This window comes from Gopherus flavomarginatus, chromosome 1, assembly GCF_025201925.1.
Source record: "Gopherus flavomarginatus isolate rGopFla2 chromosome 1, rGopFla2.mat.asm, whole genome shotgun sequence".
Classification (NCBI taxonomy): domain Eukaryota; kingdom Metazoa; phylum Chordata; order Testudines; family Testudinidae; genus Gopherus; species Gopherus flavomarginatus.
In genome coordinates this window covers 50,419,012-50,563,190 of record NC_066617.1, presented here as the reverse complement: position 1 = coordinate 50,563,190, position 144,179 = coordinate 50,419,012, and the positions used below count along the sequence as shown (strand labels likewise).

Here is a 144,179-nt window from a genome sequence, read left to right as displayed (position 1 = left end):
TGAGTAGCAGTGATGGGTGTATTCTCTACCTGTTCAAAGTAGAAGATTTCCTTTTGGGCACTATCTTGATGTTTGACCGGCAAAGGCAACCTTGAGAGGCCATCTGCATTGCCGTGCAGAGTGGATTTCTGATATTTGATTTCATATGTGTGTGCTGAAAGTAACGATGCCCAACGTTGCATACGACTAGCAGCTAATGGGGGAATGCCGGTATAGGGTCCAAAAATTGACATCAGAGGTCGATGGTCTGTGAGAAGAGTAAACTTCCGCCCAAACAGGTACTGATGAAACTTCCGAATTCCAAAAACAATTCCTAATGTCTCATGTTCAGTTTGGGCGTAGTTAGTTTCTGCTTTGCTTAGAGTGCGTGAAGCAAAAGCAATAGGTCTCTCTTCTCCCGAAGGCATAATGTGTGACACGACTGCTCCCACTCCATAAGGGGAGGCATCACAGGCCAATTGTAGGAGTAAGGATGGATCAAAGTGCGTTAGAACTTCAGAATTTAGCAATGCATCCTTAGCTTTGTTAAATGCAACATCACAGGCTTCAGTCCACTTCCAGGCCTTGTTCTGCCCAAGGAGCTCATGAAGTGGTTTTAGCAGTGTGGCTAACTGTGAGATGAACTTTCCATAATAGTTCAGTAGTCCTAGAAACGAGCGCAGCTGGCTTACATTTTGAGGTGAGGGAGCCTCCACAATAGCTTCAACTTTTGCAAGGGCCTTATGAAGACCTGCAGAATCAATGATGTGTCCCAAATATTCAACAGAGGGCTTGAAGAATTCACACTTGTCTTTGCAAACTCGTAGGCCATACTCTTCCAGTCTTTGTAGGGTAGCCTCTAAATTCTTTAAGTGATCTTCTTCATTCCTTCCAGTGACCAGGATATCATCCAGATAGCACTAAACTCCTGACAAACCTGGAACAGGGCGGGAGCAGACGTTATTCCGAAGGGTAGGCGACAGTATTGATAAAGCCCCTTATGAGTCACAATAGTCAACAGTTCTTGGGACTTTTCATCAATTTGCATCTGTAAATATGCTTGACTCAGATCAATCTTACTGAACTTTTGTCCCCCAGCCAGGCCTGCGAAGAGGTCATTGATGTGGAGAAGCGGGTATTGCTCTGCACACAACACTGGGTTGACAGTGACTTTAAAATCACTGCAAATCTGGAGAGAGCCATCTTTCTTCACTATTGGAACGATAGGAGTGGCCCATGGGCTATGGGTAACTGGTATTAGGACTCCATTGGTGACCAGGTGCTCCAGGTCTGCTTCAACTTTTGGCCTGATGGCATATGGCACAGTTCGGGCTTTCAGATATTTTGATGAACTGTCAGGTTTAATGTTCAATGTCACAGTGATTCCCTTCATACTTCCCAAATCCTCTCCAAAAACAGCAGATGTTTCCTTAGTATACGGGTTAAACTGGTTTCTTCTTTAGTCATCCGGGGCACTTCTGCCCAGTTCAGCTGAATCTTCCCAAGCCAAGACCTACTCATTAAGGCTGGGTAGTTACCTCTCACCACAAACAGTGGCAATTTAGCAGCCTGTCCATTGAGCTCCACCTTAACATCAATAGTGCCCAACATGGGCACAGCTTCTCCCGTATACGCCTTCAGAACAGTTTCTGTTGCCTTAAGCGGAAGATGCTGTAGCTTTTCTTTATACACAGTCTCGGAGACCAGCAAGACAGCTGCACCGGTGTCCAGTTCCATGTGTATAGGTTTGCCATCCAACAACGGGGTTACCCAGTATTCATGTGTGCCCACCGCCAAAGACAAAACATGCAGTGGCACTTCCTTTTGAGATGAGGTGTCACCTTGATCATCCTGGGTCTGCTCTAGGGTATGCAGGGTTCCTCTTTTTGTTGGCCAGACCACAGGCCCTTTTTCTTTTGTTTACAGGCACACTCAATGTGTCCCTTTTTGCCACAGTGTCGACACACCAGGTCCTTACACCAGCATTCTGATGCCTGGTGACCTGGCTTACCACAGCAGTAGCATTCCTGACTCTGCACAGTTTTGTGGGTAGGTTCTTGTGACACCTTTTGCACCCTAGGGGATGCACCGATGTATTGTGCCTCCCTTGTAGCCAGTTCCATGGAGACAGCAATATCAACAGCCTTCTGTAATGTAAGCTGAGCCTCTGTCAGTAGGCGCTTCCGTATAGCGTCACAGTACAGGCCACACACTAACCTGTCACGCAGGGCATCATTTAACATCTCTTTAAATTCACAGTGTTCTGCTAGCTTTTTTAAAATTGCTACAAATTGTACAACTGTTTCATCTTCTTTTTGGTCTCTTTTGTGGAACCGATATCTTTCAGCAATTACCAGTGGTTTGGGGGAAAAATGGGACCCCAGGATTTCCACAATGTCACTGTAAGATTTAGTCTCAGGCTTAACAGTGTATATGTAGTAAGCTGCGTAGCAGGGAGTAGGTTTTAGCCCCTACAACACTTAAGAATATTGGCACCTTCTTCTCTTCTGTAATGTCATTTGCAATAACAAAAAGCTCAAAACGCTCAGTATACACAGGCCATTGCACTAGATTCTCATCAAAAGGTTCCAGTGGCCCGGTCACAGTAGCCATGATTTTTAGTTTCACTTTCACAGTCAGTGCAAACGAGCAGTTTTTTTGTTTGTTTGTTCTTTACCTTGACTTCTACTTCCTTCTGTTACTGGAGCAGCACCGGAATCCCACCCTCGTCGCCACTTGTTATATCCTTGGGGGCAGCCGGTTTAGGAAGATATCACTTGAGGCCAGACAGCAGACAACTAAGAAAACTACCATTTATTTACAGACACAGAGCTCGCCTAACCTGCCGAAGCTGGCTGGGCTATCCCCTAATAATCTAACTCAGTTGCCATAGGAACAAAAACCGTGACAACCAAATACACAACAACAAGTAGTTTAAAGAAACTAGGAAGCTGCACAAAATGTAACCCACTCTCACAATACTTTAAGCTATGATCTAACAGGAAATGTAAACCCTCCTGCAAGAAATGCATTGCATGTACTTACGTTAGAGATTTGCACGTGTCTTCTATATGGCATTTGAAAGTGTACTGTTCCACATCTACACTGTTCCTCGACTGGAAAGCACACTTCATGTTCAATGGCGTCTGGATTATTTTTACACAGCTTTGGCACTTTTCTGCCAATGTGCAGGCTGCTGACCTCATAACCAGGTGTGAGCCTAACTTTCACGTTGTTGGCATAGTAATATGAAGAATATTTTTCCCTGTTGAAAATGGTTAAGGATTCTTTTTCTTTTCCTTTCCTCCAGTAAGATGTATTTGTAAAGGTTATTTTGCATTTTTGCACTGTACATTTTGAATTGTCTACTGTTATCAGTGTTTGTTAAATTATATATTCATTTCCAGTAGTCCCCAGTTTACTGAGTGCTGTATAAATAAAGAAGAAGGCATAGTCCCTGCTCTGAATACTTAGGTTTAAAGCATGGGCATGCACAAAGGGGGGCAAGCAAGGGCACAGTTCTGTGTGTACATGCAATCCAGGGAGGGAGGAAGCAGCAGGGCAGCTGGCTGCCAGCTGAGCTCCTCCTCCTCCTCCCAGTCCTACAGCTGCTGCTGCTGCTTCTTCCCTGCTGCTGGAGTCCCACAGATTGTCTCTGCCTCCACCCCCTGACTCACCTCATAGGGTTGCCAACTTTCTAATTGCACAAAACCAAACACCCTTGCTACCCCCTTCCCCGAGGCTCTACCCCTGCCCTGCCCCTTCTCAGAGGTTCTACCCCCCTCTCACTCCATCCACCTCCCTCTGTCACTTGCTCTCCTCCACCCTCACTCACTCATTTTATCTGGGCTGGGGCAGGGGGTTGTAGGGTGACCAGATGTCCTGATTTTATAGGGACAGTCTCGATAGTTGGGGCTTTTTCTTTTATAGGCATTTATTGCCCCCCATACTCTGTCCTGATTTTTCAAACTTGCTCTCTGGTCAACCTAGGGGGGTGGGGTGCAGGAGGGGGTGAGGGTATCAGCTGGGGGATGAGAGTTCTGGGGTGGGGCCAGGGATGACGGGTTTAGGGTACAGGAGGGGCTGAGGCGTTTGGAGGGTGGGAGGGGCCCGGACTGGGGTTGCATCTCCAGGGTGGTGCCAGAAATGAGGGGTTCAGGGTGCATGAGGGGGATCTGGGCTGGGACAGGGGGGATTGGCGTGTGGGAGGGGTTCAAGCCGTCACCTCGGCAAGCAGTCTGCAAAGCAGGCAGTAGTACTGAGACGCCGGCAGCAGGGAAGGAGAAGCAGCAGCTCTACAGGTTGAGGGGAGGAGCTCAGCTGGCAGCCAGCTGCCCTGCTGCTTCCTCCCTCCCAGGGCTGCAGGGACAAGGAGAGTGCTGCTGCCATGAGGAGCGGCTGCCTCCTTGCTGTGGGATATCCCCACGAGAGGCATCCTGAGAAATTGGGGGAGGGGGTGTCCCATGAACTTTTCATTTGGGTGTGTGTAACATGCCCCTTCAAAAGCAATCAAATTTAAATTCCTGTGCACACCTCTGATTTAAGTTAGTTAAATGCAACTGCATTTGTGTAGCAATTTTGGATTAAAAAACACCTTTAGCTTTGCTACAGCTCAAATTATTCTTCTCCATGAATAATTTTAAATAAGTACTTAGTAACAAATTCTTGGTTTACTATACACAGACATGAAAAATAGCCACAGTGTCAAACAGAAACAACATGAACAAGTACAAATTCAACAGCAGTGTCTAGAACTGCCAGCTAACTCAAAATGCAAATATATTAATATTTACATCTACCCTGGAATGTCCACTTTGACTTGAGGCTTATTGTCCCTCCCACGATCAGAATCAGCCGGCTCAGTATCACAGGAGATAGCTTTTTATGGCCAAATCTATGTTCAATGACAGATCTATTCTAGTCTATCACTAGCAAGAGGGCTGTTACCAGGCCTATTTAGCTCCTATGGGTGGATGAGTAGTTTGAGGAGATAACCAATGGAGGATGTATGTTTTTTTCTTGCTGACTAGCTCTTTTTGATGATTTTGTTCCATTTTTGTTCTATCTCCTTTATCTTAGTTTCATCAGGTTCAGATAAGTTAACTGGGAGATCACTGGCTTCCTCCTAGATATTGCCTGCTGATGTGAAACATCTGGTAGCAATGCTAATATGGGAACTTGTAGGAGCAAATTCTCTCAGTTGATGGCAGGTTAACTCTCTTTTTTTCCCCCAAGGGTGTTTTTCTCTTTTCTCTGTGTGTGGTTTGTGTGGGTGTGAGCAAGCCTGATGGGAGACACCTGGGGATGGATTTGATCATCTTTCTCAGGTGAGATGGGAATCTCTGGGAGGCAGGCTAAAAGCATGAGGAATGTGATTGGTGAAGGGTGGTGTGGGAGAAGCAAGTGGCTCATTAAAGCTAACCCTTTTTAGACTTCGTATGTGGTCTGCTAGGGAAAATTTAGGAATGGAAGATTTGCTATGCTGATGAAAACTCTTTGAGAGCCAGAATATACAGTGCCTGCCAGTTTCCCCTTTAGTTGCAGTGGGTAGCTTTCTGTTTTAAAGGGGATTCTGGCTCAGGAGTTCCATTTGATTCTACTTCTGGGGTGCTCTGCTATGTGCATACTTCAGATTCTTATTCCCCCACTGACAACAAATCATTGCTGATCATTTATGCGGTCTCTTGGAGGATTGTCCACTGTCCAGTTCTCATATGGGTAACCTGCCAACACTGCTTTGAAAAGCAATATTATCTTTGTAATGCCTTCTGCACATAAAATACTTAGCACACACAATTAGATAGTGTTGGCTGACAGGCCCTTGCTTTAGACTAGTTCCTCGCCACCCTCCCCGCTCCTTTAGCAGCAAGAAAAAACCCAAAGAACAATCTTCTTCTCTCGCTTTTAAGTTAGGACTACTCAGCATGCATAGTGAACTTTTTCTCTTACTTAATTGTGCTCTGCCTCTAAGGATAAGCAGCTGTAATTGCTTTCTCTCATTTCCTCTGGGAATGAAAGAGAATGAGATGAGGCAACTGGTGTTTCTACCAAGGAGAGAGAATATGACTGAGATTGTTACACCATGCTGGGGGTCTCTTTTTGGACAACCACTTGTCTTTAAAACCTTGTTACATTATCTTGGCTCTCTGACCCTTAAAACCCATTTAAGGATTAGATATAATTGTTACTTCAGCTTAACATAACCCAAACAGACAGAGTTCTGAAAAGCTTATTATACTTTTGCTAGCATGGGTCTTCAGAAGCTTAAACCTCTGTTTATAGTAGTCATGGTTTTCCTAATGGTTCTCCTTAGCCATGCTTCAGGGGTCTGGGAGTCACACAGAGAGAGAAAGGCTTCTTTCCCTTCTCCTTTGGAGCAGAGAGTTTCATTTTTATGCAGGAACTCAGAATATATTTAAACAAGCCAGCAGAACAACTGTAGCAGCTAAGGAGGAATTCACCCAGCTTTAAATGACAGTAAAAGCTAAAGATAGTAAAAATATCAGTGAGAATGACAAGGAATGTTGAAAATACATCAGGCCAGTCTGGCAATCAAGTGGTAGCAGAATGTGCTGCCTTGTACTGGAGGAGGAAGGGAGAGGAGGGCCCCAAGCTTGGATTCTGAGTTTGCTACCAAGCTTCCTAGGGTGGCAAGGAGTGGGACTCCTGAGGAGGGACTATTATATCCTCCATGCTTGGGGAAAAGGAGCTCTTTGTGTTGTTCTCAAGCAACTGCTTCTAGCTGGTGGTGAAAGAAGTTGATTTAAGTGCTCAAACACTACAATAGATTGACACTATAAAAATCCCTAAAGGTAAAGAAAGCACTTCACAGCCCCTCGCTCCCCAAACAAACATGACCAGTAGAAAGCTTCGTGTTCCGACGATTTCCAGTACTTTTCAGCAAGTGAGTGATGTTGAAATCCCTGACTCATTTAGGGATAGGACTAGTCGTCCATTTGCAAATAGATGACCACAAATTGCTTATTGCCTACTCTGAACACTCCCAAAACGTTTGGAAAGCTTGGATCCAGGTCCAAGCTTCATGCTAGTCCCCATATTTATAATGGGCCAGGAACAGCTGCTGACTTTTGGTTTTGCTGGTAGATGCTCCTTTCTGCCCCATCCCCCCTCGTGTGACCAGCGGGCAGGGCCTTATGGAAAGAGGCCAAGGAGGGGTGGAGCCTCGGGGATGAGCGGCAAGCAGAGCAGGGGGTGGGGCCATGATCTGGGCACCTGGCCCACCAGAGATTAATCCAGGCCTCTGGTGCTGAGCATCTCCTGTTTTTTTTCAGTGGATGCTTGAGCCCCAAAGCACCCATGGAGTAAGCACCTATGGAGCCAGGTCTTGAATACTCATTGAGACCTTGGGAAAAGTTCAGTTCTGGATCCAGCTCATGCTCTTCTCTAGTTCTTATACCATGATAACTCTTTTAATGGAATAGCTTTTGCTTACAGGGAGATGTTAGTAAATGGGTACAGAACAGTGAACAAGAGGCAATGGAGGAGATTGTGGACTTCACAATGATCAGTGTGAACTTTGCAGGGCTGATATTGTAGATTACTCTAGATTGCTGCAATCAACATGGTACCTGGAGTAAAATCATTAATATAGCCCAATGCCCCCAAAGCTGTCAATGTGCCTTGTCACCCGTATAATGGAGTATTGACATACAAAAAAACCCAACAACTCTCGGATTCAAATTCTGAATGAAATAACATTTGCCAAATCTATAGGATTTTCTCAGGAGGTCTGTGTTTAACTGTATGTGTGTGTTTAGAATGCATAATTCAAGGTCTTTATTCACGTGACATGGCTAGTAACAGAAGTCTATGTATCCTCAAAGCAGTATCTTTTTAATAAATGTCATGTTCTCATATGACACAGTTGTTTGTAAAACATGATTAAAGATGAGCAATGAACAGAAAATGTAAAACTCCACAGAAATGCATGTTTCACATGCCGCATGTACTTATGATATATCCTTTTATGAGATGTCTTTAAAGGGAGTGATGTGAAGAAGTATTTCAAAACTGTAATACAGTTTCCCTAAGCCACAGAACAGTGTTTGCTTCATGTAGTGCATGAACACGTACATGCAGTGAACACATGAAGCAGCACTCCTCAGGAGTCTATCTCTAATTTTTTCCATACTTCCTAATTTCTGAGTGGAAAAGTGGAAAATCTCTGATCCACACCATCTGTTTGCCTCATATTGCTGCACATTCCAATCTCTGCTGAGCAGAGGGCTGGCGATGGCCCACCAATAAAACGGGGGATCATCTGAGGCTAAAGGATGCTTGCCGAAAAGATTAAGAGAATCTCTTAGATTTTCATTTAACCTCTTTCCCCCCAAAATAAATTCTCTGTGGCTACAACAAAGTTAAAAGGAAATACAAAACAAAGAAATTATTCATTTAATTGTGGCTCCCACTAGCAGCGAGCGATGTTGAAATCTCTGACTCATTCAGGGATATTACTAGTCTTCCATTTGCCTTCATTTAAACAGCAAATAGTTGATCACAAATGGCTTATGATTTATGACATTATCTGAAGAACCTAGGTCACGAAAACATCATCTTCAACATAGCTGGTCCCCATGCCTAAAGTCATGCTAGCAGTGTATTTCAGAAAAGAAAATATAGTCTCTTGTTTACAATGCCTTTCCTGAAGCATCACTTTTAAACACTGGTGTGCTTCGTTCAGTGTCTGCTCGACAGCCCTGGTGCCTTTCTAGTAACCCTCTGCAGAGCAGAGAATGGAAGATGCAAACCACCTTGTAAAATAAATGTATTGCTAAATGATAGGCAGGAACATTTCATTCATTTTTTAAATTCAGAATTATCTGGGAAATTGTCTTGGGAGATATATTTTTTAAAAACCTGTATGCAAAATAATAGCTGCCCATACCACACATAGAAAATTTAAAATTAAAGCCTTCCTTGCATCCAAATAGATAAGAGGATTACACCCTGTTTCCAAGCTGTCAGTGTGCCACTTTGAAATATGGCCAGATCCTGTGGTACAATCGGGAATGTAAATATCAGCTAGAACTTAAGCACTTCAAGACAGGGCCATACTCCAAGCCACAGTGCCTTGTTTGGGTCAGACACATATAATTCATACCAGGATTACTCTGAACTGATGTTTTAGTCAGTGACAGCACTCCAGAGTGAATAACGTGAATGTCATTAAAAATGCCAGCAAACAAATATAATGCAGGAAAAGTTCTGCACAGTTTTGTATCTATTTGCCCTGCCAGCATCAAATAGACTGAAGATTTTCATATATTTTTATTAATTTTTGCTCATCTTACTGTGGTATTTTTGGAGTCAAGATAATATGGCAATTAGCATTGTGAGTACCTAAGATAGACAGATCTTATTTGTGAAATGCCACTTAATATAATTTTTGAGACATGCATTTTTTATATATTTAAATGGTAATGAAAAGGCTAGTAATCCCAATCTCCCTTAGGGGAAAAGAAATCTTCCCATTTGCTCACATGGGAGTGTCTAAAAACGTGTGGTTAAAGTTAAGAGTTAATGTTCCAAGCTCAGCTCTCCCTGCTATGAAAGCTCTGAAACCATTCTGTTGTGACAGTGAATCATACCAGCCAAGGAACAATTTAGAAATACACATGTGTACTCACGCACATATGTCCTGCGGGAGCAAGGACACTAAAACTGAAACAAAGAGTACATTGTTAAGACAATTGCAAAGGCTTCTGAGAAATGTTTCCCTCTTAAGAAAAATACAGCTCAGATCTCACCAACTATTAAACACAGGTGAGGAAACCCTGACCATACTTTCCAAGTGAGTGCAACATGAAAGAAACTGCCCACAAAAGAAAATATAGGGGGATGTGTTTAAACTGCTCTCCATTCATTACTGGACTAAATAATATTGACACACTTTTTTTAACCAGCGGTGATGTTTGAAAATGTTCACTCCCCATCCTTGCTTGAGGATTAAAACATGGTTAATATTTAAAAATAACTTTGGTTTCCCTCCTTATTTGATTGAAATTGGTAGAGCTCAGCAGGATACAAAATGATCATCCATAACAGTTTTTTTTACTTTATTTGGAATGATATAACTATGTAATTTTACATTCGTAATGGGAAATGCCTGTAAAGTGGCATAAAAAGGGCATAATCCACGATTAGCATAGTATAATCATGGATTAGGGTTCTTGTTACAGGTTATGAATTTGATTCTGATCTAATTTACACCCATTTTAACTACATGGGGCCACATCTTCGGCTGGTGTCAATCAAAATATGTCCACTGAATTTGGCCCCTTGACTCCACTGGTTACATTGTTAACAGTTACTGATTAACATAGACTCAGACTCTATACATTTATTTTATAGGGAAGGGGCCCTACTTAACACACACCCATATTCTGCTTGCATCTCTACCTGGGAGCTGGTCATGAAACCTGGTGGCAGCTAGCCATTCTCCGGTTTTGGAATGTTTTCTCTTTTCTCAGCACTGATCTTCTGGGTTTCTTTGCCTGACGTTGTTTGTTTTGTTTGTTTGTTCTTTTTGTTTGACGTTCACTGGTGATATGACACCTAAATAAAAACCTTCCAAGAAATCCATCCAGAGAGAGCCTGAAGTTCAGGCCTAATGAACAGTGGGTGACAGCTGTACATAGCAAGACTCCCACAACAGCTGTGCATTTTCTTTGTGCTCTGAGATAATCTCAGAGGAGTCAGGTGCTGTAGCGTTTTCTGAAGAAGTCTCATTAAAAACAATTTTACTGGCCATAACTGCTATGGAAAAAAGGCTGAAGGCCAATTTCGATGCCTAGAAGCAGCCAGATTTTGAAACTGGACACATCCACGGACTCAGTAAGGAGAATTTCTAACTGTGAGTAATTCACAAGAGGAATTAAAAGATGAAATGGCTGCTGTCACACTGATTTAATCTAAATTAATACACTGTTATCTAGGAAACTGGAGACTTCAGAGAATAGTTTACAGTAGACTTCAGTAATTGAGCATTAAAGGAATAAAACCAGTACTAGAACCTATGGGCAGTTGTGATGGGGTGTGTAGACCCCCACAGATGAGGAAGTGTCAGACCCTTCCAGCCCTCTCAATCATGTATGATGAAGGAGGCTTTTAAAAGTAAGGAAGTTATAGTCGGGGCGATGAACAGGATTGCCCTAAGAAGCAGACTGCAGGAGTGACTCCTGAAGCTGCGGAGGGAAATCCCATCCAGGACCTTCACCCCAATCCTGAGGAGAATACAACTGATTCCCAGGGTAAGAGGGACAGACAGACCCTGATTCACAGGCCCAGCCAGTTTTTCCCAAACTCACTATGCTGACACTAGATTATTGGCATCCTGTAGACTCCTCAGCTTCTCCCCTTCCAGGAGCCACAGGGAGGGAATGTCCTCAAATGCATTGTGGTTCATGACTTTCATTTCAATCCCTCATCCAGAGAGACTTAAGAAGGCCCATGAAGGGCAGGGTCCCCTTCAAGTAGTAAAGAAATGGGGCCTGTGCTGGAACCCAATGTAGATAATTGTTCATGGTCAGGTTCTCCCACCTTTTGAGGGAGGAACTGCAGGAGCCTCTGTTACCGCAGTATATTCAAATTATTATTAGAAATCAATGTTTGATTCACCTTTTGAGGTATACAATATATCCTTCCTCCCCAGGAACCTTTCACTGGTGCTGTTGCAACTGCTTCTTGAGAGCGTTTTCCATGCTCTTAATTATGCTTCTCATGAACATGCTGTTTCATGATGTCTACCAGAGAGTACTTCTGCTGGGAGACAGAACAGGGTCCAGATTCAGTGGCGAATGTAATAACAATGGGAGAGCAGTCTGTGGAGAGAAATGGCAGGTAGAATGGTGCTGTTGGCTACAGTGATCAAGAAAGGAGGTGTGGTGAATGTTTGGAAGAAAGATTAAGAGCCATGTTTTAGCCACATTGATCTTGAACTCCACCACTAAACATCCACAAGGAGATGTCAGAGAGACCGGCTGAGGTTTTAATTTGGGCAGAAGGAGATAGAGTAAGAAGAAAAGAAGGGGACCAATGACACAGGTCTGTGGAATGCCCACAAAAAGATGAAGGGGGGAACAGAAAGATCCTCAGAAGGACACGCTAAAGGAGTGATTAGTGAGATAGAAGGACAACCAGGGAAGGACAGAGTCACAGAAGGCAAGGTGAGGCAAAGATTTCAAGAAGAGGAGTATGGTCAGCTGTGACAAAGACAGTTAACAGGTAAAGAAGGATGAGGATGGATTACTTGTTCTTATGTTTGAGTAAGAAGTAGTCATTGGAGATTTTGGCAAGAGTGTTTTCAGATGAATGCAAGGGGCAGAAGTCAAATAGAAGAGGGTCTAAGATGGAACTGGAGGAGAGGAACTCCAGACAGTGATTGTAAAAGTCATGTTTAATTAACTTAGACTCAGAGATTAAAGGGAAATGTACTGAAGTGGAGAAGGAACTCATAAAAGTATTCCCCTGTCTCAATGGAAGAAAATGTTATGGTTTTCAAATGCACTTCTAACTTAGGCTACATCTACACTGGAGACCTTACAGTGGGAGAGAGCTCTCATATGGACATAATTGAACCACCCCGAAAGGGCAGCAATAGCCATGACGGTGGGAGATGCTTTCATCAGCAAAGCACAGTGCACAATACCACTTATGCCGGCAAAATGTATGTCACGCAGGAGTGTGTTTTTTTCACATCCCTGGGTGACATAAGTTTTGCCAACATAAGTGGTAGTATAGACATGGCCTTAGATAACCAAGTCACCACAGAAGTATCTGCAGTTGTGCATAATTTGAAGCCTCTTGACTATCGCTCTAATAGGGACCATTCTATGAAGTCAGTAAGGCCTGGTCCACACTACGCTGTTAAACCGATTTTAACGGCTTTAAATCGATTTAACGCTGCACCCGTCCACACTACACTGCTCTTTATATCGATTTAAAGGGCTCTTTAAATCGATTTCTGTACTACTACAAAACAAGAGGAGTAACGCTAAAATCGATATTACTATATCGATTTAGGGTTAGTGTGGACACAAATCGACATTATTGGCCTCATTCTTTTACAGTAGCTACCCAGAGTGCACCGCTCCAGAAATCGACGCTAGCCTTAGACCACGGACGCACACCACCGAATTAATGTGCCTAGTGTGGACACACACAATTGACTTTATAATATCTGTTTTATAAAATCGGTTTAAGCTAATTCGAATTTATCCTGTAGTGTAGACGTACCCTAAGTTAAGAGAAAGCTAGTTCTTGTTATTTAGTTCCTATGAGGAATACTTGTAACGCTGCCACTAAGCAATCAGCACCTACTGTATAATAAAAATGCCTTTCCAATCAGTTACTAGGCTAAATGACAGAATTATTAGGAATAAACTTCAAAGTAAAAGGAACTAAACTTATAATTTTAACAAGTTATTTACCAGGACATCTTTGAAAGAAAATGTTTTTCTCATCTCTTTAATGAGGAGCATTTGCTCTGTCAGAAAGACTCAGGTGTTTCAGAGGTGTTAAGGCCAGAAAGAACCACCATGATAACCTAGTCTGACCTCCTGCATAACACAGGCCATAGCATTTCATCCATAATTCCCACACTGAATCCATCAATTTGTGGTTGAACTGGGCATATGTTTCAGAAAAGCAAGCCTTGACTTAAAGACTTCCAAGTGATAAAGAATTGACCACATCTCTGGGTAAATTGTTCCAATGGTTAATTAGCCTCACTGTTTTATTTCTGTGAATGGTTTTTCCCTAATTGTGGGCTTCCAGGTCTGTCAGTTGGCATTTCAGATGTATGCAGAGTATATGGGATAAAAACTGGGCTGGGTAAATATTGGGAGTATTCATATTTTAAAGGATGATTATTCTACTATTACCAGGAATCAGGGCCTGCAGCAGAGCTAGTCTCATCAGTACAGCTGGCCTGCAACAGCTGCCTGATTAGCCACACAACCTGCCTGGCTGCCGAGGCCAGCAGGCTGGCTCTTAAGCCAGCAACAGCAGCAGCTCATTGGCTTCTCAGTGCTCATGCCCACCACTGTGCCTGCTCCTGCATTACCTTGTTCCCAGCCTTGCCTCTGTTTGTTTCCTGCCTTGCGCTCCTCATTCCCTGATATCCTGCTCACTCAAGTTCCTGACCTCTGGCTTTGACCCCTGGCTCTGGCTTTAGCTCCTGACTACAAACTCTGGCTCAACTGCCTGGCTCTAGTATCCAGTTCCTGACCTCCAGTATTGACCCCTGGCTTTGGCAACTCACTACAGCTCTGACTCCAGCCACTAGGCCTGCTGCCCACTCCAGCCACTAGGTCAGACTGCCCTCATCCCAGTCACCTGACAGTTATGGTGCTTGAGGATATTACTTAGTTAAACAGGGATAATGGTCTCTAAGAACATTTTGTCAGAATTAAGGCAGAGGACAGATTATGGGGCAGATCCCCACTAAGTGTAAATCTGCATAGCACCATTCATTTCTGTTGATCTACATCAGCTAACATTATGGCCCTATGCATCTAAATGTTTGTCAGATCTTACAATACAAAACAAGGAACTGGAGTCTTCCTACAATGTCAGAAACAATAAATCAGGGACTTTTGAGTAGGCAAAACACATTAACATTTTTCCTTCTGTTGTGTCAAGTTGTCTAAATGGGTTTACTTATCAGGGTTCTAAATTCAATTATATGTTGTGTTTCATTGCCAGATAAACACGCTATTATGGAATATTGCTGGTTTTGTTACTGAAACCAATGTCAGTGAATGAGTTTTCTGAAGTCTAATGCCTGTGGCAAATTGCCAGCACTATTATGATGGGTCTCGCGCTTTCTCTTCTTTGAGGGGCATTCAGGGTGCCATTTCTTGCCCCTGAATTGGAATATTAATTGCCCCACTTGTGTCCTTGAGGAGGGGAGTGGAGAGGGAGGGACCTGGGCCCGCCCTCTACTCCAGGTCCCAGCCGAGGGGCCCTGAGGATAGTGGTGAACCACTTGAACTGGCGGTTCCTCCCCCTGGGCTACTTCCCTCTCCTGCCCTTCAGCTTGTGGGGGAGCTTCCTGCCCTCCCTCTTCACAAGCCAGGTGCCCCTTACCTAGGGTCTAGGGCTTCTTAGCCCACCGCAGCACTTCTCCAAACTGTCCTCTGCTTCCCTTCAAACTGTGCTCCAACTCCAATCCACTCTGTTTCTACACCTTCAAACTGTTATCTGCTCCAACACCAATCCTTTCTGCTCCAACTCCCACACTGTCTGATTGAAGCAGGGGTTTTTATCATGTGACTGACTGCAGGTGCTCTAATTGGCTTCAGGTGCTCTAATTGGCTTCAGGTGCTCTAGTTAATCTATAGCAAACTTTCTTCCCCTTACAGGGAATAAGGCTCCCTTCTAACCCTCTCCTGCTGCCCTCTGGCCATGCTGTATCACATGGCATAGACTTAATCCTGAAAACTTGGATGATGTGATTACACATAGTAACGCAACTATAAAAAATAACTTTAAATGTGGGACCTCAGGAAAAGCAAATAGCCATCTGTCTTATATGGACTTGGATCGACACATTAAGGTGATTTCAGATACCCTAATACCCATATACAGTATGAGCCAAGAATCCAAATAGTACACTTTTTGTTAATGCTAAAGCTGAAAGAAAAAAGTTGTGCCACATTTTATCTTACTTAGAAATGGCTAGAGTTCATAATAATTTTCTGGTCTGTAATATTCTGATTACCATAACAAGAAAAGAGATGATAGTGTCTGAGGACAGTCAAGGACTTTTTTGGACTGATACATCTTCTTTTTCTTCTTTTCCTTCTTCTCATCCCAAAGCATCTTTACAGATACGGGGAGGAGTGCAGCATTACCATTTATTCCATGACTTGTCCATGGATTGTTCCTCCATTAAACCCAGCCTGGTCATGTTGCAGCAAACACTGTCCCACTATCCAGTTTGTGGTCAGCCTCTAGGTCTGGCTGACCTTCCTTCTGTTTGCATTATTTTCTTTGGCAATCTGTTTGTCTTCTAGAGCGTCCCCACCATTGTAATCTTTCAATTGTAGCCAATCCATACCCTGACTTTGCATCCTACTCTCCTTCTAACTTCTTAATTTGTCTTAAAATCATTCCACTTTACATCTGCTGTCTTCTGAAGAACTATCATCTCTACTGCTTCCAATCTTCTGATGTCAATTTTATTTGATACAGCTGTTTCCAGACCATAGAGGAATACTGTTACTACACTGGTTTGATCAATTTTCACTTTGGCACCAAACATAATGTTTTTAATTGGCCCATAATTTCATTCAACAATTGACCACATCCACTCAGTTCGAAAGCTCATGGAAAAAATTAAACTCTACAGAATGCCATTGTATATTGCATTTGTTGACTACAAAAAGGCATTCGACTTGGTGGACATTAATGCTGTACTCAATGCACTCAACAATATCGGAATCGACCCGAGGTACATTGACCTGCTGGAAGAAATTAACTGCAATTGTTCAACAGAGATAACATTATTCAATGTCCTGTGCATTAATAATATACACCGATGAGTCAGACAAGGCAACACAATCTCACTGAAGCTGTGTGCAGCAGTACTGGAGTCACTGTTCAAGAAATTGAACTGGGAAGAAAGAATCAGAATTTGCAGAAACAGTTAATGCATGTTCTCTTCACTGATGACTGTGTAATATTAGCAAAGGACATAACAGAACTGGAGAACAAATTGCAACAACTGGAAACACTTTTGCATGATATTGGGTTGGAAGTGAACATGTCAAAGACTAAGTGGATGCAGAAAGAGCATTGTGCAGCGGGAATCATCACTGTAAACTGTGACAGACCCAAACGAATGGAGTACAGGAGTCTGGTAGAGAACAAATATACTGGTCACTGGATGAGTAGTTTTCTGTTCCTGAGTGACCAGAGCAGGGGTTGCACTAGAGTAATCAGGAACCTGCTAGAACCAGTTAAGGCAGACAGGCTGATTAGAACACCTGCAGCCAATCAAAGCAGGCTAATCAAGGCACCTGGGTTTAAAAAGGAGCTCACTCCAGTCAGGCCAGAGGGAGCCAGAGGAGAGGAAGTGCGTGTGAGGAGCTGGGAGCAAGAGGTACCAGGAGCTGAGAGTGAGAGGGTGTGCTGCTGGAGGAATAAGGAGTACAAGTGTTATCAGACACCAGGAGGAAGGTCCTGTGGTGAGGATAAAGAAGGTGTTTGGAGGAGGCCATGGGGAAGAAGCCCAGGGAGTTGTAGCTGTCATGCAGGAGGCACTATAGACAGCTGCAATCCACAGGGCCCTGGGCTGGAAACCGGAGTAGAGGGCGGGCCCGGGTTCCCCCCAAACCTCCCAACTCCTGATCAGACACAGGAGGAGCTGACCCAGACTATGGGGAAGATCACTGAGGTGATCAAATCTGCCAGTAAGTGCAGGCACCACCAGAGTAGAGGAGAAACTTTGTCAGAAAACATGAAAGTAATCAAGGAGGTCGACAAATTTATTTATTTGGGTCAGCAGCTGAACAGAGACAACTCATTCGAAGGGGAATGCAGGAGGAGGAGAAAGGCAGGGTGGGCAAGTTTCAACAAAATAAAGATGTCTCTAATGGATGATGAACTGCCCATGAAGAAAAGAAAAAAACTGTTTAACTCCACTGTTCTGCCAGCAATGATATATGGAGTGGAAAGCTGGTCAACAACGAAAGGGGAGGAAGATAAATTCACTGTCAGCCAGAAAGCAATGGAAAGGCGAATGTGTGAGATATTGCTCCGTGATCATATACCGAATGAGGATATTAGAAGGCATTTTGAGGTGACCAATGTCGTGCAGACAATGTACGACGCAAAGCAGAGATGGGTGGGTCATGTAGTCTGCAGGCAAGACAATTGGTGAACAAGCCACATCAGTGACTGGATCTCCAGAGCCCACAAGCGACTACTAAGCAGACCGAAAATGCACTGGGCTGATCCCATGACAAAACTCTTTAGCCAGAAATGGAAAGAACGTGCTCGCAACAAAACAGAATGGTGTGGTGTCAACTTGCATTTGTGGAGGGACATATGAGGACAAGCCAGACAAAAGTGATAATTTCATCAATTTCTGTGCAACACCTGCAGCTAAAGTACAGCTCCTTTTAACCTCATCCTTGATGGAATCATCAATCTTCCTATGTACACAGAAATTTTACTTCTTCTACAACTTCACCATTGTTGCATTTCAACACTTTATCTGTTGTCCCTTTTCAAAGATGCAACGTGCAACCACTTTGTCTTCTTGACATTTATTGTAAGTTCAACATGACTACACCAATTTTCCAAGATCATGAAGAGTATCACCATTAATTCAAGCTTGTCTGCCATTTGTACAATGACTTCTGCATCAGCTAAAGAGCTTAACTTTAGATCACCTAATGTCACACTCTCCAACTCAATCTACCATTCTTAAAGTCCAATATAAAAACATGATGACAAGCAATGGTGATTCCATGCCCCCTTGTCTTACACCAAATTTTGACTTGAACCAGTTGCTTAATTTCCCACCAATTTTTACGGCACTCCAGGAGTCTTTGTAAATAACTTTTATAATTGCAGTTGTCCTATCTGGAACTCCATAGGATTTTATTACCTTCCATAATGCTTCCCTCCAAACTGAATCAAATGCCTTCATTAAGTTAATGAAAACAGCAACATAGTTAATCCTGATTCTTGCTTTTTTCTGTCAACTGTTGGAGGTGAATATCTGATCAGGGCAACTTTGGCCTGGTCTGGAGCCGCACTTTTTCTCACCCACTACTTCCTCTAAATCTGTTGACAATTACTTTCATCAAGATTTTTTCCCCAGTACTGATAACACTCTTTACCTCTATAATTATTCAGATTGGTAAAATCTCCTTTCTTCAAGATTGGTACAGCTGTTGCCTTTAGCCAATCATCTTGTACCTCCTCTTGCTCCCGTATCTTCTCATATAACTTTCCTAATGCTATGATAGCACTTACCTTGCCAGCTTTTTGCAGCTGAACTGTTATATATTGTCTATTCCTGCAGCTTTCCCACTTTAACTGCTTCACCACTCTTTCTATTTCTTCTTCTGATTGTGGTTCAGTGCTAATACCTCATTCTTTCCTTGCAAGCTGCCCTGTTCATCTAGCATGTTTAGAATTCTTGCATTTGGATAAACTACAGGTTCCAGCATTTTATCAAAATGCTTCTTCCATACTTCCAGCCCTTCTTTGGCATTTGTTGTTGGTTCATCTGTAGCCTTTCTTGCTGCTTACATTGTTATTCTGAATGTGCCATACAATTTAACCTTTGTGTATATTGTTTTAATATCTTGTTTTCTTAATGCCTCTTCTAGTTGCTCAACCTCTTCTATCCAGAAACTTTTTTTTGCTAGTCTTTGTGATCTCTTCACTGCTTTGTGGCATACTTTTACTTTTTCAGCTTTCCCAGCAGTCTTGGCTTGTTTATACATTTTTTGTAAAGTTCTTGTTTCATTTCTTGTCCAGCTTTTCCTTGTTTATGTATGCCTTCCAATAACTTTCTCCGCTGTATTTTGTATTATTTCTTTGAATATTTCCCAGATAGTCTGTACTGAGATTTCTTCATCATTGAAAATTAATGGCCTGAAATGCCCGCCAAGATGTATGCCTCCATCACAGAGCTCTCCTTTAACTTACCAAGATGAAATTTGGCTCCAGTTGCACCCATCTTTTTCATGGACCTTAACTTAATCTTAATCTTCCCGGTTAGTAGTTCATGACCACTGGCACGCACGGCACTTCTATAGACTCTAACATCCAACAGTGACCTTCTGTGCCTTGTACTGATAATAATATGGTGAATCTGGTCTTTAGTTTGATGCACTGGTGAACTTCAAGTAACTTCATGCATATCTTTTTGAGGAAACCAAGTACCACCAATAATCAGACTGTACCTCTCACAGGGAGTTCTTAACTTTTCCTCATTGTCGTTTGCTGCCCCAGTACAGTGTGGTCAAGCTCTATTCATTTGCCTACCATATCCGCTATCCACCTTTTCATTCATATTTCCCATTATCAAAATCATATCATGATAGGGAAGTCTGTTTACAATGCTATCCAGCTGTTGATAAAATCCATCCTTCTTTTCCTCTTTTCTTGCTTCTGATGGTGCATAATAGCAGATTCCAGCTATGCATAATTTATTATAGGCAGTAGTAAATCTTGCTATGATAATCTGCTCAGACATTGGCTTCAAGCTCTTCACTGAAGTAACTGTTCTCTTGTTCACTGCTAGAGCAACCCCATTGCTATGCCTCACTAGTCCACCTTAATGTCTGGAATGAAGGAAAGTATAATTTCCAACTGTGAACTCTCCTATACTCAGCCAATGTGTCTCCTGTATAGCAGCAAAGGACACTTGTAATTTCCTTAACTCCTCCATTACTAGTTCAGTCTTGTTACCAGATGTGCCTGTTACTTTGAGGGTACACTCATTTACTCTTCTGAGGAGAGGGGGGTTCTGTAATTCTGTCAATGTACTGCTTGTGTCACTTGTGTGTTCATATGGAGCTTCTCCCTTCTGCAAGTCCACTCCCAATGGAGCTATCTTGCAGGACCTAGGTTCCCCAGGGCTGGGTTCCTCCAGCCCCAGAATCAGATGAACACACACACGCTAACAGAGCAAGTCTGAGTGGACCGGGTCAATCAACACTCCCAAGCTGACCCCTTATATGCCCCTGGACTCAATAGAGTGGGCCAGGAGCACTTTCAAGCTGCCACTTTTATGTCCCAAAGGTACTACACCGGAATACAGTAAGCGTGAGCAGACTGGGTTGAACAGCACTTTCAAGCTGACACCCTTATATGTCTCTGGACTCAGTAGTCTGGGTTGAGCAGCACTTCTAAGCTGCCACCTTCATATATCACAGGTTCAGTATATCCCTATCCCCACTTCCACATTACAATTGTTCTGGTCGTAACCCACTTGATGAGCAACCCCCAAATTAGTTTGGGTGCTACAGGGATCTTTAGCTAGGATAAGAGGAACGTTGCTACAGAGTAAATAGGGAAGCCAAAAACACAAAAGAGTAAAGTTCAGAGAAAGAGGGAGGGAAGCAACCAGCTTAACTGTAAAAGTTATTTATTGAATAATAGTGACAACTACACAAGGAGAGCCTAACCTGACATAACAGTTACATTATTAAAGATCACAAAAACTGATCAAATAAGTCAGGGTTAAAAAGTTATACCTGAGGCAGAAAAGAAAACAGAGAGAGAGAGGTGGGGTCCCACCACTCCATGAAGCTTGAACTGGTCAGGGTTCCTAGGTGATGGTGGTAGCTCAGGGTCCTGAGTGCTGGAGACAGGCAGAGCCCAGAGCACGATCAGTCAGGAGAAGATGAACTGATGCAGAGTTTGGAACTGATGCAGAGTTTGGATCTAGGCATCAGAACACTTACATGAGTGTGGGTAGGGGTTTTGGTAGGGAAACAACAACGGTTCAAGGGATAGCACTAGATTTGTTTATGGGTAAACTGATGACTCAAGTGTTTTCTTTAGGCTAGACAATAGGAACTGATCATTCCTGGCTATGGGTGGTGTTCCTTCAAGGGAGTTCACAATGCAATTAGGCAGCTTCAGTATTTTGGATATCAGTCAAGGATTCATTACTAGAATTGGTCTGACAACTGCTGAGCTGAGTGTGGGCAGGCATAAATTTATTAACATCTGGAGCACAGATCCCCCATGATGCAGTGCTACCCTGCTTTTCTGGTCCCAGAGTTCAGTGTGGTTCTTGCCTTGGAATCTCCGTTCTCCATTCTGTGTGCTAATGGAAATGCCTCCCGGTCCCATCTTTGATGCAGATGAGGCTAGGGGAGTTGCCTTAATCCTGTCACCCTTGTCTGGAGGGGTTTAGGTGTGTCTTCCACCTTTTCATTGCTTTCTGTAAGTCTTTCTTCTGATCGGTTTTTGTTCAAGATGATGCTGAGGCGGGGGTGGGGGGGTGTCTTTCATGAATCAGACAGGCTGGATACTACCCCCTGCTTCCCCAAGAACACAGAGCTGACTGGTATCAGTCTGAGTAAATAGAGTTCTAACAGTTCAGCTTTCAATATGTGTAATATGTTGTGGTGTTTAGATGTTCCTTGTGATTATTAGAACTGGGAGCACTGGATGTTGGGAGTCTGAAAGGACAGGAAACAGGAAGGAGGGGGGAGGAGTTGAGGAGTCAGAGTTAGAATTACAGAGGGTGCAGCAGCAGCTTGGTAAAGATGTTTCCACTTTAAAAATAAAGTCCTGTTGAAGTTTGTTAGTACCTTGCCTGGTTGATGCAACATATGTTCAGCCATTATCCAAAATCCTTGACCAATTCCATTTGCTAGGCTTGATAGGCCTGGGTCAAAATCCACATAAGTCAGTCTGGTTTGCTGTATTGTTTCTATATCAAGTTTTAGATATTACGACTCATTAAGCAAATCCACCAGTTGCAGCTCATAACACACTAGGCTGCTAGTTCTACCTTAGTCCATTTGCCTTTTAAGGCAAATGAGCTTGCACTGGTTGGACTTGAAAGTAGTGCTTTTCCTAAACAGACTTGCCTAAAGAAGCTAAGTGAACTCTGTCTGCCCAAGCTTGACATCTGAGTTTCCTTTCTAGATGCAGTTAGTTCATAGCACCTTATTCCATAATATTCGGTGCAACTGTTCTGGAATTCTTCAAGACAGAATACCCCCATCAACCACACAGGAGATATGCCCCTACAGTGTTGTATCCCACTGATACATCTACTATTTTTTAATTGATCTAGGTTGTTGCAAGCATGAAGTATGCACTCTCTAAGAGTCCTGAATGGTAAAACTACCACTGACCAATGCGTTAGCTACATTTTTCATTCTTTTGGTCAAAATATTATCATATAATAATTTAGCCATGGAATGGAAAGTTACAAAGTTCCAACAGTAACTTGTAGAACATTTAGTAAACAGCTGGTAGATAAAGCACTGAAGCAGAATGTAGCTTCATGAGAAAGACCAACACAAGATAATACAGAATCTAAAAAATATGATCCCAATACAAAAGACTTCCAGTATCCTGATCTCTTGAAAGTTAGGCCAGAAATGTTAACTCCTGATGAAGCTTCACTGACTTCAAATTAAAGTTCTTTGTTATTCTAAGGGGCTGAATTTATCCTGTTACTTCTTTGAGTATAACTTGAAAATATTAGTAGTTATAAATAGTTGCGAGCACAGTTTTCTAAGTCCGACTCTTGGCAAACTCACAAAGATCAGTAAAGATAAAACTGTGCAATCTGTAGGAGGAGCTTTAAGACTCTGTTACAAATAAGGGCACACACCTTTAAACCAGCCTTATTCATTTTACAAGGTCAAGTTGCTTTCACAATCGTCATATACGATGCTGGGTTCTTGGCCACAAGGATTTGCTTGCTGTTCAGTTCAAAATAGAGTCCTGGCCAGAGCCCTAGGATTACCTCTTTCTACAATTAGATCATTACTCAGACAGGGAAGAAATTAAAAATATCAACTTTGTTTAGCCTTTGTCCATTAAGCTATTGGATAATATGCCTGAAGATATGCTTTCAGTAAAACATTATCAAGAAAAATGTGTTATAGTACAAACCTATAAATCACTCAATATTTTGATTTGAGTTTAGGAAAATGGGAAGAACATTTTTTAACAGGGTCAGTATTTAGGTCAAATCATTACCAAAATGTTCAGATATTTTGACAGACAAGAGGATTAGGCTAGGATTGGAGCATCCTTTTCTGTCCCTTACCTTCTGTTTTCTTCCATCTAGAGAAAGCAATGAGTCAAATTATGTGATATTTCAATTCCACCGAAGTGAAGGGATTGCAGAGGGGTAAAAAAAGTGCAGGTTGGTGTGTTAATTAAATGGCAGCAAAAGCAGAGTTCCTGTGGATTTCTTGCTGAATTTATTGGGTGTGGGGGGAAAGGGTTTGCACCCATTTTGCCTGATATGTAATGATCTGTCTTAATTTTGCATTTGTTATTACTGTAAATTCATGTACAGTTATAACAAATACAGGGGATGTTGCGAAGGCCAGAAGTATAACTGGGTTCAAAAAAGAATTAGTTAAGTTCATGGAGGATAGGTCCATCAATGGCTATTAGCCAAGATGATCAGGGATGCAACCCCATGCTCTGGGGGTCTCTAAGCCTGTGACTTCCAGAAGCTGGGACTGGACATCAGGGGATGGATCACTCAGTAATTGCCCTGTTCTTTTCATTCCTTCTGAAGAATCTGGCACCAGCCATTGTTGTAAAACAGGATAATGGGCTAGATGGATCATTGGTCTGATCCAGTATGGCCATTCTTATGTTCTTATGATTACTTATGATTATTTATGAAGTCAGTTAAGAGGTACAACAAAATCTGACAGAATGACTGAAAAGGTATCACGACTCCTGCTACACAAACTTTTTACCTTCTTTTACTTCAGTCTTCCATTGACTTCAGTGGGATTTGAATCCAGTCTTTAGATTGCAGTGTTTTCTCTGCAGCAAAAGAAGGTAAAAAGTTTGTGTAGCAGGAGTCATGATACCTTTCCATTGACTTCTGTGGATTTTGAATTAGGACCAAATATGGAAGAACAAATTCGACATACATTTATACTGCCAAATTAGATATCTTTATTCACAATGAAGACAATCCCATGAAGAGTTTTCTGAATACAGGCTGAGTAAAAAAAGAAGACATATTTTGGCCCACTGAGACTTTCAAGTTGTTCTAAAATAAAGAACTTAATAAAATGAGGCAAAAGCAAATGATGCGGAATTGGGGTAATCAGGTACGTAATATTCCCAGTTGACACTAAAGCTGCAGGCAGAGGTTTGGTTCTTTAAAACACTACTCTCCTGAACAGGCACTGAGATGCTAAAGCTTTACATTGAAACATTGCAGTGCATGGATGGTATTTCTTGATGGAATTTAATACTTGTACCTTTACCCTGATGAGGCTAAAAAAAAATTAGAAGACAAATTGGCTGGCAGCAAATGAAATTAAGAGCAAACAGATTATTATGATGAAGACTGGGTTGTTAAAAAATATTTTTTGCCTAATTTTTATATTTCAATTTCTCTCTCCAATTATTGTAACAGCCTGCATTGATAATGGTAGTACTCAGCTCAAATTAATGTAATGACAGAAATATATAAAATATATATAGAGAAATATATAAAATGGGAGATACATGGTCATAGTGTACTCCAAATTATTTCCTTTGCTTAGCAAATGTAAAAGCCTGCAAGCTGTTGCAAGGAACAAAAAATTGCACTAAAAATAAGTTCAGTCTGAAACAACCACCCAAGAGACTCAAGCCCAGAATACAGAAGGCAGCGGGTGGAGGCAAGTGAAGTATTCTACTACCAAATATAGGCAAAGGGAGGGTACTGAGAAAGTCACAAAATGGCTTGAATTGGAGTGGTCCAAGTAAACCTGGACAGGGGGAGAACCATCAAATATCAGTATCCAGGCTGCAGCAGCTTTGAACCTGTGACCATGATTTGTGGACAGACTTTCTGCTAGTCCAGTGAGCAATAGTGCATGACAAGAATAGAGAAGAAGGCACAGTATAAATGCATTTTCAAATAACTAGTCCCACAGTTACAGTTGAAGATGAAACCCAGAGAACACTGCCCTTCTGACTTAAGGTCCTTCTGATTTATTGCAGGCCCCACATAGTAACTAGAAAGAGAAAGAGATGGTGACATTAAAAGTGATGTTAGATATAAAAGAAGGAAGGAACTTTGTAGGTAGCTGTTGGCGTGGTGATTTCACCCTCACTGATCATACACAAAACAGAAAGCTGAAATACTTACACAAATCCAGACTGAAACCAGCATTCAGTTACAGACTCATGCACCACTGAACCCACAAAGATACTGCAGAATCCCTAGTGTAATAAAGACCTGGACCAGCCATGTGGAAAGGACTCTCCACACAATCGAGGGTTAAGAGGATGAGAAATGGTGAAATTTCATTTCAAAGATTGTATTTCCCCTTCTGGTTTTTAACATGAATAACCAAAGGTTCTCTTGATTAAGTCTCCACGCTCTAGTGAGACATCAAGTAACCATATTTTAGTTTTAGCTAATGCATGCTCTCCTTTGTAAGTCATAGAAAACTAGCCTAAGAGAGATTTAAAATAAGTTTAAGCAATTGCTTTTGATATTCTAAACTTATCCCTTTGGGACCAATCCATTCAAGTAGCAGGGATAACACTCTTAAAAGTGCCTTAAGGACAAGTGCATCCTTGCAAGCGTGATAAATATGTTAGGTACTAAAGAATTGAGTCTCTCTTAGTCTCTGCCCGTGGCACATAATAGTCTAGTCTCCTGCAGGCTGTAATACTTTAGTCTGATTTCAGTTGTTGGTAGGGTGACTGGATGTCCCAATTTTATAGGGTTTTCTCTTATATAGGCACCTGGTACCTATCCCAATTTTTTACACTTGCTATCTGGTCATCCTAGTTGTTGGGTTTAGTGTGCCAGTGCTGGATGGTGTTGGAGACGTGTGAAATGGAGGAGGTTAGACTTGATCTGGTGGTTCCATTCTGGCCTTATCTGTAAGGCTTTATGGCTCTCTGACCATGAAGCTTCCAGACACAGTCACTACATACATATATGCATTCACTGATACAGCAGTAATGGGAACACATACAAAACACTATGTGTGAGCAAAAGGAAAATACATTAGCCCTGCTACCATGCTGAGGAAGATGTCAACAGGACAATAAAAAATTGGGAAATACCTTCTTTTTCTACTTCCCCTGATAAATGCAACTATGGGAAGCAGTCAATACATACACAATCACTGCAGTCTTCTCCAGAGGTTGAGAGGTTCAAAACCACAAACTGCCAGTGCAGTGTTTGTTGTATAAGTGATCATCACAGAATGCCCAGCGAACTACCCAACTGTGGTGCATGTCATAGAAATACCCATATAATTGCTACTACTAGATACAGTCCTATACAAATGCCAACTAGCAGGGTAGACACAACACCAGCCCATTTAGAAGGAACTGACCTAAGAGAAAAATCATTCAGTGAGCTGTGCCGCTCATCATCAGGCCCAAATAAATTTGCTAGCTCTTCATAGTCATCCAGAGGTTAGGGTGCCCCTGACAGCAATGCCTCCTGTAGTGGAATGTTGCATAGCACTGCAACATTTTATGTAATTCCAACAGTGAGAGCATATAGTAGAACAATTAATAAGCACGGGATGAAAATCTAAACTCGGCGGAGGTGAGTTTGCCACATGAAGAGAAGATTAATTGACTAAATAAATAACATTGCCATGGGAAGGGATCACATACATAGTTTAGAAGGTACAGTGCCTGTGACAGAGCTTTGTTCATTTTTTAAGCATAATAAGACCAATAGAATTTTTTGCTAATGTCTATCAACGTAAGAGCATGGCCATTCTTCAAATTCTTACCTTTCCCTCAAGTTCTGTATTGCATATTTTGCATCTTTGCTCTGCAGTGTTTGTTATACCATCAGTGTCTGCCATTGATCCTTGGCTTGTATAATACATAGATGCTGCAATCATCACTGTGTTTCTGTTAAACCCCATATAATATGTACTTTCAAATCATTCAGGTCCATAGCTAAACAATTTTATTTGCTTAGAGGAGGGAATAGACCTTCACATGAAAGCAGCTGTTAATGTGGGCTGAGAATTGGAAGGTTAATATTCATTTACACAGATTTTTTCCCCATACTCTTTAAAGACATTGATGTTATTGCTAAGCATTTCATTTAGAATGAGTCATGGCTGTGGCTTGATATTACAGAAGGGATTCCTATCTGGACTCCTTACAAAGCACACATTTTTTATTTATATTTGAATCAGATGCAGGAAGAGCTTAGCAACTTCATTTAATTAACTATAAACAACCCAGCTCCTCCCAAACTGAAATTTAGTACAGATTTACAAATAACATTCTGTGGTTTGTTCAAAAGAATAAAGTAACTATTCCTGGAAAACAAACTGTTGATTCAGCACAGGGGATTATTACTGCAAAAGTCAAGAGGAAATCCCAGAAATGAGAATGAGACTATAATGACATGAAATAAGTCAAACAGGCAAAAGGTGCTGGGTGTGTTTAATTTTTCTACTTTGAATACAAAGAAACAAATGTAACGTCAACAGTACAGGCTTTGGCTGGAATGAGCATCCCATTCAAAATAACATTTTGTAAAAATATTACCCTTTAAACTCTGTTCACTGCGGTCATACTTATAATAATCTGGAATAACAGGTAAACAGAATGTTAATTGAATTTGCAGATGATACTAAACTGGGTGTGCTGTGATCACAGGGACCTAGAGAAGAAAGTGAGCAGGAAATGATTCAGTTTGGAATAATATAAACTAATATAATGGGGGTGAAATTATCCAAGGGAAGAGAAATGTTTGGAAAGCAGTAAAGCCGAAAAAAACCCGAGGCTTGATCTTCTAGTCTGGCTGAATGGCACTCGGCACAACACCTGATTTGGGGAGCAAAGGTGGCTATTAACTTCTTTTATGCTTATCTGATCATGGGACCAGCCAGTATCAATTTGGTGTCCAGCATAAATTTGAGCAGCCTAACAATCAAAGACAATTTTGGATGCACAAACTATGTAGAACAATGCCCTTGTTAGGTGAGCCCCACCATTAAAAAGTGATCTTCTAAAAGAGATGGGTGGCTTTTTTCTGTTGTTGCTTGCATAGATGTTTTACTTAATGAAATGTTCACTTTAAATATGAACATCTAGAGTTGTATAGATATGAAAGTAAAATCACAGATGCTTTGATCTTTTTCTCTCTTAGTAAATCTCACAATATACTGTAGTTATTCAAGGCCTGATTTTGATCTCACTAACAATGATATAAATCAGCAGTGACTCCACTAAAGTCAATACCATTATAAAACTTCTATAAATAAGATTAGAATAAGTCTGTTATAAATTGTTCTCTGTAAAATATGTGTTTATCTGTGACAGCCAAGCAAGCTTTGCTCATGAAAGCAGTACAGAGGAAAAAGAAGTCTTCCAAAACAATTTTATTTGAAAAGGCTCCAAGTTATACATTCCAGCAGTGTAAACAAGGGTCCCTTAAGCGGAATGGATTTATATGCCTCTGCATGATGGGATCAACATTCAATTTCAGTGAGTTTGCCATTCAATCCTCCCTACTCTTTATGAACTTTTTTGTAAGCATCAATATTTACAATGCAGATATTGGATTCATTTGATGTAGTGAAGGACTGGAACTAAAATAATGAAGGCCTTATTCAGCAAATTGGGTGTGGAGGGATGGAATCATAGTGTGAAGACATTTGCCAGGGATAATTCTCTAAATACACTTGGGGTTGAGGGCTGCCAGGTAAGGTCATGTCTGCATTCTGGTGAATTTTAGATTATTTCTACCTTAGAAGAAAAAGGGGTAAGGAAGGACAAGTTATTCTCAGTGGTACCAGATGACAGAACAAGGAGTAATGGTCTCAAGTTGCAGTGGGGGAGGTTTAGGTTGGATATTAGGAAAAACTTTTTCAGTAGGAGGGTGGTGAAGCACTGGAATGGGTTACCTAGGGAAGTGGTGGAATCTCCTTCCTTAGAGGTTTTAAGGTCAGGCTTGACAAAGCCCTAGCCGGGATGATTTAGTTGGAAATTGGTCCTGCTTTGAGCAGGAGGTTGGACTAGATGACCTCCTGAGGTCCCTTCCAACCCTAATATTCTATGATTCTATGATTAGTTAAGGCACTAGATTAAGGGATCAAGGAGATTAGAGTCCAGTTCCTTGTTCTGCTGGAGATTTGTGTGACATATGGCAAGTCTCTTAAACTCTCTGTGCCTCCATTCCCCCTCTGGGATTTTTCCCTGCCTCATAGGAGTGTTACGTTAAAGCTGGTGATGACCTCAAATACTGTGGTGAGGAAGAGCAGAGAATTCCCAAATAGAAAATAGCCTAAAACGTGTGCAGTATAAAAGTACCTCCAGTGGCCTTTGACACTGTCTGAGGTCACTGGAAAAAATCATCCTTTGAAAAGTGTTGTTCCCGGAATCCCCTTCTGCCTCAGGGCTTTTCCTATCCCTGTAGGGTTCCTCATTCCTTCCTCCTCCTTACTGCTTCTGCTTCCTTCTCTCTCCCACACAAAGCTGCTTCCCCTTCCTGTCCCTTTTCCTTCCTCCCATCAGGACTACTTTACTTCTTGCTTCTCCTCAGGGACTGACCTCTCTATCCCATGCAGTACCCTGCAACAGAGACACTCCAATTCCATTCTTCTTGCTGTGCACAGCTGCAAAGGGCTGGAGATGGCTGCTGCTTTGGAGTAAGAGGTGATGCTTTAGAAGGCAAGGGAGGAAAGGGCCACTGGCAGGGTGTGGAGCACCTCAGTTTTGAAAAGCTCTCTCTGATTTTTTTCTTTAAAACACGTTATTTCCTTTAAGATGTTGGTTGGAACATTCAGAATTAAGTAGCAAACTTTAGTGTTACAAATCAGAAAGCACTGAATCCTCAGATCTTCAAGGAGTCCTTACTTCTCATGTCTGCAAGGTGCAACCACATGTCAGAAGCTCAGACAGTCCCAGCATCCCAACAATTTTTGCTTCACATTGATCAAGTCCTTAGATCTGCTCCTCCAGATGATACTGAAAAGAGATTGCAGATGGGGTTGTGTTATCATCTTTAACCTTCAACATTTGCCCTGAGCTTCTCCAGCTGTACTGCCTACTTAATGCTCAGGCAATGGTTGAAACTTACACTGAAGTGCTATGCTGCCTGGCTGCTTCATTTGTATAATTGGTATCAAGGGCAGCTCTAGGTATTTTGCTGCCCCAAGGACAGCAGGCAGGTTGCCTTCGGCGGCTTGCCTGCGGGAGGTCCCTGGTCCCGCGGATTCGGCGGCACGCCTGCAGGAGGTCCACCGAAGGCAACCTGCCTGCCACCTTCATGGCGACTGACAGAGCGCCCCCATGGCTTGCCGCCCCAGGCACGTGCTTGGCAGGCTGGTGCCTGGAGCCGCCCCTGATTGGTATGGCCAATACTCTTTGAATATAGTGTCTCAGAATATGGGAGGCATACAAACGATATACTAGGAAAACAAATAATGCTAATTTATACATTCACATATAAATCTCTTGTTTGCAGGAGGCATGTATCACCAGCCGAGAGAACTGGAAGTTCAAACATGACTGACTCGACTGCATTTTTTGTCTTTTTTAATTTAGAAGTGATCCTGCACTATTAAAGTCAAGGAGAGTTTTGCTATTGACTTCAATGAGAAGAGGTGAGCCCTTATCTCTCAGCTACAGTACCAGTTTCTGTACACAAAGATCTTCCCTTTCATGTTTACACATTCTGTTTCTGACACTGATGTTTTGGTTCTTCTACTCCAATTATGGCCATTCTTCACTGGATATCACAAACCATATTCTCAGATTTTAAGTGAGCAAGATTGTCCTTATTGTCTTCTTAAAATGAATTTTGCTTTGGTTTCAGGAGACTAATTTTTGTGCTACAGTGAGGCAGTTCTAATTTTGTTTTTGCTCTGGAGTCAAATGAGTCTGGGAAGTCATTATAACAGTTGCAGTATTGTGTTCTAAATAGCCGTTGCCCATGACTACCAGGCCCATCTGAAAAGGACATATTTATCTAGCATTCATCATACTTGTTTGAATACTTACTCTGATTTTACAGTACCAGTTCAGTGTTTTTACTGTAAATATTTGGGTTACTCTGTTTAAAGAATATTTCGCCCAAGTTCTATGTGTTTTATAGGTACCTTTGCTGACTGCTAATTCTTCCCCACCTAGCTGTCCACCCTGTTGTTTCAGAATAGCCTGTTTAAGGACACCCACATGAGTACCAGAAATGGGGTTTAGATTCTGTTAATATCTTGGCGTAAACATAGTGTTCTCTTGGGAGACAGCTAAACTTTTTCATGTTCAGATGGCTCAGAGAATGTCAGACCTCCATTCCACCTACATCTTCCTTTCCCCCCTTCTCCAGGGACAGTTTTTGTTTGTTTTTTATGGTTTTGTTCTAGAAACAGAAAAAGGTTGATGGAAGAGTCCAGCCCAACTGGAACTTGAGCAGGAATATATACTTGAAGACATCTCTGAAACAAAATGTTCAACATTCTGCCATGCAAATGGAAGCTGACAAATCTGCCTACATTAATCGTATTAATCAATGAGTTGCTTGTGTGCACTATATTCATATTTGGTATGTATAAGCTTCTCACTGTGAAATAAGAAACTAAGGCTATGTTCATACTAGAAACCATACATCTGCGCCACTGTAAGACCTCCTGTGTGGCCGCTCTAAGACGACGGGAGAGAGCTCTCCCGCCAGCATAATTAAACCACCCCCAACAAGCGGCTGTAGCTATGTCAGTGGGAAAGCGTCTCCTGTGGACATAGCACTGTCCACGCTGGTGTTTCTGTCAGTGTAACTTATGTCGCTCAAGGTTGTGTTTTTTTTCACACCCTAAGCAACATAAGTTGTACAGGCAAAAGTGCCAGCGTAGACATAGCGTAAAGCAAAATTCAGCTAATTGAGGAGTAATGGGGGCATCCCACACAACTGAATTGTCTTTGGCTATTTTAAACATACAATTTATATTTTAGCAGCTATTACAAGAATGATTCATTATTGATAAATAATTGACAAAATACAAGTACGATTGAAAAATAAGATCAAAATAAACATAACATATATATTTGGATAAAAAATTTTGAGAGGGCTCAAAGGATGCCAGACCTTCACTCCATTTAATCCTTCCTCTTTTTCCCTCCTCTCTGGTCCCTTGCTTCCCTCCTCTCCCTATTCATGTATGTCTTCTCCTATTGTATTGCTGTTACTCCCACCCTAATATATTATGTCTATGTAGCATTGGCTGGTCTTGTAACTTTGACAAGGCATAAAATTACCTACCTGCATAATTCTACTGGAGATCCTGTGAAGCATACAGCATTCAGAAATACATACAAGCTGTGATTCATTTAGCTTTTTGCACTTTTCGTTATCTGTTTCTTTATGAAAAATAATAAAACAATTAATCACAATCATGCACGACATAACGTTGTGAAACTGAAGTGTTTTAAGCATTCTACAAAAAATGTCAATAAAATGGCAACTATGGGTGTGTTTTTGCAGATGTTTAATCATATGTTTAAGAATATCCATAGTATTCATCCCAATGTTGGAAACTGGAACTATTCACCCGCATATAGTTAAGCATGTGCAGACGTATCTGTAGAATTAGGGCTGAAAAATACATTCTCACCACACTAACGTAGAAGATCAGGGTTGGAAGGGACCTCAGGAGGTCATCTAGTCCAACCCCCTGCTCAAAGCAGGACCAATTCCCAAACAGATTTTTGCCCTATATCCCTAAATGGCCCCCTCAAGGACTGAGCTCAAACCACTGAGCTATCCCTCCTTGTTTCACTGATTAATAGGAGTTATTCTGCAACCCATCCCTCATGAGTTCACAACGATTTTACTCTTGGTTCTGTCAGGTATCAGAGCTTGCAGCAGAGCTAGTCCCAGGCAGCCTCATCAGTACAGCTGGCCTGCAGTGGCTGGTTACAAAGGCCAGCAGGCTGGCTCTTAAGCCAGCAATAGCAGCAGGTCACTGGCTCATGCCCACCACTGTGCCTGCTCCAGCATTACGTTGTTCCTGCTGCTCCTGCCTTCCACCCAACCTTGCCCCTGTCCTATCCCTGCCTTGAGCTCTTCCTTGCCCAATACCTTGCTTGCTCTAGTTCCTTACCCCTAGCTTTGGCCCTGACTGTGGACTCTGGCTCTGAAGTGACCCCCTGCCCCTAACCTCTGGTGTTGACCCTGACTCCTGTGACTGACTATGGCTCTGAGTCCTACCAGTAGGCCTGATGTTCACTCCGGCCACTAGGCTAGTCCGCCCTCATCCCCATAGACTCAGGGCCGGCTCCAGGCACCAGCCCAGCAAGCAGTTGCTTGGGGCGGCAAACGGTGAGGGTGGCACATCCAGGCCTTCAGCAGCAATTTGGCAGCAGGTCCCTCACTCCCTCTCGGAGCAAAGGACCAGCCACTGAAGACTGAAGCAGCGGTGGTAGCGCTGCAGATCATGATCATGGCTTTTTTTTTCCCCTTCCTCTTTTTGCTGCTTGGGGTGGCAAAAACCCTGGAGCCGCCCCAGCATAGACTGACGGGTTCCAAGATTGCTTCAGCTAGCTACTGCCAACTTGAATAAGTCTAAATATTTTTAACTGTCGCTCTTTTGGCTTGTGTTCCTTCCCCCTTGTTAATGTTAATTGTGTTGAGTATCTGGTCATTATTTACCTTTTTAATGAAGACTGAAGCAAAATAGGCATTAAACACCTTTGCTTTCTTGATGTTGCTAAGTAGAGGAACTACATGTTCCTTTGTCTTTCTCTTGCTCTTGTCATATTTAAAAAAAACCTCTTCTTATTACCTTTTATGTCCCTTGCTAGGTGTAACCCGTTTTCTACCTTAGTCTCTCTGATTTTGTCCCTACAAGGGTGTGCTATTCTTTCGTACTCCTTCTTAGCAATTTGTCCAAGTTTCCACTTTTGTATGATTCCTTTTTAATTTTCAGTTCATTAAAGAGCTCCTGATGGAGACATATTGGCCTCCTCCTATCTTTCCTTTGCATCAGTATAGTTGGCAGTTGTGCACTTAATATTGTGTCCTTGAGCAACTGCCAGCTCTCCTGAACTCCTTCATGCCTGAGATTTTTTTCTCCGGGGACCTTACCTACCAGTTTGCTGAGTTCATTAAAGTTTGCTTTTTTGAAATCCCATTGTCCTTGTTCTGCTGCTATCACTATTTCCTTTCCTTCGAATCATGAAATCTAGTTCTAGCATTTCATGATCACTTTCACTCAAATTGCTTTCAGCTTCAGATTCACAACTGATTCCTCCCTGTTGTCAAAATCAAGTCTAAAATGGTTGCACCCTGGGTTACTTATCCTCCACTATTGGGAACAAAAAGTTGGGTCTTAAAACAAGGAGAAATTAACCATCCCCCTCCTTTTCCTCCCAGACTCTCCCCTCCCTGGGTTGCCTTGAGAGGCTTACACAGATCCAAATTCCTTGGATCTTAAAACAAAGAGGAATAAACCATCCACCAATCCCTGGTGAGTTCAGACTCAATCCCTTGGATTTTAAAACAAGGAAAAATCAATCAGGTACTTAAAAAGAAAGCTTTTAATTAAAGAAAGAAAAGGTAAAAATTATCTCTGTAAAATCAGGATGGAAAATGCTTTACAGGGTGCTCAGATTCATATAGACTAGGAGGATTCAAAGTTACAGCAAACAGAGGTAAAAATCCTTCCAGCAAAAACACCATTTACAAGTTGAGGAAACAAACATAAGACTAATCCACCTTGCCTGGCTATTACTTACTATTTTGAGACATGAAAGACTGATTCAGAAAGATTGGGAAAGCCTGGATGTACGGCTGGTCCCTCTTAGCCCCAAGAGCGAACAACAAACAAAACAAACAGCACAAACAAAGACTTCCCTCCACCAAGATTTGAAAGTATCTTGTCCCCCTATTGGTCCTCTGGTCGGTGTCAGCCAGGTTCACTGAGCTTCTTAACCCTTTACAGGTAAAAGAGACATTAACCCTTAACTATCTGTTTATGACAAAGATACACCAGTGTAAAACCAGTGCAAAGGGGTCAAGACTCAAGTGCTTTATTTACTGATAATCACTTAAATTCTGACCTCCCCATAGATTTTTTTTTTGTTATCTGACTAAAAGTAGGTAGGGAGTTTAGCATAACCTGGAGTTTACCAACATTCTAGATTAAAGACTAGTCTTAGTTGCATAAGAACAAAAAAGATCATTGGGCAAGACATTCAAAAGCTAATTGGCCTTTAATTGTTATTGCCTTTTTTAAAAAGAGTATTAAATCTCATTTGATATTAAATTTACAAATTCAATGAAAATGAAATAATTATTACCAATAGTTTCCTTTTCCAGTTCTTGTAACCTAGAAGCATGTAAACACTTCTAAAGATTCTTATAGATTATTGCACTGGGCTTTACAGATTGCCATATTTCATAACAAGCAAGTGATTAGGCATGTAGAGCACTGACTCATTGTTGCTGGTTTATGTTCCTCTGCAATGTAATAAAACATGTCTTAATGTGTTAGGACAGGGAATTTCCAAGAGAATGTGCTAGAAGCAAAGGACTTAATCCTGCACCAATGAAGTTGTTGGGTGTTTTGCTACTGATTTCACTGAGAGCAGGACTGGGATCAAGCTGAGTACGTTGGAACCTAATTCTGTGAAATCCATTTGTTCATGCTCTGAAGCCGTATAACTCCCAGAAAGACTTTTTGTCCTTTATCCTTGCCATAAAGTTTTGTTTAAGTCAACGGCCTTTACTGATTTAGTGACGAGGCATGAATTGTGTACAGAACGTTGATTTTTAATAAATAAAGCAGAATGAATTGTTCCCAATGAGTGATCTCTGATAAAATGTCTGCATGCTAGGGACACTTTTATATTTGTGATTGGAAAGTATTCCTCTTTTCACAGCTGTTACCTGGCTAAAAAAACAATGCGTTAGCACAGCCAAGAAGTGGGAGTTGAAAGAAGCTATTAATTTCCTTGGTATGAGACAAGGTGTTTTCAGGATTATGGACTATAAAGTTTCCTGTTTTTCAGACAGTTCTCAAAAGCAGACCTTCGGTGACCAAATTCAACTTTCAGATACACTGAACTGGGAGTAACTCTCAATGAAGTTACTCCTGATTTATACCAGTGTGACCCAGAGTCCTTCGTATTTTATGGATATATTTTGTTTTGCTGCCCCCTTCCATAAATACAGAGTCACTCATCTGTACTTCATCTTCTCCACGTTCTATTAATTAACTTAAATTATTAATTATTTATTTGTACTGCAGTAGCACTTTGGAGCCCAGTCATGGACCAGGATCCCATTGTGCTAGGCACTGTATGAACAATGAACCAAAAGATGGTCAGTGCCCCCCAAAAATATACTGGGGCATGACACTGTATAGTTCTTATTCCAGCACTCCGAATTTAGAGAAAATGGAGACTCATTGGTTGCTAGAGCTGTTTACTTCATATAATAATCTAATAAAAACCTGCTGTTTTGGAAGATAAAATTTAAATATATATGGTGAGAGTTTTGGCCAAATATTCATTCGCTTCAGCTCTTCCAAAATTCTTTGGAACCACAAACAGCAGTGTCTTGCTGCCCTTCCACACTGACCAGAATTGCAGTAAATAGTGAAGCAGGTTAAATTAAACAATAAAATATTAATGATGATAAGTCAGATTCTAGTCTCATCAAAATTGGATGAGTCCCTTTCCTGTGAGCCTTACCAGTAGCTTTGTTTGGTTGTTTTGTTTGGGACATTGGTTTTTAGACAAAAGGCAACTGTCATGAAAAACAGTTTGTCTGTGAAGTAGATTAACATTTGCCCTGAAGTGTAGATCTATTAAGGCCAAACAGAGTGTTCGAGTCGTAGGTAATAGTTTTAACGAGATAATGCAAATTAAAGATGATCAGGAACGAAGTATGGGGTTGCTATTTTTATTCTGGAAGCCAGAAAAAATTAATTATTTGTTTCTGCATTAGAAATTCAGGTTTTACCTATCCTGGAAGAGCCTATGATGACTGGAGAGCTAGTAAAATTACCAGATGGCAAAAGTCCAAAGAATAAAAGTAGACCAGTTGACAGGGGAATAGATTTATAATCAGACTGTTTAAAATGCTTTGGGTTTTGCTTGTTTTTATTAATACCTGTTTAATTTCAATGTTCAATGAACATTTTGGGCAAATAATGTCTCTATGAAAAGCTCACTTCTCCAACCTCATCAATTGTAAAGAGTGGAAGTACACAATACACATCTCTGAGAACCCAATATCAGAAGCAATGGCAGCACAAGCATGGCATAATGTATTTCTATAAGGAAAAAGAATTGTTTTAATGGAATCAGGTCAACAGTTGTTTTATTTTCATGTTACTATATCAAAGCTATAGTGAAAAATGTCTGTGCGTTACATACACTGAGGAAATGATAGCACTTCCTGTTCTCGCACATCTGGAACATTAGCCATCTGAACCTCCAAAAAAAATGAGGCTAAATAATTTACCACACAGTTTATTTCAAAGAGCTCCTTCCAGAATCAAAGGAAATCTACGTGCTTGTTTCTAAAGGCATTGTTCCTTCAGCCTGTGATGTTCATCATTATGTTTTGCTGCTTTTGTAACCTAAATATAGTTTGGAATTCCATGGTTATCCCAGTTGATTCCTTTCCTATTGTGTAAGGATGAACAATAGGAAGCAAAGAATGACTAATGAACATCAAGTGTTGGAAACAGATAAAAATCTCTACATTCATATTTATTTACTTCTCTTTTGGAATCCAATAAAGCCCTGTGATTATCACGACTGGATATATATCATGCTTTTTACATTGATCACGTCCACATTTTTCTTTGACTCACCAATCTGTTATAGGATACCCTGTTGAAAGAATGTAAGGGAAGAAATAACCAACCAAAAATGTCAACAGAAGATTGAATGCAAAGGAAATCCCAAAAGAACCTGTAGGTGGAAGAGACTTACTGTGCCAAAGAATAAATTGTAATATATCACCATAATGTATAGAAATCTGAGAGAATTCTGCAGTATACTTAGAATATCAGTGAAATAAGCATTTAACAGATTCCATTATATAAACATTCCCTGTCAAAGGTGTCCCAGTTCAGGGCAACTGCAACAGTATTCTCCTTCTGGACAAAGGCTTTGGTAAGAGTCAGTCCTTCAAATCCCACCCAGGGGTTCATAACAGCAGCTAGTTCCAAACAAACATACCCATGTAACGAAAGTTAATTGTATCTAATTTGCATATTAATTCGAGTTCAGCAGTCTCTCTTTGGAGTCTGTTTTTGCATTTGTAATACAATGATATTTAAACTTAATTCACTAAGGTTTGACTTAATTGAATGAGATTTGTCCAGGATATTGCAGGAAATTGCCATATCTGTCACAAAAGGTTTATATAGCTAAAACTTAAAGTTGAATTGGGCCCAGGGTTTTGTGTTCAGAAATGCATAATTACTGAAAAGGAAATATTTGTCTAACGGATAATGTTTGAGTATGGTAATACTGCTTTATGTATCCCCTTGTGAATGCGTAAGTGCTATAGGCAATCTTATGCAGCAATCTGTCAATATCAGATATATAATCATATTAATTTATGCAAACAGATTTTCCCACTGCACAGTAGAGCTGTTGCCTAGATGATGCATAAAAACCATGAGACACAGGGTCTTAGCAACATCACTTGAGATCAAAGAAACACATCAAAACTTTACTGGCAGGACAGCAATACAAAATATATATATGCCCAAGAGGAACTTTCTCAAGACTCTTTGTGCAATCCAAAACTTTGAGACACTTTTTGTTTAGAGACTGAGCAATCTATTGACCAACTGTCTTTCAAGGATATGCTGTTAGTAAATAAATCTGTACCAAAGGTACTGCAGATGTTTAGCTATGAAGCAAGACAATTTCTGTCACTCACTGAGGCAAAGGAGAAATTACAGATGAAAGTGGAATTTAAGATTAGGATTTTGAAAGAGCCTAACCCCCAGTGAATTTCCCAGCCTAAAACTATTTATGACGAGCCATTACAAAAAATGATCATACATACATATTTATTAATAATGCTAAAATACTGTCAGCACTCAATAATTAATATTTTTCTAGTTAAAAGACTGAGATAAAGATATGATTGTAGGCGACATAAGTGTGTGTGGGGGGTTCCTTTCACCATTTTCCAGAAGTCTCCAAAAACTTGTGTTTCACTCACCCACACAAAATTTAAAACCCCAAATAAACCCGTTTCTCCATTATAAATGGAATAGTCAACTTCCATTTTATCACAATAACTTCATTTGGTTATGCAGCTCATCGTGCTCTGCTCTGGTGCCCATCAGTTCAATATTTCAACACCAAAACCTGTCACCTAACTGTATATCTTGGTTCACTCAGCCCTGGTCTACACTACGAGTTTAGGTCGAATTTAGCAGCATTAGAGCGATTTAACCCTGCACCCGTCCACATGACGAAGCCATTTTTGTCAACTTAAAGGGCTCTTAAAATCAATTTCTGTACTCCTCCCCGTTAAGGGGATTAGCGCTGAAATCGATCCTTCTGGGTCAAATTTGGAGTAGTGTGGACATAATTCGAGAGTATTGGCCTCTGGGAGCTATCCCAGAGTGCTCTATTGTGACCCTCTGGACAGCACTCTCAACTCAGATGCACTGGCCAGGTAGACAGGAAAAGCCTTGCGAACTTTTGAATTTCACTTCCTGTTTGGCCACTGTGGCGAGCTGATCAGCACAGGTGACCATGGAGTCCCAGAATCACAAAAGAGCTCCAGCATGAACCAAATGGGAGATACTGGATCTGATTGCTGTATGGGGAGATGAATCCATGCAGGCAGAACTCCGTTTTAAAAGACTAAATGATTAAGCACAGCCAAACACCAGGGCAGTTAGAAGAGCGCAGCAGGGCGTGCTGCGCATCAGAAAAGCTTTGAAAACCAGTTTCATGACTGGCCAGGCTACGGTGTGAAAATTCTCTTTGTTTCTCCTTGATGAAAACCCATCCCCTTGGTTCACTCTACTTCCCTGTAAGCCAACTGCAGTCCCCCACCTCCCTTTGATCTCCGCTTGCAGAGGCAATAAAGTCATTGTTTCAAATTCATGCATTCTTTATTAATTCATCACACAAATGGGGGGATAACTACCAAGGTAGCCCAGGAGGGGTGGGGAAGGAGGGAAGCACAGCGGTGGGGTAGTTGTAGGGGCACCCCCTAGAATGGAATGCAGCTCATCATAGAAGTGGGATGTCTGGGGCTCTGACCCAGCACGGCCGTTTGCCTCTCTGGTTCTTTGGTAGGCTTGCCTGATAGTCCAGGCAGGACTGAATCTCCATTAGATGAAACTTAAAGAAGAGAATGCCCTGGAGTCACTCCCATTTATGTTCAGGCACACTCAGCCAACCTCACCAAGGCCGGCCAGAGCACCCATGTCTGTCCAGGCACCCTCGACCAACCTCACCGAGGCCGGCCAGGAGCACCCATGTCTTCCCAGGAGCCCCCAACCAACCTCACTGAGGCCGGCCAGGAGGAACCAGGAAACAACAGCAGACAGTACAATACGGCTGCTAACCATCTTTGCTAACTTGCAAAGACAAGGAGCTGCTGCTGTGTAGCACTGCAGTACTGCGTCACCCTGCAGCACCCAGGAGATGTACAGTGATAGTGAGCTGAGCAGGCTCCATGCTTGCCATGGTATGTCATCTGCACATGTAACCCAGGAAAAAAGGAAAGAAACGATATTTTGCTATTGCTTTCATGGGGGGGGAGGGCTGATGACATGTACCCAGAACCACCCGCAACAATGTTTTTGTCCTATCAGGCATTGGGAGCTCAACCCAGAATTCCAATGGGCGACAAAGACTGAGGGAACTGTGGGATAGCTACCCACAGTGCAACACTCTGAAAGTCGATACTAGCCTCGGTGCTGTGGACGCACTCCACTGACCTAATAGTCTTAATGGTCCTAAGTGGGGACATACACAACTGACTGTATCAAATCGATTTCTAAAAAATCAACTTATATTAAATCAACCTAATTTCATAGTGTAGACATACCCTCAGGGCTCTTCCAGAAGGATTGTTGGTGGATGTATTTAACTATTTGGTCTTCTAAAGATCTGATACAATACTCTCTCTGTCACAAGCTCCCCAATATGCAAATAAAGAACATGCTATGAAAGATGATCTTTAAATGTATTAGATTAATGGTCCTGTTCAGGGCTGGCTCCAGGGCTTTTGCCGCCCCAAGCAGTGGAAAAAAAAAAAAGAAGCCGCGATCACTGGCAACTCCACCGCACCACTTTCTTTTTCGGCAGCAATTCAGAGGCAGGTCCTTCCCTCTGAGACGGACCGAGGGATCCGTTGCCGAATTGCCGCCGAAGAGCCCAACGTGCCATCCTTTCCCCTTGGCCACCCCAAGCACCTGCTTGCTGAGCTGGTGCCTGGCCTGCCTGTACCAAACTCCATCCTGTCAGGACATCCTGGTCTTGGCTTTAACTTTAGGTTCAGGAGTAGTATGACTTGACAGAAAATCTATCTTTCATAGAAACAGTCTCTTCCAGCTAACTCCCAAGTTCAACACTGGCACTTTCTTCTCTGCTAGCCGCAGATGGGGTGAGATCAGAGTTCATGTGGCCACCTATGGTCTACCCTTGCCTATTCTGAGGGGTCATGATGCACATCCAGTGAAATAGTTAGGGAGCAGTCCTTGTGCTCATCTGAGCATGGGGAATGTAATTCAACTCAGCCATTATGCAGACTGCACAAGGTGCCAGGGAAGCCTTCTTAGTTTCTCTCCCAATTATGCACACCCAGTAAGGTCCCGGCTGCATCTGGCTCATAAGGAAAATCGGATTGGGCTTTTCTGTCCTGCTCCTGCTCTCACTGACCTGAATGGCAAAACCCCCCTTGACTTCAGTGGTGCAGGATTTGGACCTCAGTGGGTGGAGGGAAAAGAAAACCTGGATCAAAACATACTTTGACATAAATCATTAAACAATCACACATCATGCTCATGTTTGTCGGAGTGAGAATTAAAGAGGGTTAAGTGACCTAATCACAAATAACTATATGGTTGCTACATTCATGCACTGATTTTAACTGATAGGTACATTTTGTTCAAAGGTGAAGTTCTTAGTTTAATACTGTACTACTAACAGAACTCTGAATCTGAATAAACAGGAATTTATGTTTACATGTTACAGAGATTTGTTGCAGAGAATTCTTATAGTTAGAACAGTAAACCAAATCCAGTCTCCTTGGAGCCCAGAAGCCAAAGAAAAGCAGGTTGCTATCTTATCCTAGAGGACACAGAGTGATTTAAAAAGCAGCAGTGTGTCAGTGGTGTTATAAACAAAAAACAGGAGAATTAAATTTAGTAACAATATTTAGCAAGTTTGATACCTGGAAAGACCTTTTGTTTTTCCATGATGCTGTTTCAGATTAAGAACGTTTTAAAGCAGGGCCAGATTCAGTTTTAAAAACTGTCCTGATTATACCCTGGGACTACAAAATCCTATTCCAAAATTGCAGGCAAATTGGAAGGAAATATGTACTGTTTCTTTACATCTGAAATACGAAATGAGGCAGGAAGGGGGCTGGGAAAAGTTCTAGGCAGAAGCTCTGCAGTGAAACAGAGAGTGCAATTTAGGCACAATATCGTTTTTTTCTTATTCTTATAAGGTGTTCAAAGTGAGTGATTCCTCCTTTGATTATTTATCTTTCTCACATGACAGATGCCAATTCTACTGGCTACAGACCTATTATACCAGATAGTAGGGAGTTTGGCCTGAATACAAGCGGCATGACTGGGCCCCTGAATTTAGAAGTCACAGAATTGCCAATCCCAAGTGCCCAAATTTTGTGTCTCAGGCCCCAGAAAATCATGAGATTGGCTTACAAATAACAAGATTTTTCAAAAATAAATAAATTAGGCATTCTTTTTACTCAGGTCATGTTTTCCAACTTTTCACCGCAACCATGAGTACTAGAAATCACCTTTAAAATAAAAAAAAGTGAATGCTGAGATTCTCATTTAATCACAAGATTTCAGGAGTTGGAGCTTTAAGAGGAACACCAAATATCATGAGACAATAGAACTGCAAGACCTGACAACACTGGATGTAGTGCACACTGCAAAAGACTATCTTCTCCTGTACACAGTATTAGAATGGTATACTGAATAAAGATATTTTAAAATGTCAATAATATAATAATGGAAGTAATAGATGTTGATAAGAATTCCTTGTAATATCCTGAAATAACGGAAGACTCTGAATTATCTCATAATAGCAACCAGCAATACATTTTAAAGGAAAGCATAAAATATGGAATATATGCAAAATAAATGTACATACAGTCAGCATCATCTCTGCATATGCATAGATAATCAGCAGCAAAAACTGCAGGGCATGGATCAGTGTTCACGTCACACTCCCTGCCAGGCCGCGGAAGCTAAGGATCCAACCAGCGGACCAAATTCAGTGTTGAATCCTGGTCACATGCCATTTGAGGCACGTTGCACATATACTAAGAAGAAGATGAGAAAAAAATGGATTTCTTTTGCAATATTTTAAACTTTTTTTCCCAGGAAAGCAGATCTATAAACCCAGGGGGTAATCCTGCAACCCTATTCACTTTAGGAATCCCATTGAGCACAGTGGGACTTTTCATGTATGTAAGAGTTACCCTGTGAGTCAGAGTTGTGGGACCGGGCCAATAAACATGTATAGTGAATTTCAAAGGCACTGTACTGAGTTATGCCCAGTACCTTTATGAATAGCTGTGAGCCACTGAATATTATTCCTGTGTTATTACATGTCTTTGATTGATGATCTGTTGCAGCATGTGCTGTTCCTTCACCTAAACCACTTTTTTTGCTGTTTGTGGGTTTTGGAGGCTAATCTGAGATAGTGAATGCTCTAAAAAGGATGAAAGTTTGCTGGGAAAAATGTAAAATAGAACAATAGAGCTGGCTGAAAAATAGGGGCAAAATGTTTGCAAAAGTGTTCACAAAAAATGTAACCGTAGAGTAATATTTAAATGAAAGAGTGTGAGAACATGGGAAATTAAGACAGAGCAGGCAAGAGATTAAAGGTTACTACACAGATTTGTGATAAGTTTTACTTAAATATCCAGGGATACATTTTACAAGTAACATAATGGAGCTGCCCCTACCATTCCATTGCCTAAAAAGAAGCTTCTGCCTCTCCACTCTATGCTTCTGATTCAAAAAGGCAGAATAAGACAAAGAAACACCATCTGGTTTTATGCAAGCTCAGATGAAGGCAGGAGCCCATGACAGAACTATTAGTACAGACGGTCATAAAGATACAAGTTACACTACAGTCTTGAAGGCTAATCTGGTGGATGAGAAAGACGGACAGCTAGATTAAGAGCTGGACCCTGCGAAGTGTTTTGGAATTTTATTTGTGCTGAAGACAACTGATATATTTGTCCCAGGAAAAACAGAGGAAGATGGAGGAACCATGCAGGTAGCCACCAGCCTAGCAAAGAATTTTCTCCAGCTCCTAAAATTAGTGACAGCCCCTTTATTTACACAAGCATTTAGATACAGTTTATTAATGATGATGATGATTATTATTATAATTTGTATTGTGGTAGCACTAGGAGCCCCAATCATTGACCAGGATCCCCATTGTGCTAGGTGCTGTACAAACATTAAAAAAAGATGGACTCTGTCCCAAAAAGTTTACAATTTAAGCAGAAAGAATTTAAGACATGAGAAGTGTTTTTGTCATACGTGAGAGGTTTAGATCTCTCTTAGCATGCATGGAGACGGTGTTTTTAATGCTATTTTTTGTCATTACATTAAAATTGTCCATCTGTTTCAGTAGGTGGATTATTCAGAAGTGTTGCTGAAGCAGGCAGTATCAATGGAGTATTTTCGTTTAATTTCATTTTAAAATATTATTTATTAAGGCCTGGGCCTATGAAGGACTGAGCAGGATTTATGTCTCCAGTGACTGAGGTGCTGCCCTTTTATTTGGAAGCTAGTAGATCTCGCTGACAATAAATGTTTTAACTATCTCGATAAGCTGCCACGTACTGTACAGTAGGTTTTCCCTCTAAGTTGAAGTTACATGTATGTGCTTGATTAACTTGTGCCTCAAGCCTTTCTGTTCATTAATTAAATCCCAATTGTGTCTATGACCATCAACGCCATCAGTGTAATGGAAATCCAACAAATGGGTCATAAGACCAGGGGCGGCTCCAGACCCCAGCACGCCAAGCACGTGCTTGGGGCGGCATGCCGTGGGGGGTGCTCTGCTGGTCCCGCGGCTCTGGTGGACCTCCCGCTTTGGTGGAGCCACAGGACCAGCGGACCCTCCACAGGCACGCTTGCAGGAGGTCCACCAGAGCTGCAGGACCAGCGACCGACAGAGCGCCTCCCGCGGCATGCCGCCCTGCTTGGGGCAGCGAAATGTCTAGAGCCGCCCTTGCATAAGACTCGGATGAATTAGGCTTTTGTACTTGGTGTTCCAAATCTTGGACTGTGCTGGCAGCTGGGAAAAGGAATCCATCTCCTTGAGCAGAGCAATTCCTACAGTTCCACACCTACATTCCAGCCTCAGTGCTGAAGTAGCCTTTGCAAGACTTGCTCCCCTTTCACTGAAGAAATGGTCAGTACATCTGTCTGTCTAGGTTTTTATATTGTATCCATCACCAGGGACTCTATGGAGCAGCCGATCTACTGGCTCCATTCTTGTCCCTCCTCTGTCACATCCCCAAATCCTTGCTGCATAGTGAGAGGCGGAGAGACCCCCCAGGGCTGAGTTCTCTGAATCCTGATCTCCATGTTAAATAGAACTGCACTAGTTCAATGGCCAGGATCCCCTCTGCCCACACAGTAGTGGAATGATTTGTCACATGTGACTACTATGCCTCTTCTGTGCCTTTCCCCCAACAAACACCAATTCAATAGTGATAACAGCTGTTATTTCCAATATCCTGTTTTAAAATTAATCTAATCTGAGGATTAATCTTCATCTTCTAACCATATGTATGAGTCATTAAACATTACTCTAAACCTTTTAGAAACTCATTCCAACTAATCCTAAAACACCGTGCTCCCAAATCATCCATTTGTTGACTCCAATGAGGATAGACCAGGGATGAATTCGGCCATCTGGTGATGTTAAGCAGGAGCACAATACAATTTCCTGAACAATCAGATTTCACTTGATTTAATTTTTTTCATACCTTCCTTTAAGGATAAGAAATATCTGACTCTCTGTTAGATTCAGTGTGATTCTTTGCTTAACACGTGGCAAATATAATTATGATGAAGCCATGAATGGCAAGCAGGATGTTCTGCTGCTAACCTATACTCTCTAATCCTGGTAGTTTATTTATTTTTGGAGGGGAAGTTGTGCTTAAGAATGGATGAGTGAATTTTGGAGCAGAATTAGGCCAATGCTGAGGGCTTTGGAGACTCTCACCCTGGCTGTGTGATTTGAGAGATTCCCTTCCTCATTCACTATTGAGATGTTGACTCCCTCCTCCAGTCAGCTCATGATGGAAGCCTCCACTGCCCACCTATTACATTTTCAAACAAGGACCTTTGTGCTTTCTTCCAGGCTGCCCCTGATGGTTGGGAGGAGTTCCACAAAAGCTACCTCATTATCCACCTTCGAACCCCGCTATAAAATTCTCCTTTTCCATGATGCCTGTGAATAACTTGACAATGGCTAAGCCGTTGGGGGGAAGAGCACTGTCTATACTGCTGACAAATATTGTCTCATTGTTTCCTTCTACTCCCCCATCTATCTGTCTCTATCCATATATCATCTCAGCTTAGACTGAAAAGCCCCTTGGGGAAAGGATCATCTTTTTGTTGTGTGTTTTCACAGAGCCTAGCACAGCGGAGTTCATGACTTGGGGCTTTAGGTGGTATGGTAAAACTAAACTGGGGAGAGAGGTAGATACACTGGAAGGTAGGGATAGGGTCCAGAGTGACCTTGACAAATTGGAGGATTGAGCCAAAATAAATCTGATGAGGTTCAACAAGGACAAGTGCAGAGTCTTGCGCTTAGGATGGAATAATTCCATGCACTGCTACAGTCTGGGGACTGACTGGCTAAGCAACAGTTCTGCAGAAAAGGACTTGGGGATTACAGTGGACGAGAAGCTGGATATGAGTCAACAGTGTGCCCTTGTTGCCAGGAAGGCTAACTGCATATTTGGCTGCACTAGTAGGAGCATTGCCAGCAGATCGAGGAAGTGATTATTCTATTCGGCACTGGTGAGGACACGTCTGGAGTATTGTATCCAGTTTTGGGCCCCCAACTACAGAAAGGATGTGGACAAATTGGAGAGAGTCCAGCGGAGGGCAACGGAAATGATTAGGGGGCTGGGGCACATGACTTATGAGGAGAGGCTGAGGGAACTGGGCCTATTTAATCTTCAGAAAAGAAGAGTGAGGGGGGGATTTGATAGCAGCCTTCAACTACCTGAAGGGAACTTCCAAATAGGATGGAGCTCAGCTGTTCTCAATGGTGACAGATATAGAACAAGGAGCAATAGTCTCAAGTTGCAGTGAGGGAGATTTAGGTTGGATATCAGGAAAAACTGTTTCACTAGCAGGGTGGTGAAGCACTGGAATGGGTTACCTAGGGACATGGTGGAATTTCCTTCCTTACAGGTTTTTAAGGCCCAGATTGGCAAAGCTCTGGCTGGGATGATTTAGTTGGGAATTGGTTCTGCTCTGAGCAGGGGGTTGGACTAGATGACCTCCTGAGGTCCCTTCCAACTCTGATATTCTATGATTCTATGATTCAGTCAGGGAAAATAAACAGTACCATTTCTCTTTTATTGGCCAGGCATACAACAAGAAAGACAATAGTGAAGAGTTGAATCAAACTGTTCATGTGAAAAGGGCTCATCTCCAAGACAAGTATAAAGAATGTAAATATTTTCAAGTGAAAATGGCTCTGTGTAGAAAATGAAAGCAGCAGCCTTTACACCCTGTTACAGGGTTCTCCACTCATCGCTGGGCTAGCACCTCTTCCTGTCACTCTCAGGGTTAGCTCTCAAGGCCAATGCCCCCATCCACCGTCACACCATCACTCCGACTCTCTCTGGTTTGTAGCTCCTTTTGCTCCAGGACCCACAGCCTTCTCTTCCTGATTCAGCCCTCCAGCTAGATCACTCAGAGTTCCCCCTTCAGGGGTAGAGTCCATAACTAGTCCTAGGCAATCTCCCATTCACTGCCTCAGTTCTATGCTATGCCCTCGGTGGCTGGTAGGGGAACCCAGGCCCATCCTCTTCTCCAGGTTCCGGGGACCCTCAGCTCTGCAGTTCTGGGCTTTCTTCTCTCTGCTCTCACTGCTCCTTCCCTGGACTGCTTCCTATCACTCTAGTTCCCCTTCTCTCTCTAGAGGTACCAGCTCCAAGAACCCTCCTTCCCCTTCCCCTTCCCCTTCCCAGGGAGTGACTTCTGCCTGCCTTCCTGCAGCCTTTCCTAGCAGCCCAGTCTGTAGCCCACTACCTGTCTTTATAGGCCCTACCTGTTCCTGAACAGGTGAGCCCCTCTCTAATTAGCTGCCTCCTGCTGAAACAGCTGATTGAGCCCAATTCAGGTCTTCCAGGGCTAGTGTGTGGAGCACACCTGATCACACACCCCAAAATGCACGAATTGTCTCTTATGATGCAAAAAGTCATTTTGTCAAAGCAAAATGTCACAGAAAGCAAAATTTGCAGTGTGATCAGTGTCACAAAATCAAGTGAGAAAAAAAGTTGTGAATGTTCTCATGAAATTCCACAAAACTAAAATGGCACTGTGTCCATTATGGAGCATACCTCACTGGTGGAAGTTAGAATATGCCCCTTATTGCTCTAACTTCCACCATGGCTGAGCAACTGAGGATCAGGGAGCCACAGCTGGCTTCCTGCGGATGCCGCTCTTGCTTGGGCATGGTAGAGAATCAGGGCTTAAATCCATTGAAACCGATAGAGCTAATACAGCTTTACAGCGGTGTTACAGAGCAAAACTTGGCCTACTATAGTCAAACAGAATCTATATGTTTCTCATCTGGTCATAAATTTAATACTTGCTACTTTCAGGCTTCAAAAGAGTCTTGGTAAATAATGTATCTAAAAGTAATTATTAGTTTGGCATAACCGCACACTGTGCATTGTTAAAGGCATAGAAGTGCTTCTATTATGTTATGGAATGTGCGATGATACATAAAGTTGGTATTTGCAGACTGGCCTTTTTGGATTGTGAATCCAGAAGTCCCCAAAGTCTGGCGCTATGAATGGAATTTAAATATTTAAACAGGCAGATATTAGTGTGATTGTCATCAAACAAGAGCTGTTTCTGGAGCTCTTTGAAAACAATGTGTATCCTTTGAAACAAGAAGAATTTCATAAAAGTGAACTGGAGTTCAGTAATTTATTAAATTACAAAGTTCAGTTGCTAGATCATTAACAGAATATGGGCAGACTTCAATAAATATATTGTAGGACAAAGCAGCTGAAAATCATTTCTCCCTTTATTTACCTGCTATGACCGGAGGTCAGGGTTCAATATTTCCTTTGCAACAGTTGATAACGTCACTAACACCTAAAGCACTGTAAGGAACTCAGCTCCCTACTCTGCTTTAGATACTGCATTAGGTCCTGATACTTCGAAGTCCTGACCACCTTCTGCTCAATGGTAGTTAAGCATGTTGAGCACTTTGCAGGATCAGGCCATTCTGATGTTGTCAGTCATTACAAGTGAAATACAGAACTTAGAGTTCAAAACTTGCTAGGTAGGAAGTTTGCTTTTAAATGTAAAAGGTTGGGGGAGTGAAAGATTCTCACAATCTTTCTTTCTTCCTCTAGATTTCCTTCCCTTTCTCTCGCTTCTTCCTCTTCTGTGAAAACGGACATACTGGTATTCTGAGACCCTGCTTAGATACCACAGTGGGAACTCCAGACACTGTAGAGATGCATTTTAATTTAACATTATAGTCCCACTTTGGTTGCTTAGTGCCACAGCACGGTGAGTAGCACGGGTCTGCTTGAAGCATCTACTGCACGTGATCAATGTAGTGATTCTACTACTACCATTGCTGGCCGCCCGCTACTCTCATTTAGATGAAAAGGAGGCCGAGTGCATAAATTCTCCCTGCTGGCACATAGCCTTTCCACAGGCAAGACCCTTGCAATACCTCCTGAGTGGTACCAACCAGTAACTGAGTCCCTGCATGCCCAGAAAAATTCTGCAAGGGGTCACAGAGCAGCATGGGCCCCAGAGGTGTGGTGAACAGGCTCTCTGGTGTGTGGAAAAACACACTGACACTCACTAACCCATACCCCTAGCTACCAGGTCGGTAGCGAAGACTTCAACCCTTTCTGTGGTGGGCATGAGTGTTACACTCTACAACAGCATTGCAAGTAAATGCAGGCATAGTAGCTGTCCAGAGGCGCTGATTTCCCCAATTCCAGGGGGTGCCCAACCTCTGCTCTGCCTCAGGCCCTGCCCCCACTCCACCTCTTCCCCCAAACTCCCACCCCCATCCCACTTCTTCTTGGCCCTTCTCCGCCCTGCCTCTTCCTACTCTTGCCCTGCCCCATCCTGCCTCTTCCTGCCCCTGCTCTGACCCCACCCCATTCTGCCCCCTACCCCAGGCGCACGCTGCCCTTGCCCCACCCCTTCACCCCCACACCTCCTGAATGCCACTGAATAGCTGATTGTGGTGGGCAGGAGGTGCTGGGAGGGAGAGGAAGGAGCTGATTGGCATGCCTGCTGGCAGGTGGGAGGATTGGAGGAGAGAGGGAGGAGCTGATCTGCGGGGCTGCCAGTGGGTGCTGAGCACCCACTATTTTTTTCCTTGGGTGCTCCAGCCCCGGAGCACCCACAGAGTCTGCACCTATGTGCAACTGTCTACTAGTATACAGGGTGAATGGAGCAATTCGACATTGATGGCAATAGAATGTACCCTAATACCTGCCAGTCGTTTTGTAAATGCATGCCACTGGAGCACAGGTGAACAGATGAGAGAGTGTGGATGGTGTGATGCAAACCATCACAGGCGTGTGTTCTGATGATGGAAGGACATTTTACAGTGATGGGCGAATAGTGAAGTGATGGGTGTGATGATGCTGGTGTTCATAATTGCAGATCTGCATGTAGGTAGCTCATGACATCAATTCCAATAACTTCGTGGAATGTTAGCACTTTATGTGTCAACCCTACCACCAGCCAACCTGAGAAGCACAGCACTTGTTGCAAGAGAACTGGCCAGGTATAGGGTTGACATTGCCTCACATAGTGAAACCAGACTCACTGATGAAGGGCAGAGATTGGTGCAGGGTATGCATTCTACTGGCAAGGTCACTCATCCCCAGACCCATGACATTTGGGTATTGACTTTGACATAAGCAACTCCATTGCTTCCAAGCTTGAAAGTCTATATAAAGTCATAAGTAAGCATCTTATGATTCTATGGTTGCCACTGAAATATAAGCAGTATGTTGCCATCATCAGCGCTTATGCTCCTACCGTGACAAATGCTGACAATGAGAAAGAAAAAAGTTCTGTGGTGACTTAGACAAACTCATCATGTCTATGTCAGTGTCAGATAACTGGTTATCATGGAGGACTTTAATGCAAGGATTGGAAGTTATGTGGTAATCTGGTGGCCTGCCATTGGGCAGCATTGGACTGGGAAAGAGAATAGCAATGGAACAAGGCTATTTAGTGAGTGTGTCAAGCAGCAATTAGGAATCCTGAATACCTTTTTTCCACCTACCAGACAAAAAGAAGATGTCATAGATGCACCCAAGATCTAAACGATGGCATCTTATCAACAACAGCAGCGAGATAGACAGTAAGTAACCATGCACAGGGCAGACTGCTAGACAGACCACTGCATGATCGACTCCAAACTGTTATTAGTAAATCAACCAGTGTGTCACAAGTCATCATCTAAACCAATCAGACGATTCAATGTAAAGCAATTATGAGGAGAAGCTATATGAGCACAGTTCTGTAATAACATTACAGCAGCTCCATCTGACCCTGCTGGCTTATCTACTAGTGTTAATGTAAACAGTGGGTGGGTAACTTTTCGCAACATGGTATATCAAGCTGCTCTCGCCATCTTCAGTATAGCAAAATGATGTAATCAAGATTGGTTTGACAGAATGAACCAGAAATTCAACAGCTACTCACTAAAAACATGAGACACGTTGTCAAATTCTTGTATCCCACATGCCTCTAGGCACAGTTATAACATACAGGAATCTGTGTTGTGACATCCAATCTAAGCTTAGAGACATATGTGATCAATGGAGGAATGTCAGGCAGATGAAATCCAGGGCTATGCCGACCGCCATAAGACCAAATACTTCTGTGTTGCTTAAAAAGATGTATATGGTCCCACACATACTACTACAGTGCCTTTGAAGAGTGCAGACAGCCTAACACTGATCACTGATGAAGGAGAAATCTTTCAGAGGTGAGAGTATTTCAGTGATCTTTTGAACACACCATCCAACATCACAGATGAGGCTTTAATAAGAGTAGTCGATCAGCCAGCATGTAATGACAACATGGATGCAGCCCCATCCCTTGACAAAGTCAGCACGGCAATCAGTGTCATGAAGAACTGCAATGTTCCCGTATCTGATGGCATTCCTGCAGACATATTCAAGTATGGAGCGGAGATCCTGCTGAGGCGACTGCATAGACTATTTCTAAATAGATGGAGTACTGAAGACTGCAGGGCTTCAAAGATGAAACCATTACTGTAACCATATACAAGAGGAAAAGTGAAAAGTCCAACTTTGATAACTATCGCAGTATCTCGTTACTGTCCATTGCTGGAAAGATTCTAGAGTACTCTTTGATCATCTGCTACACAACATCACTAGTTGAGTGCTACTGGAGAAGCAATGCAGAATTAGGCCAACACAGGGAATGGCAGACATGATACTTGTAGCATGTCAGATGCAAGAGAAATGCAGAGAATAGCAACCGGACCTTTACACTGTCTTTACTGACCTGGCTAAAGCATTTGACACTGTCAGTAGACCTGGGCTTTGGCAATTATTATATAAGTTTGACTGTCCAAGAATATTCACCAACATTCTAAGACTATTTCATGATGGAATGTTTGAACAAGTCTGAGTAGATGGCCTTTTATCTGACTCATTTCCTATTACTAATGGTATTAAGCAAGGCCGAGTAATTAGTCCACTTTTGTTTAATCTTTTCTATGCAGCAATATCTGTGAGGCTTCAAGAGACCTGAATGCTGGTATCAAGATACGCTTCCAATCTTCTGCAAAATTATTAATCTAAACAGGCTACAATCTTTAAGGTCTTTGAGGCAATTGTTCATGAACTGCTGTATGCCAGTCTCCTCTAGAAGCACATAGTCTAAAAGATATACAATTGATTTCAGACAGATTTCCCAGAGTCTGCAGAAAGGTCATGTACCAACCTGCACCAGGGAAACCCTACACAAAATGAAAAGTCAACATTAGCAACACACAACTGAATGCTATTACAGGCTTCTGCTATCTTGGTAGTACATTGTCAAATGATGTTACCATAGACAAGGAGCTGACAAGTCACATCAACAAAGCCAGTTCATCATTTGGCAGACTGTCAGGCAGATTCAGCAGCAACATAGTATTAAGCTTCAAAAGCAGTCACTCTGTCCAACTTGTTGTATGGGTATGAGACCTGGACCTGTTACAGGCATTACATTAAGCTTCTAGGTAAGTTCCATTTATGACATCTGTGTGCCATACTCTTTATCAAATGGCAGGATATAGTTACCAATAATGAGATTCTGGAACGTAGCCACTCCATAGGGACTGAAGCCATGATTATTGCATTACAGTCACATGGGGCTGTTCATGTGTTGTGGATGGACAACACCAGAATGCAAAAGCAGTTACTGTATGGCAAACTGAATGTGGGAAACCGCTTATGAGGCAGCCAGAAGAAACACTTCAAGGCCACATTGATGCATGACTTGAAACAGTTGTAACATTGACGTTGACACACGGGAGTCCTCAGCAATGGATAGATCATGCTGGCAAGCAGTAATCAATGATGGGATTACTCATTTCGAGATTAATCACCGTAAGGATTTTGAGGCACAGAGGCTGAGTCGTAAGCAGCGGCGGACTCAGCAGGCACCCTTCCTCCGCATTGAGCTACTATGCACTTCATGCAGAAAGGATTGCCACACATATATTCATCTTTTTAGCCACAACTATATTCAGAAGATGTAAAACCATTCTAAAGGTCACGTTCAGTCACTAAGACTAAGGACAACAATAATATTCCCATGGACAGCCTTGATTCATATCTTTCTATTTCTGGTCAAGCAAACTCTTTGGTCATGAATATGGCAACAAAATAATTTTCATTAAACACTCCCAGGAATTGCTTATTATGAGTTATAAATTACATATGTCTTATTCCAATGGGAGTCATTACCATATGAATTCCTAGTTTCCATTCCTTTCAGGCACCCATCACAGAAGAGCTCCAATTGCTATTGTTATTACATAGCTCTCGTGTTCTGCTGGAGCCACTAACTGCAAGGTTAATGGTCTGTCTGACATAGTATACAGTATGGGTACATGCACTTGGCCTCTCAAACTCTACATGACTTTGAGGTAAAATAGTTGATACTTGGCAAACACTTAAGATGAAGGCCATTAATAACACAAATGCAGATTACACCATCCACTCCACAGACTTCTTACATTTGGGGCCAGGTCCTCAGGTGGGGTAAATTGCCTTAGCACTGTTGAAGTTAACAGAATGCCACTGATTTACAGCAGCAGAGATTCTGGCCATTAAAATTTGGTATGAGAATAAATAAATTCTCAGTGCTGAATCCGACTTTGCTTTGTCTGGGCTTGAGTCAGCTTAAAATATTTGGCCAAATTGTACAGGGACTTCAAAGGCCAAGTTCTCCTTTCTATGCCAGACGTTCTTAGATATAAAACACAGATAAGATTTCTCATTCCATTAACTTGTCTACTTGAAACAAAAACAAAACTTATGCACTACGCTTGCTTGCTTTGGGGACTTGCATGCTGGATTTGGTAGACACAGAACATAACAGAGGGTAAAATTCACCTTTTCTGAGTTGTCCTATATGAAAGCACTTTATTCAGGCTACTAATGGAGATGAGAATAACTTCTAAAAGGACAAGTTAATTTTGCCATGATATCTGGATCTTTGTCTTGTCCAGGCCCTTCATTTTTTACACTGCTGATGCATTTTAGCAGTAGAATCTTGCTAAGTAGCTCAGGAAGGATCAGCCCAACCCAAGTGTGATCCTGCAGTGGTATATGGCAGACATAAGGACACAAGTCCTCCCCTCTCCTTGTTGTTGCTGTAGGTGGTGTCACTACCAAAAGGACCTGTGGCTTGACATGAGCGCACTATGCTATGCTGATCCTGGGTTAGCGCTTTGTGGATGTTGCAGGCAGCTGTCACTCAGAGCACGCCATACAGCACATGTTTGGAAGCATGAAGAGAAGCATCAGGACTAGGTCAACATATCTAGGAGCCCTATGCCAACTTTGCTCACTACCCATTTGAGTTTCCTTCTGTGTATTTTGTGAGAGCCAGGGAACTTGGGCCATCACTTTGCTCTGGGGAATTCTTGATAACTAGAAAATGTGCTTTTTGTTAAACTGCTTTTCTAATTACATTTCTATTCTTTGTCCATGTCCAAAACCATCCATCTCTGCTCTTTGTGAATTCTGAGTTCACAATGTTCACATTGCCGGCCATGAGTTTTTCTCGACACTGGTTGATTTTTGAACAATTGGCTGAACAAACATGCCTTTGCTGGGTGGGAACAGTGATGCAGTCATGAGATGGGATAGAGTTTATATGGTACCTTCCTTCAGAAATGATTGCCCCAAGCAACAATTTGTCAGAAACACTTATTTTAATGTTTCTGTAAAGACAAGTTGTATCATGCCACAACTGCCTGTGGATAACGTTTCTTAATCAAAAAACAAAAACCCAACTGGTGTTCACTCCCAGGTCTCAGCCTTCATTAAAGCACTGTGTATAAACCACTAAAAGGACAGACTGAAGAAGTGAGCTGTAGCTCACGAAAGCTCATGCTGAAATAAATTTGTTAGTGTCTAAGGTGCCACGTGTACTCCTGTTCTTTTTGTGTGTGACTGATGTCCTGAATTCTGGTGAGTCTTGACTATCTGAATTCTACCTTCCAGTCCTTCGACACCCATTATATGGGAGGTTGGATTGCTCAGCTCATGTTTTCTGTTGCAACCACGTATTCGTTTCTTGGAAACACAGATATCAATCTTTATTTAGAACATTCTCAGCAGAGCCATTGGCGGTAGGAGTGTCCTAGTTGTACGGGTCACAACTATGCACTCTGAAATGTATTTCTTTCTGCCTGCAGAATTCATTACACTGAGCTGTATATTTATAAAATAAACTATACGTTGGTTGGCATGCATTTCAGTGGGCACAGATATGGGGCGAGACTGTGATTCTCCCTGTGCACTCACACATGGGAGCAAAGGAGCATGAGGTGCCCCTTTACTTCCCTGCTGGCCCCCCTGCATTGGCTCCCTGCATCACAGGTTACAGCACTTCAGAGAAAACACCACTGCTCTTCTTTCCGTAAGGATGGACTGGGAATGGGCAAACAAGGGAGTGGGTGGTATCTTCACTCTACCCCCACCTACATGCTGGCCAGCACAGCTGAGCATAGGCAGAGGGAGAAGTAATGTGATCCAGATAAAGGACTGGCACAGATTATACCCTCTCTGGAGCAAGGGGGGAATCATGGATAAGACTGTGGTGCTGCTCCTTACTCAGGGCACAGCTGAGCCTTTTATGTATTGTCAAAGTTACTGTTGCATACATTAAATTGCAATTGCCATTCATTTCCCCATATACAATATGTATCTTACCCTATTTGAAACAGTTTTCACATTGCTGCTGTGACCATTTCAAACACTCTGAACAGTAAATTACCTTCATTACAACATATTTAAAGAATCACAGCATTAGGGTGTCATAATAGGGTGCAATTCAAGTGACTATAATGGGATTTAATGTACTGTTGCTGGAGGTCAAGGTACCTGTACAATGGCATCAGGGTGTGTACTGGAAGATTGAGACATAAGATAAAAGTGGATTGCCACAGTATTTTCATGACACAGCCTGATGATTACAGTAACTATACAAACCAGGATGTATTAATACAGGATAGGTTACACAAAGAGCTGTTAAACCAAGTATGCACCAAACAGAGGCAGACACAAAAGTTAAAAAAAAGAAAAAAAATCCTAATTATATATTGCAAGGAATCTTTGTTTAATAAAATACCATGTTTTCTTTTTCATTTAACGAATGGGGAGCTGCAGCACAAAGAGGTCAGGTGACTTGCCCAATGTAAGGCAGAGGCAGGAATAAAATTCATATGTCATGAGTCTCTAGTCTAGTGCCCGGTGCACTGGCCCATTTGTGCATTATTCATGTTCATGTGATAGGGCCCTTAAAGCTTGCATGCCTTCTGCCTTTTGCCTCACATTTACTAACAAATCTGAAGCAGAACAGAAAGCTCACAATGAAGAGAGCTTTAAAATAATCTCAAAAAACTGAGTTACGGTGCCCCAGCAAAATAAAAACTACTCTATCCAGCCGGAGTTGCAGCTGAAGTGGAAAATACCATAGGTGAGAGCTCAAGACAGGATTCCACTGCCTTTTGGTATAAGGTTGTATTATTAACTAATGCTCCTGTTTCAAAATGCTCATGGTCTGCAAAGTTGTTTTTTTTTTAAAGTCATCTACATGGAAAGCAATATGGAATGGGAACAGTAGCGGTTCATGATCTTCTGGATGTAATTTGTATCTAGTGTGTCTAGTGTGCGCATCAGTGACACACACAGAGTGGTACTGAGGACTAAACAGCCTTCAGCCTTGATCTTGCAACTTGTATACACTGTGCAGCACTCCAGCACAAAGGTGAGAGGAGGTACACATGAGCACAAGCAAGGCTAAGCTATCTGCCTAGGCACTGTAAGTATTAGCCGCTTTGCACCTACTCCCAAGCAGGGTCGGTGCAACCATTTAGGCGACCGAGGCGATCGCGTAGGGCACTGGCATTGGGGGGCGCCATTTTCTTCGGCAGTGACCACTGTGGCCGGATCTTCGGCCGCCCTGGTCGCCGCCGGCATTTAGGTAGAGGGAGCTTGGGCAGGGGAGCGCGGGGAGGGCCGTCTGCAGCAAGTAAGGGAGGGGGCGGCACGCAGGGGAACTCTCCATCCCAGCTCATCCCTGCCCCGCCTCCTCTCTGAGCATGCCGTGGCTGCTTCACTTCTCCCCCCTCCCAGGCTTGTGGCTCCTAAGCTGATTGGTGCTGCAAGCCTGAGAGGTGGAGGAAGTGAAGCAGCGAAGGTGTGCTCGGGGTGCTCGTGCGCAGAGCAGAGGTGAGCGGGGGGATGCCTCAGGGTGGGGGGTGGGGAGCTGCTGCAAGGGGGGGCACCTCAGGGCAGAGGGGGGAGCTGCCGTGGGGGGGGCGCCTCAGGGTGGGGGATGTGGGGGGGGGCACAAGGTGGAAGTTTCGCCTAGGGCGTGAAACATCCTTGCACCGGCCCTGCTCCCAAGGGTTCAGTTAGAAAAGGGGCAAGGTCTTGTGGAGAAAAAGCTTAAATCAGGACTTAAACTTGATCCACAGCCTGCAAACAGGGAGAGCAGGAATGCCTCATGATTTGCTCTTTGAGGGGCAAACAGCAGGTTACTCACTGGAATAGAGCTGGGCCAGGATGCTGCTGTTTGCCAAAGAGTTTATCACGATGAAGAAGGAGAATAGTAAAGGTAGAAAGATGAGCAGCAAAAGGTGTAAACCTGAGCGGTAGAACAATACCAAAGAGCACGAATGCAGGATAATGAAGACAGAAGGAAGCTGCCAACGAACCAAAAAGAGACCAAAGATGGCCAGAGAGCACAAAATGGGCCAGATCCTTGGCTGGGGTAAATGGGCAGAGCTCCACTGAATCTAAGCATCTGGCCCAATATTTTTACTGAGATGTGGTATGGGTTTGTTACTGTTTTTATGAGCTTTCTCAATAACAGGGAAAATTCTTGAAAGCAGTAAAGCGAATGAGAGCCAAGGGTAATAATGGACAGGAAAATCAATACATTGTTTGTAATGTGATATGGCTACAAAAGACACTAGTGTAGTTTGGGGCTGCATACAGAAACACATCATGTCTGAGTAAGGAGGGGACAGTCCTTCTTCAAATGGCATTATGTGCATTTGTGGTCATCTGAATTGCCAACTGATAAATAGAAAGCAACAAAAAACAGTCAACAAGCTGGAGAGACAGATTTCTGAGGAGAGGTTAAAAGAGAGAAATAGATTTTTAAAAGCTTGACTATCTGACAATTAAAAGGAGTTATAATGATCATCTAATATTTGAAGAGTATAAGCACAGAAGCTGGAGAGGAATTTTTATGCATAGTGCAAAGAGAAATAACTCAGGGCAATGCCATGAAATTAAAAGGAAAATTTAGTCATCAAGAAAACCTTCCTGAAAGTGAGATCTATTAGTCAGTGGATAGTCTCCCAAGGGAAGTGATGGATGGCTCATGTAACAGGCTAACATTGTTTGCCTGAAATACCCCTCCCAGGTCTTATCTACACTACACTTTTCCCTAAAATTTCCCACAATTGCTACCACAGTTCAGTGTCTACTGGTAACAAAGTGAGAGCGCTAGCACAGACGGGATTCAGGTGGCTGCTGGCATTTTAACCACTGACTCTTCTAAATTTGCTTGGAACTGTGCTGGACAACAAGGTGACTTTTGACTTGTTTCCATTTGCACTATCGCTACCACTGATAGAACTACCCAAGCAGTAGCAAATCTTAGGGGGAAAGGGTGATGTGGACACAGCTCTTCTTAGCAGGTGTTGATCCCACTGGGAAAGTGTTAATTGGGTTCTGTGGATTCACTGAGGCAGGGGTTCACACTACCCCACCTGGCCATAGGAAAAGTAGAAGTGGTTTTGTAGAGAGAAAGGATCTAGATTGTGATCTGAGCAGTCTGGAGGGAGAAATCCAAGGAGTAAACAAGCCTGAGTTCATACTGAATTTTATGTTACTATGTTTATTTCTGTACTAATAAAACCAAACCCCACTGAAGGGGTGAGTTGAACTGTACCTCATATGTGTCCTGTGTTTGAGGGTAGGCTGGAAAGACACCTATTCACACCCCATTGCTTGGAATTTTTAAATGTAGTCCGAACAAAAACATGCACAAATATATATTGCATGGAATGATCCTGCATAAGCAGGCAACAGTGGAGCAAGTGACATCTGATAGTGTGTAGGCAAAACTGACACACAGTGTGATCCAAGCCAATGTACAAGAGTGAGTAGAAATTTGGTGCTTTATGAATCAAAACAGGGTACGCAAACCTCCCCTGCCTACCCTGAAGAATATCCAAAGGGGGACTCAATGAACCAACAGGTTTTTTCCTTCTCTAATTTATTTGAATCCATATATTTCAGAATGGAGGGAACAGTCAAGAGACCTCCAACCAGTTCAGAACAATGCCTACAGCTGAATTCTAACATATATACTATGCATATGCATCAACACAGCTTTGACAGGATTTTTTTTCATTGCTGAGTATCATTTTCTTTTGGCCGTAACACTTGGCTATTTGTACCCTGTTTCTTCATAATCTTGCAGGAGTTTTCAAACCTAGCAATTTGAGTTATATGCCCTTTAGACAATTTGCATTCTGAAATTCTACAATTTCCAAATAAAGTAGCATCCCATTTTATCAATACAAGACTGTTTTACTGCTAACATTATTTGATGACCTGTTTATCCCAAGAACACAAACATCAACCAAAGGCACCAGTTTTCCACATCTTCCACTCAAAAAACATAAACCAAAACTATGTATTAGTGAGTGTGATTGCTTTCAGAAGACATATCTATGCAAGTAAGAGTTTGCAATTATTAGCACTACTATAAACCCTAAACGTATAGGCTATCCAATGCTGTGAAAAGGAAAAAATGATTATTCCATACATTGCTGCCCAATCATTATTTCTGACATTCTGGTTAAGTCAATCTAAAACTAGAATCCTGAAATACAAATGTGGATTCTAGAGAAATATTTGTACATTTTAATGAAACATTTTGTTGTTTCTCCTGGGTGGGATTACTAAAGTCAGAATGTCCGCAGTTCTCTGGCAGATTTCTGACTTGTTAACGCACTGCAAACATGCCCCAAATTTGCTCTCTGGATAAGTGGTTTATCAGATTGTTTAGCGCAGGGGTAGGCAACCTATGGCACGTGTGCCAAAGGCAGCATGCGAGCTGATTTTCAGTGGCACTCACACTGCCCGGCTCCTGGCCACTGGTCTGGGAGGCTCTGCATTTTAATTTAATTTTAAATGAAGCTTCTTATACATTTAAAAAAACTTATTTACTTTACATACAACAATAGTTTAGTTATATATTATAGACTTATAGAAAGAGACCTTCTAAAAACGTTAAAATGTATTATTGACACATGAAACCTTAAATTAGAGTGAATAAATGAAGACTCGGCACAGCACTTCTGAAAGGTTGCCTACCCCTGTTTTAGCATTTTTGGTGAGGCAGTAGACGTGTACAAGCGAATGACCTCATTCAGGCATAGCATGCTCAACATTTCCCTTTCACATCCATAGCGCAGAAGGAGCAGCAAGGTGTGGAAAGATCAGAGAAACAGACACAGGAAGTCATAAAATAGTAAATTGCAAGGATCCTTGGAAAACCTTTGTGATAATAAACCATAGAAGTGTGGTTACAAAATATGGGCTAAATCCAGCTCACCTACATCATGTGATTAGTCTCATTAAAGTCAGATTTCAGTGAGACAACATGCATGAGTAGGGCAGACCAGGATTTGACCCAGTTGTTGAACAGAGTAGAAAACCACAGCTAGTGAGTCAAAGCATGTGCTTGCAACTTGAGAGAGGAGCCAGAGCATCCATGTTTATTTAATGTATATAGCACCTATGGCTATGGCAGCTTCAATTTTAATTACATTTTAATTCCACATAAAGTAAATAACCCTCAAATGATAGCACTCATGCTGGCACTCTTCTAACCATCACCTACCTGCCTCGGGTCCCTGAGGCTAATCCCAAAGAACCCAACATTATTTATCAAAAGAAACATAAAATAAGCACTGAGGCAGTCACAGCTAAATAAAAACATACAGCAAATGCTGAAAGAATCATCAAACCCCTGGCAACCTGAGCTGAAGAACACACCCCTGCACCACCAGCAGATAGCCCCCAGTATGGGTGAAAGTCCACTGCCATTATGCACCACTGAGGGACATATAGCTGCCAACCACAGGTACTGCTGCTTGTGATATTTTCCATCATAATTTATTGTTTGTTTCTAGGAGAATCATGCATAGTACTTTGGCTTTACCTGACCCTTCTCACCCATAGACCGCATCCCCTATTAATGTTGTTGGCAAATCAACTGTACAATAACATTTTTTATTTTAATTAATGGGCCATATTCCAACCAGGAAATTTTAACTAGTGCTCAGGATTTGTCGTATATTAAACTATTACACTTTTCTTCACTAAACAAGATCTGCACTACAAGCTAGGGGTGTGTTTCCCCGGCTCGCAGACACATTCTGACATTAGCGCTCATCTAGCTAGCGTGAGTATAAATAGCAGTGTGATGAGGCATGACTTAGCCATGTCAAATCCATACTCACCGCTTTCCGGCAGGTACTTACTCAGCACAGTTAAGCAGTGCCTGCACTGCCACTATGCATGCTACTTCAATTACACTGCTAGTTATACTCATGCTACCTCAATGAGAGCTAGTCTGAGTATATGTACAAAAGCAGGGGAATCACACCTCTAGCTTGTAGCGTAGATGTAGCCTTGGATTCTTTTCTTATACTTCATAGTCTGCAGCCATCTAACTTGAAGAGCATCTATACATCCCAGCCATTCCACTTACACAGCATCTGTCCATCACAGGTTGTTATCCAGCTTCCATCACAATAGTGTCTGAGCACCCTGCCATCTTTAAAGTATTCACCCTTACAGGAAAGTATGATTATCCTCATTTTACAGATGTGGAACTGAAGCTGAGGTCACACATGAAGCTGTGGAGGAAGAGAGAGTTGTACCCCCACCTCCTAAGTCCGAGGCTAGTATCCTAGCCACTGGATCGTCCTTCTTCTTGTACGTCAAATCCAAGTCCCAGTGAAATCACCGGGAGTCTTATACCACTGAGCTATCATGCCAGGTTGATAGTAACTATGCTGATACTACCTATGTACTGCAGTTCAACATACACAATAAAAGAACACAAATAGACAAATGTGGGTTATGAAACATGTTGGAAACTTTTCCCAAATTTTTACTAAAAGAAGACAAATAACAACCTAAAAATACCTCAGCCCAACCCGTTGGCTACTACCCAAGCTCTCCATGTGCTGAGGAGGAACTGGATTCCCATCGCTAGTATTTAACAGCAAACTCTCCCACCCCTACACTTGATAGATGACTTAAGTGTTGAACTGGTGGACCACCAAAATAGTAATTTAGGAGGCCCCCAGAGGATTCGTTCTTTCTCCCTTTCTCATCTCCGAATTCAGAGACTAAACTGAAAGCTGCTACAAATAGCCAGACACTCCTTAATTCTAATCCCAGCTCAGCCACTGATTTGAATCCTAGCCTTAGGCAGGTATTTAACCTCTCTGAGTCAAATTCAGCCTCCATAAATAAATGTAGTTTCCATAGATGTCTCTAGTTCAAATCCAACAGTGCCACAAATAGTGATATAAATTACACATTGAGGGCAAGCTGGTCAGAAAAAAAGGTGTAAATGGTAAAGTGGAGTCACCAGCCTTTGCATTCAGTGACCAGGCACAATTAGTGTAACTTAGGCCTGGTCTACACTTAAAATTTAGATCTATACAGTTATGTTGCCCAGAGGTGTGAAATATTCACACGCCTGACCACCATAGCTATGCTGACCTAACCCTGAGGGTAGATGCAACTGGAATGCTTCTGTCAGACTAGTTACTGCTGCCTGGGGAGGTAGATTACCTACAGTGATGGAAAAACCCTTCCCATCATTGTAGGAAGTGACTACACTATGGTGATACATCAGCCTAGCTACAGTGTTTGAGCTGTGCCGCTGTACAGCCCATAGTGTAGACGTGGCTTTACGCTCAGAATGGCAGAAGGGAAGTTAGTGTAGCAGGAAAAGCACCTGACAGCAGAGGCATAGCGAGCGCCCTCCGTACCCTCCGACCAGAGGGGACCCCGCAAGGAAGGGGGCCCCTAAAAGTGGCAAAAAAAAATGTAAGGTATAACTAGGTAAGTGACATTTATTGATGCTATTGCACAATCCATGTCAATTTTACTGACGAAACCGTGAAGTCATTATGATACATCATAATGCTATTGGCTACATCAGTTGTCTGTCGGTCAGTTTCGAATTTTAGTTGGACCCATTCAAAGAATGTGTATTTGTGTTCATAATGGCGGTCGGCGGATAAATGTTATTAATTTAGTTGTTTAGTTTTTTATCGTTTCTGCATTGTAAGGGGCCCCGGACATATGTTCGGAGGGGGCCACGTTCTTTGTTGCTACAGTGCTGCCTGACAGGATAAGAGTGTCAGAAAAAAGACCAGCAAAGAATCCTGTGGCACCTTATAGACTAACAGACATTTTGGAGCATGAGCTTTCGTGGGTGAATACCCACTTCTTCAGATGCATTCACCCACGAAAGCTCATGCTTCAAAATGTCTGTTAGTCTATAAGGTGCCACAGGATTCTTTGCTGCTTTTACAGATCCAGACTAACACGGCTACCCCTCTGATACTAGAAAAAAGACCCAACCCCTTCACACACAGAAATAGAATGTGATTGTCCTCTTCTCTTACATTAATACAATCAGAAATCATTGGATCAATGGAGTTAAACTGGTGTAAAACAGGTGCACGTGCTTTTTCCTATATCCCCACTAAGTACCTTTTCTTGCTACTGCTGCAACAAGTAAGTCACATTTGCTTATATGGAAGTGGCTGCAGAGCCGGTGCTTCCATTTAGGCGACCTAGGCAGTTGCCTAGGGCGCCAGGATTTAGGGGGGCGGCATTTTGCCACCCTCGGTGGTAATTCGGCGGCGTGGGGTCCTTCTGCACTCCGGGTTTTTGGCGGCAATTCTGCGGCGGGTCCTTCACTCGCTCCGGGACCCGCCGCTGAAGTGCCCCGAAGACCGGGAGCGCGGAAGGACCCCCGCCTAGGGCGCCAAAAACCCTGGCGCCGCTCCTGAGTGGTTGAACCAAAACAATAGATCTGGGATTGCAGCTCAAACCTGTCTGTGTATATAATGTGCCAAATCTGAACATCAAATCTAACCACCTTGAACACTGGGCAAGTTTAGATTCAGATCCACAACTTAACTCTCCAAATTCAGGAGTGCTCAGTTCTGGAGTTATTTCCCCTTTTTGTCTTAAAATGTCTTGTATATCCATTGAATGCCTTGTGGGTGAAAGCTGCACTATTTTACACCCATTTACAGTTGTTTCCTTTTCTTCAACTTACACCAAATTTGTAATTACACCATCAATCACATCAACTCTTGAGATTCTGTGTTTCAGTATTCCATCTGTAAAAGGGAGATATTAAACTTACCCAGCTACACAAAGTGGGAGTATGAGGATTATTTCAGTAAGCGACCAAGGGTGAAAATCTGGCCCCAGTGAAATCCATGAAAGAAGCCAGGATTTCACCTCTAGTGCATATCTGGTGCAATTCCTATAAAGGCAGTGGAGTTCCACATAGAATCAATATGGCCCATTGTTTAGTAAACTGTTTGAAAATATAAAGTGCTTTGCAAGAAGTAAGTGTTATTATTTTAGATGTAAAATAAAAGGGGGGTTGTTTGTTTGTTTTTCTTTTTAAATAATAGAAGGAAAACACTGAAAACTTTACCGAAACAGATAGATACTCATGTGGATAATAACCAGGGTCCCAATGCAGAGATTGGAGTGGTCTTTCTTTTCAAAACAAAGTTTAATTTAAAACGTTGTGCCAGCTGAGATCCAACTGGCATCCTTTTTATGTTCAAGAAAGATAGCTGCTATTTGTATAAAGTATTACAACAATCAGTGTGATGCTCAAAGATTAAACAGGAACATCCTTTACTTATAGAACAAAGGATAAACTGACTTACGCTGTTTAAAGTTGGAGTGGAACTGACCTGCCCATTCTTTGCCTCTAATGAATTCCAAAATTTAATCTAAAATAACTTTAATTTTAAAAGCTACAGTAACTAACAGTATATTTACCTATTACACTATTCACAAACCTAAGAATTTAAAAGCAAGGAAAAGATAAATTAAGAATACCGTAAATCTTGCATATCTGGCCAGGCACACTCCCTTTTAAGTCCCTTTTACACTGATAAAGTGGCATAAAGCAACTGTAGTGCAAATAGGAATTTGGCCCATCATTCTTATCAAGTACAAATAAATTCATAGTTTTTCATCACAATACAACCTTAGCTCTCACCCATTTAAATGAAATATTTTTGTTCTCTCGATCTCAGTGTCTAAATGCTTTCTTTTCAAGGATACTGTTAAATGGAAAATATTTTCAGTTAATGTATCTGTCAAGAGTGGAACTTTCAGTAAATGACATATACCTAGTCAGTGTGATATATGTCCCAGTGTGATATCTGTCTATTGTACATAAGATAGGCCACACATAAGAAAAACAAATGTCTCTGTGACAAACAATACAGATCCAGCAGGCCCCCAAAGTAAGGCTTAGCAGTCCTGAATCTCTTGATACACCCCTTGCCCAGTTTCTCTAATAAAAGGAAGCAACATCAGCCTAGATATTAGGTCAGTAGGACTCCAGGGGAATCTAGCCATCAGAAGATTTCCTCGTATAGCTCTGGAGAGTTGAGAAAAGGACATCTGAGCCTTTATGAGCTTGATTAAATAAAGGCAAGTGTGCTGCATTCCTAAAGAGGGACTTATAAAGAGAGGAAATTCTTCAGGGAGGGTAAACTAAAGAAACCTGTTCCCATTTCCCTCAGGAAGCTTAGGGAGTCTAGTTGTGTAGACTTGAGTATTAAGCCCTGGTTTGTTTATCTGTTGTCTATGCTTTAGTTTGTTTAAGCAGCCAGTCCAGAAGCACTGCACAGGACTTCTGAGTTTTACTGCCTTTTGTTTTTTATATTGTCTAAACCCAATAAATGAGGCCAATCTGAGAATGGAGTTTTCTTTTGTTTAAGCACAAGAGCCCCCAGTGGTTTGTGACGGGGCTTGGGAACAGGGGCTTGGACACAGTTCATATTAGAGGATTTTATTAAGAAACTTAGGGGAAAAGGACACCTTTTGCAAATACTGTTTTACTCTTGATTGACTTAGTTTTTTGTTTTATCTATTGTCACTGGTAATACAAGAGAAGGGATAAGCTAAGCTAAGAGTGGGAAGGAATATATTAGTAGATCATTAGCAAACATACAAGTCATCTTTGATTTTTACAGGACAAAATCTTAAACAGATCTTATTCATCATCAGAACATCTACATACAACAAGTTTAGTGAACCACGGTACATACTCGAGATATCACTAACCAATAGCTAATCTGGGCCACGTCATTTTTTCTTGATACAAACGACAACTTTATTGCAGCAATATAAGCAAAGGCGTTTCCCCCCCACTACTTCTGAATACAGAGCTCTGCCCTTCTCCAAAAGTCTGTTTACTGGAACTGGTAGATGCTTTCTCCCATGCTGCCTCTCAAGCTGGGGAGGACAGCCCCATAAATATATGCAAAGGTGCCTCCTCCTTATCCTTCTTACAACTTAATCCCTCCTTAAAACATTCTTTTGCTATGATTCTGACAAAAAAACTAGTGCGCTGAGACCACTGATTATCATGCTGACCAATATTGCCTCATTCTTTCCTTATATGTCCCCATCCATCTATCTATTTTCTCTTGGCTTCTAGTTAGACTAAAAGCTGTTTGGGGGCAGGGAGGGTCTTTGTTTTGTGTTTGTACAGCACCTATCTGAGAGTCAAAGATCAGGACAGGAGAGAAAGCAAGTTTCTATTTAGACTCTGCCATCAACTACCACTTTGTTCATTCATTTCCAAATTCTTTCCAAAATGACTGCCATGATTACTCAGAATGGCACAGTCAAATGGACACTTGGCCATTATATCTGAAAACATTCCCTGGCTTTCATTCATTTGTATGTTGGCTTTTCATGTCAATTATTATTCTCTTAGAAGCAAAACGAAAGCTATAAGGGAATATGACTGCACTCTACTAACACCAGGGAGGGAATTTAAGTAAAAGGACAATGTGGGCACAAGAAGAAATGGGAATAAACTGGCCATGAATAAATTTAGACTGGAAATCAGAAGATATCTAATAATCATAGGAGTGAGGTTCAGGAACAGGCTTTCAATAGGTGTAGTGGGGGCAAGAAACTTAACTGATTCAAGATGGAGCTTGATAAGTTTATGACCAGGATTATATGATGAGGTTGCCTGTGACAGCAGGTATGTTTATATATATACTATGTTTATAGTTGCATCACCACTCTACTGCCTATCATCCTCAAAGAAAGAGAACATAAAGGAAATGTGGGCAAGCTCTGCACTGTACATATCGCTTCCTCAATAGACATCAGAAGATTGAAAAAAGCAAAATAAAACCAATCTGCAATTTGATATTAGTGAAAGATATTACTGGAATTATGCATAATTCAGAAGCACATGAGTTATCCAATTGTGCTCTAACAATTTTTAAAAATTAATGGAGGTTAACACAAAACTTATTAGAATGTTTTATTTATTTTATTTTATTGGACTAGATTGTGACTTGCACTACATGTCTGTACATAGGCAATTGTTCTGGGTAGGTGGGGTACATACACACTGTTCCTGAGGCAGAGCTGATTGGCGGGGAGGGCTGGGAAAATAGGCAGAGCCTGTGCTTTACTCTCTCCTCTCTCACATGCCAATGAACACACACATATTGCTGGCTAGTTCACCTGAGCCAGGCCAGCATGGAGGAAGGGAAGGAGTAATTTGATGTTGGTACAGGCCAGCAACAAATCACAATTTCGCACACTCAAGCAAGAGGAATCAGGAGGAGAAACTGTTGCCCAAAAGAGTGGCTTGAGTCACAATGTTTTCTCCAAACTCACAATCTGGCACACTGTAAACTTGTATTTGGGAGCCAGTCCTATATGGTAATTGATCAATAGCTAAATCGCTGTATTGACCGATATATACAGGAAAATCATCAACTTACAGCATTTACTGCCATTATCTGAGGCTGAGGAACAGCAATCAAAATGATTTGCTCTACCTGCGAAGTTTCCATTAAATAACTTAGTATGTCACATTATGTTACATTCATTATTTCCTTTAAGACCAGAAATGTACACAAGATAATATCTGATCCACCACAGGAATGAAGAACAAAAAGCTCCGTACATGGATTGTAAATAAGGGAATAAAGTGGAGGTTTTCGGCCCACCTAACCATACAACTAACATCAAACTAAAGCCATTGTTTTAGGCACCATCTTATCCAACCCTGATATTGCTATGAATGTCGGAACTTTTCAAGGCTTGAAGCTATTACTAATTCAATGCAGCAGTGTGAATGCAAGAAAACAATCACTGGGAGTTTCCTTTTTGAATTTAATAGGCATGAATAGTATCTGGAATATAATACTCAAAGTCTCTTTTTGGAGAGTGAGAAGTGATAATTGTTATTGTATTGCTGCAGAAATCAACTAGTGTAAATATATGGGTATTAATTAATCAGTGGTTTCAAACAGCTACCAAAGCCTTTCAGAAATTATTCCTTTACTTTGCTATAGTTAAATTCACACTCAGACTATTTTTAATATAATACAGTAGCAAGAGTGAGTTATGCAAAATGGAAAATAAAGCATGAGATTGAGGCGTTGTAGATTTTCAATGAAAGATAATTAAAACACCTCTCATTTACTTTGTATTAGATGCTAGGCTATGGGTAGTTTGAGGGCATAAGAGGAAAGAAAACAGTATGTTCCATAAAAGACCCATGAGATTGGACAGAATTTGGCTGGATAGTATAAGTGCCTCCTTTCTTAATCCCTAGGCCAGGATTTTTAATTTATGTTTACCTTCCAGCTGGATAGGATCACCTCATGAAATTAATAGGCAGCAAGTTTAAAACAAACAAAAGGAAGTACTTCTTCACACAGCACACAGCCAACCTGTGGAACTCACTGCCAGGGGATGTTGTGAAGGTCAAAAGTATAACTGGATAAATTAATGGAGGAGAGATCTATCAACGGCTATTAGTGACAACAGTCAAGAGGAATGCATTCCCGTGTTCTAGGGGGTCCCAAAACCACTGACTTGTCAGACACCCTAACTGGAAGGCAGGGGATGTATCGCTCAATAATTGCCCTGTTCTTCTGGCATCAGCCTCTCGCAGAAGACAGGATACCGGCTAGATGGACCATTGGTCTGACCCAGGCTGGCAATTCGTTTTTATGTTCTTAAATGCTGAGGCTCTAAAACGACTGATCACAAGGGGATGTGTATTGTATCGGTGGCATGATCATCTCCCCCATTTATGGGGCAAATGCAGAGGCTGGTCACATAAGGCCTCTGGACTGAAGCGCAGCAAACTCCCGCTGCACCAAAACTCTGTCCCATGCAGTAGCGAGGGAGCCCATCCCCGCCGCATCCCGGCCCGCTGGTTTCGCCTTCTGCTGCTGCAGGCCCGTTAGCCCCCGCTCCTCCAGCTCGTTGCAACCCCGTTTCCTCCCTTCTCCCCCGGCCGTGGTGGGGCTCGCGGCGGGGAGGAGCGTGCGCGGAGCAAGGGGGCAGCTCCGGGCGGGCGCGGCGCTCTCCGGGGCGGGGCTGCGGGCCAGCCGGGCTCCACCCAAGGCCAGGCTGCGCGGAGCCCAGCCAGAGGCAGCCAGCAGCGGGCAGGGGGCCCCGGAGGCAGCGCACCAGCGGAGCCGCCATGGGGCTGGAGAAGGAGACGGGGGACACGAAGATCTTCATGGCCGAGGACAGCTTCGGGCGCCCCGGCGGCCCCGCGCTAGCCGGCCCGGAGAACGGCCCCAGCAGAGACCCGCATGGGCTGAACACCCACCTGAAGGTGAGGGGGGTTAGGGCTGCATTGGCGGCCACCTGCGCGCCGCTCCCTGCTCGCCTCCTGGCCGCTGGCTCCTTGCAAAGCAGGGGGCTGCGTTCCCCCGTCGCCCCCGCGGCGGGCCTCGGGCCCCTCGCTCTCTCCCCGGGAGCCCGGGCCGCGCTGTGCGCCTGAGAACATGGGTTGACATACGCGCTGTTGTTTGAAACGGGGCACCACAAAAATCGCGGGGTCTCTCTGCCCGATCCCCCGTGAGCCCGGCCTGCCAGCCCCGCACACCTGTGCAGGTCAGGCTCAGGCTGAGCTGAATTGTTACAATCCGAGCTTCCCCCGGGGCGGCCTCTAGCCAAAAGTCACTCTGCGCTGGGGGGTATTTAACAAAGCCGAGTGCAACCTGCTCCGTTTCCTTTCCATCAGCAACAGCTCCAGTATAGTTCCCTCTTCATCCCCAGCGTTGTAGCATGGCCGTTGGAGACAGAAACTGATTTAGCTGGGGCGGGGGGGCGTGTTTTTTCTGTCATTTCAGCTAGGATTTGAGGATGTCCTAGCAGAGCCTGCATCATTTCACTCCTTTGACAAAGTTTGGATCTGCAGCCACGCTCTCTTTGAGCTCAGCAAATACGCACTGTACAAGCTCCTGACTCTCTTCCTTGCTATCCCACTGGCTCTCGTTGCAGGAATTGTCTTTGCAGTACTCAGCTGTCTGCACATCTGGTGAGTAAATTTATTGCCTTCCACTTCACTTGTCTTCCTCCTGAAACATTAATATCCATATACAGTAAAGAAGTGCCTCTATAAATTCAGTCTCTGTGCACAAGGGAGAATGAACAATTCATAGGATGTTGCCATAGATCCTAACTAGCGATAGTCACCTCTACAGCTAGTAAATTTAGGCTGATTTGAGTATTTACTGTATTTTAAAAGTGACAATAATGAGCTTTCTGTGTCTGGGGTCCCCATCTGTAAATTTCTTCTACCCTGGATCTGTCTTGTTTATTTAGTTTGCAAGCTCCTTGGGACAAGGACTGTTTCTTTGGATTTGTGCAGCAGTTAGCACAATGGGGCCCTGATCTTGGGTAGGGCCTCTAGATGCTACTGTGATATAAATAGTAATGGTGATGACGATGATTTAGTTTATTGGACTATGCAAATTGCTTAATCATGTGTATTTAATATAAGGGCTTGGCAGAGGTATTCTGCCAGCTGGGTAGGAGGGCCATGTTTCCCTCCCTCCCACTGCAACTTTTTCTCACCAGTTTGGTATCCACTCCCCTATTCAGACTTACTCTATTGAGCTAGCTGCTACTCCTTGCCAATGCTTTCTTTGCCTAAAATAATAATCGTAGGGTACATCTTATCTTTGCTATTGCCACTAAAGCTGCTGCCTCTGCCTTTGAACACGAGGCATGTTCATAACAATGTGCAATGCAGTGTACCCTGGGCACCTCCAGGAAAGGGGCCCCTTGCTGAGCTCAGGTAGTCTGATCCTGGCCACATGCCCAATTTCACAGATGGACACAGTAGCTTTAGAAGCTCACAGGGAAGCTGATGTATTTTGTTACATTTTTGGCAATGGTTTGGAAAATCTTCAGAACAGCGAGATGGATGGAAGGAAAAAAGAATGGGGGCTGGAGATGAAAGGGCTACATAAGGGAAAGTTGGGAATTCATCTGGCTGCCAAGGCAGGTGAAAGGAGTAGGATGACCAAGTGCCCAGTACCATGCCCACAAACCAAGATTTTCTTTACATACTAGTTTTAGACAAAGATTTCCATTGTCAGAACATGCTTTTAGGCATGGATAGCTGGAGTTTAACACTCAGACCTTTCAAGCTCTTTAAACATATAAAGATGTTGTAGTCCAATAAGCCCCAATTCATTAATACTGTTACAGGTTTCTGTGCCACAGAAGCACCTCTTCCATGCAATGAAATGCAGACATGAGTTTTACTGAATTAGGTCTCTGAAAATCAGTTACAGCGGCAAATCCAACTCATGTGAATGATCCCCGTTGACTTTAACAGGAGCTGCAGTGGCTCAGCACTTCTAACCATAGGCACCCGATTTTGAAGATTTTGGTGTCAGCAGGGCCGGCTCCAGGCCAGAGCGCACCAAGCGTGTGCTTGGGGCGACATGCCGCAGGGGGCGCTCTGCCGGTTGCTGGGAGGGCAGCAGGCAGCTCCGGTGGAGCTGCCGCAGGTGTGGCTGCGGACGGTCCGCTGGTCCCACAGCTCCAGTGGACCTCCCGCAGACACGTCGGCAGGAGCTCCACCGGAGCCCCTGGACCAGCGGACCATCCGCAGAAACGCCTGCAGCAGCTCCACCAGAGCCGCGGGACCAGCTGACCGTCCGCAGATATGCCTGCGGCAGCTCCACCGGAGCCACGGGACCAACGAGTGGCAGAGCGCCCCCCGCGGCGTGCTTGGAGTGGCGAAATTGCTAGAGCCGGCCTTGGGCGTCAGTCTCTCTATGGGCCTAATTATTTCCTCCACTAAAATGTACAGAGGAGAACTTTCATTCTGATCTCCTGTTATACCCTGAGTGGGGTGTAGAAGAGTTAGCTGTCTCTGGCTCCATCCCTGCCCTAGCCAGAATCATAGAATATTAGGGTTGGAAGAGATCTCAGGAGGTCATCTAGTCCAACCCTCTGCTCAAAGCAGGACCAACGCCAACTAAATCGTTCCAGCCAAGGCTTTGTCAAGCTGGGCCTTAAAAACCTCAAAGGGAGATTCCACCACCTCCCTAAGAAACCCATTCCAGTACTTCACCACCATCCTAGTGAAATAGTGTTTCCTAATATCCAACCTAAACCTCACCCTCTGCAACTTGAGACCATTGCTTCTAGTTCTATCATCTGCCACCGCTGAGAACAGCCTAGCTCCATCCTCTTTGGAATCCCCCTTCTGGTAGTTGAAGGCTGCTATCAAATCCCCCCTTACTCTTCTCTTCTGCAGACTAAATAAGCCCAGTTCCCTCAGCCTCTTCTCATAAGTCATGTGCCCCAGCCCCTAATCATTTTTGTTGCCCTCCGCTGGACTCTCTCTAATTTGTCTACATCCCTTCTGTAGTGGTGGGATCAAAACTGGACACAGTACTCCAGGTGTGGCCTCACCAGTGCCAAATAGAGGAGAATAATCACTTCCCTCAATCTTCTGGCAGTGCTCCTACTAATACAGCCCAATATGCCATTGGCCTTCTTGGGAACAAGGGCACACTGTTGACTCATATCCAGCTTCTCATCCACTGTAATCCCCAGGTCCTTTTCTGCAGAACTGCTGCTTAGCCAGTCAGTCCCCAGTCTGTACGGTGCATGGGATTTGTCTGTCCTAAGTTCAGGACTCTGCACTTGTCCTTGTTGAACCTCATCAGATTTATTTTGGCCCAATCCTCCAATTTGTCTAGGTCACTCAATTTATCTAGGCCAAGATCCAATTCTAGTGGGAGACAAAGCCCAGCTAAATCCAGTTTTCCCACACCAGCTTCAACCCAAAGTTAGTGAAGCTTGAGTCTCTGTAAACTGCTGTGCAGCACTTTCTGCCCATTCCACATATCCTGGGAGTATGGATTTGAACAGAGCTGAGTTTCTAGGATCGGTGATAGGGCAGGGGACCCCAGAGCTGGCATGGAGTGGAGGCATTGGGCTTCTTTTGGAATCCCACTGGGTTTATGGACATACCTGCTGCTTGTTTTGTGGGTGGGAGAAGGGGAATTCCATTCAAACCTTCCCTAGAACGATTCCAGGAAAACTCCATTAACAGATTGTGAGTTCTCCCTCCCATGTAACTGGCTGCAAGAGGGGCTATGAGAGCCTCTATGCCTCAGTTTCTTCATCCATCAAACTGAGCCAGTTATACTGAGGGGTCTTTTATGAGGCTAAATTCCATGCTGTTTGTAAAACACTTTGAAGTCCTCAGATAGAATGTGCTATAGACATGCAAAGTACTGTTGTTGTAACTGTATTGGCATGCTAAAAATCCACTTAGGCCTGGCCTGACCTGGCATTGCTCACTCACCTAGAACTCCTCAGGATTTCAGCAGCAGTTGTGCACCCCAGATCTGAGAGCAGATTTTAGTTCTCGGTAGCTGGGATAACTTTAAAGAAAGACACAGATATTATACATCATGTAATGGCAGTGGGGAAGGAGAAAGAAAAGTAAATGAGAAAAATACCAACTGTATGGTTTGATTGACACTTACTTTTTAATAGGGAAAAAAATGAAACACATTCTGGACCCTCCCTCATACTGGGTGCATTAAGCCGGTCTCCATAGTTACACTATCTGGTAAGAATGAGAGAGTCTGAAACTGTGCCAATGCCAGCCAGCAGTTTAGTGACCTCCTTGGAGCAAAGTTACTTCTCTGCATTCCTTTGCTTATAGTGATTTATTTCTCTCATGCTACAGATTATAAGTTGTGGAAAACTTGTCACACCAATTCTTAGACGCTCCCTGTGAATGTCCTGAGTAAACTTTAAAAAATATCCTTAAACTGGAGCTTGAATTTTCTGTTGAAGTGGTTTGTTTTATGGCTAGGTTGTGCTGTGTCAATACCAGTGATCCAAGTGATGCACTCAAAATTCTGACCCTTATTATAGATCAGGGATGAAATATTGCTCCTAGTTATATATGTGCAACAACTTTGAAGTGTAAGTCGTGTAACTCATGGCAAAATTTGGCCCTACACTTTTGTTCTAAAAATGTCCTGGTGATTGTTCATTAAGGTCCTAACCCTGAGAAAAACTGAGGACTTGCAACTCCCTTTGGGGAACTCTCCATGCTAGTGTAGCATGCACAGATATCCTCTCCCAAGTTGCAAAGCGAAGTTCCCCTCTGCCCATGTAGAGATTTCCAAGACCCAGCAAGCTTCATGCCTTGACTTCATTTGGAGCTTGGGGTGCTTGGCATTATTCTGTATCACGGCCTGAATTTCCATCTGTCACTTGCTACGGTGCACAGTCAATGACCAAGATGCAAAGAAGTGGGCATCTGTCACCTTTCACCTTTCTCTTTTATGGCTTATAGCCAGGGGCAGCTCCAGACCCCAGCATGCCAAGTGCATGCTTGGGGCGGCATACTGCGGGGGGTGCTCTGCCGGTCGCCGGGAGGGTGGCAGGCGGCTCCGATGGATTTCCCGCAGGCACGCTTGTGGAGGGTCCGCTGGTCCCGCGGCTCTGGTGGACCTCCCGCAGGCACGCCTGTGGAGAGTCCGCTGGTCCTGCATGGCTTTGGTGGAGCCGCGGGACCAACGGACCCTCTGCAGGCATGCCTGCGGTAGGTCCACCAGAGCCGCAGGACCAGTGACTGGCAAAGCGCCTCCTGCAGCATGCCGCCCTGGTTGAGGTGGCGAAATGTCTAGAGCCGTCCCTGCTTATAGCTGTGGTACTCAACCTTGATGACCACAAAATCATGAGCATTGAAAAGCCACATCCTCACTGAATTAATGGATTCAGAGAGCCACTTAACAAGTCTCCTGACATTGTGTTGTCTCGGTGTGAGAGTTGTCTGTCCTCCCTTACCGCTCTACCCACTTCTTGGCTACAGGGAATGAAAAGGAAGAAATGATGTTTCTCCCTCTCCCTCACCACCAACCAGTTTGTAGGGAGTGGAACTCAAGTTCTAGTCTGTTGGTTCACATATTACATTCCACATTGGGCAGCAGGGAGTCTTCTTGTGACTCCCTATTGAGTCTTATCAACACCTCTGTTATGAGTCTTCACTATTACTTTGATTATATTCTAAGCCAATGGATTTGATTTACCGCTGGGAACCATGGCTGTGTTCCTACTAGGCACGTCTACACTGCATCTCAGAGCAGACCTCCCAGCCCACAAACTCTCACTTGCAGGGCTAATGCTATCACTATAAAAATAGCTGGGTATATGTTACAGCTCTGGCTGGAGGGGCTTGAGAGCCCAAGCTCCTCCCCCAGCCATAACCTCAAAGCACCATCTACACAGCAACTTTTAGAGCTCTAGCGCAAAACCGTGGACCCAGGCTGGGAGCCTTGTTCTCAGATGCAATGGGGACACACTTGAAGGGCTCAGACTGCCTGCAGCCCACTCCACTGTAGAGCCTGGAGCAATCCTGTTGCCCCCAGAAAGTAGGAGAGGCCAGCCAAGGAGAAGATTCTTCCAGAATACCTGTGGGGGGCAGTAGTAAGACATCTCCCCTGAAGGACAGATTCTGTTACTATTACTGCTGCCTTTGCCAGTGATTCTGCCCAAGGATTGCAGCTTTACCACTGCCTGTCCATTAGGGATGATTTCCTTCTTCCTCCACTCCACTCCTGATGCAGGTTCCCCCATAGGATTTGGAGTGATGTTTAAATTGCACTTGATTATTCAGCAAATAATGTTACCAGGTAATAATGTAGAGAAAATCATAAGCGATTCATGGAAAATTAATGATAAGAAGAGGAGGCACAATTTATCTAGCAAATGACATGCAGCACACTATATGCTATAGTCATAATAAATTGTATACACAGTTGAACTGTACATAACCATAGCCACACTTTAGAGTGTAGCATACCCTCTTATACATCTCTACCCTGATATAACGCTGTCCTCTGGAGCCAAAAAATCTTACCGCGTTATAGATGAAACCGCGTTACATCGAACTTGCTTTGATCCGCTGGAGTGCGCAGCCCCGCCCCCCAGGAGCATGCTTTACCGCGTTTTATCCAAATTTGTGTTATATCGGGTCACGTTATTTCAGGGTAGAGATGTAGTACATGCATATTATTCCAGTAGCATTCAAAGTTCTATATGGTATGTACGTTACTTGCTGTTTCAGCAGAGACAAAGAAAGGGAAGGTTTTAGAAGAACTATTCTTGTTTAAATCCATCTGGGTTAGCTGAGTGCAACATAGACATATTAGTATACTGTTTGCATTGTTGGACTTGAATTGATAACGGCTGAGAACCCAAGCAGACAAACATTTAGTATTGCTCTGTGGCACAGCCTGTTAGAAAAGCACCTTAAAATGACAGTTCAACATTACATAAATTCATTTCTCTGTTTGTTTTTTATCTACACTGAACACCCTTTTAAATGACTTCTAGCTTACTGAAATGCCTGGATAAATGAAGATAGGTCACATCCCTTTAGCATAGTGTACACCTTTTGTTGCTTCTCAGCATAGCCAAACTCCCATTTTTCTGAAGGTTTTAAGTGTCTCTGAGACCTTTTTGGTTAAATAAGATTCCATTGTCATTAATAAACATAACCAAGGATTGACTGGCAAATCCATTATTCTATAGTAGTAGTAATCCTCAAATCTTCTCCTTTCTAGGATTGTGATGCCTTTTGTAAAGACCTGCCTCATGGTCTTGCCTTCAGTGCAGACTGTATGGAAGAGTGTGACGGATGTTCTTATTGCACCGTTATTTCACAGCCTAGGCCGATGTTTTGCTACAGTCAATATACGCCTGGACCAAGAGTAAACATCAGGGATACAATTCTGCTGTAGTCTTAGATGGTGATATGCCTCTTTGCTAATATAACATAGGTGCACTTATTCATTCATTCCAAAACTGTTGGGTTAAAATAGCTGGTTTAAAATGGGGACACATTTTTTTTAAAAAAAATCATTTACTTTCAGGGGATCAGTTTAAGATAAACTAGACTATTTTCATATCTAACTATTTTAAATGACAGAAAAAGCATGGAGTATTTTGGCAACGCTTTATTTTAATGGTACATTGATTGCCAGGTTCCAGAAAAATTCATGTGGAGGTATATGTGACCACCACAATAGTATCATAGAAAATTGCTGTGGCCAGTGTTGTTACTTTGAATACTAGTGAAATTAGTAGTGATGTGACACACTGGGCCAAACTCACTTCTAGGGTTTCAGAGATGGGTCTGGCCCACTATTCAGCATAATACATGGAAGGTTGTATGCTCAGTTGTCATTGTCAGCAGGAGTCGTGCCTGCAACTCCCTGCATGATACAGTACTGATGTGCACGGGTAATATTCACTCAGCTCCCATTACTGCTTTGTAAATCTCCCATATATCAACAGAGAAAAGTTCCCCAAAGTTTACCCCTTAAAATAATGTTAGCTAATGGTTTGAGACAATCAGCTAATCTATATATATTATTTAATGAGATTTTAATTTTGCTGTATATTTTGTATTTATGTAAATGTTACTTTATCGGTTTTCCTTGAGGCATTTTTATACTTACGGAATTATTATGCTGATGAAGTTTGACACTGCAGAAGATTGAATAAGATTGAGATTTTACTGACTAGATTACGCAGATCTCTGAAAATGCTGCTGTGCAATCCAAGTATATATTATTTTCGTAATTGAATGTGAAAGTAGTGCACACAAATGTTTTCATACAAGATTATGCAGAGAGTTTTGAAATACATGTCTATGAGCATTGTTCATTTTTTTAATTAAAAACAGGCTGTAATAAATGCAACCTTGCCTATTTCTGTGTATTATCAGCAACATTGTGATATTTGAAATAATATACACTATTCTGGCACTTTGATTAAGCGGAAAGCATTCTCTCTTATTTCAAGCAAGTGGACATATTTAGTATGCTTGTCCAATTCTCGCCACACATTTAATTGACTCTGGTAAATGCTTATTTATTACTTCTAAAGTCTAACTATAAAGGATAGTTTTCCCTCCTGCATTTAATACAGCTTTATAAACCAGAATAGCATGTAAACAAAGGTACATGAAAATTATATTGATTTTTTGATGGGGTACATGCTACTGATTTATATAAATGCAGATGAATAGGTTACAACTGTAAAATGTTTATAATATGGTGCAATATGTTTTCCTCTGAAGCAATGTCATGCATTCCTTATCATATATGAGGTATGTAATAAAATAATAAAAAAATAGCTTTTTCAATTTTTGGTAGCCCAATTTACTCAATCATCTTTTTTTGTCTTGGTTAGATAGATGACCAATCTCTAAATAATTTTCAAAAACTTTTTTTAAATGAATGTTGGCCACTTGTGCAACTTTACAGTAACATATGGTAGGAGAAAGATGATGTAAATGGACACAGCTCCACTGATCTTGGTGATGTTTCACCCATTTATAATAGTAGAGAATGTGTCTCCCTATGTATGATTTAGAACCACTCGTAAGTTCAAACTTAGCAAGTAAGACAGAATACTTTCTTCTAAAATCATGTTAATATTCTCTAAAATAGATTTCCCGTTGAGGTACTTTGGCTACATGCCAAATGATTTTTGGGGGAAAAAAAAAAACCAGTACACATTTAATAGCATATGAAACAGAGCTTTATTTAATGAGATGCAAAACATTCTCATTCACCACCCCGTAGTAAACGAACTAATATACATTATGTAGTCTTCGTACTTCAAAAATGCACTTTTTCCATAGGTAGCAATTGGAGATGGACTCAAACCAAAGTTCTAGAACTGCACACTTTCACATTCAAATATGGATCTTAATACACATAGCTGGTCCCTGCTGCTCTAGTCAGAAATTCCCACCCTTTCCCAATTAAAAATGTAAATGAAAATATGTTCTGCAAAAATTTTCAGATTTTTGTCAAAAAACGGAAATATTTTTGGCTTTTTGACAATCAAAAACCAAAATTTTTCACCTTTTGTTTTACCTGCACATTTTTTACCTGCATATTTTTCAAAAAAATTCCATTCTGTAGAAAAAGCTATTTTGCAGCAAAAAGGTTTTGACAGAAAATTGGTGACCAGCTGTAGTCCTTATCTCTGAAATGTGCTGAACCAGTACCCCATCAATGAATAGCACTAAGCTTTGAGGAAGTCCAGCTCTGGATCCAAACTTTGATTGAGGCCGAGTGACATCTGATTTGCTCTTGGTCACAAGCTAATGGATACGAGCATTCTTAAAAATATCTTGCTGAAGTCAGCAGGGCTCTAAACTGTCAAAGTGAATCTAGAAGACTGATCTGGGTTGTTCTTAGATTGATTTTTTTTTTCACCATTACTGTAACTACATCACAAGACAAAAGCAAGCTTATAATGAAGAACATCTCATTAAGGAAAGTATATATAGTTTTAAAGCTGTCTTGTTTCTTTTCTGTTTTAGGACCAATAACTTTCTTTGGAGCAGGTATACCTCTGCTTATAAAAGTGTTGCTTCCATCCTTAAGAAAACTGTCGGGGGTAGGGTGGGGTTGTTTTGTGTTTTGTTTTGTTTTTGTCATGTAAAATATTTATATCTTCTAAATTTTGAAAGATCAGTGTTATGAAAAAGGAGGACAGAATCATAGAAATGTAGGACCTAAGTTCCCTCTAAGATGCACACCTGTGCAGCCATGCAGGAGGCCACCAAGGGCTATCACCTAGCCCCCCAGGGGCTGCGGCGTGGTAAGAAGAGACACCTCTTCCTCTGAGCTCCAGAGCTGCGACGGGGAGAGGACTCCCCCAGCCCAGGGGCTGTGGCAGGGAGAGGTGTCTTTCCCCCAGCCACAGCCTTGGCGCTACTGTGGTGGGGAGAGGTGCCCCTCCCCCAGCCCCAGAGCTACTACGGCAGGAAGAGAGGCTCTCCCCTAGTCCAGGTGATGCTGCAGGGAGAGAGGGCTGAGGGGAGTCCTCTCCCCACTGCAGCTCCAGGGCAGCCTGCACCCCAAACCCCTTATCCCTGGCCCCACTGCAGAGCCTGCACCCCCAGCCGGAGTCTTCCTCCCTATGCACCCCAACCCTCTGGACTTTCTCCAGTTTGTCCTCATCTTTCCTAAAGTGTGTCGCCCAGAACTGGACACAATACTTTAGCTGAGGCCTTGTGGGTGCTGAGTAGAAAGGAAGAATTACCTCTTGTGTCTTGCTTACAACATTCTAACTAGTACATCCCCAAATGAGCTTTGCTTTATTTGCAACAACATTACCCTGTTGACTCCTATTTAGTTTGTATTGTAGTTTATAATCCCCAAATCATTTTCTGCAATACTCCTCTTAGGCAGTCATTTCCCATTTTGTATTTGTGCAATTGATTATTTCTTCCTAAGCGTCATGCTTTGCAGTTATCATTGAAATTCATCCTACTTATTTCATACATTTTTTCCAGTTTGTCAAGATCAAGTTTTAATCCCATCCTGAATAGAATCAGACCCAAGATTGATCCCTGTGGGACCTCTCTTGATATGCCATTCCAACTTGATTGCAAACTATTGGTAACTGGTCTCTGAGTATGCTTTTCCAACCAGTTGTGCACGCACCTTATAGAAGCTTCATCCAGGCTATATTTCTCTAGTTTGTTTATGAGACAGTATCAAAAACTTTACTAAAGGTGAGATATATCTCATCTACTGCTCCCTCCCCTCCCATTCACAAGATTTCTTATCCTGTCGAAGGATTTTAGGTTGGTTTGGCATTATTTGTTCTTGATAAATCTATGTTGACATACGTATCACTTTATTTTCTTCTAGATGCTTACAAATTTTATTGTTTGATTATTTGCTCAATTATCTTTCCAGATATGCAAGTTAAGTTGATGGTCTATAATTCCCCGCATTGTCCTTGTTTTCCTTTGTGTAGATAGGTACTATGTTTTCCCTTTTCCGGTCCTCTGGGATCTCTCCCGTCCGCCACATGTTCTCAGTGATAATTGCTAATGACTTAGAGTCTCTTCAGCCAGTTCCTTATGTATTCTAGGATGTATATCAGGCCCTGCAGATTTAAAGACATCCAACTTGTCTAAGTAATTCTTAACTTGTTCCTTTCCTATTTTAGCCTCAGAGTCTACCCCATTTACATTGATGTTTGTGTTAGAAGTTCAATTACTGCTAACTTTCTTATTGAAAACTCAAACAACAAATGGCATTTTTGGCCATTGCTGTATTTTCTGTTATCTTTCCTTCCTCATTGAGTAATGGGCCTACCCTTCCCTTGGTCTTCCTCTTGCTTCTCACATATTTATAAAATGTTTTCTTGTTACCATTTATGTCCCTAGCTAGTTTAATCTTCTTTTTTTTTTTTTTTTTACCTTGGCCTTTCTAATTTTGCCCCTACATTGAGGTTTTTTTTTATATTCTTCCTTTGTAATTTGACCTAGTTTCCACTTTTTTGTAGGACTCTTTTTTGGGTTTCAGATCATTGAAGATCTCCTGGTTAAGCCAAGGTGGTCTCTTCTCATACTTCCTATCTTTCATATGCATTGGGTTAGTTTGCTCTTGTGCACTCAATAATGTCTCTTTTAAAAAAAAGAACTCTCCTGAATTCTTTTTACCCTTAGATTTGTTTCCCATGGGATCTTACCTACCATCTCCCTGAGTTGCCTAAAGTCTGCTTTCTTTAACTCCACTATCTTTATTCTGCTGTTTTCCTCCTATCATTCCTTAGAATCATGAACTCTTATCATTTCATGATCATTTTCATCCCAGCTGCCTTCCATCTTCAAATTCACAACCAGTTTCTCTCTGTTTGTCAGAATTAAATCTAAAAGAGCCTCTCCCCTAGTTGCTTTCTCCACCTTCTGCAACAAAAAGTTGTCTCCAGTGCATTCCAAGGACTTGTTGGATAATCTGTGCCCAGATGTATTATTTTTCCAATAGATGGCTAAGTAGTTGAAGTCCCCCATCACCACCAAATTCTGTGTTTTGGATGATTTTGTTCATTGTTTAAAAAAAAGCCTCCTTCACCTCTTCTTCCTGGTTAGGTGGTCTACAGGAGACTCCTAACATGACAACATCCTCTTTTTTTTTTTTTTTACCCCTTTTGTCCTTACCCAGAGACTTTCAACAGTTCTGTCTCCCATTTCTATCTCAACCTCCGTGCAAGTGTATATATCTTTGATGTACAAGGCAACACCTCTTCCCGTTTTTCCCCTGCCTGTCCTTCCTGAACAAGCTGTATCCTTCTATACCAATATTCCAGTCATGTGAATTATCCCACCTAGTCTCTGTGATGCCAATTATGTCGTAATTGTGATTTATTCACTACTATTTCTAGTTCTTCCTGTTTATTCCCCATACTTCTTGTATTAATATTCAGACATCTAAGATCATTATTTGACTCCCCCTCTATATTCCTACATGTCTCCCCTTTGTCCCTGCCCTCGTCGAACCTAGCTTAAATCCCCACCTCACTAGGTTAGTCAGTCTGTATCCAAAAATACTTTTCATCTTCCTTGATAGAAGGACCCCATCTCTGCTCAGCAGTCCTCAGAACAGCATCCCACAGCTGAGGAAGCCAAAACCTTCCTGGTGACACCATCCACGTAGCCAACCATGTTAACCGGCGAAAGATACAGAGATCACTCAATACCTGGTTACTGGTGTGAATCTGTCCGAGGCCAGTTATCCTTCCATTATGCCTTGCACATATTAGGCCAAAATCTGCTCTCAGATACACAAGTATACATTCAGAGAGAGGCCATTGACTTCAGTGGAGTCATTGCAAATTTATAGCTGAATACCTAAGAGGAAGGGTGGTCCCATGGTTAGAGAACTAGCCTGGACCTAAGAAGACCTGGATTCCAGCTTTCACAGGCTTCCTATCTTCAGCAAGTCAGACAGGTCACCAGATCCTCAGCTGTCAATTGTTATAGCTCTATTTGACAGATGTGAAGCCAGGCAACGAAAGTAAAAGGCTATTGATGCTCATCTTATAGAATCATAGCAGTGTAGTTTGGAAGGGACCACAAGAGGTCATCTAGTCCAGTCCCCTGCACTCAAGGCAGGTTTCATCAAGCTAGCACAAGCATAAACAGCAGGGTAGCTGCGTTAGCATGGGTAGCGGCTACTGAAGTACAACTTAACAATCTCCGTGGGGTACAGGTGGGTTTGTGCTCACATGGCTCTACCATGCCTGTGCTATTGTGGATATACTACTATTTATATTTTTCTAGCTCATTGAGAACTAGCACAAGTATGTGTACGCGAGCAGGGCTGTTGTGCCCCCCAGCTCATAGTGTAGATGTAGCTTAACGGGATGGATCCTCTACCCCCATTGACTTCAACCGATCTGTGGCAATTTATACCAGCTGAGGGTCTTCCTCTTTGGTTTTCTGTGCCTCGCTTCCCATCTGCAACAAATGTGTTGGGAGGATAAAGACTTTAAAGATTATTGTAATGGGTACAAATAAGTACCTCAGATAGATTTGTATTTATGAACTGTTAGCTTAGCTCTGCTAGGGAAATAATTTCAGAATCATGTTTTACATGCGGAGGCTATTCTTATTTAAAAAGCATAACTAACCTTAATTTGTCTTATTCTATATTTGTCCTTTAGTATACAGAGGGCTTTGACCGACCTCCTCACATGAGTTGTTTAACACGGTCCTTTGCATCTGATTTATTGTAGAACAAATATTTTATTGTTGCATGTAGCAAGAGATAGAATTGTAACAATCTTCCCCCCACCCAATGTGTTCTTTAATAAAACTGAGTTTGAAAGAAATCCTAACAGGAATATTAATTTATGACTAAATAAAAACCCCTCCCCTCTCCCCTGCCTAATGAGTGTACTTAGGCACACACAGTTTTTTTCAGGGATAGCTGAAAAGTTCAGGACAGTCCTGCAGTTCTGGCGCATTGGACCACACACTTATATCTTGTAGAAGCCAAAAAACGATAACACCATTATTTGTACTGGGTGTGATCTTCCCCCACCTGCAGGGATAAACTGTTGCTATAAAGTCACATGAACTCTCTTTTTTAAAAATACATGTTGAAAAAGAACAGTCTTTGAGAAAAACAATTTGAACAAGGTCAAACACCGGACACTTCCACCAATATTGTACACTAACAGAGTGAGCATAAGAAAGTTGGAGTTAACTGCAAGAAGTTACAGTAAATGCACTCAACCTGCAATTATAAAAGAGGTGGCAAGTGAGGTGCTGTAGATGCACATTATGTTCTAGCTAAATCACCGCAGCAAATGCCTATTTATTGATTTCAAACCCAGCAATTGGTTGGCCACCTAGTCTTCAGCTGAATGAAATGAATATGGTTATGCCACAAATGTTTTAATACAAGAATAGCTTCCCCCTGGAGATGCTTGTACCTAAATGAGCCTTAAGTAACTACTGTAAAGATTTAATTGACTATTACTGTGACCTTGAACAACACAGAGTAATCACTTAGCTAGAGATAGGTATAAAATACAGTTTCCCATTATGCAACATATCCTCCTCCCATTGAAATCAATGGGACTTTTGCCACTATCTCCAGTGGAAATGGGAACTTCCCTGTCTGTATTCATTCCTTTGGACCTGACGCAAGACCACATGGTATTTCTAGCTATTAAAAAAAAGAGAGAACTCTACAGCAAACCTGACAAAAATATCCCTATATTTTGGCCTGCTTGTGAGAGTGCCTAGAAAATGTACTTTTTTCCTCAGAGAGATTTTTCCATCAAAAACAAAAACCTTTCTGTTTCCCAGAATAATTGTGTGTTCCAGTCGAGGTGATGCTGACAGTCTTCGGTGAAATACAGCTTATTTTGTCAGTTTGACCTCAATCTGAATACTATCAATACCAAGTATTTGGCTTGTAGACCAGCAAAGGCTTGATGGTATAGTGCAAGCACTGAATGAAGTGTTGAAGGAAGCTATAAGACCAATGTGGGTTAGCCAGTTGTATTATATAATTCATGCTACAGCAACTGTAGCAGCTCATCAGTTTATTATCAAACTGGCAGAGGATATAAACCAACAGAAAACTTGCTGTATTCAAAAACCCCCATGGAAATGAAAGTTAAACAAGAAGATTAAGCTGCTACATCACAATATCAGCCTATTGGATGAATCTGGAAAAAAAAACATTTAAAAATAAAACAGAAGCAAACAGCCCTGGAGATGAAATATGAATGAAAGGGATGTGAGAGTTGTGAAGATACAATGTAAACAAAAACTGACCATACTGAGTCACAGACTTGAAAAATATTCAGCATGAAACTGTCAATGTCAAGAGAACAGATACTCCATGAGAGACCACAGAGATTCTTTGATCAGATCAACGTTAAGAGCAGAACAGGAAAATGTAGAGAGACAATCAATAATGTGGAAGAGTTTCAGTGCTACTGGAAGGAACTCTGGTCAAAGGATGTACAATATAATCCAAAAATGTAGAAAACACACAATAAAGGAACACACAGGAATATCAAAGAAAGAAATAGCTGAAATACTGAGGGGAATTAAAAACTGGAAAGCACCTAGACCAGGTGGGGTGCATGGATTCTGGCTGAAATGCCTACCAACTCTCCATGATTGTTTACCTGAACAACTTTGTAGCAGGGTGGACCACTGCCCAGCCCTGAAAGGGTTAAAACAGCCCCTGGATAAGGGCTGGGGCTGGAGAAAGCAGCCTTTTAGGCTGGGCTGATTGGGGGAAGTGGTGGCAGCTGGGGCCACGCCCCAAACTGAGCAACAGGCCCTTATATAAGGCAGAGAAGCCAGGAGCACAAACAGTCTCCCTCTGCCTGTAGAGGGAGAAGGGCCTGGCTGCAGGGAGCTAGTACTGGGGGTTGCAAGGTGCAGCCCAGGGGTAGGCCAAGGCAGCAGGTCCAAACCCTCCTTGTCAGTGATGAGTTGGCTGATACTGCAGTCTGCTCCAGGGTGTGGGGCTAGACAATGCCTGGCAGTAGCCATACACTGAGGCAAGGTGGGAATAGAGGGCAGGGGTTCCCTAGGGAGGGGAGACCCTGAGAACAAGGGGTCACTGCCAGGGGGCAGCACCCTATGTAAAAGGGCACTGGGTCCAGGGAGGGACATGGGGCCAGTAGCTGGAAAGGCGGATCACCAGCCTGCAGAGGGCGCTCTGGACACTGGACTGAGCTAATTCCCAAGGACGACCAGTAGGAGGCGCCGCGGGGGTGAGGCCTCCCGGTTACAGACTTAATAAATGTTTGAAGAACAGATGGCCAAGATGGATGGTGATGGGGAGAACAGTCTTTATATAGAAAGAAGGCCACAGTGATCGTATGGATTATAGACTGATCACATGTTTACCAACTATGTGGAAATTTCTAATGGCTATTCTGTCCAAGAAGATCTGAATAGCGCTAGCTCCTGAGCAAAAAGGCTGCACAGTAAACATGAAAGGTCCAAAAAAACCTCAGACTGAACAGAAGGATCACAGAAGAGGCAAAACAAAAAAAAGGAAATCGTAGAGATGGTGTGGATAGACTACCATGACAGCATCCCACATTCATGGATACTTAAGATACTGAAAATGCATGAAGATGATTTCCTTTCTGCAGCAATCTCTGGTTGACTGGAACACTCGACTCATGCTGGAAGGGTGTCTCATTGATGAGGTCCAAATTAAAAGAGGAATCTTTCAAGGGGATACCTTATCTCTAATGCTGTTCATGGCAGCAATGCTGCTGCTGTCATGGATGCTCCATGAGATGAATTGTGGTTATCATATCAGCTAGGAGCAACTACCAGTTAACCATTTATTATAAACAGATGGTTTGAAACTATATGGATGGTCACAAAAGGAGATTCAGAGATTGATGACTTGGAGAAAAGTTTGGTGAAGATATAAAGCTATGGATTGACTTGGCGAAATGCGTGTCTGCATCTGTAGAGGGGCACACTGGTACAGCCAGAAGGCATACAAGTTAACAAGATATCTCTCAGCATCATGGCCCTACAAACTCCTTGAAATCAGGGAACGGTCAGAGCTACAACATAAGGAAGCCAAAGAAGAAGTTAGGAAAAGAATATTACTCTAAGAACAAAATTCTGTTCAAAGGATTTGATCCAAGCTAACAATCTGCGGGCAATATAAGTAGTACAGTACAATACCAGAGTAATCTAGTGGAAACAAGAGAAGAAAACATCTGACATCCAAACAAGAAAGCTCCTGGTGATGCATAAAGTATAATGAATAGCAATCAAGATTTGGGCAGGATGCACATAGGACAATGTGATGGGGGAAAAGCCTGCTATCTGTGGAGGAAGCAACTGACAATGAAGAATATCACATCAAAATATATGAGGAGTCAACCAGAGTATAAGATGATCTGGTCTTGATAACAAGTGATAGGTGAGCCTGCATTCCAGCACAAGGAGGCATAAAATAAAGGAGAAAGCAAATCACCAAAGAAAGACATGAAAGATTTACACAGAAATCAGTGCACAGATAATGGAAAAAGATCAAACCCATTAGTGAATGAAGATTAATAAACTCTTAGCTTGTAGGATACCTCAAAAGAGAGACAGGGAGCCTCATTAGCAGTGCACAAGAGCAGTCTTTAAAGCTTAACTACGTTTAAAACAAAATTGACCAGCAGAATTGCTCCCCAAACTGCAGAACATATTCTGAAAAGGAAGAGCCAGTGGAACAGGTATTCATACCTGCATGAACCTGGCTGGGAGAGTCTATATAAACAGACACAATAAGATCACCAAGTATCTCCATTGGAGCCTCTCTGGCAAGTACAGATTTGAATGAACCATGTGGTATTATGATCACTGAACTCACAGTGCTGTAGAGAATGAAAAGGCTAAGATTTTATGGGATCTAGCCAGTGTCACAGACCAAACAGGGCAGGCTAGCAGGCCTGATATAGTTATAAAAAAGAAGACCAACAAGACCATGTTAATTAATATTGCATTACCAGTAAGCAGAAACAGCAAAAAAGAACAAGGAAAAGATAGTGAAGTATGAAGAACTCTGCTGCGAAGTGGAACCATTATTAAAAACTAGAACAAAGATGATCCCAGTGATACTTGGAGCAATCCCAAAGGGTGTAAATGAGCAGCTCAAGAACATGTTATGAGTGCAAGGCATCATGATCAGTGTCCTCCACAAGACAGTGCTTTTAGGCACTGTGAGAATTTTAAGGAAAGTCAAAGGTGAATAAGGCAGTTGAGCACCTAAAAGGCAGGAAATGCAGAAAGTTTAACAAAACTCCTGACTACCCAAATGTATGGAATAAGTTCATGGTGAGGATTTTTGGGGACTCATGGGAATAAATTTTAGATAGTAGCTTTCCTTTTTTATGCTTCAAGATTTTGTATGTTGTGAAGGCTATTTGGTTTTTAAAAAATCCCCGTGATGTAATACTGAGGGATAATATATAGCACTTCTCATCTTTAGAGCTCAAAGCCTTTTACAAAGAAAGGCAGTACCATTATTCCTGTTTTGCAGATGAGGTGACATACCCAAAGTCACCCAGCAGGGCAGTGATAAAGCTGGGAATTGAACCAGATCTCCTGAGTTCCAGACCAGGGCCTTATCTACCGCTGTTTAGCAACAGCTCTCTCACTTGGGCCTATATATGTAGTATGGGGAGGGGAATTTTAGCAGAGGAAAGAGTCCATGCTGGAGTTAGAAAAGTAATCTGAAGAATGTACTAAAGCAAGTGCCTAAAAATGGACCTTCCGGAGCTTTGTCAATTCTGCTTATGTTGTTCATTTAATTGTGCTGCTTCTCTGCAAAAGCGATTGTATTGGCATGAGGGGAGGCTGTGAGAGGGAAAATATATAAAAGAGAGTGAAAAAAAAATACCCAGCCATGAGAAAAGAATAGGGATCAGAGAGCTAAAAAGAGAGTGGATGAGTTTGCACTTAGCAAAGGCTGTAAGTTGTTCCTGGAAAAGAAACAAAGCAAAAGGCAGGAGCAGTCATGATCGGAGTTGAAGCATCTCTGTCCATTGTGGACACATCCAATACCTCCTTTAACTGCTTGTGACTCAGCTGTAATTCTTGTGGTAATGCAAAGACACAAGCAAATGGGAAGAAGGAAGCTGCTACAGCCATACTATCAGACCAGAGTGAATTTTGGAGAATTTCTGCAAGCAAGAGGGAGCTGCTCTATATTGCAGTTATTGTATCTGTCTGGGTATTTATAATATTCTCATCCCCATGGTATCACACAGGATGGGACACCGTTTGTTTGTTTTTTCATATATACCACTGAGAGAGCAACCAATGCAAAATGATTTGCCTGATATCTTCCATTTGCCACACTGCAAAGTCACATTTGCTCAGGAAGTTGTACAGGCCTACAGAAGCAGCTACAATTTCACTTAATATAGAGTCTGGCTCTATTATATTTGTAGCTCTCATAAACTGTGACTAAGAGTATATAAACAGCTAAACTAAGAAGAATAGACAGGCCTGTCACCAGAGCTGATCCGGAGAACAGAGGGTTGCGCTGTCTGCCGGGAGCTAAGGTATGGGATGTTGACCTGAGGAGGAAGAGGATCCTAGTGGGAGCAGGAAAGAATCGACTGATTGTCTTTCATGTGGGAACAAATGAAAATGATACAGCTAGGTTCTCACTGGAATGTATCTAGGGAGACTACGCCAGGTTGGGAAAGATGCTTAAAAAAATGGAGTCGAAGGTGATCTTCAGTGGGATTCTACCTGTCCGTAGAGGAGGAGAATGAAGGTGAGACAAGAAACTGATGGTCAATAGATGACTCAGGCGGTGGTGCTATAAGAAGGGCTTTGGGATGTTTGACCATTGGGAGGCATTCATGGACAGAGAACTGGTCTCATGGGATGGACTCCACCTGAGTAGGGAGGGAAATAGACTTCTGAATTGGAGGATGACGTAGCTAATTAAAAGAGCTCAAACTAGAAACTTGGGGGAGACATTTGCAAGATTCTAATATAATCCTATTTTAACATTGAGAGGGGAAAATCAAATAAGAAAGGATACAGCAATGGAGAAAGGAACAGCATTGGGTAAGAGAATGGACGTTAAGAGGAAAAATAGTTTCATTGGTATCGGCACTAACAGTCAGGTAGGTGATACTGACAGTAGAATGACAATTCCTTGCCAATCAGGCAAAGAACGTGGGTGAAGCCAAGCAGCAGCAATTAAGATGTTCACACACCAATGCAAGGAGCCTGGGTAACAAAATAGAGGAACTAGAACTACTAGTGCAGAAAGTGAAACCAGATTTTATAGGGATAACAGAAACATGGTGGAATAGTAGTCATGACTGACTGGAGTACAGGCATTGAGGGGTTTGTGCTGTTCAGGAAAGATAGAAATAAAGGCAAAAGTGGTTGAGTATCATTGTATATTCAAGATGAGGTAGACAGTAAAGAAATTAGAAGTGATGAAATGGATAAGACAGAGTCCGTTTGGGCCAAAATCACTTTGGGGAAGGAAGCTACTAAAAGTTCCCTTGGGCAAGTGCTCAGGGTATGCTACAGACCTCCAGGATCCAATTTGGATATGGATAGAGACCTCTTTAATGTTTTTAATGAAATAAATACTACTGGGAATTGTGTGATTATGGGAGACTTTAACTTCCCGGATATAGAATGTAGGACAAGTGCTACTAATAATAGTAGGGCTCAGATTTTCCTGGATGTGATAGCTGACAGATTTCTTCACCAAATAGTCACTGAACCAACAAGAGGGGATGCCATTTTAGATTTGGTATTAGTGAGTAGTGAGGACCTCATAGAAGAACTGGCTGTAGGGGACAACCTTGTTTTGAGTGATCATGAGCTAATTCAGTTTAAACTTAATCAAAGGATAAACAAAAATAGATCTCCAACTAGGGTCCTTGATTTCAAAAGGGCTAACTTTAAAAAATTAAGGGAATTAGTTAGGGAAGTGGACTAGACTGAAGAACTCATCTGAATGTGGAGGAGGCTTGGAATTACTTTGTCAAAGTTGCAGAAACTATCTGAAGCCTGCATCCCAGGCAGGGGGAAAAAATATGTAGGGAAAGGTTGCAGACCTACCTGGATGAACAAGCATCTCAAACAGGTGATTAAGAGAAATCAGAAAGCCTACAAGGAATGGAAAGTGGGATGGATCAGCAAGGAAAGTTACCTCTTGGAGGTCAGAAAGTGTAAGGATAAAATGAGAACTACCAAAGGCTAAGCAGAATTGGACCTTGCAAAAGGAATTAAAACCAACAGAAAAAGGTTCTATAGCCACATAAAAAATAAAACAAGAAAAGAAGTAGGACCGCTAAGCACTGAGGATGGGGTGGAGATTAAAGATAATCAGGGCGTGGCTCAACACCTAAACACATACTTTGCCTCAGTTTTTAATAAGGCTAATGAGAGTTTAGAGCTATTAGCAGGGTGGCTAATTGGAACGAGGATATGGAGGTAGGAATTACCACATCTGAGGTGGAAGTCAAACACCAACAACTTAATGGGACTAAATCAGGGGGCCCACATAATCTCTGTCCAAGAATATTAGAACTGGCACACAAAATTGCAAGCCCAATAGCAAGGATTTTTAATGAATCTGTAAATTCGAGGGTCATACCTCAGGACTGAAGAATAGCTAATACAGTACTTATTTTTAAGAAAGGGGGGAAAGTGATCTGGAAAACTACAGGCCTGTTAGTTTGACCTCAATTGTATGCAAAGTCTTGGAACAAATTTTTAAAAGAGAAAGTAGTTATGGATATAAACCAAATTGTGATAAAATGCAACATGGCTTTACAAAAGGTAGATCATGCCAGTCCAATCTGATCACCTTCTTTGAGAAGATAACTGATTTTTTAGACAAAGGAAATGCAGTAGGTCTAATCTACCTAGATTTCAGTAAGACATCTGATACAGTTCCACATAGGAAATTATTAGTTAAATTGGAGAAGATGGGTGTTAATATGAGAATGGAGAGGTGGATAAAAAGAACTGGTTAAAGAGGAGACTATAATGGCTACCAAAAGGTGAACTGTCAGGATGAAGGGTGGTTACTAGTGGAGTTCCTCAGGAATCAATCTTGGGACCAATCTTATTTAACATTTTATTACTGGTATTGGCGCAAAAAGTAGAAGTGTGCTAATAAAATTTGTGGATGACACAAAGTTAGAAGGTACTGCCAATATGGAGGAGGACCAGAATATCATACAAGATGATCTGGATGACCTGGAAAACTGGAGTAATAGAAATGAGATGAAATTTAATAGTGTCAAGTGCAAGGTCATGCATTTAGGGACTAACAACAAGAATTTTTGCTATAAAATGGGGACAAGCTATAAGCTCGGAAGAAGCAGAGGAGGAAAAAGACCTGTCTGTATTGGTTGGTCAAAGGATGATGATGAGCCATCAATGTGAAGCGGCTGTGAAAAAGGCTAATGCAGTCCTAGGATGCACTAGGCGAGGTATTCCCAAAAGAGAAAGGAAAGTGTTAGTACCATTATACAAAGCACTGGTAAGACCTCATCTGGAATACTCTGTGTAATTCTGGTCTCCCATATTTAAGAAAGATGAATTCAAACTGGAACAGGTGCAGCGAATGACTACTGGGATGAGCCAAGGAATGGAAAACCTACCTTATGAGAGGAGACTCAAAGAGCTTGGCTTGTTTAGCCTTCCCAAAAGGAGGCTGAAGAGAGATATGACTGCTCTTTAAAAGTATGTCAGAAGGATAAATACCAGGGAGGGAGAGGAGTTATTTAAGTTAAGTGCCAGTGTGGACACAAGAACAAATGGATATAAACTGGCCATCAACAGTTTAGGCTTGAAATTAGATGAAGCTTTCTAACCAAGGGGAGCAATGAGGGCAAAAACCTAACTGGCTTCAAAACTGAGTTTGTTGAGTTTAAGTTTATGGAGGGGACACTAGATGGGGAGGGTTCTGAGTTACTACAGAGAATTCTTTCCTAGGTGTCTGGCTAGTGGGTCTTAACCACATGCTCAGGGTCTAACTGATTGCCATATTAGGTGTTGAGAAGGAATTTTCCCCGGGGTCAGATTGGCAGAGACCCTGGGGGGTTTTCGCTTTCCTCTGCAGCATGGTGAGGTGTCACTTGCAGGTTTACACTAGTGTAAATTGCGGATTCTCAGGAACTTGAAGTCTTTAAATCATGATCTGAGGACTTCAGGAACTCAGCCACAAGTTATGGGTCTATTACAGGAGTGGGTGGGTGAGGATCTGTAGACCGTGATGTGCAGGTCAGACTAGATTATCATGATGGTCCCTTCTGACCTTAAAGTCTATGAGTCTCTGGCTACAACCATTGAGCACAATGGCTCTACATTCTTATATTTTCATAAGAAATCATGGACAATATTATATTTAACAGGAATAAGAAGATGTAAATACAGCATCAGGGAGATCATTGCTAGTTGTGGTGTCCACATATTAAAAATATGTTGACAAATTGGAAAGGGGTTAAGAACAGAGCAACTAGAATGATTCAAGGTGTTAAAAACATGTCTTACATGAGAAGCTCGATGTCTTTAGCTATCAAAGGGACGGTTAAGAGGGGAGTTGATCAGTGTCTATGGGTGCCTTCACAGGGAGATTTGGTAATAGAGGATGTGTTAATATAGCAAAGGCACAACAAGTTCTAATGCCTGGAAGATGAAGCTAGAAAAATTCAAACTTGAAATAAGGTGCAAATTTTTAACTATGAGTGTAATTAATTGTTGAAACAATTTACCACTGATGTGGTGGCTTTGCCATCACCTGTAGTCTTTAAATCAAGAATGGATGTCTTTCGAAAATACATGCTCTAGCGCAATCAGAAGTTATGGCCTTGATGTGGAATTATTGGATGAAGTTCTATGACCTGTGTTATGCAGGAGGTCAGACTAGATGATTACAATGATTCCTTCTAGCCTTAACCTCTATGCATCATGGAATGAGACTACATTGTAAACAAATCCCCATGCTTCATGCCACATACCAGTTGGGGCCCAATATCCAAAAGAAAAACCCCATAAAGAACGTATTAATGGTTGAGGTTCTCATCCGTAAAAATACCACTAAAGCCTGTGCATAACTTACAGCACATGAATAGTCCCATTGAAGACATTAGAAGGGATTCATAAAGGTATTTCATTCCCAGGTGGGTTAGGCACCTTTGTGAATCCCACCCTAAATTACTTAAGTGATCGTCTTATGAACCCTCTCCAAAGTGTTTGGCTTTTTTGAGTACTGCACATGCTGAGGGTTGCCTACTGATAGATGCTGTTTTAGATATGAAACAAACTGGCTGGCTTCTGTAGAAAATAAATTTAAAAGAAATGCATTGCCAGTGGCTGATTCTGATCTCAATTACACCAGAATATATTAGGAATAGTGCAAATGATGTCATTGGAATTACACAGGTGCAAAATAGGTGTAAATGAGATCAGAATCAGATTCCTAGTGGAGAGTTATACACTTATAGTTAACTGTTATATCTCAGTCTCAGACATTGCTACGTGGAAAGTATTTTACACTCTGGTACCTATTTGGTAGAGTAGGAAATCATGCTGGGTATTAATCTAGAAGCATATAACAAAAGTGCTGAAAACCCTTCTGCTTCTAAAAACTAGAAGTACGGCCAGTGCTCAGCAAGTATTTTGTTCAATTCTACACTTAAGTTTCAATCTTTTGGAAGGTTTCCATAATATTTATATATAAACATTATCTGAAGATATCTTTATCTTCTGAAGATAGATAGATAGTTTTTCAACAACAGATTGTTCCATCTGATGAACAATACAAACCATGCTGGTTGTTCTTTTGTTCAGTCATGTTGCTTCTCTGGATCCACATTTGTGTTGGCTGGTTTGTTTGTTTGATTGATTGATTCTTATGAAGGTAATGGTGTTATTGGAAATGGACACATTCCTTGGACCCTACCCATTCCTACAGATATGCCTCATGCTCAGAAGTTGTTAGCACAGGTGTAATTTTCGCTTTGTGATTTATTCTCTTGGCTTTAAACTTTAAGCAGTAACTTGTATTCTCACCAGATACCATAGTTCATTTCAACCCCTAAGTTCCTTGATCTGGAATTCATCTTGCAATGTGTATAAACTCTGCCAACTTGGAAAAATTTTTGTACTGCAGTGGTGCTGCAGTCCTACATGACTTCTTTACAAGCTTCCTAGAAACAGGTTTCTTCTGCAGAATGTAAGAACTCTGGGTCCATGCAGACTTCGGAGTTAACAACTGTATCTTTAATTTAGTCATCCTTAAGGCATGCAACAATGCTGCATAATGCTTCTAAAACTTCTGATACACATGTCTGAAACTCACTAATTTAAACATTCGTAACTTTTAAAACAATGACATGTTCTTCTTCAAATGCAGATTGGCTTTTAAAAAGTTTAGGCCAAGTTTCTACTCCAACGAATTTTGCACACACACACAAAATTAACAAGATCATATTTGAAATAAGAACCAATGTGAAGCATGGAATATATCCGACCTGTACGAATTTGCTTGATAAAATTATGAGCACTTGAAACAGAAGGGATTGAAAGGAGGGTTAATTTACCATTAACTGATGACCCCGTCCCTCACTTATGACCATCAGGATAATATGTCTGAACTCTATTTTCATTTTTAGGCGATGAACTTTACAGACTATTTTACAGCATTAAACCGATGTTTACATCTAGTTTTCTTGGTGCAATACTCTACTAACGGACATGTTTTAAAAGGTCAGATTATCTCTGCAAACGTTTAACAGGAAATAACTGATCGTTCCAACACGGAGAAATCTTATATAGCAAAACAAGGAATTAGTTCCTAGCAGTGCAGTGCCTTTGTAACCATAAGCAAAGGCACTTCAGACCCACAGAGTGGTGAGCATTGTTGTTATTTATTATTAATAAAACCGAATCTCTCTGAGTTACCGTGGGGGTTCGATTATAAAGAAACCCCATGCTGAAAACATTACAGCGTTTACCTCAATATCTCGTCTTTAAAAATCCCGGAAGATAATACGCATGGCCAATAGGCTACAATATGTTGGCATGGATCATTCTCCTCCCAGAAAAAAATACAGTAAAAGCGCGGACTTGTTAAATATTTGCATAGCTGTGAAATGAATCACTCGGAACAATTTCCCTCTTGCAACCCAAAAGGACCCTAATTTTCCACAGTTGTTCTTGTATGTAAACTATTGTCAAAGAAAAATACAAACTCCTCACTTTGATTTAGATGTGAAATACAACTACTCTCATTACTTTCCGCTCTGAAACATCAAGGCAACCGTTTTAGTACACACTGTCTGGTGACCTGAAACAGGATTTATGAAGGAAACTGGAGGCTTCTGACTGCGACCAGAGAGCACAGACACAGCTCCGAAGAGCTTGTCATCCTAGGGCTAAAATTTGGTGCCTTTCCAGCACCACCGCCCTCGCCACATGCCGACGTGCTGCAGAGTGAATACATCGATTTTCCTTTTCGAAGCAAGCAGCAGCCTAACTTGGATCGCTGTGTATTGGAGTGGTTGGCAAAGCAACCTCGCCCCAGGTTTCAAAATCTGCACAGGCAGAACAAGGTTGGGAAAGTCCAGTTTCAGGATTTTTTTTTCCCTTTCCACCCCCTGCAGCTCCCAGAGTTTAGGGATGTGCCTAGACCCACCATTGCTGTCATCCTAGCCAAAAGCGAGCAGAACAAACCCTGGCCGGCGGCCAGCTGTCTCACTTATAGCTACCTCCCCCTCGCTTGCTTTTTACAATACAGGATCTTCCTTTCTCTGCTAGTCTAAATTGTAGCGCAGTGAAACCTCAGTCAGACTCTCCACCAAGCCCAGGACAGCATGTCTGGTAGCCAATACGTAGACCCAGAGGTAGGATTTTCCTTGGGATCCTTTAAAAAGTCAGTTTCAGTTCAGATACTTCTCGTTCCTGCTTCCTCCTGCCTCCAAGTACCTGCTTCAGCTATCGCTGGCTTGGCTTCTCCGGGCATTCTTGGCACTTTTCTTTACTAATCTTGCTCTTGACCGGCCGTAACCCCTTCTAGCGAAGGAGATAGGCTGGGTGCTTGGGAGGGGTGATTAGAGATAAGGATAGCAAGCGGGGGTTATTTGTCCATGTTGCTGGCTCTCCGAGGAAACCCGATTATTATTCGGCACCTTTGGGGAAGTTCCTCTCCCCATCCAGAGCCGATCGCTTTCCCTTCGTCCGGCTCTTTAGCTTGTATTTGTAAACGTCTCTGTAGGGAACTGCGTCGCTCCGCAAAGCGAAAGCGTCAGGTGAAGCTCTGACAGTTTGTTTCGTGGGCTGTTCATGTAGCAGCGGGGTGTTTTCCAGGCAGCACTAGTGACATGTTGCACAAGGAGCAAAGGGCACCACCAGTCCCACCTGAGCAGGCCGCTCTGCCCGCTGCAGCCCCGTGGGGAAGGGGGTATGCTCTGCCCGCTGCAGCCCCGTGGGGAAGGGGATATGCTCTGCCCGCTGCAGCCCCGTGGGGAAGGGGGTATGCTCTGCCCGCTGCAGCCCCGTGGGGAAGGGGATATGCTCTGCCCGCTGCAGCCCCGTGGGGAAGGGGGTATGCTCTGCCCGCTGCAGCCCCGTGGGGAAGGGGGTATGCTCTGCCCGCTGCAGCCCCGTGGGGAAGGGGGTATGCTCTGCCCGCTGCAGCCCCGTGGGGAAGGGGGTATGCTCTGCCCGCTGCAGCCCCGTGGGGAAGGGGGTATGCTCTGCCCGCTGCAGCCTGTGGGGAAGGGGATATGCTCTGCCCGCTGCAGCCTGTGGGGAAGGGGGTATGCTCTGCCCGCTGCAGCCTGTGGGGAAGGGGGTATGCTCTGCCCGCTGCAGCCCCGTGGCGAAGGGGGTATGCTCTGCCCGCTGCAGCCCTGTGGGGAAGGGGGTATGCTCTGCCCCGGCAGCGAGGCTCCTTGGCAGCCCTGGGGAGAAGTATTTGACAAGAGCTCAGGCGACCCGTGCCAGGGGCTCTGGTGTGATGAAATGTGGGACTCGCCCCAGGGGGCTGGGGGATGAGCTCAGGGACTTGGAGCTGCCCTTGGCTGGGCTGGAGATGGGAGCCCAGTGAGGGACCCGGCGCAGAACCCTAGGCTGGAGATCGGCCTGAAATGGGGGGACAGACCTGAGCCCCAGGCTGGAGATCGGCCTGAGATGGGGGGACAGACCTGAGCCCCAGGCTGGAGATCGGCCTGAGATGGGGGGACAGACCTGAGCCCCAGGCTGGAGATCGGCCTGAGATGGGGGGACAGACCTGAGATCCCGGGGGTAGGGACCGAGACAGCCCCCGGGGGCTGGAAATGGCCCGGCTCAGAGAGCTGGCGTTGCCGGGATGGGGGCGGGGGGGCAGAGCGGGACTGGGCGGCGGTGGCTGGGGCATGGAGCGGGCGCGGATTCAGCCGGGCGAGGCCCATTCTCCTCGGGGGCGAGGGCGGGGCGGGCTGGGCGCCGGCCGCCGGCGCGCGCTGCCAGGGGACCCCTGGCGGTGGGAGTCGGTGCTCTGCCCGGCCCCGCGCGAGCGAGGGAGGGGTGTGGTGTGGGCAGCTTTTATCGGTTTAAAAAGCCAGCCGGGGGGCAGGCTCGGCGCTGAAGGGTCCCCGACTCCGCGCACGCTGCAGCCCCGCCGCTGGAGGAGCTCGTGACACTCCCCGCCACCGCCCAGCCCCGGGGAGTGCCTCATCTCTGCCCCGCTCCCGTGCCGTCCCCAGGGACTCCTGTACACCGCGCCCGTCCGGGAGCAAGGGAACATCTACAAACCCCACAACAAGAGCATGGCCGAGGAGCTGAACGAGAAGACGATGCACGACGTGCACACCAAGGAGATCGACCTGGTCAGTCGGGACCCCAAGCGGCTCAACGACGACGTGGTCAAGGTAAGGATTAAACGGCAGGAAACGCGGAAGATCGGGGCAGAGAAGCTGGGGCCGTTTTGCTCTTCTGGGGGTTTGATTTGTTTATTTTGCTACAGCAGCCCCGAGTGCCGGGGGCACGGTGTTTGCAGAGGTGCCAGGGACGGAACTGATAACATTGGTGACAGTTCATTGCTTCCCTTCCCTCCACCACCTGCTGTCCCGGCAAACCGTTTAAGAAAGGGGAGGAGGGGGGCACTCTACTGCATCGGGTTAAATCGCCTCCTGTCAGTCACTACGTTAATTGTGGCCATTTGGGCTAGCTGGGGAGCTTGCAGCTGGTGGGAGCGCAACAGACTGGGGGCAGGGGGGGCACCCGCTAAGTGAATGAACCCGCGCTCCGTGTTCCATTGCAATGGAACCTGTTGCGAGAACGCGGGGGAAGCAGGGCATTCAGCACCATCCGCACCGCCTGCTACTCAGCCAGCGTGTTTTCTGGGCAGCTCTAAACGGTAACCTACTAGCTTTCGAGCCAGGAGTGCAAGCTGAACAAAATGCAGCTATCACTGGGGGGGAGGGGAGAGGAATGCCCCATTACAGAACTCACGGGCTGAGTGAACTGTCCTTCTGTTGCAGTCAAACTGGCTGCAAATGTTTGTTGGTAGTGGGTTGTGGTGTGGTGGGGGTGAGACATGGAACGAACATTACCATATTTAACCCAGGAAGGGAGATTTTACTGGCCAGCAATGATTCCTATAAATACCTTATAAAGGAATGACCAGAAAATAGGGGGGGCAAAAATCAGGTGGAACTCAGATTACATTTAAGGATTTCTCTACACTCCTTTTCTGTGGAATAGCTTTTCCCTGATCCAGATGCACACAGCTCACTTTTCCTAAGCCAATTGTTGGCAAAACCATAGCTCCTGGTTATTTTTTTTTCTGCAGAACTGAAATGATAAAAACAGGCAATAAACAAGCAAAAGCTCAATGTGACCGTGCCTGGACCTCTGGTCAGAGTTTTAATTCCAATTTTAAATTCCAATTCCATTTCAGCAAATCTGGGATAATGGATATTGTTGCCTGGGCCCATCTGGGTCAGAAAAACCCTGGAGTTGATCCCTCATTAGCAGGGGAATGTCCTTCAAGTTTGTTGGAATCTGGGGAAACAGCAGATATCCACTCAATGCTAACCTGTTTCAGATCCAGAGTCGTATAGTGCAATCCTAGTTCATCCTGCCTCTAGGATGGGAGGTAAAGCCTGTTTATTCAGGTACTTTCAAGGAAACATTTCATTCTCTCTGTATCAGAAGAATTTCACTTTTGTTGATTTTCAAGGCAGGTTGGTGAAATGATTTAGATCTCTAGGGCCGCTAATCCGGAAAGGTACAGAGTGCTCTTAAATCTCACTGACTGCAACAACATTTGAAGGCACTCATCGCAGCAGAAGCTCTCTGCCTTGCTGGATCAAGCCCTAAAAGTTTTTGCAGACAGATGGTATGCTCACAGGGCTATATTCATAACTTTGCCTTTACAATCTAGAAACAAAAGAAGTTGAATTCTGTACACACTGAAAAATGGTCTACAAAAGATACAGAATAGTGCAAATCTTAATTTCCAAGTTAACAACTTGTTTTTATAAACCAAGAATTTTGTTTTCCTTTTGGTTGTGGAAGAGGCGCTGTAGGGGGAGAGCTATGTGAGAGTTCAGAGAGGAGCATGCTATTGCTCATGTAACCCACATACCTCCAGGGTGTGGTGTTCTAGCCCATCTAGTGGCACCCAGCCCACTTAGAGAGAGCGATTAATGAGTCTGCTCTACAGCCTTAGCTACGGACCACATGGCTTTTAGCTGATGTAGTAGAGGCTCATGCATTTAGCTCCAGAGGTCCCAGGTTTGATGCTGCCCACCAATGACCGGGGACTGTGGGTGTTACACTCACTATGTGATGCAGCAGTGGTAGTAGAAGTCCCCTGCAACTAAACCTTCTGAGTATGAGTCATAGCCCCCAGACAGGCTGGAATCTGGATATCCACAGAACAGAACTAAACAGAGAAAGAAAAATCCTACTGGGAAAAGAAGCAGATCACTGATGGGGGGAAAAGAAAATAGCTGTCTTAAAGGAAACTGAAATTTACAAAGCACATCCCTTCCACCCACCCACAGGGCCAAGCCCTGCGGATGGTTGTTTGTTACTCCCAGTGACCCAAAAGAAAGTTAGAAAATAAGAATTATAGGAATTAAAAAAAATCAAAACCTTTGGTCTCTCTCTGAAACAATCTGGATCCCTCTTATCCACAAATGTGCCACTTGCAAACACCCTAAAAGTGCCCACCAACCAACCAATCAAAAAACTGATATTGCTTCCAAAGTATGCCCATCCCAGTGAGTGAGTGTCAGGCAATGTCAGTATCATATCAAGACAGTGTTCAGATCCCCACTTTCAGTAACGTTTAGAGAGATAAGGTGGGTGAGGTAATATCTTTTATTGGACCAACTTCTTTTGGTGAGAGAGACAAGCTTTCGAGCTACGCAAGGTATCCAACTTTTGTTTTTTTACTAACAGCAACATTTGCAAAATTCGTAGGGCAATTGGAAAAACAATATTTTCCCACCTAGTTACAAGACATGCAACAATTTATTTTGCTGTTTCTTTCACAGATAGGTCCAATTTGCAAACTTTAGATCCAAATTTCCAGGTTCATTGGCTACTGCTTCTAAGTTCAGCTCTTTAAGGGGCAACCATAAAGTTCATATCTAGATCAGAGCTTTCTGAAAGCTTCTGGAGAGGCAGTGTAGTCTCGTGGGCAGGACTTGATGGGGTGTCAGGTGATCTGGGTTCTGCTCCTGTCTCAACCACTAGCTGGCTGTGTTGCCTTGAGCAAGTAATTTTGCTTCTATTCCCCCTGACATTTTTCCATCTCATCTACTTAGTTGTTCAGGGCAGAGAGTGTCTCAGGGCAGCAAATGTGTTTGTACAGTACCTACCACAATAGGTCTGCAGTCTCAGCTGGGGTCTCTAGGTGCTACCATACAAGTAATAAACTATACAAGTAATATTACAATACAAGTAATACACAAATAGTACAAGTTCAGGGATGTAAGGAGTCAGAGTTTTGATTCAGGCCTATCTCTGCTTTGTTTAAAATATTTGTGTTTCACCAGATTCAGAACTTTCAGCTTTTTACTCAGCATCCATGCATTTCTTGCCACTGTGTTATGAGAATCAGAGAGTAACATGGAGGCAAGTAAATCAACCATGAAAAGTAAATGATTAGACAGAGAACAAGGGATCCGCTCTTTAAGCAGCTCTTTAAAAGGCCTCAGTGTTGCCTGCACTCAAAAAAATCTCATAACAAGTTTTAAAAATAACCCTAGTTTGTGAGAAGCAGAGGATGTGTTCCCCTGGTGTACATCATCCTGAGTCTGCCACACAGTTCACTGCATTTGCACAGTGTCCTCTGCACCAGATAAATAGGCTGTATGGAGCACAGCAGTAAAGCAAGGTGCTATCAGATAGGTAGGAATCAAGAAAAGGGCATACCCCTGCTCCTGATCTGTACTGACACTGGAGGATTGTAGGAGCTTGACTCTAAAGCTAAAGATATTGGTGACCTCAGCTTCAGTCACACTATGACTTTAAAAGATCTGTGAAATGGAAGCTAAGTGCCAAACTAATTCATGAAAAGCTGACTAAATGACCTGATTTATTTTAGCATTGGGGTGTATATTAGAACTCACTGTACCTAAGGCCCTCACTGAAAAGGCAGCAGGGCGTGGGATTTTATGTGGCAGCAAAACAGCTGGAGAAGAGGAGGAAGCGGCATTGAAATACCTCAGATTTGAGCCTCAGATCCTAAGGTGATGTCCCCTTATAAGTACCTTCAATAGCTAGTATTACCCCTGTCCAATCTCTGACTGTGGGGTGAGAGTGGGAGGAGAAAGAATCTTTCAACATCTGGCATTTCCTCATGCTCACAAAAGGCCGCATTCTACAAGATGCCAAGTGCCCCTGACTGGGCAACATGATGCAGTATGAGGTTCTAAATTAACTAATACGCTCAAATCTCTTCATGTGTGTACAACATTGTGTATTCATGAGGCTGTGTGAGAGAAAAACAACTTGCTTTAAGCAGTGCTATGAGTTGTCTACACCACACCATTTGGATTGAACTACCATAGGGGGAATACTGCAAAACTTTTCCAGGGGTATTCTCAGTGTTGTCAATGAATTAGCTTCAGCCATGTGCTCAGCTCTCATGTCAGCTTTCAGTGAACATTCACATGATCAAATTTTATTGGCATGAATGTTCACGGGACATGAATTTCATAGTTAAATGCATAAGTAGTTCCCAAATTGAATTTGAAAACTGACATACAGAAGTATTTGTGTGCTTCCACACTTGTCAAATCAGGGAAAAGAAACAATATCACATGACTTATTTCATAGACTCATAGACTTTAAGGCCAGAAGGGCCTTTAAGGCCTGTCCAATCCCCGCAAACCAATAGAGCTCAACTAGTGTATACTCATACTAAGCTGTTTGATGTCTATAGAGTTAAAAAATTGCCATAAAATTCATAAAATATTTTCAAACAACAAATACATCTAAAAAAACTGAAACATTTGTGTATATTTCATTAGCAGAAAAGTATCTGCGACATTTGTCAAATATATTTGTTCCAAACTTTTTACTCAGCTCCAAATTGAACATTGTTGTCTCATGTTATTTTTTGAAATAACAGTCCTTTACAAATAAAACAGTCAGCACCTCTGCAATTTTATTTTTCTTATGCACTCAGATACTCTGGTGATGGAGGCCATATAAGTTTGTAAAGAGGGAGGAAATAAAAGTAATTCTGTTGGCTTGCCACTGAGTGCCAGATTTTCCTGGTTTATTTGCTGCATGGTCTACATTATAAAAAATGACGGCTAATTTTGTGTCCAGCCCCTGGGTACCCAACTTGAGAGTCTAATTTATGAGTGCTGAGCACCTTTACCCCCTATTTGAAGTTGTGGGTTCTCAACGTCTCAGAAAAACATGCCTTGCTGTCTCAGGTTGGACAACAAAATTGAGGCACCAAAAACTAGTGGTTCTTTTCAAAATGTAGGCTTCCATGGTATCTATGTTAAGTTCTTCTTCCATCATGCAAATCTATTACAATTTATTCTAAAGTTACAATTTTTCTGAGAGGATGTTCTTCATCCACTTAGAAGAAAGTGGGGTAAAATGCTTAGCTATATGTGTGCAACCCCACTGAAGTCAATGGAGTCACATACGTGTAGGAGAACCAAATTTGGTTTGTCTTTGTTTATACATTCTTTTAAAAACTTAGCTCAATTTGCATAACGAATTTGAAAGTGAGTTTTGGTGCAACATTTTGATATAGAGAGATACGAAGATATGCTGGAATCTCATGAGTATGTAAAGATTCTCTGCTTATCAGAATCTAAATCATTTTCAGCTGAAGTCAGACTTTACATCTACAAGAAGGCACTTTTTGAGGGTTAAAGTCTATACTAATTTCTTCAGTCAGAAATCATTTGGGGTAGAGGTATAGGAAGGAGGGGTAGAGTGTAACGTCAACCCCCTTGTGAGACCCACATAAGTCCAGGCAAAACTGTAGTCCTAGCACTCCGTGGGAGGACAGAGAATGCTCCCACTCTGTTTCCTCTGAGATGAAGGGGAGGGAGCTAGCAGATGGGGTAATGGCTCCATCTACCTGACAGTGGAATTGGCCAGCCAGCTGGAAGGTAGTAATGAGTTCTAGCAGCAGGCGTACTGCCTCTGCACCTAGGAGATCCTGGGGACATTCTGTAGTACACAGAACAGCCTTACAGCTATATAGCTCATATATCACAATCTGAGCTGTACTCTGTGCTTTCTATGCCATGTTCTTCACCTCTGTGAGAGGAGACGCAACCATTAATGTGTGTATCACAATAGTGACCTTTCTCACAAACCCCTAATTGTTCTCATCTGCCTTTTATCATTCCCCAAGAGGCCAATATTCACCTGTGGCTGGCTAAGGGGGGAGGGGTGCTTTCTTCATGAGGACTTTCTCACTCTCTGCACTTCCCAAAATTGTGCCCCACAACACACTCTGATTTTTTCCATCTTAGGGCCAAATTATGGTGCTGAAATCCTCCGGAGTACTGTGGTCTGGGGAATACTTTGAGTGTTCCAGCAGTGGTGGAGGAAGATATTCTGCCTGCATAAGGCATAACGACTTCACTGGTGCTGGAAAAAGCATAGCGAGGAGCAGGTTTCTTTGAACCTTTAAATATATGTAGCCTACCCTCCTCCAGCTATTCCTTGTTTCTGACACAAGCTGGGTGGGCTATGTCCAGCCTCCCAGCCTACTCAGCCATGCCACCTCAGCACCAATATGCACTACCAGCAATGATACAGCTATCTGGTTCCCACTCCTTGGTCATGAGCACAACTAGCCAGATTATGACTGTCCCCTACAAGGGTGTGTTAGATAAGAAATGTCCATTGCACCTTCTGGAAAACCCATGCAAGGCCATCCACAACTTGGTTTTTATTTTGTTTTTAAAAAGCAATGACCACCAACTATTTACTGCCTAAGAGACCCTTCTTTCTAGGAAACATCTCCTGGCTTTACTACAGTTACAAACAACAAGGAGTTTTTGCACCTAGTTTCATTTGCAAAAGTGTTTATCATTGTTGCTGAAAAATAATTAAGAATTCAGTCCTTCCACTTCAACAGTTTATTCAGCTCGATGCAGTTCAGCTCACTACAGGATCAAACATATTCCAGAAACTTTGATCAGATGTGAACAAACATTTCATACACCATTTACACTGGTATCAGGGAGGGCACTACTATTCAGTCTGTACAATGAGCCATGCTGGCCTGGCACTCCCACTTTATGTATCTTAAAACAAGACTTTGCAGAATTTGATTTCTTTAGATATAATTTTGACAGATAATATCAGTGTTTATTTGTAAACATTTTTTCTATTTTTATTTATTAAAAATTTCACGGTTGTGGGAAATTATGTGTGGGAGTGTCAGACAATAGGATAGGTCAGACAAGAATAATTTAATGACAGTAGACATTGATTTCAAAAAGTTAAAGCTGTATAACCATTAAAGTAGAAACTGTCAACATCACATCAAAATATACAGAGTAAATATCCTTAAATCAAACTCTCCTAAGTTCTCATTCAGCATTTTTCTTACTTTGCCTATCTGTACATTTCTGTTATTATCAATGGAAATATTTTTCATTGGTTTGTGTGTGTGTGGTGAAATTGATATTTTACTGCCATTTACAGATAAAAATCTAATCTTTCCAAGCCTACTTAAAAACATTTATGACTCTCATCAATGGCTAAAAAAAGAAAGTCAGTGCTGAAGGCAATATTAAGTCAGAATAATCACCTCATCTAAGGCCTGGTCCACACTACACTGTTAAACCGATTTTAACAGCGTTAAATCGATTTAACACTGCACCCGTCCACACTACACTGCTCTTTATATCAATTTAAAGGGCTCTTTAAATCGATTTCTGTACTCCTACAAAACGAGAGGAGTAACGCTAAAATCGATATTACTATATCGATTTAGGGTTAGTGTGAACGCAAATCGACATTATTGGCCTCATTCTTTTACAGTAGCTACCCACAGTGCACCACTCCAGAAATCGACGCTAGCCTCAGACCATGGATGCACACCACCGAATTAATGTGCCTAGTGTGGACGCGCACAATCGACTTTATAATATCTGTTTTATAAAATCGGTTTAAGCTAATTCAAATGTATCCTGTAGTGTAGACGTACCCTAATACTTTGCATCTAGGCAGTCAGACACCTTTGTGTTGAGTGCAGCATGAATACAGAGGTAGATGTCTAGACAGACAGAGCATCTTCCATCTAACGATTGAAAGAATATCTTAGTTCACAAACCTTCTGTGAAGAAAGTCAGTTTTGTCATCCATGTTTTACAGATGGGAGAGCTAAGGCACAGAAAGATTGTGGCTTGTCCAGAGTCAGTGACAGAGCCAGGAATAGAATCCAGGGATCAAACTAGATGAAATAAGAGAAAATCCAGAGCTCAGCCAGGACTTTTCTTCCATCAGGAATGGATGAGATTTAATATACAGTCCTTTTCCTTTGTTTCTGCACAGTGCTGACAGTTTATTAATGTCAAATATTAACTTGCAAGTGTTTATTTAGTTCCTTAATTGTACATGGTCCCAGAAGTTTGATGAACTTTGCCGACCCATGCACTCTGGTGGCCTTGTTCAAATGACGCTTCCATAACTAGTTCTGGATTCAGGGGGCAGGGGACTGATTCACCACTGCAGTACTCCAGTGCTGTATCAGGATACATACGCTGGTTTGGAACTGGAGTAATGTAGCGAGGGAATTGAGGCAGAACACAGCTCTTTCGAAGCATCAATCTTCCCTTACATGGAAAGCAAGGAAGTATTGGGTACTCTTTTGCCTGACTTGGAAGTTTAATCATCCGTAAGGATTACAGTGGTTAACCAGTAATTGTGTTTTTTCTGATTAAAGCCTCTTTTTGAAATATTTTGTTTATATTTAAGCTCTCACCATAATTAAACCCTTATGCATTGGCTTCCTGTTTAACACCAATGAATATGATTCATAACTCAATAGGAAAATGTTTATTTATTTGCTATGGCGACATAACTAACTATTCAGTACCGATGCTTATTGTATTAGCATTTTTACACTGCCCCAAATTATACCAGGTGCTTCACAGAAGGCAAATGTTATAGCCAACATAATTTGACAGATTTCATGTAACACATGAACTTTAAAAACACTTTGACAAGCTCAAGTTGGAATTATCAGTGGGTAAATGTCATTTTGGGGCAGAATTTCCTGTATGATGTATAGTGTTGAACTCTTTATCTCACAATTTTTCATTAACAAAACTGAGAGTTCTGTTACATGAACACGTAAGGAGTATGCAATAGAGAGATCTCCACATCAGGTCCGAAAAGAGTATTTTACACTTTGACACTTTTCAAGCAATAAGAAGCAATGCACCATACAAAACTGGGTTGGATGAAGCTTTAGAACTAGGAGCGCCTGCTAACTGAAGAGAAAATCCATATCAATTAAGTTAATCCCAGTATTTATCTGTACCCTCCAATGGCAGCCTCTTAATAACTTTAAATGGTAGCCCTTTTTATAGGCAGAGGGGCAATATCATCTGTGGTGTAACTCTTTGACTTCAAGGGAATTGTATGTGGGATGAGTTTGGTCTGTAGTCTTATGCTTATCTGGCACACATGCTATGTTTTCAGACAAGTGGGAACTGATAAATTCAGCTTCTCAAATAGAAAGCGAGAAGATAGCATCACAGCTTAAGGTGAAAGCATCACATTCCCTATTCAGACTGCTGCTGTGCTCAATTTAAACTGGGATTTTCAAAAGAGCCCAAGGGAACATCAGTGGGCTTTGGGCACCTACTTCCTGCAGGCTCCTCCGAAATCCTTGCCCTCACTCCCAGCAAATAACAAGACGCACACTCCATTTGCACACCACACACAGTTACTTTTTCCTATTGGCCCCATTTCTCTGCTCCCAATCCTTTTATGAGCTCCACACAGACAGATCTCTGTTCCTGTGCAGAGCTCATTGCAGGAGCAAGGCCCTAGACTCACAGTGTATAGGAATTATAACAATATTTAAAAATAAATAGTTTTAACACTGTTCCTTGAGGATCTGTAATTTAAGGCCTTCCATAAAAAAATTCTAACAGAAGAATTTTTAAAAGGATCAGAAAAGTTAGACTTTAAACAGCTCTATGCACCTTGTATTAATGCTACCTTCAGTTCTAGGCATGGCAGGTGAAAAACAGGGAGGGGGCACTTGAGGGGAAGAAGAGAGAGAAAATTGTTACATATAATTATGGCAATCAAAGGGAAATTGTTTATTTCAGTTGATGTAGTGTGGCTACCCAGTGGAAACTGGGTGCTGGGAAATTATACTTTCTGAAATCAATGGCAGATTTCTTATTGACTTCAGTGTTGCCTGAATTTTACCTCATAATTATATTTTTTCTGAGTAGGAAACATTTTCAGATATCCTTGGTGTAGGTGGTTGAATCAGATGTATCAAATGATGGAGTGTGAAACAAAGTAACACAAAAAAAAGTTAAAGTTAGTTGAGAAAAGTTTCGGTATAGGGGAAATGTAATGACCTAACCTAGCTTTCAGAACACCAGATTCCAGGAAGGGAAACAGCAGCTTTGTTACCTCTATGACAAATTTACTCTGGCAACATCAAAGTAATTTTCCTAGGGAATTGGCTGGTAGGAATACACCACCTGCACAGGACGTATAGCAGTACTTCAGATAGATTCAGATGACTCCTTGGATGGATATTTCATCATATCTCTCAAGCTATATTGAGACAGACCAGGTGAGAACTTGGATAAAGGCCCTCTAAAGAATGCCTAGTTCTTGCAAGAAATTGTTGGTAAAAGCAGGTGGAATTCTCCCTGTATTCACATGCATAACTTTGCTCTCAAGAGTAGTTACAGTGACTTCAATGGGAACGCTCAACCGATCAAGTTAAGCATGTGCTAAGAAGTATATGCAGGCCTTGGGTTTTACTGAATTAATAACGCCACATAGTGTCAGGGAACAAGATGCTATCTTTTTGGCAGGACATACAATTGAAGTTGGGTGAATTAATAGCAAATAATTTATTTGAAATGTTCACAAGCAAATCATGATTTTCTCAGATTTATTCATTATTCAAAATTGCTTACTGAATGTATCTGTGGATTGTTTACAAGCAGCCCATTGGAATGATTTGATATTCAAAACTGAATATTTGAATGGTATTGGTCAGTTTTGATTGGTTACCTGGCATATTTCTCTTTGCCGATTGGAGGAGTGTCAACCTTATAATCAGGATTCTTATTTATGAATTCAGCATTTGCTTTCTGTGAATACTCTCAAGTACTCCCTGAAGATTCATTATTTCCATGAACATTCTTGCCAGGAAATGAATTTACTAGACTAGTGTAGTGCAAGTGAACACAAAAAGGGAAGGAAACACAATCAAAGCAAACTCACTTACAAGTTTGAGCACATATTTGTGGGATATTTTTATTTATTTATTTGCAGCATTGGGCCAGTTTTATATAAAACCAAGATTCTGACTATTTGAGATCCTCACGTTTCTTTTTTTATGCAAAAGGAAAAGTGTCATCCCGGGGGCACCTGGCTGGCTTCTATGAAGGCAGTGGGCTCTGATGCACTGATTTCAGGGCTGGGAGCCAAAGTCTATTCTTGACTTTTGTACATATTGGTCCTGTGGCCAAAGGCAAGTTACCGCTTGTCTCATGTGCTGGAAGAGACTCTTGATACATTTCTTCCACCAGATTTACAGGCCAGGTGATTTCCCTGTTTCTGATAAAAATTATACCATCTCTGGATACTGCTAGAGATTCCTAATCTCTAAACGTCCTTGTCAAAGTATGAGGGTCTATACTTTTGAATAGTAAGATTTTTGCCTTTGTCAAGTACCAGATTGCACCAAATGGCCAGTAGTTAAAAGAGTTAGTAGTGGGAAGCAGGACACCTGAGCATACGCATGCTATGTGTTTTCAGGGACAAAATATAAACATGTCCCCAGAAATGCAGGTGAATATGTTTATTTGCCAGATGGTGCTGCCTCCGTCCTTGGTTCTGGTATGACAGCAAGTTTTTGTTTAAAATGGAAAACTAGTGAAGAAAATCCTCAGTTCCTCTCCCCCCACCCCCCGGCACCCAGGCACTTGCAGGGGAATGTATTACAGGTCAAGGAGCAAGATATCTGTTGGAGTTTCTTGTAATATGAACAGCAGCTCACCATGCCTGTTTCCTTTTCATAAAGGCTTTGAAGCTCTGAAGTGCTATGTAATGTCAGTGCTCCAGTTTATCATAAAATCAAAATCAGTAAAATCACATGGTTGCTAGGAGCCCAGGCAAAAGAGGGAAAAAGCAGCTCAATGACACATAACCATGCTCCATCTGCTTCAACCCCAAACCAACCCCATATCCCTCTCTTACTCTTCTCCTCTCCTCACATTCTGCAGGGATGACCTAATGTGCTTTTCCAACTTCTCGGTTCCTACGATACATGGGAATAACTGTCAAGAAGGCAGTTGGTTCTGTGTGTAGAATCATGTATTTTGCAAAGGAGGTGGGAATGTTTGAGTCAGGGGAGCATTTAAAAGTTTGGATGCATTTTATCTGCAACTATCAGGAGCTTCTTGCATAACTTTTACCTAGTTCCCAACCACCTAACAAGGTTCTCCAGATTTTGTAACAGTGAATTTTCAGTATCCAGAAAGTAAGTGGAAGTACAAATCGCTAAGAACAAAATCCTCTGGACCTCCCATTAACATATTCACCAGTCTGAATCACCTCTGGTAAAATTGCATTTGTCATGGAGCTTCTCTCCCCTCCCAAATGTGACTCATAATGCAGTGCAGCTATGGTCTTCTTGGGACTATATGCATCTTTGCTTAAACTGAATTGTTTTTAAAGGAAGTTGAGTACAATGGAAAAAATTAAATGATAAACTGAGCACAATAGGGAAAGATCTTATCTGCTTCCTGCTATATGCTTGTTACTAGTCTTGTAAGAATACCATATAATCTCGCAAAAAAGTGGGTTTTATTTAATGTGAGGAAAAACTTGCCCTAAAACAGCAGAGTTCTGGCATTAAAATCAGCCTCAACATTTCACATTAGACATGTTTAAAAAATATAAATAACCCCTTTTTATGGCTTATATAGAAATATATTCATGCATGTAAATTGCTCATTAAGCACCTGGCTTTTGATCAGGCCCCACAGCCCAGCAGAGCATTTAAGCCCATGATTTCAGTGGGACCATTCATGTGCTTGAAGTTAAGCACATACTTAAATGCTTTGCTAGATTGAGGGCTTAAGAGTTCAGTCATGAAAGGGGCTGAATGCTTCCATAAGGAGCTGAACACCCTCTCACTGACATCAGTGGAAAATTGAGGGCTTTTAGCATTTCATCATGGTGCTCAGCACCTTTCTAGTTCACACCGAAACTGAGCATCAGTGGCGTATGTAAATTGGATCTTTTGTGGACACAAGCAGTAATGCTTCAAAAACATGGCAGTGGTTTTTGGGGGCATGCATAGTTATACCTGCAGAAATGTTGGCCGGATTGAAACCTCTGTGAAAATGTGGCCTTTAGGTATCCTTAGTTATCTTCCTAGCCAACACAACATGGTAAAGTTTGTTTTTCAATGGGTGATGTCTCAAAGAACAAACTTTTAAAAGGGACAGCAATGTTAGCTGGAGGTTTGGGATTGGAATTTGTAGGAAACACCCCCTAACTCAACAGCTTTTGATATATAGCTCACTCTTGCACCCATCTTTGTTTTCACATATAACAAGTGCACATTTCTTCATTGAGCAGGCTGCTCCTTTGGAACAATAACTCCTATCTCAGACACTGTAATTAACAGAGGTTTTCTTTCAACAAACCTTGAAAGAGTAGACATGTTCTTCATATTATTTGCCCCCTTGCAAATACATCTTTATTCAAACATACTTCACTCACTGATAAACTAGTTTAATAAACACATCCAGGGCAAATGAAGCTGCAGTATTTCTCTAACAAAAGCTACAAGCAATGTAACAGCTGGCTTTAGCAAACTGAATAGTAGGAAACAAAGAACCGCTGAGGTCAGGAAATTTATTGTAGACGTAGAACAGAAGTTGGTAATGTTTAAAAATCTTTGGCCTAAACAGAAGGTTATTTTGAGTTATTAGCACCCTTTAATTGGTCAAAGCCCATTTCCTTACCTTGGGTACTTGTCATAATAACATGCCCGTATTTTCATTAGCATTGCAGACATGTAATGACCATGTCACAATACACCCTAGAGGCTGTAGAATAACAGGTTTCCTGGTGTACATGTACTGCAGTGAGGGAGGCCTCTGCCTAAATCTGTGCCTGACTGCATGGAGCTGCAACAAATTCTTTACAGGCTAACCTACATTTGGTATATTTGACAAAAGTGGAACCCAAGTAAAGTTTATCTTATCCTCATGAGCCAGTGAGTTCCTCTACTAAAAGCTATTGGGAAACTTTGCTGTGTCTCTCCTGCCCTAATGTCCATATTTCTGGCCACTTCACTCCGATTTTTACATGGCTTGGTTCACTTTGGCTCTTGTTATCAATCTGATGACACTCACCATCGCAGAGTGTTACTGGACTGATAACCAGAGGGGAAAGCTAAAAGACATGAACATGCTGCAGGAAGAGTGATGTAGTCAGAAGAATGGAAATGACAACAGAACCTAGAATTGATGACAACAAAATGCATAGGTTGCCTAGTGCATATGCTGCTTGTACAGGGTTGATCCCTATGCTATGGGCAGAATCTGCTCCTCACAGGAGGGATCAGGGCGATAGTTATGACTAAGGCTCCATGTTTGTCATGGCGGTCACGCAGTCACAGATTTTGTGACTTTCTGTGACCTCCGTGTCTTCTTCAGCAGCCTGTGTGGCTGGCCCGGCAACTGCCTAAGCAGCTCAGGCAGCCCCTGGGACAAATGCACCAGCTGTTGCTGTGGCTGGCTCGGGCTCCCTGCACACCCCCCTGCCCCCGCAGCAGGTGTTGGGGGGGCTCAGGACTGAGGATTGGCATGCCAGGTGGTGCTTACCTTGGGAGGGGGCTCCCCAGAAGGGCAACAGGAACTCCCCTCCCTCAGCTCCTAGCTCCAAGTGCTGCCTCCGACCGCATGCACTGCCCCCGCAGTTCCTATTGGCCACGATTCCTAGACAATGGGAGCTGCACAACGCAGCACCCGCAATGCCCCCCTCCTCTCCCCATGGGCCATGCTCCCCCACGCCCTGATTACCCACTGCACCCCCCAGGCTGTCCCCCCCAGCACCCACGGTGGTCCCAGAGCTGCTTCCCTGAGCTGCCCCCCCAAGTTTTAGTCAAGGGTATATAGCATAAGTCCTGAACAGATCACAGCTGCGAATTTTTGTTTATTGCCTGTGACCTGTCCATGACTAAAAATATCCATGACTGAAATGTAGCTTTAGTTATGACCCACTCCCTGATCCTGTGGGCTGATCTGCACTGGCTGCATTGTGAGTTAGAGCACCCTTGGGGCTGCTCTATGTTATGCCAGCTGGCATAACTCCTAAGTGAAAATATAGCAGCTGAGAATTGGTGGAGCCCTGCTGTGTTCCCTTAATAATAATACTTCCTTCCTCCCACACTTTGCCCGTCTTGTCTATTTAGACCATAACTTGCAATACCTGCCTCATCCTATATGCTTGTACAGCACTTAACACACTGATGCTCCAGTCTTAGCTGAGGCCACTAATCACTTATGTAATTTCACTGCATTTGGGGCCATGAGCAGACTGATGTCTACATTTATTAATACTGCACATGACTGAAAGTCCCCTAATTTGACATGCTGCTTATTGGTCTTTTCACTGTCAGGAGTCAGGTTAACATCCCTACTTAATCACTGTGGAGCAACTAGGGACTTGTGGCCAGTGGAAAAGTGAAATGGGAAGATGTGGCAACGGGACATTGACTACAATTCATATGAGATGGTGTTTTCAGTATTGTGCAGCATAATGTAAAATTGATATAAAAGTTCCCATGTTTGTTAAAGCTAGTCTGGAACAGTAATCCCACCCTGATCGTTGGTGGCATGAATTAATCATTGTTTAGCCTCTCACAAACATAACGGTTCCTATGTACTTTTAGGACATTTGTGTGTGACTTGAGCAGTGCCACCATGGTATAGCAAGTACCATGACTCCGTGACATCATCTTCATCTCTTACACTTAGAACAGGCATGTCTGCCAAGAAAAGAAATATGGCCTGATTCTCCTCTCCTCAGGTGTCACTCCACAGAAGACAGTACAATTAGGCTAGTATTGTAATACAAGCAGTTACTGAGACTCAGGCCTAGAGAGAACATTCACTCTTGACTTTTCAGCCTGAAAAGCAATGAGTTTGCTTTGGAGTCATCTTTTTAAAATAAATATTTCACCATTGTAATGAATTATATGTAAATACATCTGAGCACATGGGCGATTCTAATAATTTAACAGCTTTATGAGTTCCATATAAACATATAGTTTCTTTTTTGGGGTGCCAGAAAGATAGTCTGTTTTTAAGAAAAAGGTTATGCTTGACTAAGTTAAAGATGCAGCCTCAGAAAGGCTAAAGGACTTCAGTGCAAAGTTAGTTTCCCAGTAAGATTTAATGTTTCTACTATGAGCCAGTTGAAAAAATAAATTCTCCAATAAAACAGCCAGCCAGGACAAACTCAGTCCTGTGGTCCTTCTCGATATGTGTAAACACTTTTGGCCTAATCTTAAAAACCCTTTATGCACAGAACGACCACTGAACTAATTTGAGGAGTAATTCAACTCATTGCAGAAGCAAATAAATTTATATTGTTGAATACATTTTGTGTTTCACCTACATTAGTATAATGTGATACAAAAGTGAATGTTGATGACAGGTTTTATGTGCTTAACTAGAAAATCCTTGTATAGTTTTGGGGAAAGGGCTACTATAACCTAAAACTTGTTATCTTAACTATTGTAGAAATGTCTTTTTAACAGCATGTTTTTATGTTCATGAATGAGGCAATATACACATTGCATAGATTCACACCCATATTTTCCACTCTCTGTTAGGAAGATTGGCTCTAGAAATCAGTGTTGCACGCCTTGGAATCATTTAAATTCCAGTACATGGATCACTAATCTCCAAGTTTTCTATTGAAAACCCTGTCCTAATGGAAATAATGCTTTTTTTTTTCACTTCTGCATGTATACATTTTTTTTTTTTTGTAATGTATTTGACCGGATTCAACACCACCTGACAGTTCATGTTAGCTAAACAGTGTCACAACACATCAAGCAAGGATTACTTTTCTTAACATGTGTTGCTAGATTTTGGTTAACTTGTACTTGCAAATTCATAGATTTATTTTATGGCCCAATGTGCTGCACAAAAGTATTCAGCACCATTTATAAAAGTCCAAAAGTATAAACCATTCAATCCTAACAAAGCTTTAATGGAAATACAGAGAAACTGGAGTATATTTATTTCTTTCATGTCACTCACAAGATTGCCAGCATAGCAATATGTTTCATTCATTACAGTTACACAAATTTCCATTTTCCTATCTTTGATGGTATTGAACTTGTATGACTGTATAACTTTACAGGAGAAAAGTCCCTAGTTTTCTATACTGATTTCACAGGGCGTTATTCTCTGAGTTAAAACAAAAATGCATTTATATAAGCTACAAATCATACACTGTTTGTTAATTCTTATTTGAAGAAAAGACATTTGCCAATCCTACCTTTTAAAGTTGCTATTTTTATTATTATTATATTTTAAACTAGGTCAAGTTACATTTTACAAACTCCTTATAAATTTCTGGCTCTGCACAGCTTCTATAAAAAATACATAGAGTTGTGTCTCCATTGCACGTATAACATGTTTTTCTAATGGAAGATTGATTCCATGGATGAAATCCTGGCCTCTTTGAAATCAGGAGTTTTGCCATGGACTTCAATGAGACCAGAATTTCACCCTATATGCTGTTGAACTGGTTAGAAAACTTGTTTTCATTTGGTGAAATAATTCTTTTAGATCACTTTTGTGGTCTTAGAGCCTTCTTCAGATTGGCAGATGATGAAACAAGTATCATTATAGCATGCTATTTGCAGAACCAGGGAGAAGAATTAGGCTGGGAATGGAAACCTACAAGTAGCCAGGGCTTGGGGAGAAGTCTTAGGCCTAGTAACACACCAAATTATGCTAAAATGATATTATCCATCCTTAACCGACACTACACCAGGAAGTTGATTCCATAGGCGGCAGGGTATATATGTTTGCGGTGCCTGGGCTCCAGGAATATTCAAGGCTGTGGGGGCCCTGCTCCAGCAATATTTGGAGCTGGGTCTCTCCCCCGGCCCTGCCTGGATCGGCCCCAGCCCCCGCAGGCCTCCCCCCACCCCGTCGCGTCCCTGCCTGGAGCAGGTCCCAGCCTCCGCCTGCCACCCCCGCGTATCCCCCACCGCCGCATCTCTGCCTGACGGAAAGCAGCGCGCGCCTCTCCCCTGCCTGCTTGCGCTGCCAGAGATCGGCTCCCGGCAGAACTGCTGTCTGCTGCCCCCGGGTCCTAGCACCTGCTCTTCACTAATGGCAAGGCAGGCTGCCCTTACCCTGTGCTTCCACCCTCGCCTTGAGCCTCCCCAACACCCCAAACCCCTCATCCCCAGCCAGAGCCCTCATCCCCCCCACACCCTAATCCTCTGCCCCAGCCCTCAGCCCCCCCACATCATGAGCCCCACAGCCCTCACCCCGCACCCCAAACCTCTGCTCTAGCCCTGAGTCTCCCCACATCATGAACCCCTCATCCCCAAGCCCCAGCCAGAGCCCTCATCCCCCTCACACCCTAATCCTCTGCCCCAGCCTTGAGCCTCCCCACAGCATGAACCCCTCATCATCAGCCCCAACCCTCATCCCTCCACACCCTGATCCTCTGCCCTAGCCCTGAGCCCCCTCCTGCATCATGAATCCCTCATCCTCAGCCCCACAGCCCTCACCCCTGCACTCCCTCCTATCCCCAAACTCCCTCCAAGAGCGTGCACCCCGTCCCAGAGCATGCATCGCCTCCCCCTTCCTACACCCCCACCCCCAGCCCAGAGCCTGCACCCAAACTCCGTCCCAAAGCCTGCACCCCTCACCACCTCCTGCACACCCACCCCCTGCCCCAGCCTGGAGCCTGCACCCAGCACTCAAACTCCTTCCCAGAGCCTGCACCCCTCCTGTACCCTAATCCCCAGCCCACGACCTGAACCCCATACCTCTCCCCGAAACCCCGCCCAGAGCCTTAGGTGGGTAGGGGCAGAGTTTAGGCGGGTGGAGTTGGGGGGCTGGGTTCTGGGCGCCACCAAAATTTCTACAAACTTGCCACCCATGGTTGTATCCATTTAAACAAATCAGTTTAGAAACCGTTTTAAACGGTTGGAATTTCTGAGTGAAACCCTAGCTCCATTCAAGTGAATGGCAAAACTCACACTGATTTCAGTGGGGACAGGATTTCACCATCTGTGTGTAGATCAGCTGTTGGTTTGAGGATTAGACAGTGTTATTTTGGAATTTTCTTTTCGTGAATAAAATCAGATCCCCCATGGTGGTGACATGGCAGCTAATGACTCTAAAGCGAGAGTGTGGCTTGTGTCTGGAGCTAGGTGGAGACAGCACTAATTTACAAGGATTTACATGGTCTCCATGGAAATACAATTTTAGCTGCTTATCCATTTATGTACATGATTTGTCGTCTTTACAGGTATTACAAAAGAGGTGAATGATTACATTCCCTATCCCATAAGGTGTTAAAAATACCAGACTCCATAACCATTGGGTAGAGTAGGATGCTGCTGAGAATAGTGTAATTAACAAATGTGCTGTGCCTTAGAAAAGCACATTAAAGAACTGTTGCTCAGCGTGTGGCATATTAAGCCTGATCCAGTAAACTCATACTCTTGGCAGCAGTCTCATTTGGAGCAGCTCCTATGAGTGTATTGTTCTTTCCACCAATTTATATAATTGTTTTAATTTCTTGCAGTGGAATACTATTGTGATGTTCATTTTTCCTGTTGACCTACTGTGCTTGGTTATGTTGGCCACACTAAATATCCTGTGCCTTGGATTATATCAAACACATGTTTAGCTTCTGTGACATGGGGCTGAACTATTATGTCTCAACATGTTTCTGTTAATATTCTAATGGAAATGTTATGACAATTAAGCTTCCTGGATATTTTGGCATTTCAACAGAGACTTGTAAAACATGCATCCTTTATTGTAGCACTTCCTTCAAGTGAGTTTTTGCACAGGTTAGCTATAATAGTCAAAACTATGAAATGTGTACAAAAGGGTATTTCTTCTAAATATTAATATATTAGCCTGGCCAGGTATCTTACTAACAGAGTGTCAAACCATGATCCGTATGGGCAAGAACCAGACTACAATAAAAAGATGTTCCTAATGATTAACTCAAACTGAGAACCCCCTGACACTTCCAGAATGAAAGAGATGAATCATCGGGTGCTGATATAAATATAGCACATTAACAATTATTTGTTTGGTTTTAAAGCACAAGTTTAAAGAATTGCCTTCCCCACACACTGACTGTGAAAATTCAATAAGGGTACTAAGGGTGACATTAGAAAATTCAGCCAAGAGTGCATGTCTTTAAGTTAGAGGATTGCATGATTTGGCATGGATGGATGTAATCACTATAGACGGCTACATACTTATTTTTTAGGAGAGCTCCCAGAAGGTTGTGTTGGGCTCTCAACACATTGAAGATGCCATACTATGTCTCACAATTTTCCCCTCTCAGATACTTTGAATATGAGGGGGCTAAGATTGAAACCTGTGGCACTCCACACCTTTGGGTGGAAGGAGCAGCTCTGTCTCCTTTTCATCAGGCCCAGACAGAATCATTTTCCTGGTCTGCTAGGTTCTGATTTCAGTAGGAGCTGGATCAGTCTCTTAGAATCTGGAAGAGAGACAGGTAAATATGAATGAAAGCCAGATAGATCTCTTAGACTCACTTTGGATAAGATAAATGTGATGCATGTTGGAGCGGGAAACATTTTGTAGAATTTGCATAGACTGTGACTGCTATCTCTATTGAAGGCATCTGTCCACCTATTGCAACAATGCTTTTGCCATCTCAGTAGGCGTTTGTAGATTCCTCAGCTCCCAGAAGGTCAGAAAAATCATTGTCTTCCTCAGCTGACTGAGACACTTAATTCTTCCCCTTGAGATGCAAACCTCACTGTAACCGTTCATGCCTTTATCATTTTGAGGTTGGATTTTTGTATTACACTTTATCAGAGGATAGTCAGAAGGCCCATTAGAAGCTTCTACTCCTGTAAAATATGGTTTCCTATCTTCAGAGCAGAGCATGTTGCATCTGTGGTTCATCATATCCACTGGCTGCCAGTTCTCTGCTGGGTGAAATGTAAGGTGCTGGTTACTATTGTGACAAAGTTCCTCCTCTACCTTGGTGGGTCCTGCTCTTATTGGCAGATTTGCTCACGTCAGTGATCTCCCCCACTGTCTGGATCAACTCCTCCTGTGTCTGATCAGGAGTTGGGAGGTTTGGGGGGAACCCGGGCCTGCCTCTACTCCGAGTTCCAGCCCAGGGCCCTATGGATTTGCAGCTGTCTATAGTGCCTCTTGTAAAAGCTGTGTGACAGCTACACCTCCCTGGGCTACTTCCCCAAGGCCTCCTCCAAACACCTTCTTTATCTTCACCACAGGACCTTCCTCCTGGTGTCTGATAACGCTTGTACTCCTTAGTCCTCCAGCAGCATACCCTCTCACTCTCAGTTCCTTGTGCCTCTTGCTCCCAGCTCCTCACACGCACTTCCTCTCCTCTGGCTCCTCCCTCCCTGACTGGAGTGAGCTCCTTTTTAAACCCAGGTGCCCTGATTAGCCTGCCTTGATTGGCTGCAGGTGTTCTAATCAGCCTGTCTGCCTTAATTGGTTCTAGCAAGTTCCTGACTACTCTAGTGCAGCCCCTGCTCTCGTCACTCAGGGAACAGGAAACTACTCACCCAGTGACCAGTATATTTGCCCTCTACCAGACTCCTGCACCCCATTGGCCTGGGTCTGTCACATATCCCTCCCCCCTGCTCAACACCAAGGGGTTGGGCAGCTTGGGAAGCTAGACAGTGCACACATGACAAGCCATCAGCATTGCCATGATGGCTCCCTGCTCTGCGTTGCACACAGAACTGGAAAGGTTGGAGGGATAAGAACCACCTGGTCACCCTTGTATTCTTCTCCTTGTTCCGCTGCATCCATTGGAGAGGGGCATGATCGGTCACGAGGACAAATCTGCGCCCAAGCAAGTAGTAGAGCAATGCTTCCATGGCCCATTTTACGGCAAGGCACTCCCTCTCCACCACTGCATATTTTTGTTCCCTCGGAAGGAGTTTCCTCCAGAGGTAGAGAATTGGGTGTTCCTCCTCCCCAACCATCTGTGATCGAACGGCCCCCAACCCTACTTCCGATGCATCCGTCTGCAGGATAAATTCCTTGGTGAAATCAGGAGCTATTAGGACAGGGTTACTGCAGAGGGCAGTCCTTAGGTCTGTGAATGCTTCCTCTGCTGCATCAGACCACTTCACCAGATCAGGTCCATCTAGGTCAGTCAGGGGGCTTGCCCTTGTGGCAAAGTGGGGGATAAATCGTCGGTAATACCCCACTACACCTAGGAATGCCCGGACTTGTTTCTTGCGACGTGGTCAGGGCCAATTTTGGATGGCCTCCAACTTGTTCACTTGGGGTTTTACCAGACCTTTTCCCACAATGTAGCCAAGATATTTGGCCTCTGTAAACCCTACAGCACACTTGGCAGGGTTTGCTGTAAGGCCAGCTTGCCTGAAGGTATCAAGGACTGCCTCCACCTTCTCTAGGTGACTTTCCCAGTCTGGGGTATGAATGACCACATCGTTCAAGCAGGCAGCAGCATAACTGTTATGCGGGTGTAATAGCTTATCCATGAGGCGCTGGAAAGTAGCTGGGGCCCTATGTAGTCCAAAAAGGAGGACTGAAAAAGACCTTCTGATATAGAGAACACAGTCTTTTCCTTTGCGTCTTCCACAAGGGGAATCTGCCAGTACCCCTTTGTCAAGTCTAGAGTAGTCAAGTACCGGGCATTACCCAGACAGTCCACTAGCTCATCTATGTGAAGTATGGGGTACACGTCAAATTGGGATACTTCATTTAGTCTCCGGAAGTTGTTGCAAAACCTTGTGGTGCCATCACGTTTGGGCACCAGCACAATTGGGCTGGACCACTGACTGTGGGATTCTTCGATGATACCCAGCTCCAGCATTTTTTTTTACTTCTGCTTTTATTTCCTCCCTTTTGGCTGCTGGCACCCGATAGGGCTTCATTGTTATTCTGGCCCCAGGGTTCATGACGATGTGGTGATATGTCTCGGTTGTTCGACCCGGTTTTGTCGAGAACACATCTTGGTTCCGGAAGATCATCTCAGACACCTCATTCTTCTGGTCTGGTGTTAAATCAGGAGAAACACTCACCTGTTTGGAAGGCTTGTTTTCCTGGGTTAGGTCTTTTTGGACACTTATGCACGCCTCTTGTGCATGCCAGGGTTTCAGAAGGTTGATGTGATAAATCTGTTCTTGTTTTTGGCGTCCTGGCTGCCGCACCTTGTAGGTTACTTCTCCCACGGGTTCAACCACTTCATAGGGCCCCTGCCATTGGGCCAGAAGCTTGCTTTCTGCCATGGGTACCAACACCATCACCCGATCCCCTGGTTGGAACTGTCAGACTTTTGCCTGGCTATTGTAACAGGGTCTCTGGGCCTCCTGGGCCTTTTCCAAATGTTCCCGTACAATAAGGGTGACACGGGCTATCCGGTCTCTCATCTGTATTACATGTTCTATTATATTTCTCCCCTCATTGGGTTCTTCTTCCCAGATCTCTTTGGCGATGTCTAGTATGCCACTGGGGTGACGCCCATATAATAACTCGAAGGGGGAAAACCCAGTTGAGGCCTGAGGTACCTCCCAGATAGCGAACATAAGGTAGGGTAGTAGGGCGTCCCAATCCTTCCTGTCCCGACTTACCACCTTCCTTATCGTAGCCTTGAGGGTTCGGTTAAAACTTTCTACCAATCCATCAGTCTGCGGATGGTAGACTGAAGTTCTCAGGGTATGTATATGGAGCAGCATACAGAGGTCCTTCATTAGTTTTGACATAAATGGGGTTCCTTGGTCTGTTAATATCTCCTTTGGCAGCCCCACTCAGGCAAAGATCCCCACCAGCTCTTTGGCTATCGTTTTAGAGGCTGTGTTCCGCAGGGGGACGGCTTCTGGGTAGCGAGTAGCATAATCCAAAACAACAAGTATATATTGGTGGCCCCGAGCTGTCTTCTCCAGGGGTCCCACTAGGTCCATGGCTATTCGCTCAAAGGGGACCTCTATGATGGGAAGGGGTACTAAAGGTGCCCTCAGGTGAGGACGGGGACTGTGCAGCTGATACTCTGGGCAGGACGCACAGTACCTCCGTACTTCTTCGTGTACTCCGGGCCAGAAGAACTGTCGTAGGACTTGTGCCAGGGCCTTCTCTACCCCCAAATGCCCCCTAAAAAGTTGAGTATGAGCAAGACTTAATACAGCATTCTGGTGTTTGTGAGGTACTAGGATCTGCTGTATCTTCTGCCCCTGTACTGGTGCAACCCGGTATAAGAGATTCTTCTTCATTATGAAGTAGGGTCTTGGTCCCTGGGTTTTCCCTTCCACGGGGACCCCATCTATTTCAGTCACCTCCTTCCTAATGTTGTCGTACCTTGGGTCTTTGGCCTGGTCTCGTCCAAAATTTCCTCTTCCGGGACTAATCTGCCCAAGATCTAGGGGCCCAGTCTCTGTTGCCTCTACTGGTTCAGAAGTGTTAGGGCAGGGGTCAGACTCGGGTGCTTCTCCCTCTGGGGTGGCCTCCTTTTCAGCTGCTCGGGTCAGCCTACCTACGAGAGCGACCCTCTGGCTTTGAGTCAGTATTCGGGTTCCCAAGGCCTTAGCTGCCCTCCTTTCCCTTTTTCACTTTCTACCACGTCTGGGAATGGAAAATAAATCTGGGGACATTTCAGAGAAGACTGGGGATTGACAGTCTACTATGGAGGCCTCACTAACTTCAGGGTTCCCCTTTTCCTCCAATCCTCCTACTGGGAGTAAGTTTCCAAACCCTGGGAAGTCCCTCCCTATGAGCACCGGGTATGGGAGTTTAGGGACTACACCTGCTGCTACCTCAGTAGTGTGCCCCTGAATTTAGAGTTTACTGGGATGGTGGGGTAATAACCAACTGTCCCATGGACGCATGTTATCCCCGTACGCTTAGCCCGCAGCAACTGACTACACTTCACAAGCTTCCCCGAGACAAGCGTGATAGCACTCCCCGAATCAACCAGTGGCGTAGTCTCTACCCCATTTAGCTTTACTGGTCTGGTATACATATGTGGGGTTAGTGAGACCCCCACAAGGTGGATTAGAGAGCATGGGTCTGCCCAGTTCCCCAGGTTACACTGCATCGGCTCCTCAGCATTGGGACATTGTGCAGCTATATGTCCCCATTCCCCGCAGGCATAACATCTATATGGAGCCCTAGACATTCCCCGGTCTCTTGGTTTGGGCAGTCCAACCTCATGATCCTCTTCTCTCCCAGTTCTCTGACTCTTTGTGGCTTCTAGTGAGCCTTCAGCCCCTCTCTTTTTCCACCTGGGCTCCCCGGTGGTCCCGTCACTCGAGCTCTAGGGCTTAGTGCTGCTAGTTTAACCCAGGGTGCTTCTTCCTTAACTGGTTGGATCAGCTCCCTCGCTATCCTTCGCCTCTCTACCAGTGCAACAACCTCATCATAGGTGGAGTCTTCGCTCTGGCTTACCCAGGTACAAAGGTCTGGTGTAGTCCCTTCATGTATCAGTCGATGACCAGAACCTCTAGTATCTCTTCTGGACTTTGGGACTCCGTTCGCAACCACTTTCATGCAAGATGGATGAGGTCATACAATTGGGACCGCGGGGTTTTATTTTCCTTGTACCTCCACTCGTGATACCACTGGGCCTGCACTGCAGTCGTTACCCCAGATCTGGCCAGGATCTCTGCTTTCAACTGGGGTAGTCTGCTGCAGCCTCTTCAGGCAGATCATAGCAAGCCTTCTGGGCCTCTCCACACAGGAATAGGGAAACGATGCCAGACCACTGATCTCGAGGCCAGGCCTCCCGTAGGGCTGTCCTCGAAAAGGTCAGAAGGTATGCCTCTACATCATCCTCCCATGTCATTTTCTGCAGCCAATGGCTGGCCCAAATGAACTGCGTCCTATCATGGCCATGGTTCAGCTCTGTAAGGGTCTTTACCTGGTTTACCAGTTCTCACAACAGAGCTTGGTCTTGAGAAGCCTGGTCCATCAGCAGGCAATTAGTCTCTTGCTGCAGCCGCAGTGCCTCCTGTTGGGCAACTGCCTGGACATGGGTAGCCTCCTGCTGGGCCGCCGTAGCTTGTATCAATGCCCGCACTAAGTCTTCCATTGTGGTGGGAAAAAAATAAACCCTCTACCATTTTTTTTAAATCACCCTCCTTCTTCTGCCACGCTGTGCACACCAAGATCCCACTCCAGACACCAGTTGTGACAAAGCTCCTCCTCTACCTTGGTGGGCCCTGCTCTTATTGGCAGATTTGCTCACGTCAGTGATCTCCCCCACTGTCTGGATCAACTCCTCCTGTGTCTGATCAGGAGTTGGGAGGTTTGGGGGGAACCCGGGCCTGCCTCTACTCCGAGTTCCAGCCCAGGGCCCTATGGATTTGCAGCTGTCTATAGTGCCTCTTGTAAAAGCTGTGTGACAGCTACACCTCCCTGGGCTACTTCCCCAAGGCCTCCTCCAAACACCTTCTTTATCTTCACCACAGGACCTTCCTCCTGGTGTCTGATAACGCTTGTACTCCTTAGTCCTCCAGCAGCATACCCTCTCACTCTCAGTTCCTTGTGCCTCTTGCTCCCAGCTCCTCACACGCACTTCCTCTCCTCTGGCTCCTCCCTCCCTGACTGGAGTGAGCTCCTTTTTAAACCCAGGTGCCTTGATTAGCCTGCCTTGATTGGCTGCAGGTGTTCTAATCAGCCTGTCTGCCTTAATTGGTTCTAGCAAGTTCCTGACTACTCTAGTGCAGCCCCTGCTCTGGTCACTCAGGGAACAGAAAACTACTCACCCAGTGACCAGTATATTTGCCCTCTACCAGACTCCTGCACCCAACTGGTCTGGGTCTGTCACACTATCTATAAATCCCTAAAAGTTCTAGAACCTTGTTATCACAAAGGCCAGCTGTCCCTCTATTCCCCATCACACAATGCCAACATTTAACAGAAATGCTTTCCCTGCCTATCAAGGGTGAATGGGCCCTGGAGCTGAATGTTCCGAGCAGATGTTCCTCATTTCTAGAATTCACTCCTGCCAGAAGTGAGCTGGAGCCTGGCCACTTTTAGAACGTGATAGAAGATGAATCACATTAGTCACATCCTCCACAAACTGCAGGTTCTGTAACCCCCTGATATATGGTTTACCAATTGGTCTTCCCCACCTTTCAAGAAGTTGGCTTGCTTACCATGGGGGTGATTATGTGTGTGCTTCACATGATTGGGGAAATGTTGTTTGCTCTTGATTTAAGCTACATAAAATGTGTCTAGATTCTGAATACCTCAAATACATCTAATAAAATAATAATTTATATCTAGGGGTTTTGGTTTTCAATTTACATTGAGCTGTCAACATTTTAGAAACCATTAAATTGCTGTCATCTTAGGATGTCAAAATGACTGCCTGATTCAAATGCACCAGAAGACGTTCCTGTTGCACTGTTGAAGTCTGGAGCTCGGTTTCATGATAACATATATGTCACGATGTGAAGTGGCTGGAATTAAGCGTCCAGTCATTCAAGAGGCAGAACATGCAACATGATTCTGTTCATTACAGTAGGAATTGAAGACAAGCAGCACCTTGCAGGTTAAACCCTTTACATGATCAGGAGATATGAAAATGTTGGGTTGATATTTAATGGCTTAAATTTGTTTCTCTCAATATTTGCTCCTCTGTAATTGACTTCATAGGAAAAAAATGAGGGAAAGATGCACTATTATTTGAAAAGCTTTTACTGGGGTTTAACCTCATTCTATTAAATTAAAACAGATTTTCCAAATGCACTAAAATTGTCTAAATAATTGACTTGTAATAATTTCACATAACCACATAATGCTCCACTCATGGTGCTTTAGGAAAGCAACTATTTTGTTACAAAAATTTAGACTTTTAAATGCATAGTATTCAATTTCTCATTCTAAGAACATTTTCTTCTTTAACAAACAGATCAGCCCAGTGTCAACAGTGATGTTTATTAGAATTCAAAGGAAATTATACAAAATGTATAGCTCTTTAACATCAATACTTTATCACTTTCCTAAACCCAACAATAACTTGTTTCACTATTAAGAGGGGCCTGAAGAGACAGGACAGTAATTCACTGTCTAGTGTGATTAAGTCTAAAATTATTTAAATATTCTAAATATTTTTGCAAAATGGAAGGCTTTGCATGGAAATCTTTATTACTGTTTATAAGCCATTCATTCTACAGTATGGCATATTGTGATTTTTCAATGGAGAACTGCTATTCCTCTTTTTAATACTAGTTTTCTATTTTAGAGCATTGCATATTTACATTAGAATATATGGAGCCTAATCTTGATCTCACTTCCATGATCATATAAATTAGGAGTAACCCTAGCTACGTCTATGAAGTTTCACTGTTGCAAGTGGAAAGCAGATGTTTGTCTGCTGTATCTTCTTGTGTTCTTCAAGGATTGGTTCACAGTCAGACAGCAGCATTTCTCTACAGTGCAATTCTCCTTATATCCATCGGAGGCCTGAGAATGGTGTCCCCATTTGTTCTTCTCTTTGCTCCTTCCTTCGGGGTCCATGACCCAATTCCTCTGTGTCCAGCATAGGAGGAAACTCCAGGCCAGGAATCTGAGCTTCCATTCCAGTTACATGAACAGATCTGCTAGCCACAACTAGCAGAAACTTGTTTTATATTTTAGACACACTTCCATGCAAATGTTTCACACAGCCCACAAGATCAGTGTTTCTCAAACTGGGGTCGCCATTTGTGTAGGGAAAGCCCCTGGTGGGCCAGGCCGGTTTGTGTACCTGCCCAGTGCGCAGGTCTGGCCGATCGCGGCTCCCACGGGCCGCGGTTCAGCACTGCAGGCCAATGGGAGCTGATGGAAGTGGCGCAGGCCGAGGGACTTACCGGCCATTGCTTCCAGGAGCTCCCATTGGCCTGCAGCAGTGAACCGTGGCCAGTGGGAGCCACAATCGGCCGGACCTGCAGACGGGGCAGGTAAACAAACTGGCCCAGCCCGCCAGGGGCTTTCCCTACACAAGCAGCGACCCCAGTCTGAGAAACACTGCACAAGACTGTTCCATGCAATTCAAAGACTAAGGTCCTGATTCAGCAAATTACTCAAGCAGATGCTTGACTTTTATGATATGAATAACCATACCTCTCGTCAGAAAACCTTAAGTACATGCTTAATGTACATATGTGCTTAAATGTCTAAATAAATGGGACTTGTATGCTCAAAGTTAAGCACATGCTTAAGTGTTTTGTTGAATCGAAGCCATAATGAGTAGATCACTGTTAAGACAAAGGGTATTTGGAATCCACATGTCTGTCGGTTGTGAATATCTGTCTAACCTGCTTTTGTGTCCTCTGGCTGCAGATTGATTTTGAAGATGTCATTGCTGAACCTGATGGAACACACAGTTTTGATGGGATTTGGAAAGCCAGCTTTACCACCTTCACTGTGACAAAATACTGGTTTTATCGCTTACTGTCGGCAATCTTTGGCATTCCTCTGGCTCTCATCTGGGGTATCTACTTTGCCATTTTGTCATTCTTGCACATCTGGGCAGTGGTGCCATGCATAAGGAGCTACTTGATTGAGATCCAATGCATCAGCCGGGTCTATTCTATCTGCATCCACACATTCTGCGACCCATTATTCGAGGCCATCGGCAAAATGTTCAGCACTATCCGGGCAACAGTACGAAAAGAAATATAAGTGATGCTTCGAGGACAGCTCTCTGGAGAGTCTTTTTGTGTGCCAATTTCAAGGTTCTTAAATCAATCTGCAGTAACCACTGGTGAATATACTGGCCCAAAACAAAGAATCATTTATTCAGTTTTCATTACCAATATTTATCCCTACTGGATTTTTTTTCACTCTGTATTTTTCAAACTGATCTTGAATTGCTACTCTCCCATTCCAGCCGCATATCATTTTGCTGACCATTTGATAAACAGATTGATGTGCCTTTGTCGGGGTTTTTTTTAGCCCTCCATTCATTCCTTGCAAGATACATTCACAATGACATAATAAAGAACTGCAAAAATGCTTTTCAACACTGTCATGCCATTCATTTTATTGTGGGCAAACAGTATAAAGCTATTGCAGCAGAATGAACCTGACAAGTTGGCAGGTTTTAAAAGAATGTTCTTTTTTCAATTGTATTGTCAGTTGACTACAGCCATTTACTGTAATGGTCAGATATGGTCTACTATGAAAAGACAGATATAAATAAATTACTTAACTAATATATGTTCTGAAAATCTAATGCCTTATCAGATCAGAGACTTTGACACATAAAACATAAAAAATGCTGAATGTCCATAAAAAGCTACAGTTAATGCCTTCTTGTGTCATAGTAGCTATCCTGAAAGTTTGCTGCCAACTGTTTGTCAAACCTTCACTATAATTACAGAAGCAAACTGAAGATCAAAGCTAAAAAATATTGTTATTAAAATGTTTTTCTGGCAGTGACTTATGTGTCTCTTAGCTTATATGTAGGTGTTTATCACACTAGTAAACATCACAAATGTGTCTGAGATGACACTGGCTTAAAAAATGAATAATCCAGGTGTGCCAAACTCATGCCATAACATGCCCACTATGAGCTGTCTCTGAGAGAAGCCAGCTTTAAAAAACCTTCCTGTCAGCCAAGGTCAGCATGCTGTTAGCTCACAGATTATTTTCAGGAGAATTCACGCTTTGCTGAGTCCAAACTAATCCATTACAAGAGATGCTTTAGAAACTCCACATTGTGTTCCACTTTTTTAGCTGAGCTGCAGCCATCAGGAAGTCTTAATGGAGGGTATTGTGTGAAACTGTCAAATGTTGCAAAGCATGAGCCCTTGAAAATAAAGCATTTGCAACATATTATGCTGTGACCCATGGGAGCCTTTGACCTCACAGTGATGTTACTGAGTTTAGAGGATATCCTCATAAGGTTTGCATGAAGCATTTGAACCCTTAAAACCTGAAATGTACATAAAGCTGCCTGGTATAGTCAAAGCTTTATGCCTTGTGCTGAGATTCTTGCATATTGCTTTATATGAGTCAGGGGTGCCTTCCATTCTATTTCTGCCATAAGTGCACTTAAAATCTGATTGGAGGATGCAGCTCCTTCTTCTTCTCTTTTTTTTTTAATAGGCACATACATTACAAACCTATTAACTACTTTTGTTTTGCATTTAAAACAGACACTGGTATGGGTATAGTTTTATGTTTTTACTATGTACAGAACTGAGAGTGTACTATTATAGAGATTTTGCAGTATTAAAAACAAGCAAGATTGTAAACAAGAAATATTTTATCTTTATATGAGGAAAATCACTTTGAAAAGGCCTCCTTGATTTATCATGTAAACTGTGTGTCCTGACAGATGTCTGTTCACTTACACTTATTAGTCCCTAATCCAAATACATTGCTGATCCAAGACATTTACATTGCTATTATATGCTTACAGATTTAACCAACACCTTTTTTTTATTTTGCATGTACTGCAAAGGCTACAATCTACGCAATAAAAAATGTTTAATGGTAGCTCCAGTCTGAATTATTCTTTACCTAAAAAGCCATTTTCACAAATCTCACATCCTTAAGAAGACCAAACATTTTCTGAGTAAAAGTCATGTAAATCCATGTAATGATTATTGAGAAAGATCCTGTAAATAAACTTTGGGTGGTGACTCAGTATGTGTTATGAGTAGGTTTTCACAATAGTAAATGATGTTTCCCTCACTGTTATACATTGACATTATTTAGCTAGTAGATAGCACACTGCACTGGGACTTGGGAGATACGGCTTCTAGTCCCAACTCTGCTTCTGGGTGAGCTTAGGTAATTCACTTCACTTTCCTGTTCCTCAGGCATCTGGATAATGATACCTAAAGTGCTTTGGAGCTGTCCTGATGAAAAGTGCTATGTCAGAGCTAAGTATTATTGTATATTTCATTTGACATAAAAGACATTGTGCCTGATCCTGCCTCACTTGAGCTCTTTGGGAGTTCTGCCATTGACTTCAATGGGAACAATATTGGTTCTACCAATACCATTGTTTATCGTAACCATTGTTTGTATTGTAAGTACAGTACTATGTACTGCATCTCTTGTCCAGTCCTGAACTGACCTAACATATGACAGGCTAATTCTTTCCTCAGCGTTGTTACTTGATATCTGCCATCCTCTTACCATAATACAAACACATGCTACAAATTAGGATATCACATTTTGAGCCCATCAATCTAGTAGCTATGCTTTAAAGCACAAATCATAAACATTAGCACAAGGTAAGTTCTCCTACATTCTGCACTCACAGAACAGTATGTTCAATGCATTTAATTTCCCAGCAATGTGAATGAAGAGAGCTTTTTAAAAAGATTTTAAAATCAGTTAAAGAATGACATGTGGCCCCTGAGAAGATGAATATATGGATGGTTTTTGCAGAAAACAGGTTGTCAATATTTTAAATGCCTGAAATGCTGTGTTATTTTTCCTTTGAAACGTGCTTGAAAAACCGGGGACAAAACATCCATCCAACTTGTTCATCTGACAATGGCACATCAGCAAGAGGCTTCAGGGAACATGGGGATCTGACTTTCTTTTCCATCCTCCATAGCAACTCACTAGCTGGAGTTTGTAGCAGGGAGTACTAGATGAATATTAGACTGCTGTGGCAGATGAAGCCCTTGCTGCTGAACTGGGTCCAGCCATGCTGTTGAATAATGGCAGGGAAGAGTCATGATAATAATTTAGCCTGGTTATGAAACATGGTTTAGGTCCAATCTCAACTAAAAATTGGAACCATATATATAATCATGGTGTAAGAAGATTGCCTGCCACAGCTTTATTTGTAGTGTAGACAAGACCTTAAATTGCTAGATTGGTACATTGCTAAAGGGTCAGACTGCCCTATAGACTCAGATCCCAGATTCTCTGGTCCAAAGAGCTGTGCTCAATGGGGATGAGGATAAAGGTGGCTTTAGGTCACCTTTATGTTCCATGATCCCAGAGCTTCTGGATGCAGGCCCAGTCCCCAGCATAAAACAAAGCAGACGGAAAGCTGCTCTATTTCATACAAGCTGCCAACTGCCCTCAGGCCCTATTCTGGCAGCCAGGGACCAGCGAGATACAGGACTGCCACAGCCAGTAACTTTCTTCCTGGTCATATCCCTTAACCAGGAGTGGAGCAGCCCTTCACCAGCTCTATGCAAGAAAAACCCATATCTGGCTAGTTAAATCAGGTGTAAGGCCGATGTACACCCAAGGAGTAGCACAACTCAGCCTGAACGAACCAAAAGGTCGTTGGGGGGGGACATAAATTGGCAATTGGCCGAATATAGAATATCACATATCAAAACACCCATCTCCCCCACTTCCAGCAACCAGAGCTCCAGGTGCACACATTGCCAGAATTCCTGCTGGCAGGAAACCGCAGATGAAAACGGGGTTCAGCAACTAAACATAAAAAGAGTTAGCCCAGAAAATCAAAACCAAATGGTACATTGCACAGGACAGACATATTCTAAAGAGAGACTGAAGAGTTAGTATGCAACATAAAGGAAAGTCATAAACTGCAGTAGAATTATACTAGGGAAAAAACAGTTCAAAACTTGTCAGGCCAACCATCAACTAAAGCACGCAAAAGCTGAATATCATAGAATCATAGAATATCAGGGTTGGAAGGGACCTTGGGAGGTCATCTAGTCCAACCCCCTGCTCAAAGCAGGACCAATCCTCAACTAAATCATCCCAACCAGGCAGGGCCTATGGCACTGGGATTTGGGGGGGCGCCATTTTCTTCGGCAGCCACTGCAGTGGCCGGATTTTTGGCCACTCTGGTTGCCACTGGCATTTAGGCAGAGGGAGCTGGGGCAGGGGGGCGCAGGGAGGGCCACCTGCAGCAAGTAAGGGGGAGCGGCACGCAGGGGAACTCCCTGCTCCAGCTCACCCGTGCCCCGCCACCTCCCCGAGCACGCCATGGTTGCTTCACTTCTCCCGCCTTCCAGGCTTGCGGCGCCTAAGCTGATTGGTGCCCCAAGCCTGGGAGGCGGGAAAAGTGAAGCAGCTCACCCCTGCTCCACCTCCTCTCCGAGCATGCCGTGGCTGCTTCACTTCTCCTGCCTCCCAGGCTTGCAGTGCTTAAGCTGATTGGTGCCGCAAGCCTGGGAGGCAGGAGAAGTGAAGTGGCGACAGCATGCTTGGGGAGAAGATGGGGCAGGGGTGAGCTGCTTCACTTCTCCCGCCTCCCAGGCTTGGGGCACCAATCAGCTTAGGCGACGCAAGCCTAGGAGGCAGGAGAAGTGAAGCAGTGATGGCGTGCTTGGGGTGTCCGTGCATGGAGCAGGGGTGAGCTGGGGAGGGAGGGGTGCCTCAGGGTGGGGGGGTGGGGAGCTGCCACAAGGGGGCACTTCAGGGTGGAGAGGGGGAGCTGCCGTGGGGGGGGCACCTCAGGGCACGGAGGGGGCACAAGGTGGAAGTTTTGCCTAGGGCGTGAAACATCCTTGCACTGATCCTGCAGCCAGGGCTTTGTCAAGCCTGACCTTGAAAACCTCTAAGGAAGGAGATTCCACCACCTCCCTAGGTAACCCATTCCAGTGCTTCACCACCCTCCTAATGAAAAAGTTTTTCCTAATATCCAACCTAAACCTCCCCAACTACAACTTGAGGCCATTACTCCTTGTTCTGTCATCTGCTACCACTGAGAACAGTCTAGATCCATTCTCCTTGGAACCCCCTTTCAGATAGCTGAAAGCAGTTATTCCTCTCTTCTGCAGACTTAAATAATCCCAATTCCCTCAGCCTCTCCTCATAAACCATGTGCTCCAGCCCCCTAATCATTTTTATTGCCCTCCGCTGGACTCTTTCCAATTTTTCCACATCCTTCTTGTAGTGTGGGGCCCAAATTCTTCCGTCCTAAGTGCAGGACTCTGTACTTGTCCTTGTTGAACCTCATCAGATTTCTTTTGGCCCAATCCTCTAATTTGTTTAGGTCCCTCTGTATCCTATCCCTACCTTCCAGCGTATCTACCATTCCTCCCAGATTAGTATCATCTGCAAACTTGCTGAGGGTGCAACCCACACCATCCTCCAGATCATTAATGAAGATATTGGGCAAAACTTGCCTCAGGACCAACCCTGTATAATGTGGGACAGTGAAACAGCAACTAGTCAGCCAAAGAAAGAGGCTGCAAACATAAAGAGTGGTCCATTTGAGGGAGTAGACAACAGCTGATAGGCCAGGAGTCAGGAGTGTGCACAAGGGGGGTAAGCAGGGGCACAGTACTTCTCTGGCCCAGGGCGGTGGAACCAGGTAAGAGTGAGCTCTTGCCAGGGCCAGTGCTGCGGGGGAGGGTAGAGCGAGCTCCTGCTGGGGCTAGATGGGGAGGCGGGAGAGCAAGCTCCTTGTGGGGCACAGCATGTGCTCCTCCAAAAGGGGCCAAATTTAAATTCCTCTGCATGCCTCTGCCAGGAGTCAGACTTGGGGCCAATGCAATGTTACTCAATTCAAGCACTGTATGCAGCCACAGCCCCACCCCTAGTCTCCAAATAGCTGGATTGTCACAGGACAGTGCTGGCTATTTCAGAAGGAAGAGACCAGTGCACCTGTGACTGGTTAGCTATCTCCCAGCCGAGGTTAAGGGAAGGCACCTGGGCCACATAAATGGGGAGAGACTGAGACAATAGGATCAACCGGGAAAAGGGTCCTGTGAGAGCTGCCTGACAACAGCTGTAGAGAGTCAGAAGATGGACAGGTGAGTTCTGCCTGAGACCAGGAGAGTCAGGAAGGAGCAGCAGAGAATTACCCGAAGGAAAGAGTTGGAAGGAGGGCAGAAAATATGAGCTTCTGGTTAGGAGCTTGAAAGAAAGCTGTTGGTGACAACTGGCCAGTGCTGGGGACCCCTGATGAGCAAAAGGCTCGTGCAGTCCAGCTTGGTCACGCAAAACTGAGTGGGAAGCAATAGGCTTGTTGTAGGAGGGTGGATCTCTGAGCAGGGGCAGGATCCCAGGAGGAGGAATAGAACATTGTTGGAAGGGGAGCCCTTGTAGTGCAGACCTGAGTGGAGGGTTGTGGGAAGACTGGTCTCTCTCTGGTAGGGAGGTCTGGAGAGTGGGGCTCTGGCTCAGGGGAAAAAGGGAGGGGCTTACACTGAGAGGAGGAAAGGGGAAACTAAGGCAGGTGCACCTGTTGCACTCTGGTCTGCTGCAGGAGGTGGCCCCAACCAGGGGCCACCTTGTGACATGGACAAATGTACTCAAATGATCAGCTACAAAACAGGTCACAATGATAATTAAATTATTATAATTAGACTTCAGAATCAACATCCCACTGATGTGACTGGTGGCTCACACCTCTCCTGCTGCTGGTATCTCAGTCAGTCACTGGAAAGATAGGATTACACCCAATCAACATTTGGAAGGATTTTTTTGCTAGCATAACACCCTATAGAAAGTGTACTTTGCAGAAACTGATTGGACCCCCCAGAGAAGCTCCCAGCATGTCATCCCTACCATATGCTCCTTAGAAGTGTCCCTTTTTGTTGGAAACAATGATGGACAATTAGCTGAAATTTCCAAGCACAGATCCTTCCCAACAACTGGTGCTGATAATGGATATAGCTAAAACAAATGATAAAAATATCAGTACTGACATGGCGCACAGAATCTTCCAACTGTCACTGTATCAAGTTATTGCAAAGACGGTATCTGATTGCAAGGCCTCCGGGGTGGGGACCAGATTTTTGTTCTGTGTTTGTACAGTGCCTAGCACAATGAGTCCTGGTTCAAGAAATGTGGTTCCTAATGGCTACAGTAATACAAATAATAATTATCCTCAGGTCCCGGAAATCTGATTCACATGTGCTAACCACGCAGCCTTCAAGGCCAGAATACCATGCTCCATTTGCTGAAAAACTCTCAACTGAACAATCTTACAGAAAAAAGTTTAAAAGCAGTTCAAAAAGGGCAAAACACTCCCTTTTCAGCCTGTAATGTTTTGAATGTCCATTTTCAAATCATTTTTCCATTTTTAATTTTATATGCTGTCAAACTTTTGAAAAGTCAAAATTAGAATGAAATGTTTTGATTTTATCCAAACAAAACATTTCAGCTGACTGGATTTTTTTTTTATTTTGGTTCATGGGAATTTTGATTTTTTTTTTATTATTTTTCATTCCATTTGACAATAGTACTTTTAAAAAAAATTGCAGATAATCACACAAAACGAAAACTCCAGTTTTCATCTCACTCTTCTCATCATCTTAGGGCTGGTCCACACTACGGGGGGAAATCGATCTTCGATATGCAACTTCAGCTACGTGAATAACGTAGCTGAAGTCGAATATCTAAGATCGGATTACTCACCCGTCCTCACCGCGCGGGATCGATGTTCGCGGCTCTCCCTGTCGATTCCGCAACTCCGTTGGGGTTGCTGGAGTTCCAGAATCGATATAAGCGCGCTCAGGGATCGATATATCGCGTCTAGATGAGACGCGATATATCGATCCCCGAGCAATCGATTTTAACCCGCCAATACGGTGGGTAGTCTGGACGTAGCCTCAGTATCTGAGCTCCTCCCAAAGAGTTAAAACCCAAATTCACAAACAGCCCAGGGCCTGCCTACTGACCTCCAGGCAGCCAGGCAATTTTGGTCTCTCTCTCTCTGTCTCTTGCAAGCTCTCCCAATCTCTCTGCATGATAATTACAAGTGATAGGCACAAATTATAATGGGGCATCCAGCTTGGACCTTGGCGTAAGACCCTGGCTCATGGTAGGAGTATACAAACTGTATTAGCCCTGGAACTGTTGTATTTTGCGTTCCTCTGGGTGCCCAGCCCCACAGGACAGGACAGAGAAAACCTGGGTGCTGAGCTCACGGATGTGATTGTCCTTGGCCCTTGCACAGGATATGCAATGTGAGGGAAGGTTGTTTGCACCTTGCAGAGTCTGGGAAAATCTGGCTCAATTAACAAGTAACATAATATTTGGCATAATTTTGTGGATCTTCCCCACATTTTGCAGAAATCACGCTGTGTTTGCCAGTTTTTTATTCTACCAGACCAAATCCGTTCAGTGTATCGCACACATCGTGCAATTTTTCCATTTCCCTTGGTAACCACTAAAGAATTCAATTTTGCTTCTTCAGTCCTTTCTTCTTTTACTGAGGCTGGAGCTGCTCCATCTTTCCTGCTGGTGACATCAGGTTGAAAAGCCACCATGAGCAACATCTGAGTAACACTAGTACATGTCAATAAAATAGCCTGGACCTATTTTATCTAACCTACCAAGGATTTTATCACTCCAGATCTGAAAGCCTGACAAAAATTAGCAAAGTAACCACAGGCAAAAATATCCAGGGTTATAGATCCTCTTTAAAATCACACACAAATTCCTATATGGAACAAAAATTCCACAAGCAAAGGGCTCTTACGTTTATCCTGCATTTTGAAAATGTGAACAGCTAGTATTATTGTTTTGTAATGAAACTGTAGGGCAGCCCCACTAAGTTCTCTCCTCCCTCCCTTGTATAGGCCAAAATCCAGTTCAGAAATAGCCAGCTTAGGTTATTCAACTGCCTGAATGTTCAGCCTAGTGTAGTAGTGGAAGCAAAGTAATGACATGCAACAACTCCCAACTAAATCAAGCAAACTAATCTTGTGGGGAAGGGATGTTAGCAAAGGAAAGTTTCCTTTAAATGTCCCAGTGGTGAAAGAAGCCTTATTAAAGCAAGGATTAAAGCAAGTACACACCTGTACTTTCCAAGGTGTGATCTATATGCATACATGCTGTCCAGGCTTACTCTAAAGCCCAGCTTCTGGTCAGGCCAGCAGCAGCACAAGTTGACCTGTGAGCCTAGTGACATGCCTTCATCCAAGATCTCTACCAGCCTGCAAAAAATCCTCCATTGTTCCCTAGCTTCAGCATGTGACAAAGATTCTGATAATAGGAACTGAGACTGGAATAGGGCCTGGTTGTAGAACAAGGAACAAACTATTATAAATTCAGGTGAGTTACTGGCCTACAGAAGAGCTTTTTCCATTCAGTTCATTTGGATTATTAAATCCCAGCTGTAGATTCCTGTTCAATAGCTTTAGGATTCTTCTCAACAGAATTATCTCCTTTTCTTAAGATTGTGCTGTGAATATTGTTATAACTAGGGTCAGGCAATAATAAAACTGGGGTTGAAATCAGCTGAAGATGCCACCTGTTTCTTCTGTGCTGAGTAACTTGATCAGTCTTAGCCATGAAGAATCACAGATAGCAGATCTGACTAGTAACAAAAGCAAGATTTGTCATATTTGTCTGCATTAAATTTTAACAGGACTTGGTCTCGGTGTAAGGTTGGGTAAATTTGCGCCCTCATTCCAATGGCTAAAGAAAAGAGCCTGAGACCTCTCTGGCTTGGCATCTTTCTACCTCCCAACCTGTAAGCAGGACCATTTAAGATATGGATTTACCTTTATGGTTGGTTGTTCTGATATCTGACCCATAAGCAGCTGAGTGAGGTATTTCTCTGTAGTTCAGAATAGCTATTATGGAGTCTTTTTGGAGAATTCTCCTAGCAATCTATACTCTTCTCTGCACCAGTTCATTCCTTTGAGGATTGTAGGGGCTGGAACTATTACATTTGAAATTATACTGTACCCCAAAACTTTGAATTCAGAGCTAGAAAACTGTGGCCAAAACAACGAGACCAGTGGCACCTTAAAACAGATTTATTTGGGCATAAGCTTTCATAGATAAAAAACCTAGTGGGTTTTTTTACCCATGAAAGCTTATGCCCAAATAAATCTGTTAGTCTTTAAGGTGCCACCGGACTCCTCGTTGTTTTTGTGGATACAGACTAACATGGCTACCCCCCTGATATTTGTGGCCAAGTTAGTGGATATTCCTCCAAAAAGACCAAAATAAGAAAAAATGTCTTTTAAATTTTCTGTAACCTCTTGATTCATGGGTATAGTGAAATGTAGGATTTCTGCACATCACTTGTAATCCTGCTGCCAGAGTTTGTCAGCAGTAACAAGGGCTGGGTTCAAATGTCTATCGGGTTTTTCTTAAAACTAACAAACATGGACTATCTTAGCCCCCAGAAATCTGGTAAAAACTAAAAACCTGCCCTGGGCACCTTTACAGGCAATGTTTTCCACACACACACACACACACACACACACACACACACACACACACACACACACACACACACACACACACACACACACACACACACACACACACACACACACTTGCAAGCAATGAGCTGGCATATAAAACAAGTGAACACAAAATCAGCTTGGGAAAACAAAGCACCAATAAATCAACAGTATAGCTATATGAATAATAAAAACACCCACCCTCATGGTATCTTTGGCAGTAGTCCTTTAGATTGTTTCCCCATCCACTGGTGTGGATGTCCAACATGCACATATTTCTTTGATGTGTCTCCTCCCTCTGTTATACCCCACTCCCTCTTTAGTGTCAGTGGTTAGCATAGCCCCAGAGTCAGGAGTTTCTCCCGCTCTTAGACAAAGTGGTGCCTGGTCCAGTTCTGAGGTTCTATCACCTAAGCCTGCCATTGTTATTTCAGCTTTATAGGCGTGGGTAGCAGGATTCTCACTGGACTTCACTCAGCTCCACTACTGTCCTGTGTGGCTTCAGCAGACAGCCACATCAGCGCTGCCTCTTGCTGTAAAGCCACCTGGGTTAGTTCTTCCCACAGTTTTCAGTGGGGGGGCATCAGTGCATATGGGGCCATTGAGCAGAATCTTTGCCACAGGGTTAGACCCTCTTTTCCCTCCCTTTCTGCTCATTCCTTTTACCCCACCAGTTCAGAGTTTGTGTACAGCAGAATCTATACTCTGGGGCAGTTGTACATTAGAAATAGTTGTGTAACCAAGACTGGTAAAAAATGTACTCTCCAGACTTAAGTCCACATAAAGGACATGACTGTTGCAGGGAATTAGTCCACATCTTGTTTTTAATACCTTTTAAAGTGGATTCGATATTCTTGAAAGATGGCAGATAGAGAGCTCTTTGGGAATAAGTCCTCTGTTTCCAGAACAAATATGGTACAGGTGAGGCAGCAGAGATGCAATTTTCCCCATACTACCTTGCAAAAATGTCTAATTTCTGTCCTGGAGAAAGCAGCCTTAAGGGCAAGAGGATAATTCCATGGACATTCAGTTTTTGGCTCTGAAACTGACAACTAGGAAGCTAATGCAAGCTCATTGTGTCAGTGCTTTCTGTGATATGTCTGGAGGTCTGGTCACTAAGAACTACTGCACTGAGACCACAAATCCATTTCACACAGGCCATTAAACAGTGATTAGACAGTAATGTCTTTTGTTCCTCATGTGTCTAGTATAGATTTAAACCAGGGACCTAAAGGTGAAATTTTGCATAGAAATGCTCTGGTTATTAACAAAAACTTTTTTAAATTAATCATTTTCAATTTGAGGCTTTTGAAAATGGAAATAGTTTTGAGTTTTAGAAATACATTGTCTGCAACAAAAAATATTTTCCAAAAAAGGCATTGTAGTGGGGTGACCACCCGCTCCAGCCTGGAAAGGATTAGAAAAGCCCTGCAGAGGGCTGGGGCTGGGCAAGGTAAAACCTTGGCTGATTGGGGGAAGTGGCTGCAGCTGGAGCCACAACCCAAACTGAGCAACAGGGCCTTATAAGAAAGCCAGGGAAGCCAAGAGCAAATAGTCACTCTCTAGCTGTAGAGGGAGATGGACCTGGTTGCAGGGAGCTAGACACAAGGATACCTGAGTGATGCAGGACTGGGGAAAGGCAGGGGAGCTCCAGCCTGGAAAGCCCCAGAATGTGGCCTAGCATTGGGCTAAAAGGTACTGGGGGTTGCAGAGGGCAGCCCAGGGGTAGGCCAAGGCAGCAGGTCCAAACCCAGCCTTGCCAGTGATGTGTAGGCTGATACTGCAGTCTGCCCCAGGGTGCAGGGGCAGACAACAACTGGCAGTAGCCATATACTGAGGCAAGGTGGGGTTTCCCAGGGAGGGGAGACCCTGAGAGAAAGGGGTTACTGCCAGGGGGCAGCACGCCAGGTAAAAGGGCATTGGGCCCAAGGAGGGACAAAGGGGCCAGAGGACAGGCGGATCACCGGCCTGCAGAGGGTGCTCCAGAGCTGGAACAAGCTAATTCCCAGGAGTCGCCAGCAGGAGGGGCCACAGGGATGAGTCTGCTTGTCTACAGGCACTTTTTTTCACTGAAAGAAGTGTTCAACTAAAAAATCTGGAACAGCTGTATCTAATACCAATCTACTAAGTCATCTAAGTCAATATATATACACTTTTTTATAAGAATAACTCCTATACTTGGTATCTTTTAGAAATCCTCTGTTGCCACAAAATTCACTCAGTTGATCTCTTTGCACTTTACAATTTCTATCGCTATTCAACCATTTTCCCCACCAATATGCTGATTCAGCAAGGTACTTAAGAACATGTTCTACTTTAAGTACATGAGTAGTCTCATTGAGTTCATTGGGATTCTACGTATGCTTGAATTTATGCACATGTGCGCTCAAGTCCTATCAGCCATTGGTCCCTGTATGTTAATGGTACCATACTAATTCTGAATGAAAGCTGAAAGTGGAATTCCCATTAAAGTAAATGTTGCATCTACACAGATGAAGGTCTTCTGAACAGTGCTATTACAGGGCATGTTAAATACATTTAACACATACTGAACACACTCTTATTAAGACAAATAGGAGCTAATCCATAGTATCCTATGGTCCATTTAGTCATCTGACCAAGTCCCTTTATAAAATGTGGTATCATTAGATGATATAGGTTTCTTGCTCCCATGAGCATTTGTG

The 144,179-nt window shown here is 43.0% G+C and overlaps 2 protein-coding genes across 3 annotated transcripts; both read left to right on the top strand.

Moving 5' to 3' along the window:
* The first annotated feature begins 71,664 nt into the window (after positions 1-71,664).
* Positions 71,665-80,062, top strand: CAV2 (caveolin 2). Its single transcript, XM_050936405.1, has 3 exons — positions 71,665-71,894; positions 72,415-72,602; positions 79,180-80,062. Exons 1-3 carry the CDS (start codon positions 71,757-71,759, stop codon positions 79,328-79,330), a joined length of 477 nt encoding a protein of 158 aa, XP_050792362.1. The 5' UTR covers positions 71,665-71,756; the 3' UTR covers positions 79,331-80,062.
* A 19,149-nt stretch (positions 80,063-99,211) lies between these two features.
* CAV1 (caveolin 1) lies at positions 99,212-132,889 on the top strand. 2 transcript variants are annotated; one of them, XM_050936381.1, is made up of 3 exons: positions 99,212-99,328; positions 101,171-101,335; positions 130,727-132,889. In XM_050936381.1, exons 1-3 carry the CDS (start codon positions 99,299-99,301, stop codon positions 131,066-131,068), a joined length of 537 nt encoding a protein of 178 aa, XP_050792338.1. In that variant the 5' UTR covers positions 99,212-99,298; the 3' UTR covers positions 131,069-132,889. The 2 variants fall into 2 exon arrangements, with proteins under 2 accessions (XP_050792338.1, XP_050792337.1); XM_050936380.1 differs by lacking the exon at positions 99,212-99,328 and adding an exon at positions 99,638-99,733.
* Positions 132,890-144,179: the final 11,290 nt, after the last annotated feature.

What these genes read in the sequence shown, in the direction of transcription:
- CAV2 (XM_050936405.1), top strand. Translation starts at nt 71,757, where the DNA reads ATGGGGCTGGAGAAGGAGACGGGGGACACGAAGATCTTCATGGCCGAG. An exon ending in GGCTGAACACCCACCTGAAG is followed by an intron (nt 71,895 to 72,414) that starts GTGAGGGGGGTT and finishes CTGTCATTTCAG; the next exon opens with CTAGGATTTGAGGATGTCCT. An exon ending in CTCAGCTGTCTGCACATCTG is followed by an intron (nt 72,603 to 79,179) that starts GTGAGTAAATTT and finishes TCTCCTTTCTAG; the next exon opens with GATTGTGATGCCTTTTGTAA.
- CAV1 (XM_050936381.1), top strand. Translation starts at nt 99,299, where the DNA reads ATGTCTGGTAGCCAATACGTAGACCCAGAG. An exon ending in GCCAATACGTAGACCCAGAG is followed by an intron (nt 99,329 to 101,170) that starts GTAGGATTTTCC and finishes TGCCGTCCCCAG; the next exon opens with GGACTCCTGTACACCGCGCC. An exon ending in TCAACGACGACGTGGTCAAG is followed by an intron (nt 101,336 to 130,726) that starts GTAAGGATTAAA and finishes CTCTGGCTGCAG; the next exon opens with ATTGATTTTGAAGATGTCAT.